This window comes from Sus scrofa, chromosome 3, assembly GCF_000003025.6.
Source record: "Sus scrofa isolate TJ Tabasco breed Duroc chromosome 3, Sscrofa11.1, whole genome shotgun sequence".
Taxonomy (NCBI): domain Eukaryota; kingdom Metazoa; phylum Chordata; class Mammalia; order Artiodactyla; family Suidae; genus Sus; species Sus scrofa.
The window spans coordinates 16,237,098-16,380,818 of record NC_010445.4 but is presented as its reverse complement, the minus strand read 5'-3'; the positions used below and the strand labels follow the sequence as shown (position 1 = coordinate 16,380,818).

Genomic DNA, 143,721 nt, shown 5'->3' with positions numbered 1-143,721 from the left:
TTTTTCCAGCTCAAGGGACATTGTGTGCCTGGCTTGGGGCTCATGGCCCTTGGGTCTCTACCCTGCCTGCATGTCCCTTTGCCATCATTTTGAAGATGACCTCTTAGCTGGCTTCACTCACTTTCCATTTCATTTGGTTAACTTACAGCATGTTCCTTTAGCTTGTATTTGCACACTTTCAATTCTCTATCCTTTGATGCCTTACCATTCTGGTTTTCCTATCATGTACTTTAGCTTTCTCTATTTTTTGAACTGATTTAGAGAGGTTTTAGAGATTTAGAGTGATTTTGAACTGACTTAGAGAGATTTTAAACTCTATTTCTAACAACTTTTGAAAAATAAAGCACATGCATGAAGAGAAAGCCAATGAAGGTATTTTTTGTTCTGAGCAAGGATAATGATGTGCTTTTTCCTTCTTCTCCAGTCATTTCTACAGTGATCTTATTAGCTGTGAACATTATGATTTAGATTCTAAAATCTAACTACAAGGAAAAACTGACAGGGTCATTATAAATCAGAGATCTGGGTTATCTGCTAGACCCAAGGGCCAAACCTTTATCTCCTCCTCCAGATGCACCCCCACCCCCGCCACGTACACAAAATCACTTTAGGAACAAAGCATTTCCACTTCCTCACACACCCATTCTTCCTGAGGAGTGACATGGTCTAGCGATCCTGGGGTGCCACCTGTTCAGCCACCTGACACCAAGTGAAAACAGGACTATTGTGCACCAGGGGAAAAAAAAAATCCAGCAAAACTCCGGGAAAGGTTACGAATCGCACCACCTCTTGAACCATCCCGAAGCACTCCACAGAAGGGGGCCGTCATCAGATTATGACGGACCTTTTCCAGCCTCCTGTGAGCTCAGCAGCACTCCGAGTCATTCTTCCCCAAACCATGACTTTCAGAGGCTTCCCTAATGCATTAGAGACCCTGATTCCCCCCTATATCAGGCGATCTCGGCAGATGGCCCAGCTCCAGTAGATCTTGGGTTAGATGTATTCATGCTTCTCTCAGTTATTATCAAAATCAAGAAACAGAGCCCCAGGAAGTTCCCGTGTAGCACAGTGGGTTAAAGATCTGGCATTGCTGCAGCCGCAGCTAGGGTTCAGTCCCTGGCCCAGGAACTTCTACATGCCATGGCTGTTGCCAACCCCCCCCAAAAAAAAAAACCACACACACACAACCCCAAAGCACCACAAAACTTGAAGCCTGACCTCCATGAAAAGAAACTTGCAAGTAGAGAGTCGAGTCGAAGAGATGGTTATACCTTTGTTATCTTTGAAAAGGGAGTGGGATGGTATCACAGTAGGCTTCAGCGCACGCTGCCGCCCCCCCCGCCCCCCCCCCCCGCCTTTTTGGCTGAACTTGCTTCCCAGGTCGGGGACTGAACCCACACCACTACAGTGACCCAAACTGCTGGAGTGACAATGATGGATCCTTAACCCACACAAGAACTCCGTCTTTGGTCCATTTGAGTTAATTTTTGTACATGGTATTAGGTAAGGGTCCAATTTCATTCTTCTGCATTTAAATTTTATGTATACTTTACAATAAAAAATAAAATTAAGTTTAAAAATTTGATGATAAGAACATAGTAAACTAGGAATAGCAAGGACTTTCCGCAACATGATAAAGGCCATTTTTGAAAAGCCCACTGGTAACATCAGAACATAGTGACAGACGGAAAGTTTTTTCACTAAGATTGGGAACAAGACAAGGATGTCTGCTTTCAGCACTTCTATTAACATGTTTTCACTTCTTTTGGAGAACCATCTGACCTCACCTTTCTGCAGAATTGGACTCTTCTGATCAATCCCTTGGCTTTCTCTCTCTCCTCTTTGCCTCCGTATTACTCCTTTTTTCTAGTTTTCCTCTTCTTCCCCCCGCCCCCCTTCTTTGCTAGCTCTTTTGACTCACTCCCTGATCTATTCTTAACCCGCTTTTATCTTCACTTTTTCCAATGGGACTGCTTTTTCTTTTAAATTTTTTCTTTTCAGGGCTGCACCTGCGACATGGAAGTTCCCAGGCCAGGGGTCGAATCAGAGCTGCAGCTGCCCGCCTACGCCACAGCCACAGCCACACCAGATCCGAGCAAGTCTGGGACCCACTCCGAAGCTTGTGGCAGCACCAGCTCCTTAGCCCGCTGGGTGAGGCCAGGGATCGAACCTGCATCCTCATGGATACCAGTCGGGGTCTTAACCCCCTGAGCCACAATGGGAATTCGCAGTGGGACTGCTTTTTATAAGTTGGTTCACATAAAAAAAAAAAAAAAAAAAAAAAAAAAAACCACATAAATTGAACTAAAGAATAATACAGTGAATATCCACATATCTATCATCCATCTCAAGAAAACATGGCCTCCTCAGTTAACTATACCTTTGGTGCCCCTTCTCAGTACCCTACCACCACCACCCCTTCTCTCAGAGGCAAGTGTGGTAGTTTGTTCCCTTAATGGCCCCAGTGAGTCAGACCTTCCTATGTCCTCACTTTGGCTAGTCCCTTCCCCATGGCCCATTACCTTTTGACCTCCTCTCCTACCTCCCCTCCATTCACTGCTACACAGGCTGGTGATGTCCAGAGGGCCTCTGCACTTGCTGTTCCCTGCACCTAGAACACTTTTGCCCAAATAGTTGCATAGTCACCTCCTTAGCCAGGGCTTTGCTGTCCACCCAAAAACCTCAGTCTTCCTGGTTGACTGGCTGGCCTTCCTTGCATGATTTTTCTTCAAAGCAATCACTGCTGTCTCATGTACTATTGTACATAATGTATTTATTATTTACTTATTCCCCCCCCACCACCTCTTCCCTAGAATGTAAGCTTCTCAGCATAGGTACTCCCCCACCCCCCCCACCACTTTTTAACAGTCTGGTATCCTTGGCCTAGCACACACATTAGGTGCTGTAGGGGAGGGGAAATCATTTTCCCTCTGCTCTTCTAAGTTATAATAAAAGAGTAATAAGCAAAAAAACAAACTGAAAATTATTACCATGTATACCTCACACATACAAAGGAGATACCCTGAGAAAAGGCTTAGAATGCCCACTTAAATACCATTTTCCAATAAAGAAAAAACAGGAAAGGTGTTTGTGTGTGTGTGTGTGTGTGTGTAGGGGAGACCAGTTATGGGAGGTGACCAGGGGAATAAAAATAAGCTTAAGGTTTGTCATGCAGCTCTAAGTCAGTGTCTTATCCATAGTTGAGCTTCTAGTGACCTAAGAGTCATCCTTCTCTCCCAGGTACAGAGGGAGACCCCTTTACTAACGTGATCTCCTTCATTAGCTTCATTTCCTGTACAAAAGGTTAACTTCTGGTTTGTTTTCAGGGCTTCTCTGCTTTCTCAGAGGCATATTTTTGGGTGGCATATTCTGCTTCCCTACAGAATTTAGGAATAATCTGAGGAATGAATCAATCTCCATTTGGCAAATAATGAGCAAAGACTGAGAAATTAGACAACCTGTCCAAGATCAGAGGCAGCATTTAGCAAACCTGGTATTCCAACTTAGGTCTCCCTCCAGACACTGTACTCTAGTATTTTCTTTTCTTTTTTCTTTTTTTTTCTCCCAGTCGTGGCTGCACTTTGTGCCATAGATACCATCCAGAATACAGAGGCAGCCGCTGTCTCCAACATTCCTGAAATGGGAATCACGGAGAACTGGATTCCATTTATGACTCGATCATTAATACTGTGTGACACTGGGTAACTTATTAACCTCTGGAATTCAGTTATGCTCAGCTATAAAACCTGCTTCTAGGTCAGTCACTCTCTTTAAGGTCCTTTAAACTCAAACCACGTTCAAAATCCTAAGATCCGTGTGAAGCTATGGGATTCATTACTTTCTCAGGCAGCCTCATTCCCCACAGACTGCAACTGTCCACTGGCCCAAAGACTTCTCTCCCGCAGCCTTTCCAGTGCCTCCCATTTCGAGCTAAGGATGAGCAGCGTCTCTCTCAGTGGGATTCCCAAATACAGTGGGTGAGGAAAAGACAGGGAAACGCCGGCTTCTCCGTCGGCTTCTGAACGCTCCAGGTCAGGGACCCAGCACTAGGGCTGAGGGCGCCTCCTTCCTCATGCCCGACGGCTTTGTCGCCACTGTCATCCACGCCAGCCTCGCCCTCGCGCCACCCAGGGCAGATGCCGATGGGCACCTACACCCTCCCGGCGAGCTCCGAGCCCCGGAAGTGACGTCATGCGTGCGTGGCGTGCGCTCGCGGCGCCGGGGGCGGGGCGTGCGAGAGGGAGGGCCGGCGTGAGGGCGGGTTGTGGACTGGCGCCGGGACCTACTCGAGCGACGCGGGGAGAGCTGCGGTCCCGACGCGGGTGGAGCAGCCGGCGAGGTACGGGGCGGACGGACGGGACCCGAGGGGGGCGCGGTTCGCGACTCGCGGTGGCGGTGCCGTCCCGACAGGGGCTGCTGGGTCATTGGTCTAGGCTGTCCACCCGGCCGGGGCCATCTCGCTCCGGTCCCTCTTGCCGTCCTTCGTCCCAGCCCAGGGCCCGGTGGCGGGGCCCTGGCCGGTCCCAGGCCGTCGCCGGCCCCCTTCATCCTCTGCGCGTTCGGCCTGCCGTTTTAGGGCGCTTGTCGCCAAGTTGCCCGCGGCCCGGCCCAACTCCGACGGACAGACGCGTCTCGTTTCCTGGCCGCCTCCTGCCGCCTGTCCAGCTCTCGCGGGATGGCTTCCCTCCGACCGGCTCACTCAGTCCAGTCGGCAGAGTACCAAGGGACACCTGTGGTGGTGACCGGCTGGGTCGTGCCTTGGGCTCCTTGGGGACCCGTCGCAGCCCGGCCTGGGCAGGGCCGCCGGGACCTCGGGAACCCGCGTCGGTCTCAGAGAGGGAAGGGTCCGGGAGCTGGGAGGATGCTGTCTTTCGCGGCGTGGGAGCTGGAAGACTGGTCCTAACTTTCGCCCTATGATTGAGGACAAAGTTGTGGGCCTGAGGTTAGGAGCACAAGTCCCTGCTTCCGAACCGTCTTGGAGGAGAGCAGAGGTGATGCTCATCACGGAAGTTTAGTCGACAAGGAGGAGGGACCCAGCCGCTTCAGGGAGTAGATCAGAGTCTGCTGGTGGTGTCTCAACGCTGATGGCCAAGCCCTGTGATTGGGAAATGTGTCCGTGGGCTATGGGGGCTCGCTTTGCTCATGAGCTTAGATGTGAAAATTGGTCAGGATGAGTTTACAGCATCACCTGGGGAGTCGTTTTTTGGATCTGAAGAGTTGTGGCTTTTGTTTTGTTTTTGAGATTAACTCATTGTTGTACCTTTTTCTGTAAACCTAAGGCTGCAAAAGTACACTTACCCCCCCCCCCAAGTCTATTAAGGTTACTAATAAGTAACTTAAGCAGTACCAAGGAAGCTTCCCAGAGGTGCAAGAAGATTTGATTTTTATTCGATCCATTTCATGACAGATAACGTTAGTTTTAAGAGTTACTGATTCTCAGGTGGAAAATTAAGAAGTGTTGAAGGATTTGAATTTTGGGGACCTTCCAAGCCATCATTTTCTTCTCCAGAAAGTAGGCACTTTAAGGGAGAAGGACAGCAGAGATCCTTGCCATAAATGTGAGCAGTGTGAGCTAAGAGAGGTCACTGAGGGGGGACACCCCAAGTGTCTGGAGGGACCGCAGGGAGTGAAATGTATCTGAAAGTGTCCTGAAGAATGAGTAACATTCAGACTAGCAAGATGGGGTGGGAATTTTAGGGGTAGTGGGAATGTGGGCGTGGGGCAACTAAAGGAGAAGAGGGCAGTAACTCCCGGGAGGTGGTTTTTGAAAAGTGAAAAAGTGCAGGGCAGAGCTGTGGTGGCTGATAGGGGAAAAGATGCAGGAGATTCTTGGGGGGCTTTTATCTGGTGATGGCAGGACCAGGGAAGGGTTTTAAGGAGGGTTATTTGCCTGGTTAAAATGGAATTTTATATAAGGCTTACACATAGGCTGCTGTGTGTTGACTGATGAGGGTTGTTCCCAGCATAGTGCTTGATTATGTGCTATTTGTATTTTAATCTTTTCTGCTCCTTAAATGAATTGAATTCTCTTCTCATTTAGTCATTGTGGGAGAGTGTCTGACCCTGCTTACTTGTAAGCTTCTATAAACAGGAATTCTGCCTGTATCTCTTTGCTTCTTAATCCAAGTTGGGCTTTCAGAAGTGTTCCATGAGGACTTGAGAAATCATTGATTTCCTTTTCTTTCTTTTTTCTTTTTTTTCTTTTTGTCTTTTGTCATTTTGTCTTTTGAGGGCCAAACCCAGGGCATATGGAGCTTCCCAGGCTAGAGGTACAATTGGAGCTGTGGCTGCCAGCCTGCACCCCAGCACCAGATCCGAGCAGCATCTGTGACCTACACCACAGCTCACAGCAACACCGGAGCCTTAACCCACTGAGCAAGGCCAGGGATCGAACTCACAACCTCATTGTTCCTAGTCGGATTCATTTCTGCTGCACCACGACGGGAACTCCTCTTTTTCTTTTTTTTCTCTCTATCTCTCTTTTTTCCGTTTTTGAGCCGCTCTTGTGACACAAGGAAGTTCCCAGGCTAGGGGTTGAATTGGAGCTATAGCTGCTAAAGGACTATGCCACAGCATAGTAGGTCCTAAACCTACTCAGCGAGGCCAGGGATCAGACCTGCATCCTCATGGATGCCAGCTGGGGTGGTTACCACTGAGCCACAATGGGAACTCCAAGGAATCATTGATTTCTGATTTTCAGTGGTTGGTTTTCAGAAAAAACATTTTTGATCAGTACTTATTATCTACATATAGAAGAACTAAGATATTGTTTCATTTACTCTTGTCAGTGTTTGACTAGAGAAGTAGAATTTTTGTGTTGACCACGTGAGTTTAATTGTTGGCACATGTGTTTCTATTGGCTGCAAAGTAAACATCTCTAGCAGGTTGACCCATCCCTAAAATGTAGGTGATACCTGTGTAGCATAACATACCTGTCTGCTCTGTGACTCAGAATGGAAATGCTATTAAGTGGCTTCTTAACCCAGCAATAAACTTGTCACCCTAAAAAAAAAAAAAAAAAAGGAGTTTTACAATAGAGGCCAAACATTTTGAAAGGCTTATTAAATGTTCAGTTCTGTCATAAAGCATTGTAGAAACATTATATGTGTTATTTCATATGACTAAAATGCCTTGAAATAATCTAGACTATTGTTGAGTCAACACTTGGAGAAACAACAACAGTCGACGTATCTTTTTATCCCATGCACTATTGTGTAGCTCTTATTTTATCTGTTTGTTTGGATAAAGCTCCAAAAATTCTTTAGGAAAAGGCTGTACTTTGTGGTGCTGCTTTCAAGTGAGATTCCTGTTGCTGATGAAATTGCCGTCGGTGGGGTAGGAAGTGTAATTTTTATTGTGTGGTAGAACATCTTTGCATGTCTCTGGTAGCATAGCTCACTTGCTTATGGTCACTAGGAGGGTGAAGGATTGTAATTACAATCAGTTCATTAGATAAAAATGTACTTAAAAGTTAGTTATGATCAGAACGTTAAGTGTGAGTTCATAGTAGGGCAAAATTTTCCCCACTGAGAGAGTCTTAAGCTTTTTATTTTCCTCAAATGTTAGCAAGAAGATTAGTGAAATCCCCAAAGCAGGATTGTAGCAAGAGCTTTGGGGGCTCTAACTTCTGTGCTGTCTTAGGTTAAGGCAGCATCCCTGGTGCTAGGCACAGGGCAGTTCAGAAGAAGCTGTACAAAAACTGTTTAAGTTTCTTTGACGCTGGTTCATTCAGTTCTTGTTCAGAATTAATACTCAGATGCAACTGCATTTGTGGTGATTTCGTTTGTATTTTAAAAATAAAAATGACTTTAGGGGGATTTTTACATATTTACAATTTTCTTTATGCTCCAGAGTTAAATATATGTAATGAAAGTGTCTAATTTTGGTAGTTCCTCTGTTGTTAACGTTTCCTAATTTTAAACATATTATTTGCTACCACGCTTTTTTTCTTGGGCACACAGGAAAGATAATGCCTCTAGAAACTGAACTCATAAAACGCTTATTAATAGAAGAAAATATCTTCTTATTGTGCTATGCTGTTTGTTTGTTTTTGTCTTTTCTAGGGCCACACCCATGGAATATGGAGGTTCCCAGGCTAGGGGTCGAATCGGAGCTGTAGCCACAGGCCTACGCCAGAGCCACAGCAACGCTGGGATCCAAGCCGCATCTGCAACCTACACCACAGCTCTCGGCAACGTCGGATCCTCAACCTACTGAGCAAGGCCAGGGATCGAACCTGCAACCTCATGGTTCCTAGTCAGATTCGTTAAGCACTGAGCCACAATGGGAACTCCCTATGCTGTTTTTGTTTGTTTGTTTTTGTTCTTTTATCACATCTTGCTCCCTAAAAGAATCATAATGACTTAACAAAGATATATGCAATATAATATGACTATTCTTGGTAATAGACAGAAATAAAGGGGAGAGGAATTCAGAACTGTCGGAGAAAAATGAGACGGAAAGAGGAATGAGATCTGTTTACAAAGTACTTGGATGAGGTCTTAAGTATTTGTTCGAGGGCCACAAATTCAACTCAGCTTTTTGGTAGCCAGTTCAGAGAGAAATTTAATCAGTTCCATGGTTCAGTGACCATAAAATAAAAGGCCAGTTTCTCCTTTGGATTCCTTGTATTGAGAAACTCCTCAACTACATCCTTAAGTAAATACAGCATGCATTTCAGAGGGCCGGGTTGTGTTTTACTTTGTTTTTTAGTAAAAATTCCTCATTGTCTCATTGTGTAGGTTGATGACACAAGATCAAAACATAATTCAATAAAAACAGTTCTGGTGCTGGCAAAATAATGTGGTCAAAACACTTAGATCTGGGACTGATTTAATTTAAGGATCTGTTTTACATTATCAAGTTAAATAGAGGGGATTGCACGTTTTTCAGGTTCGCTTTCATTTTGTTTCTCAGTGAACTGTTGTTACAAATTTATCAGCACTGGAGTCTGAATTTGTGCTTCCTGACAAGTTCCTTGAGTACATCTATTTTTTATGTTGTTGGTTAATCACGGAGCCTTATTTTTAGCAGGCGTACTTTATTGTGGGGGCTCTAACATGAAAATGGAGCAGACAGACAAGGACAAGTATTTCTTCACATGCAGATGAGCTGAGGGAACACCAGTGAATACCAAGATTCATTTCTGGAAGTGGGTTTGAGGTGTTAGCTCCAGCACAGAGAGCAGTGGCTTGAAAAGTCCAGGCATATAATTTATTTTTATGCCTTTTTTTTTTTTTTTTTTTTGTGGCTGCATTCATGGCCTAGGAAAGTTCCCCTGCTGGGAATTGAATCTGAGCTGCAGCTACAACCTACACCACAGCTGCAGTAACACCAGATCCTTTAACCCACTGTGCTCAGCCAGGGATCGAACCTGCACCCTTTCCACAGCGACCTGAGCCACTGCAGTCAGATTCTTAACCCACTGTACCACAGCAGGAACTCCTAATTTATTTTTAAGAAGGAAACAGATCCACTCATCTTAGATGTAATGTCTGGGAAATTGATATAGGTTGGCTCAAGCCAAAAAGCTAACCTTTTAAGTAATAGTAGTTTAAACTTATCGAGGGCTGGCATGGGCCAGGTGTGTGCTGATAATAAACTCTGTATATTCACTCTGTATATTCATTGCCTCAATATTGTCTTCTCCCCTTATTCCTTTCCTTAAAAGAAAAATGTGGTTCAGAGTAGTAACTTGTCCCAGGTCGTACAAGAGGTGACGGAGATTGGAGCTCAGGTAGTCTGGCAGACTCAGTGGCCTGCAACTGAGACGTTTTACTGCTTGAGGTTGACTAGCCTGGGCCCACAAGACAGGGCTGGACCTATACAGATAACAGACCTAAACACATTGTTATCTCTTATACAGATAACAGACTAAACACTTAAACACTTGAGAACCTGCCCCTGCCAAAGGACCTTGAAACAGTTCTCTATCTTCCCATCCGGAAATGAGCTAAGAGCTACAAGTTTAGGGCCTTTGGTCATAGTTTCCACAGCTGGAGAAAAATACATCTTCTAGGCATCCGTCAGGTTAGAGAAGTGAGAGAATATTGTTTTATGTGTGTGTCTGTGTCTGAAATGCGTATTTTTTTCTTTCTGTTTTGTATTAATTTGTCTCAGGAGATCAGGAAAACCACAATTATAGTTATAAAGATAGGGTAAAAAAAAATAAAAAAGGGTTCCCATCGTGGCACAGCGGAAACGAATCTGACTAGGAGCCATGAGGTTGTGAGTTCGATCCCTGGTCTCGCTCAGTGGGTTAGGGATCCTGCGTTGCTATGGCAGTGGCGTAGGCCCGGCAGATTCAGCTCGATTAGACCCCTAGCCTGGGAAGCTCCATATGCCGAGGGTGTGGCCCTAAAAAGACAAAAAAGAAAAGATAGTGTGGCTTTCTGGAACTAGAGGTCTATATTTATATTTTAGAGTAAAACTTCAGGTGGTGATCTCACTGCTATGATTTAGGAAGAATTTAGGTTATACTTTTGTAGTAACTCTGCTAGGTGTATGTGTTGTTAATCTCATTCTGTGTTTATTAGAAATCGTATTGCATTAGAGCTGTACACATAAGTAAACCATTATTTATGGTGAGTTTTCATAGGAAGCTATTCCAAATAATTCCTCAGATCCTTTTATTTAAAAGTATTGTAACATAGCTCCTACAATATATTGTAAATTGTGACCTAGCCTCCGGCACTAAAGAGAAGAGAACATCCTTTTCATCCTTAAGGAGTAGTAAACAATGGGGGGGAACCGTCCTTGCCTAAATATAGTAATGCAACACACTGGTTCCTTAATTGCATTTCCATAAAGCTTTTGTCATTGTTAAACAGGTTCCTAAAAAAGTGGGTTGGGCTAGTAACCTAAGTTTTGAATAGGCTATTATAAGAAGATTACAAATTAAATTAAATTAAATGTGAAAACAAACCCGTAGACTGATGAAACAGAATGTCTCTGTCTCAGGAAGTAATACGCTTGGCTTTTGGATCTATTAGTAAATAGGCTTATATTTTTATTTGTATGAATTAATTAGCCTTTGCAGTTAGGATTGTAGTGTGATAAGTGTGTAGATTTCACTGGTCTAAGTTTTCAGATGTTGTGTAATTATGCATGGACATATCTTAAACATCATCTATAAGAAATAATAGATGGCACAGTATTTTCATACCCATATGTTAGCTCTACTGATGCCCTTACAAAATAGTGTATGATGTTACCTGCCCCAGGAAATAGAATGTCTGGTAAAAGAGAATATTGAAATTAAGTATTTATTTATTTATTTATTTATTTATTGTCTTTTTGCCATTTCGGCATATGGAGGTTCCCAGGCTAGGGGTCGAATCGGAGTTGTAGCCACTGGCCTACGCCAGAGCCACAGCAACGAGGGATCCGAGCCGCGTCTGCAACCTACACCATAGCTCACGGCAACTCCGGATCGCTAACCCACTGAGCAAGGGCAGGGACCGAACCCGCAACCTCATGGTTCCTAGTTGGATTCGTTAACCGCTGCGCCACGACGGGAACTCCTGAAATTAAGTATTTAAATCCTTTAAATATCCGCTGTATGCAGTAGACACCACTTTCTCCCAAGAGCCTCCTTTTATCCTTGTGTGTATTTGAGAACAAATTGCAGGCAGGTTTTTTTTGTTTCTTTGTTTTTTTGTTTTTTTTTAAACCCATAAAAAGTTGTAGGCTCTTTCCTTAAGGGAGAATTTTTGTCTTTTCAGTACTTTGGTCTAGTAACTGAACACACACACATGCACAACTATTTGTATATAATCTCAACTTTTATTTATATATAAATCAAATAGTACTTGAGAAATAAGTTGAGCTTTTTTTTTTTTTTTTTTTTTTTTTAATGTTTAAAGTGCTTAGATTCTGACAAAACTGATCAGTAGGTTGGACTTTAGCCCAAGCAGTTACAGCTCCAGACACAACCAATAATGGTTATATTGGTCAGTCTGACATTTAGGCAAGTGTAATGCAAAGATTTCAGTTTCATCCTTCAGTGAACACTTTAACTGTGTTTGGAGAGGAACAATCTGAGTACTAAAAAGTACTGTAAAATTTTTCTTTTTCTGAGGGTTAATTTCAGGAAGTCTAGTTTATGTAACTATGAATTTTGGTGGCTTTATCAAAAGTACCCAGTCTAGTAAACACTCCATCACCCCAGAATATCTTCTGATCTTTATTAAAGAATATGTCTTTGTTGTCTAAATCTGTTATTTTGTGATTTTTAAGTTTTAATATTATGCGTAAGTTTTTTTTTCTTTTTTTCTTTTTTTTGTCTTTTGTCTTTTGTCTTTCTAGGGCCGTACCCCCAGCATATGGAGGTTCCCAGGCTAGAGGTCTAATCAGAGCTGTAGCCTCTGGCCTATGCCACAGCCATAGCAATGCCAGATAATGAGCCATGTCTTCGACCTACACCACAGCTCATGGCAACGCCAGGTCCTTAACCCACTGAGTAAGGCCAGGGATTGAACCCGCAACCTCATGGTTCCCGATGCACCACAACGGAAGTCCGTGTGTAAGCTTTTCAAAACTCATCTTAAGGTGCATATGTTTGAGTTTTATTGTATGAAGAGAAGTCTGGTATTTCAGCTGTCTGTTACTGTGTAGATGACCATTCTTTGAGCTGCCCTAGATTTCCTAAACAGAACTGGTTACAGCCACTCTATTCTTCTTAGCGTCCAGTAATGACTAACTTCTAACCACTTGGCTCACATTAGAATTTTCTTGGTGGGTTAACACTGTTATCCTTAAATCTCTAGTAGTGCTTTTTGCCTCACAGTCTAGTTTGTGTAATATTAGTATAGCTTTTTTTTTTTAAATTTTTTTATTTTTTTTGTCTTTTGTTGTTGTTGTTGCTATTTCTTGGGCCGCTCCCGCAGCATATGGAGGTTCCCAGGCTAGGGGTTGAATCGGAGCTGTAGCCACCGGCCTACGCCAGAGCCACAGCAACGCGGGATCCGAGCCGCATCTGCAACCTACACCACAGCTCACGGCAACGCCGGATCGTTAACCCACTGAGCAAGGGCAGAGACCGAACCCGCAACCTCATGGTTCCTAGTCGGATTCGTTAACCACTGCGCCACGACGGGAACTCCTAGTATAGCTTTACTTGCTTTCTTTTGGTAAATGTTGCATGCTGTTATCTTTTTTCCATTCTTATACATTCAAACTTTCTTTGTCCTAGAAAGCATCATGAAGTTAGATTTAGTTTTTTTCTTTAGTTCTGACAATTTTAGTTTTTAAATTAGAATCATTAGTCCATTTCCATTTAATTGTTATTATACTTGCTATTATATCTGTTTATTCCATTTAATAGTTATATATATTTGCTATAATTTTCATTTTGACTAATATATAATTTTCATTTTGACTCACCTGTTTTGTTCCTTTTTTCTTTTCTTAACCTTTTTTTGGTTATTTGTTATCCAGTTATTATTTAATATTTCTTCACTGATAACTTATACATTCTTTTCTTCTTCTGTGATTACGCTAGAGATTATAGCATATACCCTTGATTTATTATGGTCTAATATGGATTATAACTTTATCTAAAGTTCTTCGTAATGCTAGAACTTGAGATTCTAACTCCATTTGTCTTGTTCCTGCCTTGATGTGTTACTATTTTAGGTAAAATTTTTTTTTTTTTCTTTTTAGGGCCACGTCCGTGGCATATGGGAGTTCCCAGGCCAGGGATTGACTCAGAGCTGCAGCCACCAGCCTCCGTCACAGCTACAGCAACACAAGATCTGAGCCACATCTGTGACCTACACCACAGCTCACAGAAACACTGGATTCTTAACCCCCTGAGTGAAGCTAGGGATCAAACCTGCATCCTCATGGTTACTAGGCAAGTTCATTACCACTGAGCCACGATGGGAACTACTTTACCTGTTTTAATTCTACATGAATTTTAAGACATAAGAAATTGCTGTTTTTTCTATCAGTATTCATGTATGTTTACTTACGTATTTACTCTTCCCATTGCTCTTCATCCCTTCCTGTGTTTTGTTTCTATTTGGGGTAGGATAATTTTCCTTTCCATCTGAAGGGTTCCCTCTGATATTTCTTCTAATGCATGTCTGCCCATAATGAATCCTTTCATTTTTTTCTTTGTCTTGAAAAATATCTCTATTTTCCCTTCATTTTTAAAGGAAATAATCACTGAGCACCCCATTCTAGGCGGGAATTTATTTTCTTTCAGTGCTTTCAAGGTGTCATACCATTGTCTTTTATCTTTTCCTAAATTTCTTTCGAGAATTTAGCAGTTAGTTTTATTGTTGCTCCGAAGAAAGTAGTATCTCCTTTTTTCCACTGGTTACTTGTAAGAGTTTCTCTTTTGTTTTGATGATTGACAGTTTAATTATGTTATGCCTTTGTGTGGTTTTCTTTGTCTTTATTTTTTTTCTACTTGGGATTCATGGAGTTTCTTAAATTCGTGGGTTGTCTTTAAATTGGAAATTTTCATTCTTTCCCCTTAATACTTCTGCTGTATTTACTCCCTCCTCTTCTTTGGGGACTCCAGCTACACACCCGGTAGATGTTTTACAGTGTCTCTCATTCCCTTTACATCCCTCGCCCTGTATCTTCTCTTTGCTTCAGTATGGGTGCTTTTTATTGACTTGGGTTCTAGTTACTAATCCTCTCTTCTGCTGTGTTTTGTCTGCTGATAAATCTCCCCTTCGATTTTTTTTTTTTTTTTTTGGCCATGTCCATGGCATGTGGAAGTTCCCAGGCCAGGGATCAAACCTGTGCCATGACAGTGACCTGGGCCGCTGCAGTGACGCCACCTTAACCTGCTGCGCCTCAAGGAAACTGCAGAATTCTTATGTTCACAAGTCTTTCTGTTAACTTCAGTGTCTGGATTATCCGAACATCTGCTTCTGTTGTTTGTGTTTTCCTTTTGGCTTTCAGTTGTATGAATGCTAAGCCTTATGAGTAAAATGAAACTCCAGATGATGCTGTTCTACTTCAGAAGGAAATCCCCGCTCCCTTTCGCCCGCCAGCTAGAGTAGGGTCTCATCACCTCATCCTATTAGGGACTGAGGTGACAGTCGAGATTGTGTTGCCGGTTTGGTCGGAGAGTGTTTCCCTCCAGTTTGCCTTTAGTGCTGGCAAGTAGCCATCCATGCTGGGCTTCCAACTCATAGGCCACTGAGTTAACAGGGGTCCCTTCTCCATAGCTTCTTTGTCTCCTGAGAAGAGTGAGATTGTTGAAATTTCTACTCCTGATTTTCAGAGACTTCTAGTTTTGTTTTGTGCATCTGTAGAATTTAGTAAATGCCTTCAGGGGAAAACCAGCTTTTTCTTAGGCCTCATTATTTGACTCTCCTCTTTCACTGGGATCTTGACTCCTTGAGTCTTGCTTTTCATCTCTTCCAAGGGCTCTCTTGGTTCTTCTGCTGAAGCAAAGTCTGGATTCTCAGGTTTTTGCCTCAGAATCCGCAAATGTAGGAAAGGAAAAACTGACTGCAAAATGTCATTTTATTTCTCTTTTTCCAGAATCTAGACCCTTCTGGTCTTGGTTGTTTCAGCTGCTTTCTGATGCCTTTGAACATTGGTTTTTGAAAATGTTTCTGGCTTTCTAATTTTCAGCAGGAGTATTGGTTTGCCACAAGTACTCCTTCATATTCAAAAAAGAGAGTTTCCCACTAGAGATGAAGTTAGGCGAAGAAGTTAATTATGGTGCTTACTTTATAGCAGTGGTTCTCAAAGAGTAGCTGCTAGCCCCATCACCTGGGAGCTTGTTAGAAATGCAAATTCTCAGGCTCTACCTACCACAGACCTGAGTCAGAAACTCTGGGTTGGGGCCCAGTAATATGTGTTTTAACAAGTCCTTCGAGTCATACGTATGCATGCTAAAATTTGAGAACCACTGCTTTATAAGTCAGTTATTTTGCTGTTTAAACTCTGTCCACCTACCTGCATTGGGCCCTGGACAGTGTTTAAGAGTGTAAAAAACCAAAATTTAACAGAGTAAACTTGAAGCTCTAATTGGCTTTATTAAATGATTCCATGAATCGGGCGGCATCTTATCTGGCAAACAGAGCTACTCTGAGGGGTTACGCAACACCGAGGGCTTTTGTATGTCAGGCAAGGGGCCAAGGAAAGGAAGTCGTCAGCAAGGAAAACATGACGGTTCTCGGGAGGAAAGTAAAAGTTCAGAGCTTGTTGCTGGGAGAGAAGGAAGTCTTTCTCTTGCTGAGGTAGTGAGGTAGTTGCACTTCCTGTTTGGGGGTGCAAGGTGCGTCTCTTCCTGTTAGTCAGTAACTGATGTCTTGCTGTTGTCGTAAGAGATGTCTTCCTGTTTGGGATAATTGAGGAGGAGGGGGGTGAGTGTGGTGGGAGGGTGCGAGGGCTCCCTTTTCAGGCCTTCCTGCCACCAATCCTAGGTGAGGTTTTCTTTTTCTTAATTTTCGCAGGGGACAGAAGTGAAGGAAAACTGTCTGTGCAGGTACTTTGTTAGTCTTCTGAATATATCACTTAATAAATTTAGAAAATACTGTTGATACTCTTTCTGTTCCTGGCACTCTGCTGTCTGTGACCATGGAGTGGACAAGAAAGCAAATTGTATTAGAACGTGAATATTATACTAACTGTATTAATACAATGCTATAGAAACCAGAGAGATAGAATTATTCTGTCAGTGGGCAAATGGGAGTCAGACATTATTTGAAAAGAGTGGGGTTTGAAGGCAAACAAATAGAAGGGTCTTATAGGCTTATTCATAAATAAGGTGACCATTTATTGTCAAAAACAGGTCACTTTTGGGGTTCTCATTGTGGCTCAGCAATAACGAACTCGGCTAGTATCCATGAGGATGCAGGTTCGATCCCTGGCCTCACTCAGTGGGATAAGGATCCGACGTTGCTGTGAGCTGTGGTGTAGGTCAAAGAAGCAGCTCAAATCTGGCATTGTTGTGGTTGTGGTGTGGGCCAGCGGCTACAGCTCCAATTTGACCCCCTAGCCTGGGACCTTCCTTGTGCTGTGGGTGTGGCCCTCAAAAGACAAAAAAAAAAGGTCGTTTTTAAGAACCAAAGCAATGCTTTTATGCCAAGACAACAGGTGTATACCAGGACTGTTCTTATGAACTAGGACATGTGATTCCCCCTGTTTGTAAAGAGCAAGTGATGCTGTGAATCCACAGTTCTGTGTTGACTGGTGGAAAACTCTTTTCTTTCATTTATTTATAGAATTTACAGCAATTCTTATTGGATGGTTTATTGGTTTCCTAGAACTGCTGTAACAAATTACCATAAACGAGGAGGCTTAAAACGGCAGAAATGAATTATTTCGGAGTTCTGGAGGCTAGAAGTCTGAAATCAAGGTGTGAGCAGAGCCATGCTCGCTGTGAAGGCTGTAGGAAGGATGAGTGCAGGCGGTCCTCGGAGTTCCTTGGCTCGTAGCCGAGTCCTTCCAATCTCTGGCTCTGTGGCCACATGGCCTCTGCGTGTCTCTGTGTCTTTCAGGGCCTTCTTATGAGGACACTAGTCATTGGATTTAGGGCCCACCTTAATCCAGGATGGCTTCATTTTAACAAATTATATATGCAAAGACCTTATTTCCTTATCAGGTCACATTCACAATATTGGGGTCCAGCCTCTCTTTTGGAGGGATACAATTCAACCCACAACAGGTGGGATGGTTAATTTAGCAGCTTTTGAAAGTTCCTGCAATTTGATTTTTTGTTGTACACAAGGCACTTCTCAAAAGCTTAAAATGTAGTACAGATATATGTTTTGAGTCTTCTAACAAGTCTGAATAAATACATTTCAATCCAGGCTTGCTGTTTATACTTTTTGTCTCGTAGATATGTGTATGTCTATCTCTTGGCCCAGCTATAGCAACTGGCTAAGGATGAAATGGCTGCAGCAAAGCTAAAACCAAGGTATAACTTTGAAAGAACAAACCCCAAAAACCTCTGATCCTTGAAGCCACCTTATATATTGCATTTTACTGTTTAAGTTTAGACATAACTTTTGGTCCATTATTGTTGACTAAATGACCAGTTGAGGAATTGGCTGCTTCTGTGAAGGAGCGGGTAGAGCATGGTGGAAGTAGACTCCAGCCGCCAGGTGGTTTTGCGTGTAATTTTGAGTTCTTTCTTTGCCTGGGGAATGGCATGCTCAGATTGGAGTCGTAACTTCACTTCACTGAAGAGGGTGTGTGACATATTACAATAGAAGATTGTTGTCTAGAACTCATTCCTTAAGATTGCTGCTCTGGTGAGTCTGCTCGTTCCAGCAACATAAACTCTGCATTATATTCCCTGGGTTTGATTATCATTCGGAGTTATTCGGGCAGGCTAGTGTTTGGATATTTTGGTATATTTAACATTGGAACTCTGCCACTGAATCTCTGTGTGACACTCAGATTCATTTTGGAGGTAACATATTTAATGATAAGATGAAACTTGGATTTGGATTTTAAACACTGTCTTTGATGAAAGCTATTGTATCTTCATAAGATATAAAAAGATCAACTTTAAAAAGAAAGATGTCATAGAAAAATGAGCAAAGAACAGGAACTGTTTAATTCTTCAAAGACAATATGCTGATGATCAATAAATACCTATAAAGTTGGTAAGGAAATACATTATTAAAACAAGAAATGCTTCTCTTTGCCCTAAAGATTGGCAAAATTAAAGATTAATGATGCAGTTTTTATGAGTTTGTGGGAAAGTAGATTCACTGTAGGCTGGGATGTAAATGGGTACAACCTTTTTTGTGAGGCCAGCTTGGTGGTGTAAATCAGTTTACAACACACACACACCCTTTGACATTCCGTGTCTGTTCCTAGGAAGCTCCTTCCATTTTGCCAATGGTCTGCTCTTAGCCTGCATATCAGAGGTTTACAGATCTTATTAGTATATTTCTAAATGTGATAAAATGCTCCCTTCTCCTGTTTACTTAAAATAGTCATCCTAGTCTTTTATTTGCCTTTCCATATTGATTCTAAGTGGGACCTTTTTTGTTTTTGGGGGGGCTTTGTTTGTTTTTGTGTGCTTTTTAGGGCCACACCTGCAGCATGTGGAGATTCCCAGGCTAGGGGTCGAATCAGAGCTGTAGTTGTCAGCCTACACCACAGCCACAGCCACAGCAAATCGGGATCCCAGCTGCGTCTGTGACCTACACCATAGCTCAAGGCAACGCCGGATCCCCAATCCGCTGAGTGAGGCCAGAGACCCAACCCGAGTCCTCATGGATCCTAATTGGGTTTGCCAACCACTGAGCCACGATGGGAACTCCCTAAGTGGGACCTCTTAAAAAATAGGTATAATTTTCAATTTACATATTCAAATGTTTCCTTTCTAATTTCTCCTGCAGCTTATAAGCTTAGATAGCTCTCACTTCTTTAGAAGTTTTATAAATACTTAATTTTAGTTCTTTCTGTTTTGTCATTTGTATTTAAAAAACTTTAAGTCTTTAAGATACCTGTAATTAGGAGTTCCTGTTGTGGCTCAGTGGTTAACGGATCTGACTAGGAACCATGAGATTGTGGGTTTGATCCCTGGCCTCTCTTAGTGGGTTAGGGATCCGGCGTTGCGGTGAGCTATGGTGTAGGTTGCAGATGCAGCTGGGATCCCTCGTTGCTGTGGCTGTGGTGTAGGCCGGCGGCTACAGCTCTGATTGGACCCCTAGCCTGGGAACCTCCGTATGCCACGGTTGCAGCCCTAGGAGAAAAAAAGGATACCTGTAATTAATTTGGGGAGTACCAGATTGCTGACCAGTTATTCCAGCATTGTTTGTTAAAAATTATTCCCTTCTCCTCCTTCCTGTAATAATATATTATTTTATGTATTAGCATTCATTTTTGAGTTAGTCTAGTCTGTGGTGATTTGCCAGTTCTGTTGCTAAGTTCACACTATTTTGACTAATTTGCAGAAAATTAAAGTTCAGTAAATTAAATTAATTTAGAATATTAAAAAAATTCTTGCCTGTTTATTATTGCTGATGAAATATGGACTAATTTTATCAAGTTCAAAAAAGTCTTTCGGAATTCTCTTGTCATTTATAGTAAACCTAAAAATTTGGAAACATTTGCCACTTATAGAACATTTAATTTTCTCATACTATACCCAGGTATGTCTTGCCAACTATTTAAGCCTTCTTTATATCTCAGTATTTCGTGTAGATGACATAAATTTCTTGTTAAAATAGTTCCTAGATGTTTTTAGATTTTGATATTATTGGGAATGAGATCTCCTGTGTTTCCTCACTTTTTGCTGGGCTGTTGTTATAACAGACTTGCATAGATTTCACATGCACATATTTAGCTTGTTTCATACAAACGAATTTTTTAATGAAATTTAGTGATTTTTAAATGCCTCAGTGTGCATAGTGTTTTAATTTCTTTTTTCAGGCCTTCTAGATATAAAAGTTATATCTTCCTTACTAGACAGTAAGTGCTTTGAGGACTGAAACTTTATTTTAACTTACATTTGTGTCTTAAGTGCCTGTCATATAGTGTGAATCAGCATATAAATATTTGTTGAGTAAATGAAATGAGATCATGATGAGTAGGAAAAGTACTACAGGGATATAGTGGCTGTTTCTGGGTGATGTTTTCTTTATTTTCTACTTTCTATATCTCAGGTTTTTTATAGTAACCATCTTATACTTCTTAAACTGGCAGGAAAGCAAATTTAAGGCGAAAAGCTTAACTTTGAATTCTATTTCTTAACTGAGGTTCAAGGATAGTTTATCATTTTAATCGAGTTGATTGGATGTTTTCTATAAATCCCAGGTGAGTTGCCCAGAGGACGGATCTAGGAGGACATGACATTGAACCTAAAAATAGAAAGCAGGACTTGCACAAGGAAGATAGTGGAAAGCTACTTAAATCTACAAAGAATTTTTTTGTTTTGATCTTAGGAAATGAACCTGATTTTCAGGCAGAACCTTAAGGAAGAACATGCGCAACTCTGGGCTTTGGGCTCCTCTGGCCCTTTTTTAGCCCTCAACCCAAATTAAATCCTATCTCTGGGGCAGAATTCCAGGAATTTCAACTGTCTCAGCAGTGGAGATCGTTTTTACTCTGTCCTCTCTACTGTGAATGGGCCAATTGAATTATGCATTCTTTCTGCCCACTTATTGGAGCACAGAGTGCAAAAGGGAGCTGAGTAACCCCTCTGAGCTCCCTTCCTGGGTGCAGTGGTAATGGTAGCTTGCCTCTGGATTGTGGCCTGTCTGTCTAGAGATGGGTCTTTCTGCCCGGGGGAGACAGAATTGATCCTCCGTGTTTGTCCCTAATGGCAGCTCTGATGGCTAACCTAGGCATGCTGACTGGGCCTGCTTTGCCCCAACTGCAACAGCTGTCATCACCCCTGCAACGCCTCTCAAATCATGGCAGGCACTTTTATTTCGGTGGCTCATTTGCTTGCTTCATTTTTCGGACTTAGGAACAGCAGCAATCCGAGTGGTTATGTTCAGCTGTCTGATGTCCAATTGGTCCAATTGGGTGTTTTTATTTAATAAGTTTTTTTAGGGCCGCACCTGTGGCATATGGAAGTTCCCAGGCTAGGGGTTGAATCAGAGCTACAGCTGCCGGCCTACACCACAGCAACACAGGATCTGAGCCTTGTCTGCGATCTACACCACAGCTCATGGCAACACGGGATTCCCAACCGGTGAGCAAGGCCAGGATCAAACATGTATCGTCACGGATCCTAATCGGGTTCCTTAACCGCTGAACCACAAAAGGAACTCCCTTAATAAGTTTTAAGTGGAATTTTTTTAAAAAAGCTTTTTTTTTTTTTTTTTTTTTTTAATGGCCGCACCTACAGCATGTGGCAGTTCCTGAGCTAGGGGTCACATCGGAGCTGCAGCTGCCGGTCTCTGCCACGGCCTCGGCAATGCCAGATCCAAGCTGCATCTGTGACCTACACTGCAGCTCATGGCAACCCAGGATGCTTTAACCCACTGAGTGAGGCCAGGGATCGAACCCGCATCCTCATGGATACTAGTTGGGTTCTTAACCCGCTGAGCCACAATGGGAACTCCCTTTAAAAAAACTTTTAATTTGAAATTACAGATTATCAGGAAGTTGCAAAGGTAATACAGAGAGGTCCTGTGGACTCTTCACCCAATTTTCCCCAATGGTTATGTATTGCATGATGTCGAAACCAATAAATGGACATCTCTACAATGTGTATATATAGTTCTGTACCATTTTATCACATATGTAGATTCCCGTAACCACCACCGTAGTCAAGATACAGAACTGTTACCACTAAGATAGGTCTCCCTTTTGCCACCCCTTTATAATCACACCCTATACCGGTAGTCCCCAGGACTCTCCCGGGTTTAGTAATTCATTAGAAGGACTTGCAGGACTCATGTACTCCTGGCTATTTTATTACAGTGAAAGGATGCTAATCAGGGATCAATAAAGGAAAACGGTACATTGAGCAGAATTTGGAGGATTCCAGGCATCAACTTCTCAGACTCTTCTCCCAGTGGAGTTGACAGGGTGCATTTAGTCCCTCAGCAACAAACTGTAGCACTGTGTGTGTGACAGGCTTTCTGTTGGGGAAGTTCACTTAAGCCTAAGGGTCCAGGGTTTTTATTGGAGGCTGTTCACATAGGCATAAGCACCTTCATGGTTGACCCCCAGAAGGAAAGCAGTATTCACTATATATACATCACACAGTTGGCACAGACTGTCTAAGGTAAGTTGGTACAGTGTGGATCAAGACTCCAAGCATACAAAACACTCTTATCGGTTAGTACAGGAGGCACCCTCCAAGACCTCAGTTCCCAGGAGCTGGCAAAAGAGTCTGCCACACAAGCGGGCCCTTCCAGAAATGAGAATGTGCATGATTTGAGCAACTCAGGCCTGCTTAGTTAACTCTTCCTGCATACGCTTCCTTACCCTCACTAGTTAGAAGAGGATAGGAGATGGAGAAACAGTTCTGGGCCCCAGGTGGAGGTGAGGGTTGGGAAGGTTGGGGTGGGTAGATAGAGTGGCTAGGGAAGGCCTTTCTGAAAGTGTGACATGAAAGCTGAGACCTAAATGATGAGAGAGAAATCCCCACATGAACAGCAAGGGTCACAGCATCTAGGCATTGGAACACATGTTCAAAGGCTCCCAGAAAGAGGGAAATTGAAAGGAGGCCTGTATTCGTTTTCTGTTGTTGCCATAACAAGTTATCACAAACTTAGCACCTTAAAATAACACCCCTTGATTATCTCATAGCTTTGTATGTCAGAACTCCTGGCCTCCTCAGCTGGGTACTCTGTTAAGGCTGTCAAGAGGTCAAAATTAAGATGTCATCTGCTCTGGGCTCCAGTCTAGAGGCTGTGGGGAGAATCTGCTTCCAGACTCACGCAAATGCGCAGCATAATTGAGTTCAGTGAGGCTGAATGCCTGAAGCCTTCATTTCTTTGCTGGCTGTTAGCCAGGGTCATTGCTTCTAGAAGCTACCCGCATTCCTTACATTTCTCAACCTTCAAAGCCAACAGGGTTCTTTGACTCTCTCTGACTTCCCACTCTGCCCTCTTCTGTTTTATATTTTAAAAGCAATTTTATTGAGATAGGATTCTCCCATTTAAAGGGCACAGTACCAAGCAACCATCATCATAGCCAACTTTAGAACATTTTCATCCCCTCAAAAAAACCCCATAGCCTTTAGCTACCCCCTCATTTTGTCCTGTCTCCCTTAGTCCTAAGCAATCACTCCTCCACTTTCTGTCTCTCTAGATTTCCTTGTTCTGGACATTCATGTGAGTGGGATTATGTAGAGTGTGGTCTTGTTATGGTTGGCTTCTTTGACTTAGCGTCATGTTTTCAAGGTTGGTCCATGTGTGTTGTGACATGTGTCCGTACTTAATTCCTCTTTATGACTGAATAATATTTCATTGTATGAATGTATTGCATTTTGTTTGCCTGTTTATTGGTTGGTGGACATTTGGGTTGATTCCCACCTTTTGACCATTATGGATAATGCTGATATAAACATTCATGTGCAAGTTTGTATGTGGATATATGTTTTTATTTCTCTTGGGCATATACCCTGGAGTGGGCTTGCTAGGCAAAGTCATTTCGGGAACTGTCAGATGGTTTCCAAAAGCAGCTGTACTATTTTACCTTCCTGCCAGCAGCGTATGAGGTTTCAGTGTCTTCACATCTTTGTCAACACATACTATTATCTGAATTTTTAGTCCCAGACGTCCCAACTGAGTGTGAAGTGGTGTCTCCTTAGGGTTTTGATTTTTATTTCCCTAATGATTAGTGATGTAAAAATTGTTTACTGTGCTTATTGACCATTTGTATATCTTCCTTGGAGAAGTATCTATTCAGATTTTTTACCCATTAAAAAATTGGGCTATTTATCTTTTAAAATAATTGCATTGTAATAGTTCCTTATACATTCTAGATTCAAGTTTTTTTTTTTTTATCAGATACATGATTTACAAATATTATCCCCCTTTCTGTGGGTTGTCTTTTCTCTTTCTTGATGGGGTCCTTAGCAGCACAGAAGTTTTTAATTCTGATGAAGTACAATTTATCTATCTTTTCTTTTGTTGTTTATGCTTTTGGTGCCATATCTAAGAAGGCTTTGCCAAATCCAAGATTATGGAATTCTACCTGTGGTTGTTTTTTTTTTTTTTAATTTTTTTTATTTTATGGTTTTAGCTTTTGCATTTAGGTCTTTAACCCATTTTTAGTTAATTTTTGTATATGATGAGAGGCAGGGATCTGACCTCATTCTTTGGCATGTGGCTATCCAGTTGTCCCAGCACAATTTGTTGAAAAGACTTCCATTTGATAGTTGTGACCGTAGATGTGTGGGTTTATTTCTGGATTCACAGTTCTATTCCATTGATCCACATCTGTCCTTGTGCCAGTTTCACATTTATTTTGATTATCATGGTTTTGTAGTAAGTCTTGAAATTGGGAACCATAAGCCTTCCTACATTCTTTTTCAAGATTGTTTTGGCTCTTCTGGGTTCCTGTTCTCTTCTGCACATAGGGCTTATGTATTTTACTTCCACCTAGAAAATCAGGATAATCGCTCTATTTTAAGGTCAGCTGATTAGTAATCTTAATTATCTGGAAAGTCCTTTTTTGGCCATGTAAGATAACAAACAATTACAGGTGTAAAAGCAGAGTGAAGGTCATGGAGGCCTGTGAGGCTTAGATTTGTGAAAAGGTAGAGAATGATAAGAGCAGAAGGTAGATAGGGGGGTATTGAATGGAAACTTCGGAAGTATTCATTTGTCCAAAGTCACATTGCAGAGCTGAGATTTGAATACAGACTTGACCGACCTCCATATCTTCATTTCTACGTCAAATTGGTCTTCATGGACTCCTAGCTCTTATTTTGCTCTCATCTTTACCTGTATAACTCCTACTACATGCTTAGTGGTCCTCACAGCAATTCTGTTAGGTTTTTCTAGCTCTAGCATAGAACCTGAAAAATCCTTGAGTGCAGGTAATAGGCTCTCCTGGAGCTGGCATAAAAAAAAAAAAAAAAAAATCGGTCAAGCATCAAGGGGTGCGTTTCAGAATCTGAGGGTAGGCAGGCAGCTACACCTTAGCAAAGGATTGGAATTGAGAAATGGAAGCCCCTCAGGACCTAGAGAGTATTTTTCTTCTGCCGCTTTTCTCTGCTTCTTGGTACGTGTCTGTTTCACTCTGCGGATTGGTTATCCTGTTTCAGGCCACTTGCTGGAAGATGGTCATGCCACAGCCTCTCCATCATTCAAAGAGAACAGCCCAGTCCCATTTTCAAAACTTCATTTTGGGTCAGGTATCTACCTCTGGTTCAATTACCTGTGGCCCTGAAATGATGGGGGAGAGGGCATTGCACTTTATATGAAGATGGATTAGGGAATAGTTCCCTGGGAAAGGGAAAGTTGCTGGCACATGTGCTAGGTAGGCTCCCTAAAATGTATTTATTTTATTTCTTTATTTCTTGCTTTTTAGGGCTGAACCTGCGGCATATGGAAGTTCCCAGGCTAGGGGGTCGAATCGGAGCTACAGCTGCTGGCCTACACCACAGCCACAGCAGTGCTGGATCTGAGCCACATCTGCGACTATGCCACAGCTTGAAGCCACACCAGATCCTTAACCCACTGAGTGAAACCAAGGATCAAACTCCTATCCTTATGGATATTAGTCGGGTTCATTATGGCTGAGCCACAACGGGAACTCCCAAAATGTGTTTCTTTTAGTAACATACCTGTGCTATAGTATTTGTGGTTTAAATGTTTTTATCTTACTAAACTGATATAAGGAAAAAAATTGGGTATTTCTTTTTGCCCACTCCTCTTGGAATTGAACAAAGGGACCACTGGGTGATAATGGTGAGATTATTTCAGACTCTCAAAATAGTTTGATAGATCTTAGGATCTAGTACAAGGGTCGGCTCTTGTGATGTCCCTGCCACTTACTAAATTTTTGATGAAACAAATCATAACTTCTCAGTCTCAGCATCTTTATTGTAATAGGAGAAAGTAGATAGTCTTTACAATTTATCAATTTAGCATTCCAGACTCTGGCTAGGTTCCGTTACTCTTCCTTTCTACTTCAGCCTCCTTTACTAAAGGACACGGGTAATGGATCTAAGTCCTGTCCTTGGAGGGCTTTCATCTTCCATTACAGAGGAGGTGAAGACGAGTGTTTGTAAACATGCAAGTCTCCCTGCCGTCTCATTAGTTGACTCTTACAGATCCTGCTGCCAAGGTGTATTACCACCCCTCCTCTTTCCATTCCCACTGTATTACCTCTATTGTTATTAACCTCTTATTGTAATTGTCTCTTGATCATTATCCCTGTCTCCTATTCTGCACTTTCCCCCAGTCCACACTGGAAATTGCCTTCTCAAAGTTTCGGGGCTTTTTTTTGACTGTACCTGTTGCATGCAAAAGTTCCCAGGCCAGGGATCAAACCCACACCACAGCAGTGACAACACCGGATCCCTTACCACTAGGCCATCAAGGAACTCTAGCCTCTCAAGTTTAAATATATATATATATATGATACAGTAAAGTTGAATTTGGAGGCGTGTACAGTTTATGAATTTTAAAACATGTATAAGATTTATGTAAACACCTCCATAAGCAGGATACAGAACAGTTCTGTCACCTCTGGAAAACTTTCTTTTGTAGACACCCTCCCTCCAACCCTAATTCCTAACAAATACTGGTTTTATAGTATGTAGACTTTCAAAACTGGCTTCATTCACTCAGTGTAAGTGAGAATTCATCCAAGTTATTGGGTATATCAGCCCTTTTTTCTTTTTGCTAAGTAGCATTCCATTGCGCTGATGTACCACAGTTTGTTTATTCATTCATCTATTGAAGGATATTTTGGTTGTTTCCGTTTTTTACTGATCATCAATAATGTTACTAGAAACATTTTTAAATAGATTTTTGAGTAACATCAGCTTCATTTCTCTGGAGGAAATAACCAGGAATAGGATTGCTGGGTGGTATAGTAAGTGTATTTAACTTTTTACGAAACCACTGAATTGTTTTACGTGGTGGTTGTACTACTTGCGTTCCACTAGAAGGGTTCCAGTTGCTGTGCATCCTTGCTACCACTTGATAGTCTTAATTTTAGCTATTCTAGTAGATGTGTAGTGACACCTCATGGTGATTTTAATTTGTATTTCTCTGATGGATGCTGCTGCTGAACAACCTTCCATGTATTTAATTACCACTATGTAGTCAAGAACTGTGACTGACGTGAGTTTTTACCCTCTTACAAGTAACAAGTTAGCCTGCCAGTTTCATGAATGTTGGCAGAAGTTGTGAGATTCTGGAGTTAAAGACAAAGGACTTTATTAGTCAACAAAACAAGTTTCATCTCACATGGGCTACCCTTGCCCCCAGGTCCCTTAGGGCTAATGGCAGATGAGGAGCCCAAGCTTAAGGAGCAGCAAACAAACCCACCTGACTTTTGAACCAGAGGAAAATATTACATCTCTTTTACTTGACAGTAAATAACCTTGCCTTCTGCCCTAGAGGGAGATAGTGATGTGTTCCTTCTGAGAATGTTAGATATGCAAACACCCTTGAAGAGATGGTCTGTTGTAAAGGCCTTGTGTACAGAAATGTGAGACTCCTGTGGAGAATTGTCTCCCAGTGTGTATGTCTTCTTTGGATAAGTCCGTTCACGTCTTTTGCTCATTTTTAATATTGAGTGGTTTTCCTTTCTATTGAGTTATGAGAATTCTTTCTATATTCTAGATGCAAGTCTTTGTCACATCAATGATTTGCAAGTATTTTCTCCCAGTCGTAATTTGTCTTTTCATTTTCCTGGCGATGTCATTCGCAGAGCAAGAGTTTTTAGTTTTGCTGCCAAGTTCAGGTTGCAGGTTTCAACCCATCTTCTGTGGGCCGTAGTTCTGATGCCAGTTTATTTTTATTTATTTATTTTTTCATTACTCAAATGAATTTATCACATCTGTAGTTGTATAATGATCATAACAATCCAGTTTCACAGGATTTCTATCCCACAGCCCAAGGACATCCCCCCACCCCCCAAACTGTCTCCTCCAGAGACCATAAGTTTTTCAGTGTCTGTGAGTCAGCATCTGTTCTGCAAAGTTCAATCTGTCCGTTTTTCAGATTCCACATGTCAGTGAAAGCATTTGATGTTGGTGTCTCTCACTGTATGGCTGACTTCACTTAGCATGATAATTTCTAGGTCCATCCATGTTGCTAAAAATGCTGGTATTTCCTTCCTTTTAATAGCTGAGTCATATTCCATTGTGTAGATGTACCACATTTTCTTGATCCACTCCTCTGTCGATGGGCATTTAGGTTGTTTCCATGTCTTGGCTATTGCAAATAGTGCTGCAATGAACACTGGGAGTCCATGTGTCTTTGCGAGTCGTGGTTTTCTCTGGATAGATGCCCAGGAGCGGGATTGCTGGATCAAATGGTAGTTCTATGTTTAGTTTTCTGAGGAATCTCCATATTGTTTTCCACAGTGGTTGCACCAATTTACAATCCCACCGACAGTGCACTAGGGTTCCTTTTTCTCCACACCCTCTCCAGCACTTCTTGTTTGTAGACTTTTGGATGATGGCCATTCTGGCTGGTGTAAGGTGGTACCTCATGGTGGTTTTGATTTGCATTTCTCTAATAATGAGTGATGTTGAACATCTTTTCATGTGTTTTTTGGCCAACTGTATGTCTTCTTTGGAGAACTGTCTGTTTAGATCTTCTGCCCATTTTTGGATGGGGTTGTTTGTTTTTTTTTGTATGGAACTGCAGAAGGTGTTTATAAATTTTGGAGATGAATCCCTGTCCATTGATTCACTTGCAAAGATTTTCTCCCATTGTGTGGGTTGTCTTTTCATTTTGTTTAGGGTTTCCTTTGCTGTGCAGAAGCTTTTAAGTTTGATTAGGTCCCATTTGTTTATTTTTGTTTTTATTGTCAGTACTCTAAGAGGTGGCTCTGAGAAGATGTTGCTGTGGTTTATGTCAGAGAGTGTTTGGCCTATGTTTTCCTCTAAGAGTTTGATAGTGCCTGGTCTTCTATCTAGGTCTTTAATCCATTTGGAGTTTATTTTTGTGTATGGTGTTAGGGAGTGTTCTCATTTCATTCTTTTCCATGTGGCTGTCCAGTTATCGCAGCACCACTTATTGAACAAGCTGTCCCTTCTCCATTGTATATTCTTGCCTCCTTTGTCATAGATGAGTTGGCTGTAGGTGCGTGGGCTTAATACTGGGCTTTCTATCCTGTCCCACTGATCAATATTTCTGTCTTTGTGCCAGTACCATGCAGTTTTGACGACTGTTGCTTTGTAGTATAGTCTGAAGTCCAAGAGCCTGATTCCTCCAGCTCCATTTTTCTTTTTCAGGATGTCTTTGGCTAGTCTGGGTCTTTTGTGCTTCCAAACAAACTTTAAAATATTTTGTTCGAGTTCTGTGAAAAATGTCCTTGGTAATTGGGTAGGGATTGCATTGAATCTGTAGATTGCCTTAGGTAGTATAGTCATTTTGATAATATTAACTCTTCCAGTCCATGAGCATGGTATATCTTTCCATCTATTTGTGTCCTCTTTGATTTCTTTCATCAGTGGCTTATAGTTTTCAGAGTAGAGGTCTTTTGTCTCTTTAGGTAGGTTTACTCCTAGGTATTTTATTCTTTTGGATGCGATGGTAAACAGGATTGCTTCCCTAATTTCTTTTTCTGCTCTTTCATTGTTAGTGTATAGAAATGCCGTTGATTTCTGTGTATTAGTTTTGTATCCTGCGACTTTGCCAAATTCATGGATGAGCTCTAACAGTTTTCTGGTAGAGTCTTTAGGATTGTCTAGGTATAGTATCATGTCATCTGCAAACAGTGATAGTTTTACTTCTTCCTTTCCAATTTGGATTCCTTTCACTTCTTTTACTTCTCTGATTGCTGTGGCTAGGACTTCCAAACCTGTGTTGAAGAGTAGTGGCAAGAGCGGACATCCTTCTCTTGTTCCTGATCTCAGTGGGAATTCTTTCAGCTTTTCACCATTGAGAATAATATTCACTGTGGGTTTGTCATATATGGGCTTTATTATGTTGAGGTAGGTTCCCGCTATGCCCACTTCCTGAAGGGTTTTTATCAGAAATGGGTGTTGGATTTTGTCAAAGGCTTTTTCCGCATCTATTGAGAGGATCATATGGTTTTTATTCTTCACTTCGTTGATGCCAGTTAATCTTTCAGAGCCTTTGCAGTGCTGTTTTGATCTGTTTCCTGCTTGTTCCAGCCTGACACCTGTGCAGTGGTCTCTGTTAGAATGCATTTTAGTCTTTGGTCCTGAATAGCATCAAATTCACGCATGCACAGCCTAGGGGTGAGTCTGCACGTTCACAGACAGCCTTTTCAGCTTGCTTTCTTGAGTTCTCAGTGATGTCTCCTGTACTTTTTAACCTCCCCAGGGGCTCCTCTTCTCTCCTCTGGGTGGAAAACTGTGGAGTTAATTACCCTGCTCTGTGCTGTACTCCCATCAATACTGCCCACTTGAGGCCAAGAAATAGGCACCTAGAAAGTGAGAAAGATGGATATTTACCCCCTGCTCAGAGTTGAGCTCCTGCTGTCTATCATTCTAGCTGTTTCTGTGGACACTGTGTGATTGCTTTTGACTTAGGAGGAGGAGGAGGAAAAGATAAGAAAATGGAGGGATTTTCATATTTTTTAGTGTTAAGAGTGCCCGTTTTCATTCTTTGAGCCAGAACTAGAGGAGCTCTCTCTGTGCCCTGGTGTCCATTTCTAGGTTGGCTTCATGACACTGGAGGGGGGAAATGGTAAACTCCCTGAGAGTTCGGTGATGCATGGAATTCTGGTCTCCTTCCCCCGTTCTCCTCCTCTAAAGTGGTGCTTAGCACGTGCCATCTAGGTTTTATAGCTGGACTGCCCCTGTGAAGTCTCTCCCACACTGGGTGGGCCGCTCATGTCTGTCCTCATTTCTGTTCTTGTTTTAATTTTTACCCTGAACTTCCTTCTAGGGGTCGCCTGTGTGCCTGCATACTTCAGTGTTCAGACACAGAGGGGATTTGTGCACAGCTGTCTCCAGCCAGTGTCTGGCCCCCGGAGCCTATGCACACGCACAGGAGACCTGAGAGAGCCCAGCCGGGGGAGCTGGTGGCTGGACATTCAGACGCATTCCTGGGCTCCCTCTCTGACCCAGGAGCAGAGAGGAAGTTGTGTCTACCTGTACATTTTTGTAGATTTTAGGGCAGAGGATTTATTGTCTTCCTCACTTCATCTTACTAGAAGACAGAACTCCACCTTTCAAGTTTTACGGCTCGAAATAGATGTCACTGTTTCCCCTTTTCATTGAAAGGGAATACTCTTATTTAGACTTTGTAGCCTGGAGTTTAAAAAAGCCCTCATAGGGAGTTCCCATTGTGGCTCAGCAGGTTAAGAACCCAACTAGTATCCGTGAGGACGTAGGTTTGACCCCTGGCCTGGATCAGTGGGTTAAGGATCTGGCATTGCCATGAGCGGTGGTGTAGGCTGAAGATGTGGCTTGGATCCTGTGTTGCTGTGGCCCTGGCGTAGGCCGGCAGCTGTAGCTCTGATTTGATCCCTAGCCCGGAAGCTTCCATATGCCTAGGATGTGGCCCTAAAAGAGCCCCACGCCCCAAAAGCCCTCAAAATTGAACTTTATACCTACCTTCTTCCTTTCACCGCCTCTGTTTACTGCATCCTTCATGTTCTACACCTGCTGTCCTATCTCTCAGCTTTTTGTGGAAGGTGTTCTTCTGTCTGGAATATCTTTCCTCTTTTGTGTTGTCTCTCCAAGACCCTCTAAGCTTCAGCTCAAGGCTCCTGAAGGTCTGCAGCCTCACCCCCACCCCCTGGCCTTAGTGGTCTCCCCACACCCTCTAAGTCAGAATTGCCTCCTTCTCCTCCCCCACTATTTCATAGCACCTTTCTCTCTCTCTGCATTGTTCAGTCAGCCTGTGATCTTGGTGATGAGTTTTCCTATCTAATAAAATGGAGATAGTATCTGCCTTGGTTTTTGTGAGAAATAATTACGATGGAGTTCCTGTCGTGGCGCAGTGGTTAACGAATCCGACTAGGAACCATGAGGTTGCAGGTTCGATCCCTGCCCTTGCTCAGTGGGTTAACGATCCGGCGTTGCCGTGAGCTGTGGTGTAGGTTGCAGACGCGGCTCGGATCCCGCGTTGCTGTGGCTCTGGCGTAGGCCGGTGGCTACAGCTCCGATTCAACCCCTAGCCTGGGAACATCCATATGCCACTTGATCGGCCCAAGAAATAGCAACAATAACAACAACAACAACAACAACAACAACAAAGACAAAAGACAAAAAAAAAAAAAAAAGAAATAATTACGTTAAGTAATTGTCAATATGTTAGGCATATAGGGAGTGGCAGCAAATAGTAGACTCATGTAAATTTGTCCAGTTTTGCTGAGGGCCTTGAATGCTGTCTCATGGAGTTTAGGTTCTGTTCTGATGCCTTAATTACATTCATTTTCTTGGTGAATATTTAAATTATTTCATTTGAGACAAAGAATTCTTTTTTGTTTTTTTCTTTGTATGGCTGTGGCACATGGAAGTCCCAGGCTAGGGATTGAATTGGAGCTGCAGCTGCTGGCCTACACCACAGCACCACCAGGTCCAAGCCATGTCTGTGACTTAACACCACAACTTGCTGCAATGGCAGATCATTAACTCACTGAGTAAGGCCAGGGATCAAACCTGCATCTTTACAGATACTGTGTTGATTCTTAACCCAATGAGCCACAATGGGAACTTGATTTTTGGTTTGTTTGTTTTGTTTTTTGCTTTTTAGGGCCGTACCTGTGGTATATGGAAGTTGAATTGGAGCTGCAGCTGCTAGCCTACACCACAGCAATGCAGGATCCGAGCTGAGTCTGTGACCTACACCACAGCTCGCGGCAACTTCAGATCCTTAACCCACTGAGCAAGACCAGGGATTGAACCCTCATCCTCATGGATACTAGTCACATTCATTTCCACTGAACCACAGTGGGAACTCCTCCATTATTTTTTATATCATCGAAATGAAATTGTCTTTTTGAGCCAAGTAACATAATGTACTAAGAACACAGAGTATTTCAAGAGGATTGTATTTGTCTCTAAAGTTCAAAATGTAGAACTTAAGAGACTTCACCATCTTAACCATTTTTAGAGTGTACATTATAGTACAGTAGTGCTAACTGTAGGCAACTTGTACAGTAGATCTCTAGAACTTTTTTGTCTGGCAAAACTGAAATTCTAGACCCATCGAATAGCAACTGGTCTTTGCCTCTCTCCTCCCAGCCCCTGGCAACTGTCATTGTACTTTCTGGTTCTGAGAGTTTGACTACTTCAGGTACCTCATGTAGGTGGAATCATACAGTTATTTGTCTTTTTGTGACTGGCTCATTCTTCTTGATGTCATGTCCTCGAAGTTCATCCATATGGTAGCATGTAATAGGATTTCCTTCTTGTCTAAAAGACTGAAAAATATTCCGTAGTATGTACCACATTTTCTTTATCCATGCATCCTATATTTATCCATTCATCCTTTGTTAGGTACTTAGGTTGCTTCCAACTCTTGGTTATTGTGATTAATGCTCAATGAACATGAGTGTGCAAATTTTTCTTCAAGATCCTGTTTTCAGTTCTTTTGAGTATATACTCAGAAGTGGTATTGCTGGATCATATGATGATTCTGTTTTTAATTTTTTGAGGAACTGCCATTCTGTTTTCTAGAGTGGCTGTGCCATTTTGCATTCCCACAAACTATGCACAAGGGTTCCAATTTCTTCACATCTTCACCAACACTTGTTATTTCTTGTCTTTTCGATGATAACCATTCTGACAGTTATGTGGTGCTATCTCATTGTGGTTTTGATTTGCATTTCCTTGATGATTAGTGACATTGCGCATTTTTCACACATTAGTTGGCATTTGTACAGCCTCTTTGGAGCATTGTCTATTAATTAGATTATTTGTTTTTGTTGTTGAGTTGTAGGAGTTCTTTACATGTTCTGGATATTAACCTTTTATCAGATATATGGTTTGCATATATTTTCTTCCATTCAATAGGTTGCTTTCTCACTCTCTTGATTCCTTTTCTATGCAGAAGTTTTTAAGTTTGACATAGTCTCGTTTGTTTGTTGTTCCTCTTGTTGCTCATGCTTTTGGTGTCATGTCCAAGAAGTTATCACCAAATCCAATCTCATGAAGTTTTACCTCTGTCTACTTTTAGGAGTTTTATAGGTTTATATCTTATGTTTAGGTCTTTAACCCACAGTTAAGGAGTTCCTGTTGTGGTGCGGCGGAGATGAACCCCACCAGTATCCATGGGGTTGAGGGTTCGAACCCTGGCCCCACTCAGTGGGTTAAGGATCCAGTGTTGCCATGAGCATTGGTGTAGGTTGTAGATGCAGCTCGGATCTGGCGTTGCTGTGGCTGTGGTGTGGGCCGGCAGCTGTAGCTCCGATTTGACCCGTAGCCTTGGAACTTCCTTGTGCCATGGGTGTGACCCTAAAAGAAAAGGAAAAAAAAAATCCACAGTTGATACTTCCTTTAAAAATATAAAGTGTTTTGTTTTGTTTTTTTTTTTAGGGCCGCACCCACGACATATGGAGGTTCCCAGGCTAGGGGTCCAGTCAGAGCTGCAGCTGCAGGCCTACACCACAGCCACAGCAACACCAGATCCTTTAACCCACTGAGTAAGGAGGCCAGGGATCAAACCCACATCCTCATGGATACTAGTTGGCTTTGTTACCGATGAGCCACAATGGGAACTCCCTAAAGTGTTCTTTATATTTTGGGGCAGGAATAAAAAGTTTGTTCTTTAGTATGACAGGAATTTTGCCATATTTAAACTTTGTTTTTCCTTTCCTCCTTCCTTCCTCCTTCTCTTCCTTTGCTTATAGCTAGAAGATGATAGACTCATTCTTTTTTTTTTTGGTCTTTTCTAGGGCCATCCCACGGCGTATGGAGTTTCCCAGGCTAGGGTTCGAATTGGAGCTGTAGCCACCAGCCTATGGCAGAGCCATAGCAACGTGGGATCCAATCCGCGTCTGCAACCCACACCACAGCTCACAGCAACGCTGGATCCTTAACCCACTGAGTGAGACCAGGGATCGAACCTGAAACCTCATGGTTCCTAGTCGGATTCGTTAACCACTGCGCCACGACGGGAACTCCTTTTTTGTTTGTTTTTAATTCCTTCACTGTAAGTAGAATGATAGTGAATTCATTTTCTTTTTTTTTCCTTTTTTACGGTCACACCTATGGCGTATGGAAGTTCTTAGGCTAGGGGTTGAATTGGAGCTGCAGCACCATAGCTGAAGCAACATCGAATCTGCGACCCACAGCGCCAGTGGTGGTGGCACCCGGCTTCTTAACCTACTGATCAAGGCCAGGGATCAAACCTGCATCCTCATGGAGCTACACTGGGTTCTTAACCTGCCAGGCCACAATAAGAACTCCTTTTCTTTTCTTCTGTTTTAGCGAAATTCATTTTCAACAACACTTTCTTGTTTCTTTTTTGATTAGCAGGGAGAAGATGAGCCTTAAGTCTGAACGCCGAGGAATTCATGTGGATCAGTCAGAGCTCCTATGCAAGAAAGGATGTGGTTACTACGGCAACCCTGCTTGGCAGGGTTTCTGCTCCAAGTGCTGGAGGGAGGAGTACCACAAAGCCAGGCAGAAGCAGATTCAGGAGGATTGGGAACTGGCAGAGCGGTAAAAGGATTTAACTAGGGGTGGTTTGACAGTGATGTAAGTGGATGCGTAGCTCTGTCATGGTCAGAATACGTTTTTCTCCTCTGTTTGAGTCTCCGCCAGTCAGTCTAATACCAGGATAAATGAAGTTTTTCCCCCCTCAGTCTGCATTTAATGAAGGTTTTCAGTGATTGCTTCAGTTTGTCTTAACTTTTGCTTATTTTGTGTTTGGGATGCATTCGTGTCAACACTCTAATGGAGACAGTAAGCTCCTTGGAGTAGAATGGAAATAAACGTACTTCATGGTGCAGATTAAATGAGGTGATCAGATAGAATGTACAGAGCGCAGGGCTTGGCCCGTGACTCCCGTTACGCAGTGTTTTCCCCCTTCTTTTAATCTGTCCAGCAGGGCAGCCGACACAGTGGTGAACACATAGTTGTAGCGACCTGTTGATGTGTATACATAGTTGTCACATTGTGGAAATTTTTTTTTAAACATTTAATAAGATCTTTTATTCGTAAATCCATAAATAATGTCTTCTATACCTAAAAATTTAGACAATGAGGAGCATGTTAGTAGATGAAGGTAATATTTATGGCCTGAATATACACTGTCACATTATGGAAATTTAATTTTTCCTTTAAAAATGGGGTTTGTTATTCAAAAGTAGTTTGTATTATCCAGAAGTGTGGCTATGATAAAAATTAAAGCATAGACTGTCTGGTGAGCATGGGAACTAATAAGAGGCCACGAGTAATGTTCATCCTTTGCTAGAGCATCCTAGGAACTGTAAAGGGAAGTCAGACTGAACTCTGACAGTGTTGGCTGGTTCGTTTTTTTATATCTAATCAGGTATTTGTTGAGTGATCACTTTGCCACCATCTGTGATGAACTCAGTATTAGAAAGGCCGCTCACCGCCGTCAGTGACTCCACAATCGATCAAAGAGAGAAAATACAGGCATAGAACAGGAACTGCTTCCTCAGGTTTCCCATTGCACTCCTGGTGTTCTCAGTAGCTGACCCTATTCAGAAAGAAAGCAGAGGCCACTAGGCAGGAATTCCCTTAGCTTTCTCCCCTCTTCACATCAACGTGTACTAATAGTATCTTTATTTTTCCTTCTGTTTCGTCTCAGAGAAAGATATGTCCCTCTCTCCTTCTCGAACACCTCTACCCGTATTCTGTTGCTGTCTCTTACTGCTTCCAGTTGCGACCCTGCTCGAGATTCCCTATAGCACTGCTTTTCAAATTTGAACGGGCCTGAGAATCTCCTGGAAGCCTGTGAAATGATGGTCGCTGATCCTCACCCTCAGCGTCTCCCAACTTTTGCAACAAGGGAGCAAGGCCTGAGAATTTGCATTTTTAGCACGTTCCCAGATGACGCTGATGCTGCTGTCTGGGGAGTCGCACTTTGAGAGCCATTGTTCTATAGATAGCCTTTGAGATTGGTTATGACCACTTCACGTTCAGCTGGTCCAAGGCCAGATTTATTGCTTTGTATTTCTTTTAATTCTTACTCCCATTATGTCCTCCTCATCCTCCTCGCATATCTGTTAATGACCTCACTGTTTATTCAGTTGGCTAAAAACCATTAAACATTAGTCATTCTTTATTTCTCCTTCACCTCCCAAACTCTTTATCACTAATTAAGCAAGTTGTGCTCAGAGAAGTCTTTTGAATTTCGTCTCCTATTGCCTAGTTTCTTATTTCTCTCACTTAAATCTTTTATTTATTTATTTATTTATTTTCCTTTTTTGGCCATTCCCAGGGCATGCAGAAGTTTCTGGGCCAGGAATTGAACCTGAGCCCTGCAGTGGCCAAATCCTTAACTGCTAGGCCACCAGGGAACTCCCATATAATCTTAATTGTTGTTTCTACCCCTAACCTCTCTGCCCCTTAAGTTGTCACACAGCTGCCTGCGTTGTTTTTCTAAAGCCCAGATCAGATAAGGATAACTTACTGGGTTATAGTCTTTCTTGGTTCCCCAGCACATGATGAAATGCAGGATTAGAGCAGGCTTGGTTGTCAAGGTTTCTTACCACCTGGTGCCTCCCCGTACATCCAGCAGCGCAGTCCGTCGCACCGTCAGTGGTCTGACCTCACGAACTTGGTCCACAACAGAAACTGCATCCTTCCCGTATGTAGTACCTTCTTCCTGGAATGCCTGTTTCCCTTGGTGGAATCCTCTTCATCCTTTTAAGGATGGCCTAAATGTTACTATAAAACCTTCTTGGACTCCTCCAGCATTTAGTTTCTCTTTCTTGTGTTCTCCTAGCACTTGGGTTTTGTTTACTTATCTCTCTCTCCCATGCTTGAGGTTGTCAGGAAAAAAAAGAACTAGACTTTATTTCTTTTTTTGTCTTTTTGCCATTTCTTGGGCCACTCCTGCGGCACATGGAGGTTCCCAGGCTAGGGGTCAAATAATCGGAGCTGTAGCCGCAGGCCTACGCCAGAGCCACAGCAACACGGGATCCGCGGGATCTGAGCCACGTCTGCAACCTACACCACAGCTCATGGCAACGCCGGATCCTTAACCCACTGAGCAGGGCCAGGGATCAAACCCGCAACCCCATGGTTCCTAGTCAGATTCATTAACCACTGCGCCACGACGGGAATTCCTAGACTTTATTACTTTTATATAACCTGAATACAGTGGCTTAATGAACATGGTCCATGGAGAAGGCCCTTTTGAAGTTGGTAGTAGCCTGTAGGATAGTTTCCTATCAGAGACCTCAGACCTATTTGGTGTATTTAGCCTCTAGTTTTAAAATTTCCAGGTCCTCAGTTTTTTGAGTTACCACCTTTAGATAACAAGGAATATTTGGAGACTATCAGGCTTATTCTTAATCCTCTCTTGAATTACAGACTACAGCGGGAGGAGGAAGAGGCCTTTGCCAGCAGTCAGAGCAGCCAAGGAGCCCAGTCCCTCACATTTTCCAAGTTTGAGGAAAAGAAGACCAATGAGAAGACCCGCAAAGTTACCACAGTGAAGAAATTCTTCAGCGCTTCTTCCAGGGTTGGATCAAAGAAGGGTAATTTTGAGATTCTGTTTTTCCCTTCTGTGCCCTGTGAGATACAGAGTAGATGCACAGTGCACATGGGCTCAGCCTTTTCCTTCCTGTAAGTGTGCAGAAGATAGTGCAGATTTGAGACACCGCGTTTGAGGCTCAAATGATCCACAAAATATCTTTGGCTGGAGGACATTTGTGCTTTAGGGAACTTGTCTCTTTTGGAGGAATAAAGGTAATTGAAATATGCAGTTTTGTGTATAAAATTCATTCCCATCCCATTTGTTTGGATGGGGTTTTTTGTGTGCCTTTAATTTTGGGGTCTTTATTTATTCTCCTTTGTTTAACATCCTCAATGTCCATACCTTATCAGAAATGACCGTTTCTAGCTTTAAAAAGTTGCCTTAAAAAAGAAGTTTTCTGAGAGCTTATTTGAGAGACAGCTTATGTCTTGAGGAAATACTGGACAGAGGACATGTAGGAAAAGACTCACTTTGTATGTACTTGACCTTGTTCGTCTTTCTTTTAAAAATTCCGTTTTCACAAGGATTCTCATCACAGTCCCTGTGTTCTACCAGTGAGCAGAGAAGGTGGCGGAAGTGGCCTGGCAGGAAGCAACAAAGAATGTCTGTTGTTAGGGCTCCGTCTCTTAGCCTCTTTATGTTAGTAACCAGAGCTAGGCAGGAAATTTGAAATGACAAGGGGTACCGGCACCCAACACTGATGCTGTCGGAAGAGCTGTTCTCTTGGATGCTCCCTCCTGCCTCCCCACCTGCCAGCCTGGGGTAATTGGCATGAGGTTTTTGGTCTGCCTAAAAGGAGAGGAAATGAATAGTAATAGCATACCTGAAGATCTTCGCTGATGTTTTGGATTTAATGACTTTTTTTTGTTTCATTAAAAGGAGTGGTTGCTTATAACCCCAAACACAGCACTTTAATAAGCCTTTAAATTGTCTTTTTATTCATATGATTGATTTGGCGTTGTTCATGGTTGGCTATTAGTCGGCAGTTTCCCCTGTAGCAGTAAGAAGGGGCATGATCAGTACCTGCTAGAGAGTAAATGTATTTGATAAGAACATATCTGCCTCATGATTTATCTATTAGGAGATAGTATAGAAGGGTGGTTAAAAGCATAAGCCTTGGAGTCACCGGTTTTTTGGGGGAGCGGGGGTTGGCTGCACCCATGGCATGTGGTAGTTTCCAGGCCAGGGATCAAACCCAAGCCATGGCAGCGACCTGGGTTGCTGCAGTGACAACACCAGATCCTTAACCTACTGCACCACAAGGGAACTCCCAGGTCACCCCAGTTTGAGTCTCAGCTTTGCAGTTTGCTAGCTATGTGATCTTAGGCAAGATAATCTCATTAAGCCTTGTCTGTTCTAAGGGACAGTAATATCTGTCCTAGGCATGTCTTGAGGATTAAATGAACTGCTTGTGTGTACAGAGTTTAGCACAGTACCTGACACACATAGTCTCCAGTAAGCGTTAGCTATTTTCAAACGCGTATTGTTTTTCTGATAGAATAATCTCTGCTGATGAGGCGCTCAAAGGCCTTGATCAAAACCATTCATTCCTGTCTAGCTTAAATTCTGTTTCCTGCTTTCGGAAAGACTCATCAACCTTATGAATTTATAGATATACGGTGAAATAATATATATGACAACAGGTGGAACAGTAAAGAATTTATAGAACCATCAGGTCTGACTGCCACATTTTACAGATGACAGCATGAAAGTCCATCAAGGTTAATTAATTTACAAGGTCACATGAGTTGATGTGTTAGACCTCAGCTCTCTTAACTCCTTGTTAAGCTTTTTTTTACCATTATATCCCTTGACCTCAAATATGTCTGTGTGTTTATCTGTATCTATGTCTCTGTCTATGTAGACAGATATATGGTGAAGTTTCCATCACTGAAGTGCATGATAGTCACACACATTCATTGACTGTACCTGGTTGGCAGTTTTAAAAAATCGTGTCCTTAGAGTTTCTATATAGTATGCATTATATTATGGAAGAAGATTTGTACTTTAAAAGAGACAATTCCAGGTAATTTTTATCTTAAAAATTCTTATGTGAAATAGCTCTTACCTCTTTTCTTTTGAATGATATATTTTTACTTGTTTTTTGGCTGCGGCATATAGCAGCTTGATGCGGGGTCTCAGTTCCCAGACCAGGGATTAAACCCAGGCCACGACAGCGAAAGCGCCGAGTACTAAGCACTAGACCACCAGGGAACTGTCTTTATTTTAGTTTTTTGATCTTTAGTTGTTTTATGTCTGTAGAAAGCATGTGGGGATAAAGACCTCAAAAGTGTTGGGAAATTGGTGTGAGTGTGTTAGAAAAGAGGATGCCATTGGATCTGTGGCTCCGAGACCGCTTCTGTAACTTGGCCAGGGGAACTTTGCACTTCAGGCTGACTATTTGTTTGGCCTTTGCATGTGGATAAAGTTAGCCTGTACTAAATGCAGTTCTAATTTATTGGGTCTAGACTACAATAGACCTTTTGCGTTCTGTGTTCTTTGTTTCACTTTGTTAATACAAGATGTCCTTGCTCTTGATATTGTACTTGCTTCTGTTGTAAGCTAGGGCAGCTTGATAGTAAATAGAACACAAATAATCATCTAAGGGAATTGGAAAACAAATTTTTTTTTTGATCTTTTTAGGGCGGCGCCTGTGGCGTATGGAGGTTCCCAGGCTAGGGGTCGAATCAGAGCTACAGCTGCCAGCCTACGCCACAGCCACGGCAACGCCAGATCTGAGCCTCGTCTGCAACCTACACCACAGCTCGTGGCAATGCCAGATTCTTAACCCACTGAGTGAGGCCAGGGATTGAACCCATATCCTCATGGATAATAGTCGGGGTTGTTAACTCTGAGCCACGATGGGAACTCCTGAAAAATATTTTTAACTTCCTGTTAGAGTTGAGTCTTCCTTCAGAGAAGGTAAATGGAACAGATTGACTGTAAAGACCCACAGAATTTACTTATAGTTTTTTGTGGGGGGGTTTTGCTTTTTTTTTTTTTTTTTTTAGGGCCACACCCGTGGCATATGGTAGTTCCCAGGCTACGGGTCTAATCGGAGCTACAGCTGCTGGCCTACCCCACAGCCACAGCCACGCCAGATCCCAACCATGTCTGCAACCTACATCACAGCTCACGGCAACCCAGATCCTTAACCCACTGAGCGAGGCCAGGGATCGAACCCACAACCTAAGGGTTCCTGGTTGGATTTGTTTCTACTGCTCCACGACAGGAACTCCCAACAGTTTTTTTTTTTTTTTTTTTTTTTTTGTGTGTGTGTGTGTGTGTTTGAGGAAATTAATACACTTTATTTTTTCTTTTTTTTTTTTTTTTTTTTTTTAATTTTATTTTCCCACTGTACAGCAAGGGGGTCAGGTTATCCTTACATGTATACATTACAATTACAGTTTTTCCCCCACCATTTCTTCTGTTGCAACATGAGTATCTAGACATAGTTCTCAATGCTATTCAGCGGGATCTCCTTGTAAATCTATTCTAGGTTGTGACTGATAAGCCCAAGCTCCCGATCCCTCCCACTCCCTCCCCCTCCCATCAGGCAACCACAAGTCTCTTCTCCAAGTCCATGCTTTTCTTTTCTGAGGAGATGTTCATTTGTGCTGGATATTAGATTCCAGTTATAAGTGATATCATATGGTATTTGTCTTTGTCTTTCTGGCTCATTTCACTCAGTATGAGATTCTCTAGTTCCATCCATGTTGCTGCAAATGGCATGATGTCATCCTTTTTTATGGCTGAATAGTATTCCATCGTGTATATATACCACATCTTCCGAATCCAATCCTCTGTCGATGGACATTTGGATTGTTTCCATGTCCTGGCTATTGTGAATAGTGCTGCAATGAACATGCGGGTGCATGTGTCTCTTTTAAGTAGAGCTTTGTCCGGATAGATGCCGAAGAGTGGGATTGCAGGGTCATATGGAAGTTCTATGTATAGATTTCTAAGGTATCTCCAAACTGTTCTCCATAGTGGCTGTACCAGTTGACATTCCCACCAACAGTGCAGGAGGGTTCCCTTTTCTCCACATCCCCTCCAGCACTTGTTATTTGTGGATTTATTAATGATGGCCATTTTGACTGGTGTGAGGTGGTATCTCATGGTAGTTTTGATTTGCATTTCTCTTATAATCAGCGATGTTGAGCATTTTTTCATGTGTTTTGTTGGCCATCTGTATATCTTCTTTGGAGAAATGTCTATTCAGGTCTTTTGCCCATTTTTCCATTGATTGATTGGTTTTTTTGCTGTTGAGTTGTATAAGTTGCTTATATATTCTAGAGATTAAGCCCTTGTCGGTTGCATCAGCAAAGGAAACCAAAAAGAAAACAAAAAAAAAAAAAGAAAACAAAAAGACAACTTACAGAATGGGAGAAAATAGTTTCAAATGATGCAACCAACAGTTTTTTAATCTCCAAATTTGAGTGAACTATGGAGTAAATCACAGTGGGTTACCCAACTTAAAGTACTTGCTCATACATTCCAAAAGCCCCTTTTTTTGCGAGTTCAAATAGATATTGTCACTCTGAGTAGAATCTTGTGTACATCTTTTACAAATTAACCTAAAAGCAGTGCTCCTAGGAGGAATATCTTTTCTTTTTTTTTTTTTTTTTAGAATTAAAATACCAGTGTTTCTTCTCAGATCTTAGCTTCTAAATACTATTCTTCACTGAAGCGAACTAGGCTTCCTTGAAGAGATGACTGATTCTAGACTGGAGCTGGGAAAGAAGGGCCTCTCCAAAGTATCGCTTGATATGTCAGACCCAGAAGTCAGTTTCAGTGGGTTCCCACTGGCCAGATTTAGGTATCCAAATAAATAAGGACAGTAAATGGAATATAACTGATTGAATCAAACAATAATCCATTAGTTCATCCAACTGCTAAAATCAATAAATAATTTAAAAAGAAGGGAAAACTCTTCCTTATCGTAGAATGTTGGCTGATAAGTACGGGAGTGATGGAGATAGAAGTCACCATTTTATCATCATCATAGTAAGAATTGATTCAGGCAGGTTTCTTCAGTGGATGCTAAATCTAGGGTGAGAGGAGGGAGTTTCCTGAGAAGCAAGTTATGAACATGATCTCGACTTACCTCCCACAACTTATTGATTTCAAATAAAGAAATGATAGGTGTTCCTATCCTGGCGCAGCAGAAACGAATCCGACTAGGAACCTGAGATTAGGGATTCAATCCCTGGTCTTCTTCAGTGGGTTAAGGATCCAGCGTTGCCATGAGCCATGGTGTAGGTTGCAGACGCGGCTCGGATCCCGCATTGCTGTGGCTCTGGCCTAGGCCTGCAGCTATAGCTCCGATTCGACCCCTAGCCTGGGAACCTCCATGTGCCTTGGGTGTGGCCCTCAAAAGAAAAAAAAAAATTAAAAAAAAAGAAATGATAGATATAGAATGATGGGGGAAATGGACAGTATGTGCTTCTAGATATGAAACTTTGGGAAGGACACAACATGAATTGTGTAATATTTAAGCTGAAAATTTATAACCTGAATCCAGTCATGAGAAAATAGTAGAGAAACCCAAATTGAGGAACATTCAATAAAATAACTGGCCTGTAGTCTTCAGAACTACCAGTGTCATGAAAAACAAAGGAAACACTGGGGAATAATTTCCAGATAAGAGGAGACTACGGATACATGACGCACCGAATGAACATGTGACCCTCAGCTGGAAAAAAAAAAGAAAAAAAAACTTTTCAATAACTATAGTACTGAAGTTATTTAAAAGAATATCTTTGCTACTAAGATGTATACTAAGGGGTAAAGAGCATAATCCATACAATCGATTCTGAAAAACTTAGAAAAAAAAATATACACAGACATGTAGCAAAATGTTAACATTTTGTGAATCTGGATAAAGGGTATAAAGGAATTCTTTGTTAACAGTCTTACAGCTTATCTGTAAATTTGAAGTTATTTCAAAATAAGATTTAAAAAACAAAACCGTAATCCTCTTGCGTTTTTATGTTGTCCCAAGACCTGAGTTTCAGATGTTAAGTAGGAGCATGGTGTTAATTACATCACTGGAAGGATAACTGATGCATTGCCGCTTTAATCGCTTGGGCCTCTTTGGTATGTAGATGACACTGAGGTAACTTTCCCAAGCTGAATTTGGAACCGATTTCACAATCACGCCTGTTTCACAGTCACTGCTCGGGTACACTCTGCTTCGTTGCCTTTTCTTGTTTACCCCAAGACCTTGTTATCTTGTAACATCATCTTTTATAATGTTTTGAATTTAGTATATCTGGAACATGATCAGTTTCTTGACTTCATGGATAAGGACAATGAGAAATTTTTTTCTCCCGAACTAAATACATGGTTTCCTTTATTCTCCAACGCCAACTGGATGTCCAACAGGTCAGTCCTGTTCTGACAGTACCCAGAGTCAGCACAGAGCCCATAGGTGAAGGGTGCAGTCCCACAAGACTGCCCCACCTCAGATGCCAGTTGCAGTGAGAACACCCATACCTCTGATCAACCAGCTATAGATCACAGGTTCCCACAGCCCTCTCTTTGGGTTTGAAAATTTTTCCAGACAACTCATAGGACTCAAGAAAACAGTTTATTCACACCTATCGATTTATTGAAGACATAACTCAGGAACAGCCAAGTGGAAGAGATACGTAGGGCAAGGTAGGGGAGGGAGCACCAGGCTTGCATGCCTGCTCTGGGCGTGTGCTCCAGCAGCATCCTGATAGACTCATCACTCTGGAGGCTCCCCAAACCTCATTACAAGGTTTTTCTGGAAGTTTTGTTGTGTAGGCATAACTGATTGATTCAGTCATTGGTCACTGATGATCAAAAATAGCCATTCCTAGGGCAAAGACCAAATATGTATTTTTATACTACAGTCTTTCTGCTTTTTAGTCTGTGTTACATAACTGTAGTCAAAACCGCTGAAAAGTTCAGAAGAACCATAATATTCTGCTCAACTGACCTTATTTTAGTTGGATAATCTGAGAAACACGGGATTTTCAGTAAATTTTTAAACATCAAGATAGAGAATGTGTTTTTAGTACTAGAATGATGTTAATCATCTTTATTACATGATCTTGTTCTTTTTTTTTTTTTTTTTTTTTTTTTTTTGGTCTTTTTAAGGCCCCTCCTGCGGCATGTGGAGGTTCCCAGGCTAGGGGTCCAATCGGAGCTGTAGCCACCGGCCTACACCACAGCCACAGCAACGCCAAATCCAAGCCTCATCTGTGACCTACACCACAGCTCACGGCAACGCCAGATCCTTAACCCCCTGAGCAAGGCCAGCGATCGAACCCGCCACGTCATGGATGCTAGTCAGGTTTGTTAACCACTGAGCCACGACGGGAACTCCGTCTTGTTCTGTTTTGACATTGACATGTTCAGGTTGTCTTTACTCTTTCACAGCTATTCTTCAAATAGACTTTTTGGTGAAGATTTTGCTTTTGTTGGTTGGAGATTTAATTTGATGTAATATGTCATCTGGCTTGCAGACAGCCTTACATAATAAGTGCTTAACTCATACTCATTGACTTATTTAAACAAGAATAAATCTGCTGTAATTGTAGGAGGGACATTGTGGTATGACTTTGAAGAACCTAGTCTTGAGAACCAAACAGATCTGGATTCAAATCCCAGCTTTCCCTCAACCTCCTCTGTAACTTGTGGCACATAAATGACTTAACCTCTAACCTCCGTGTATTCATGTATGAGACAATACTACTACCTACCTAGCAAAAAAGATTTGATTTGTGTGAATGTTTATTGTTCTCTATGGTTTTAGAAATCTAACAATTTTTTTTTTTTTTTTTTTTTTTTTTGCTATTTCTTGGGCCGCCCCTGCGGCATATGGAGGTTCCCAGGCTAGGGGTCGAATCGGAGCCATAGCCCCCGGCCTACGCCAGAGCGACAGCAACGCGGGATCCGAGCCGCATCTGCAACCTACACCACAGCTCACGGCAACGCCGGATCGTTAACCCACTGAGCAAGGGCAGGGACCAAACCCGCAACCTCAAGGTTCCTAGTTGGATTCGTTAACCACCGCGCCACGAGGGGAACTCCGAAATCTAACAAAATTTTTAAGGATTAATGAGAATGTGTAGTAAAGCAGCACAGGGTCTGCCGTGTAGAAAATTGTCGTTGAATGATGGCTGTAAATACCGTCATAACAATTCAAGAGTATATTTTGTTCCACTGACAGGACTTTTAAAAACCGAGTGTTTAGATTGGGGAATGGAAAGCTTGATAATCATAACAGACCAGCTATACTTAAAATACAGGCTTTGTTTCTGTATTAAAAACTCAAGATTTTGAGTTGAAGAGCAATCCATTGTCCTTTTTTTAGGTCCCAGCCAAAATGTAACACAAGTGAAATTGTTCTTTTCCAGCTCCCCTTCGGAATGCCCACTAGCTGTTCAAAACCACCTCACTGTCTTCCTGAGTGTCAAACCCTGCATTTCTCTGGCTTTCCACTCTCTAAACCAAACTTAAGCTCTCTTATTAGGGATTAATTTTTCAGAGAGGTCAGAAAGAAACAACCAAGTGTTGATTTTAGTAGTTTGTACTAATCCATAGTTGGTGTATCAATCCTTCTCGATTTCCTTTTTTTTTAATCTGACACTTGATCACTTTTTTGTTTTTTGTTTTTTTGTTTTTGTTTGTTTGTTTTTTAGGGCCACACCCACAGCACTTGGAGTTTCCCAGGCTAGGGGTCTAATCGGAACTGCAGCTTCCCGCCTGCCCCACAGCCACAGCCATGCAGGACCCGAGCCTCATCTGTTGACCTACACCACAGCTCACTGCAACACTGGATCCTTAACCCACTGAGCGAGGGCAGGGATCGAACCTGCAGCAACCTCATGGTTTCTGGTCGGATTCATTTCCACTGCCCCATGACAGGAACTCCTTGGTTTACTTTTTTCAATTAAAAAAAAAATTTTTTTTTTACCCAATTTTTTTTTTTTTTTTGGCTGTGCCCATAGCATGTGGAAGTTTCTAGACCAGGGATCAAACCCATGCCACAGTTGTGACCTGTGCCACAGCCATGGCAATGCCAGATCCTTAACCAGCTGCACCACATGGGAACTTCTTTAAGATGTTTTAAAAAGAAATTTTAGGTTCACAGTCGAATTGAGAGGGAGGTAGAGAGTCCCCTTGTGCCCTTTGCCTCCCTCCACACACTCAGTCTCCTCCATTATCAACATCCCCGACTCAAGTGGTGCACGTGGTGTTACAATTGATGAACCAACCTGCCTTGGCTTGTGATGATCCAAAGTCTGTAGTTTAGGGAGTTCCCGTCGTGGCGCAGTGGTTAACGAATCTGATTAGGAACCATGAGGTTGCGGGTTCGGTCCCTGCCCTTGCTCAGTGGGTTAACGATCCGGCGTTGCCGTGAGCTGTGGTGTAGGTTGCAGATGCGGCTCGGATCCTGCGTTGCTGTGGCTCTGGCATAGGCCGGTGGCTGCAGCTCCGATTCAGCCCCTAGCCTGGGAACCTCCATATGCCACAGGAGCGGCCCAAGAAATAGCAAAAAAAAAAAAAAAAAAAAAGCCAAAGTCTGTAGTTTAGGTTGGGGTTTGTTCTTGGTGGTGTGCATTTGGTGGATTGGGACAAATGCGTAATGACGTGTATCTTCCATCATAGTATCCTACGAATGATCTTCACTTTCATTTTATTGTCATTTACATTTTGGAAGAGAATTTTTTTCAAAATCAAAATCATCTGTCTTTGGAGAAAAGTATTTCTTGAGGGGAGAGAGTGTAAAGCACTAAAGGAGATGCTTAGCGCCTCCCTACCCTTGACTGGCTTACGCATCTGCAGAGTCGCAGGGATTGGGGTTCCTTTGAAGAGACCTCAGTCCTCTCTGACAAGTGAGGCAGCTGCTGCAGAGTAAAGAGCTCAGGCTGCAGAGGTAAGGGACACAGACCTGGGGTCAAATTCCAGCCTTTACCGCCTAAATAACTGCAGCACCATACAAGTCACTTAATTGTCTTTAAGCCTTAGCATTGTCATTTGTTTTTTTGTTGGGGTTTTTTTGTCTTTTGTCTTTTTAGGCCACACCTGCGGCATATGGAAGTTCCCAGGCTAGGGGTCTGACTGGAGCTACAGCTGCCAGCCTACACCACAGCCACAGCCACAGCCACGCCAGATCCAAGCCGCGTCTGTGACCTACACCACAGCTCACAGCTACACTGAATCCTTAACCCACCGAGCGAGGCCAGGGATCGAACCTGCAACCTCATGGTTCCTAGTCAGATTTGTTTCTACTGCGCCACAACAGGAACTTACTTTTTTTTTTTTTTTTCCCTGATCTTAGTCATTTGTTAATATCATAAACTTACTACCACAGAGTAGTGAGGATTATATAAGAGAGCACTGTGTAAGTACTTAGCATATAATAAACACTTGCCGTATGTAAAATGTTACCATTATTGTGTATTCTGTTTTTGTTGGGTGAAGTGTTCTGTAAATATCACTTCAAGTTCTTTGTTGGCGTTAAGTATTCTGTCCTTACTGCCTTTTTTATTATCCATAGTATCAGTTGCCAAGAAAGGAACATTAAAAATCTCTGACTAAAAGTATAAATTTTTTCTCTCCTCTTCCATTTATGCTTCGTGTGTTTTAAAGCTGTGTTATTAGGTGCATACACATTTAGGATCCCTATATCTTCTTAAAGAATTAATCCCTTTTTCATTATTGATCGAAACAGAATATTTTGTGTTCTGATGTTTACTTTGATGTTGGTGTAGTCGCTTCAGCTCTTTTTTTTTTTTTTTTTTTTCCGTACCTGTGGCATATGGAACTTTTCAGGCCAGGGATCAGACCTGTGCCACAGCGGTGATCCAAACTGCTGCAGTGACAACACTGGATCCTTAACCCACTGCACCACAAGGGAACTCCACTTCAGCTCTTTTTGATTGTTTAGGTGATATATATTTTCATCTATCTAGTTTTTAACATATCTGTAGCTTTATATTTAAAGTGGATTTCTAGAGGGAATTTGTTTTTAGTCTGTTCTGATGATCTCTGATTTTTAATTGGGCTATTTAGACTACTTGTATTTAATGAAATTTTTTATAAAATGGGGCTTTAAACCTACTATTCTGCTCTGTTTTCTCTTTATGCCATCTGGATTTAATTCTTTTTCTCCTCTTTTCTTGCCTCCTTTGATTATTTTTTATGATTATAACCTATGCTGCAGATATGGCAATGCTGGATCCTTTAACCCACCTCACTGGGCTGGGGATAGAACTGGAGCCTCTGCAGTGACCTGAGCCATTGCAGTTGGATTCTTAACCCACTGTGCCACAATGAGAACTCCTATACCTCTTTTTTTGTTACATTTTAATTATGATTTATTTTGGGGGGTGGTTTGGGGGTTTTCAGGCTATGTTTTTAACTGCTTTACCTTCGCAGGGTATTATTATACCACTTTACATGTAAGAACCTTGCCAACAGTTTTACGTGTCTGCCTCCTACCTTTTCTGCTGTTCTGGACCTACGTTTTCCTTCCATGTGTGATGTAAATCTCACAGTCCATTATTACGACTTTAGCTGTAAACAGTTAATTATCTTTTAGGGAAATTTTATCATGGGAAAGTGTCTTTCACCTCCTTGGTCAGGTTTCTTCCTAAGAGGGTGGTTTTTTGTTTTTGTTTTTGTTTTTTGTATGTGATTTGTTTTTTTACCTTTCCTTTCTGATATTTCATTGTTAGAGTAAAGAAATGCAATGGATTTCTGTATGTTATTCTTATGTCCTGCTACCGCACTGAATTTGTTTATCAGTTCTAGTAGTTTTTGTGTAGACTCTTTAAGGTTTCCTATATCTAGTAAAATATCATCTGCATATAATGACAGTGTTACCTCTTCTCTTCCAATTTGGGTACCTTTTATTTGTTTTTTTGGTCCGAGTCCTATGGCTAGGATTTCCAGTATTGTGTTGAATAGAAGCCCTGAGAGTGGACATCCTTGTCTTGTTCCACATTTTAGCAGGGAGGCTTTCAGCTTTTCACCATTGATAATTATATTGACTGTGAGTTTGTCATAAATGGCTTTATTATGTTGAGAAGCGTTCCCTCTATACTCACTTTGCTAAGAGTTTTTATCATGAAAATAAATGTTGAATTTTATCAGATGCCTTTTCTGCATCTATTGAGATGATCATGGGATTTTTATCTTTCGTTGATATGGTTTATCACTTTGATTTGCATATATTGGGAAAAGGGTTTTTTAAAATAAGAGGTGGAATCATTAGTTTGCCATATGTAGTTAATGGTATATTGTTAGGTAATCTTATGTGTTTGTCTCACTTGAATAAACCAGTCACTCTAATAGGAATAATGCTTTTACCATCTTAAAACTTTATTGCAACTTCATCACTAAAATGTAAATCAGGTACTAAAGTTAAAAAAATAATGTTATAAGAAATTATTCTGAAACAGACTCACAGACATAGAAGACAAATTTATGGTTACCAAAGGGGAAAGGGGATGGGGAATAAATTAAGAGTTTGGGATTAGCAGATACAAACTACTATGTATAAAAAAGATAAACAACATGATCCTACCGTATAGCCCAGGGAGCTGTATTCAGTATCCTTTAATAAATCGTAGTGAAAATAATTTGAAAAATAAATATATGTATAACCGAATCACTTTGCTATATACCAGCAACTAACACAACATTGTCCATCAACTATACTTCAGTTTAAAAAAAAGAAATTACTCCGAGGAAGCATGTAATAAGTTGATTTTCTTCTTAATTACCTTTCTTTTTGTGTATGGAAGGGAATCCTGGGCATATGAGATACTTAATTCCGTATACGTATTGAATTAGAGGCTTAGAATGGGGTCAGAGGCCACATGATAGTTCTTGTTTTCCGAGAGCACTTACTCCTTTCCAACACCCTTATCTCTGTTCCGTAAAGGTCCTGTTTTCCTTTCAGTGCATTTATTTGAAGAGGGGAAAGAGTTGTGTGGCCAACTAACCGCACAGTGTTTTATGTGCTGCTCTTGCCTCTTTGCTTTGTCATGGTCATTGTGCTACTTTGGAAGCATGCTTTTGCTTTGAACAGTGTGGCTTGGAAATTGAATGGTGCTTCAATTAAGAGTCTCCATATAAATAGATTAGCCTTTGCCTTTTTAGCAGATAGAATGGATTTGGAAAGGTTGTTTCTGACATAAGTCATCTAATATTTTTGTGCTTCTACAGATTATTAGTTTACTTGTTGACTGGTTTTATAAACTCATGCAATCTTTGAGAAAGTCGTTCAAGATAGAAGTGCCGTTTCAGTATTAATGATTAAATATACAGATCAAAGCAGGATATATTTTGGCTAAGAAGTGACCAATAGAGCTCCTTTTATTTGAATAGAAATATTGTTTAGATATGTAGTTTTTATCTGATTGTACTGCCTACTCATAAAATAGATTTAAGCTTACTTTAAGGACAGTCCAATATTGAAACAGAAAATAATTTCAAGTTTAACTTTGATTGAGCATCATTTACATAATCTTAAGTTAGATACTTAAAGTAATCCCATGCATGGATCTTCTATGTAATGAAACTTACTATGTTTAATTTTCCCAGCAGAAATTCAGGAAGCAAAAGCTCCCAGTCCTTCCATAAACCGGCAAACCAGCATTGAAACGGACAGAGTGTCTAAAGAATTCATAGAGTTTCTCAAGACCTTCCACAAGACAGGCCAAGAAATCTATAAGCAGACCAAGATGTTTTTGGAATCAATGCATTACAAAAGGGTAGGTTGAGAACCACTTAGAGTTTTGGTTTTAGGAAAGGTCTTAGAGATAATCTAGTGCAACGTTGTCATTTTACAACTGAAAAAAAAATAAAGACCCAGAAATGTGAAGTTACTTACTGAAAAATGTCACCAAATCAAATTAAAAACTACTTCCAGGCTAGTGCTTTTCCACTGCAGCTCACTGATGTCTGGATCATCCTCACGTGGAAAGTTTGGCATCGAAGCCACTAGTGTTGTATACTTTCGTCATCAGCCTTCCTAACTTGTCACCTTGTAAACGGTATGAACTGCCAAGGAGACCGTGAGCTTTAATCATTAGACCCATAACAGTCATTTCAGGGTTTGGGTGGGGTGCCAGTTTTGTACTGTGGTTTTTTAACTTTTCCTCTCCTTGCTCTGATAGAGAAGGGAAAGCTAAAATGTACACATTGACAGGGACCTTAGCAACTCTGGGGCTTAAGTCCCTTTATTTTACGGATGGGAAAGTTGAGAGCCAGAGAGGGAAGTGACTTGACTGGGGTCACGTGGACAACAGCTTGTGTCTTCAACACACGTGTCTTTAACATGTCATTTCTAACCCATAACTTCAGCAACGAACCGCTCTTGCCCACATCTTTTCCCCTTTTATTCCTATTTCTCCAATCCGTGTAGGCCAGTGGTGAGCAACTTTTTTCTACATATGGGTCAAATCTAGAAAATTAAATATTTTTGGAATTGATTAAAAATTTTTTATCCATTTTATCTTTATCAGGAAACACTTTATATCTGCACTGAGACTTTTTAATTTTTTAATTTTCATTTCCCAAGAGGGTATCTCTTTTGGCTAAATCATTCAGTACCTACATAATGCACACATACTGTAGTGTTGTAGTGTAATGCTTGACTATTCAGTAGATGTTGTTTGCTGAGACTCTGGTGAAGCCGAAGAGTTTATTTTACCCTCTTTTCTTTTTGATTAATTTTATGAGCTACTGGAGTTCCCGTTGTTGCTCAATGGGTTAAGAACCCGGCTAGCCACTGTGAAGATGCGGGTTCAGTCCCTGGTCTGGCTCAGTGGGTTATGGGTCCAGCATTGCCATGAGCTGTGGTGTAGGTTGCAGACGCAGCTCAGATCCCGTGTTGCTGTGACTGTGGTGTAGGCTGGCAGGTGCAGCTCCAATTAGACACCTAGCCTGGGAGCTTCCGTTTGCCACAGGAGGGCCCTAAAAAGCAAAAAAAAAAAAAAAAAAAAAAGGCTTTACACAAACATTATAGAAGAGATGATACAGAATACTTAAAGAAAAGGTTCATTAACATTGCTAAACTGGTTTTTTTTTTTTTCTTAGAAAACTGTGAAATAAGCTTTTAGAAATTTGTAGAACCTGGAGTTCCCGTTGTGGCGCAGTGGTTGACGAATCCGACTAGGAACCATGGGGTTGCGGGTTCGGTCCCTGCCCTTGCTCAGTGGGTTGACGATCCAGCGTTGCCGTGAGCTGTGGTGTAGGTTGCAGACTCGGCTCGGATCCCGCGTTGCTGTGGCTCTGGCGTAGGCCGGTGGCTGCAGCTCTGATTCAACCCCTAGCCTGGGAACCTCCATATGCCGGGGGAGCGGCCCAAGAAATAGCAAAAAAAAAAAAAAAAAGAAATTTGTAGAACCTAAAAAACATTTTCCAACACAAACCTCAAACCTATCATCCTATCACTTAGCTCCTTTGGTAAGAACTTGGAAGGACCTGAGATTTACTCTACTATATATTAACAGTTAGCTTGCCATAGTTTCATGGCTCCTGGCAGAAAACACAAGCCTCCTGGGTCAAGAAAAAAAAAAAGCCAGCTTATCATAGCAGTAGCCATAGTGCATCAGCATCTGCACGGTTCTCTTGCATATCAGTTCCCACTGCGGCTGCACAGACTGACCAGGTAATGCCTGCCTGTGCAGCAAGTTCTATTAGAAAAGGGGGTATTTTTAGGGCTGGTGAGCTTGCCCGACCTTTGCCCCCATGGAAAACATTATTGTACTAGATGGTAAACAATCTATCTTTTTCACTTGAGGGAGGTTTTCTCTCTGTCTTCCAGGCCTGTCCAGTGTACACCTGTCCTTGAAAAGTGTGCAGAACAAAGGCAGTCATTGTCTCTCCTCACAAGATATGTAGAAATAAGAGAGAGCTTTGCAATATTAGAAAAAGTGGAACAATAGTAAATGGCCACTTTCATTCCTTTTTTTTTTTTTGCTTTTTTGGGCCACCCCCGAAGCATATGGAGGTTCTCAGGCTAGGGATCAAATAGGAGCTACAGCTGCCGGCCTACACCCCAGCCACGGCAATGCGGGATCTGAGCCGCATCTATGACCTACTCCACAGCACACGGCAACGCCGGATCCTTGACCCGCTGAATAAGGCCAGGGATCGATCCCACATCCTCAGGGATACTAGTCAGGTTCGTTTCCACTGCGCCACAGGAACTCCTCTTTCTTCCTTTGAATCAGCCAGTGTTGAGCACTAGCCCTATGCCTGGTCCGAGAGAGGCACTAAGGATGTAGTGGTGAGCAGTGCCCTCATGGAGCTGACCTGTTAGCGGAGGAGATAGACAGTAAACTAGTTTATAGTAGATAACAGTGGTAAGTCCTGCAAAGAATCTAAAGCAGGATAAGAGGACAGAGGGTCAGGGTAGTTAGTTCCCATTACAAAATAAATACTGTACTGAGGTGTAAATCTGCAATAGAAATATTAAAAGGAGAGTTCCTGTTGTGTCTCAGCGTGTGAAGGACATGCTCTTGTCTCTGTGAGGATGCGGGTTCGATCCCTGGCCTCGCTCAGTGGATTCAAGAGCTAACATTGCCTCAAGCTGTGCTGTAGGTTGCAGATGTGGCTCAGATCTGGCGTGGCTGTGGCTGGGGCATAGGCCTCAGCTGCAGCTCTCATTTGGCCCCTGGCTCAGGAACTTAGATATGTGGCCGTAAAAAGAAAAAAAAATATTAAGAGGAATTTTCTCAGTTGTAACAACATTACAGTGATTGTGTGGAGCTAGAGGAAGAATCAGTGATCCATTGCCAACGCATAAAATAGACCACTTTAAAAAGAGGTCACATTTTGTGGTTAGAAGTGAGTACTAGTAATCATAAGAAGGAAGTATGTTCTTACTGTTTAGATTTGGTACAAATGGAAGGTAGCTGTGGCGAAGCTGCCTAAGTAGATTAAAAGAACATTTTCTCAGGAGCAGATTTACAAGAATTGGTTTATAATGATTTATTTGCGTTCAGTCTTCCTGTTTAAGCTGAATGCCCTCTGAGCACTTTATTATTTTTTTTACATTATCATCTAGTACAGTATTACATTCTATTAACCATGTAATAAATATTTTTGGAATGGATAGAAATATAATTTTCAGGAAATTTGGGGGAAATAATCTTATCGGAAAAATCTGAGGGAAACAGAATACTAATAGAGGTATAAATTTAGCAACATGGTGAGGTAAATCCACAAAATTCAGTTACAGTACAAGATGCCAGAGATTCAAAAACTAAAGACCTTAGCGCATTTTTTTTTCAAAATAGAAACTTATAAAGACACCAGCAGTCAAAGAGTAACTATTAAATAACTTCATCTAATAGAGAAAGAGGTTCATTCCAAGAATTTCAAGACTTTCTGGATATCGTCTTGGATCTGGCTGGGGAAAACAAACAGATATATGAACACTTAGAATAGTAAATTACAGTGTTACCTTGTTTATTCTAGAAAAAGAAGGAAATGGGGGTTTGGGAGGGGAGGTCTCCAAATGTAAGTGGCTTCAAAATATACTAAAAGGAACATTACCACAACTCGATATGTATGGTTTTTATAGAGGGAGAGATAGAAAAGAGAACAGTGGAGTTCCCGCTGTGGCGCAGTGGTTAACGAATCCGACTAGGAACCATGAGGTTGCGGGTTCGATCCCTGGCCTTGCTCAGTGGGTTAATGATCCGACGTTGCCGTGAGCTGTGGTGTAGGTTGCAGGCGCGGCTTGGATCCTGTGTTGCTGTGGCTCTGGCGTAGGCCGGCGGCTACAGCTCCGATTAGAACCCTAGCCTGGGAACCTCCATATGCCGTGGGAGCGGCCCAAAGAAATAGCCAAAAAAGAAAAGAAAAGAGAACAGTGCAATAAACCAGCGATTCCAGAAATAAATGCATTTCCTCAGGAGCAAATTATACAAGAATTGGGAAACAAAGGGGAACAGGATTGCTTTTTACTAATTGCTGCTGAAAAAGACAGGGAAGGTGGTATGCAGATTATTTAAGGCCTCTGTTTCATACCACGAGCCTTACATATCCGTCAAATAAAAGAGCTCAGCATGAAAAACTGAGAAAAAAACAGATTAAGATACTTATTTCACCCATAGAGAAGGGCTGTTGAACTGCCGAAGACGGGGAAGGTTTAGTGGTATTCAGCATTCAGATGGCGACAGTGCTGCAGGCAGGGTGGTCCCCGAGCGCTGAGTGCTGTGAGGCCTGCAGGGTGTTTGACCAAGGATGGAGGAGGACACCTTCCTAGAGGAGGCAGGTTGGGGACTGAGCCTTCAAGGACACTGGCGGGACTTCCTTGGACACCTCTTGGAGGACCGGAGATGGGTAAAGGAAATCTGGATGGAGAATTTCGCAGGGTTAGAGAGGCGGGAAAGCTAACTGCAGATTCTCCACAGTAGATAACCTGGCAGGGTTTGTGGGCAGCAGATCACAATCTAAGACCACCAGTTGAAAAGAGAAAGATGAAATGGGGGGAGAGGGGCTGCACTCCAGGCGAGAGGTAATGAAGACCTGAACCAGGGAAGGACGGACGGAAGCGACCTCGGGAGGCAGCTGATCGCTGTCCCTCCCTCAGCCCAAGGCCCCTCTCTGAACTGGCCAGAGCGTCGTGGTCTGGGTGCTTCACCAGGGCGTCATCAGGTCCTCGCGCTGTGTGGAGGTAGCCTGGGAGAAGCGGGCCGCACTCATGCCCTTTCTAGGTAACATTTTTATGAGAACCCATCAGAGAAATGCCTCATGTTAGCATCACCGTTTCACCTGAAGAATTAGGTTTTTACATTTTGGACACTAAGTTATGTGACTTTTTTTTTGATCTTATCATTGTAGGATTTTTTTAATAGTTATTTCTCCAATGTAATTTTTTTTCCTACTGTACAGCATGGTGACCCAGTTACACATACATGTAAGACTTTTTTATTTTAGTGATGATTGCGAGAAAGTTTAGAGACAAATTTATGAGCTGCCTTTTTACTTCTCTTCTGTACATTTTGGTATTATCTTTCCTGGCGCTGCTTTCCGTTTTTGTTTCTCTCCTGTTTTATTTATCATTTTCTATTTTATTGTGCTGAACTGTGTTTATCTTTTATATAGACTTCAAATAGTCTTTCGAAGAAGGCAGGGAATAATTATATGTGTTGCACCTATAACATCAGTAAAACCAAATAAAAATTATAAAGCCCAGTGTTGGAGGGGCTGTGGAGAAATAAGCATACATACGTGGCTTATAACGATACCTTGGAGTTTCGGAGGGCTGAATCTAGCAGCAGATACTTAGAGCTGTAAAGTTGTTCATACTTAACGCATCGCAAAGAAAGAACCCCAGAGAAGCAGTCTTCACACAGTCGTTGATAGCTGCAGTCCATAACTAGTGAAAAAAAGGGGAAGGAACTCAAATACACAGTTGGAGAAGATGCTGAAATAAATTGGTTAATATAACAGAACATTATAAAGCCATCAGGTGCTTAAGTAGATTAGTCGAAATGTATATAAACATGTAAATGATCAAAATATGCATTAAACCCATGTAAGAATATCTATCTATAGCAAAAATAAGTGAGAGGTCGTGGGATCTTGCAAATGATTTTAATGGAGAGGCTTTTCTCCCCTGCAGCATTAACATAATTTGTAAGTACTTTTGAGATTAGTTCGAGGAGGGGGTTTTAGAAACTTTGTAAAGTTTAGATCTTTCCTCATGATATTTCTTTAGCTGCTAACAGCCTCTTTGTCCCTTTGTTTCAGGATTTAAGCATTGAGGAACAGTCAGAGTGTACTCAGGATTTTTACCAGACTGTGGCTGAGAGGATGCAGACCCGTGGGAAAGGTGACGCTTTGTTAGCCCGCCGTTGGGGGATTGCCGGTGGTTGGCTGCACAGGGCCTACTGCGGAGTCTCTAGCAGATTCTCGCTTTCTCTAAAGGCGTGGTTGGTTTGCCCCCTCGGTCCTATAAACTCCACTGACATTCTGGTAGTTGGTTTGAGACTTAGCAGTGTCTTCGACACCACCATGTACATCATTCCAAGAGAATCAAGCAACTAGATAATTTCTTGAGCAGTGTTTAGTAACTTCATTAGCGGTAGGGACAGAGCCGAATAAAACCTCTTGGGAGGCTTCTAAAGGAAACCCCCGTCCTGGAATTGCCACGGCGGCGCGTCATTATCCGTGATTATGTGTTCCTCATGTGAGGTGGGACAGGAGAGAAGCTGAGAGCTACTGGCAGTGCTTCAGGTTCTTAGGGATTCTTCTTGAGTTTGACTTTCACTGCTGTGGATTTTAGGGTGTACGTAGCATATGTTTCTCTCTGGGAAATCTGCCCCATGTATTTACCTCAGAGCCATCTCTAAGGAGTTTTGTTTTGCGTTTTTTTGTTTTTGTTTTTTGTTTTGTTTTGTTTTTCCTGTCTTTTTAGGGCCTTACCTGTGGCATATGGAGGTTTCCAGGCTAGGGGTCAAATCAGAGCTACAGTGCTGGCCTACACCACAGCCACAGCAACGCCAGATCCAAGCTCACACACCACAGCCACAGCCACATCAGACCGAGCTTACACCACAGCCACAGCAACGCTGCATCCCTGAGCATGGCCAGGGATCAAATCTGCATCCTAGTGGATACCAGTCGGGTTCATTACCGCTACAGGTACGCCCAATCTCTAAGGTTTTATGGGAAACCTCAGAAAAATGAGAAGGTGAACCTTGCCGGCATTCATCCGTCTTTGAGAGTTCAGTGCTTTTCTAATGGAACAGGAAAGCATGACCCATGCTGAGATCTTACCACTTGGCAGGGTATATACACCTTTAGGTCCAGCCAAACAGCTTAAGTTAGAAATGGGGATTCTATACAAGACAGCCCCAGAAATTGAGGTAATTTTTTTAAAGGATATTTTCTAATGTAATATCTTAGTTTTGTTTCTGGGTGTGTTTTATGTATTTCTAGTAAATTATTTTTCTGCTATGTTGAAAGTACTGTGGAAACTCTAATCTTAAATGTCCATCTTTCAACGGTCCATTTGGATATTTCAGTGCCTCCAGAAAGAGTTGAGAAGATAATGGACCAGATCGAAAAGTACATCATGACTCGGCTTTATAAATATGTGTTCTGTCCAGAAACTACTGATGATGAGAAGAAAGATCTCGCCATTCAGAAGAGGATCAGGTAGTTGATGGTTTTGCTTTGTCTCGTTGTGTTTAGTCCCTCCTATTGGAAGAACACATTGTGGGAAAACAGGGCACTTGAGGGTCAAACCGTCAGAGCAGGTCACAGCGAGGGTACCTGCCGTCACGAGCATGTCAGCTTCTTTGTGGTGTCAGGAAGAAAAAGGACTACGGTGAAGTGACAGGAGGGAAGGGCTCAAGTCACCGTCTTGCTTTCCCTCTGAACCGGGGAGCTTTCGATGAGAACTGTGTTCAAGGAGTCCCCTGGTGGCTCAGCAGGTTAAGGATCAGCATTGTCCCTGCCGTGGCTCTGGTGATAGCTGTGGCGTGGGTTTGATCCCTGGCCCCAGAACTTCTTCATGCCACAGCCAAAGATAAAGAACCTTGTTTGATAGTTGAAACTGCACATCTCCAGAATTTCCGGAGAACAGGAGGGAATTTCTTGGTTTCCTCATTTCGTTGTACCGACTGTCTTGGCAGGCAGGACGCTGTGAAAACCCGTATCAAGGCACCGTGCGTCGTTTTTCCTCATCTCGGGGTGGGTCAGGGGGCGGAGAGCGCTCATGATTCAGCCGTTCCTCCAGTCGCATCTTCCCACTGGCACTCGGCTGGTAACATCTCACAAAGGGCCCTTTGGCCTTGGCCAGTGGAGGGAGCCCAGGTGCCCTGCGTTCCAGTGGCAGCGGACCACTGAGGCAGGAGAGCGTCTGCCCGTGGGAGCGGGGCCAGGCCTGAGCGCAGTGCGGTGTTTCTGGAGGAGAGGGGCTAGGAAGTGCGGGTGGGGGGCCCAGACGGTGGGCTGGGGCTTGGTACATCTGGACTCGACGACGGGGGCTCAGCAGCAGTGAGGGCTCGATATCAGGGATGGGGTGGCTGGGGGTGCAGAAGCCGCTCTGTGGACTTTGGGCCGGGGTGCAGGGTGAGAGCATCAGGCAGGCAAGTGGTGAGGGGCAGCAGCAGGGTCCCGAGAGAGACGTTCCCTTCCCGTGTGGCCGGGAACCTCAAGGACTCAAGCTGAGCTGACTCGTGCCCGGACCTCTTCCCAGGCTCTGGTGTGCCTCAGAGGACGAGGGCAGAGCCTGCGGGGACATCGAGGCTGGTGGGCAGAGAGGACAGGGAGCAGCAGATTCCTCTCTAATCTTCTTTCTCCAGCATCAGGGGCTTTCAGTCGTATAACCGCATTTTGACCCGTAAGTTGTCATCTGCTTTCTTGTGATAAATGCGGCAGAGAAGGCTCATTTTAGGATTCTGGCTACTTTGACACCTCAGCTGAGCTCCCAGTCGTGCAAGGGCGACGCGCATGGGCCTCAGGTTGCCTGAGCAGTCGGTGGTGCCCTGTCTTCTCCCTGGACTGAGGAAGTGACAGGAGAAATGATTACAGTCCATCCTTGGAGCTCTTTTTCACTGTCTCTCTCTGTCTGTGTCTCTCTCTCTGTAGAGCCCTGCACTGGGTTACACCTCAGATGCTTTGTGTCCCTGTTAATGAAGAAATTCCAGAGGTGTCTGATATGGTGGTGAAAGCAATTACAGGTCAGTGAAACTGAGCGCTTGTATATTTGGATGTTTTTTACTTGAAGTTGTTAGCATTTTGCTTTAGAAATCTCTACCTCAGTGAGCAAAAAGACAGTATTTCTCAAGTATTTCTAAAATGCAGACTGCCAAACCATACTGGAATGTGGTGAAAGGGATTAAGGGTGTTGGTTTTATGAATTTGAAGCAGTCAGATTAGCAGGTAAACCACTTTCCCCTTCATTTCCCATGACCCAGCTCTCCTATTTCTTGACCATCAAACTAAACTGAAGTCAAATACAGCTAGGGTAAATTTCTTGAAATTCGGTTGCATTTATAAATTCAAAATAGTTTTGAAGGGAGAGGAAATTGGTGAGCCAGGGTCATCCCCAAGCTAGAATTAATGTATTAAAACGGTGCCTCTAATCGGTTGTTGGTCAGAGATGCGCTTTGAATTACTTTTCTGGTTTGTTCAGGAGCTAAATGAAGTGCCCTCCATTGATGTGGCTCTGACATTCTGGACAGGTCCAAGTACCTCATAAGACTTCTGTTGCTTATTCGTAGGACTAACCCACAGAAGCATGGCACAAACGTTTAAAAAACCTCCTACTGGAGAAGACATCCAGCTTGCCCAGCTTCTCCTTAATTAGGGAGAGGAGTTGGAAAGACTTGCTGATGTAGCGACTGCTAATGAAATTCTGCTAGGAAGGAAAGTGGGTCAGCCGATGTCAGTGGTGTTGGAGGCGTGCCATTAGCAGGCTGCTTTGCTGACAAGAACCAGAGACTCACTCAAGTTACAGGAAGAAATGGGGGTTCACATACGATACCATAGGGGTTGAAAGCTGTCACAGAAACTTAGCTCCAGGGCCCGTCTAGGGACTGAATGATCGCCGGTTAACACGATTCTTCCACTTTCTCAGGTTCTGCTCTTCTTTGTACATCTTTGCATTTCAGCTCTCCTTAGGAAATGAATTATTTTCTGTAATTCCGGGTATAGAGTCTGACTGGCCTCACTAAATACTGTCATCTTGGTTGTTCAGAGCTTTTCTGCGAAGCTACTCATAGCGCCCAGGAACTGACGCCTTTGGGTCAAGGCCCACCCCCATCCCTGCTTTTTTGCTCAGGGAACATCCAGAAGAGATTGGAGGCGAAGCCTGGCTGTGGACTTTGTATCTCGGTTTTCCCCAAAGACTCTTACTAGAAAGTTCGAGACCAACTGGTTTATGTTTAAAATACCCCATAGGAATTAAGGGCTCTTCCATTGAGGACTCTTTTCTGGGAAGCCATAGGACAGACCTTGTAAAACCAGAAGCTACAAGGGCCAGATCGTTGTTTGCTTACAAATGGAAAGAAGATTTCAGTACATCCACGGTTTAATTTGAGAGTTGGAACTTTCCTCTCCAGGCATCTAAGATGGAGTTTCAGGAGATCCTTTGATAGTGAAACCACAGCCACATGATTTTAAAAGCCTTCTTACTCTCTCATCTTAGCCAATCCAAGTGCGGACCCGTCCTGCCTCTGAGGCCCAGAGTTTACAGGATCACCTCCTTCCCGATCTTGCCTTGTCAGCCTCCGTGCAGGAGCAGTGGGAAAGGACAGTCTAGAACAAGAGTCTCAGACACAGAGGTGATCACTGAAATTTCTCCAAAACGTCCTGTGTGCTTCTGATCAGCACTCTCAGTTTTGTTTTATAACTGCCCTGAATTGAGGCATTTTCCATGTCGGTTGACATCTGTCTTGTGGTGGGTAGAGTCCACGGGTGCTACTCAGACATCCTGCAGTGCCCAGGACAGTCCCCTGCAACCAAGAATTACCCAGCCCCAAAGGCAGTAGTGCCCAGGTTGACTGAGCTAGAAGTACAGCCTACTTCCTTTTCAAAACCCCATGAAAGTCTGGATATCTGCTGAGATAGGAGTACCCACACTCAAGCCTTTCTTTCCTACTGATTACCAGTAGAAGCCCTGGACAGAATCAACAGAGACAGACAGATGTCTGAGGACTCTGCAGGGTAACCAACAGCAGGCAGACTGGGAAGGGGAGTCGTTTCTAGAGGAACAGCTAACACAGTGGCACGTGGCCTGTTTTGTGTGCTTCTCCTTCCGTGTCTCCTCGTGTAGACTTGGGGGCGGTATAAATCACGGGTGATCAAAAACAAAAGGAACTTCTCTCAGACAAAAGGATAGTTCAGAAAGGGGGGGTTGGTGTTCCCGTTGTGGCTCAGTGGGTTAAAAATCTGACATAGTGTCCATGAGGATGTGGGTTTGATCCCTGGCCTCACTTACTCAGTGGGTTAAGGATCTGGCGTTGTGGTGTAGGTTGCAGATGCGGCTCAGATCTGGGGTGGCTTTGGCTGTGGTGTAGGCCGGCAGCCGCAGCTCCGACTTGACCCCTAGCCTGGGAACCTTCATGTGCCGCGGGTACGGCCCTAGAAAGAAATAAGGGGAGGGGGTTCACTGCAAGACGAAGAGTATGGGGGAAATCCCTTGGGTTTAGTTTTTCCCTTTCTTCTTCCTTTTCCTTCTCTTCTCTTCCTTTTTACACCACTGGCTCTGCCCTTTGGCCGTAGCAGCTGCACATGTGTCTAGATAAAAGGTACACGCATGCCTCAGAGGGGCTGTGGGTTTGGCTCCAGACCACCGCAATGGAGCACGTATCAAGACAGAGCAAGTCTCGTGAATTTTTGGGTTTCCCAGTGCATGTAGAAGTTACAAAAGTTACATTTATACTATACTGTCCTCTATTCACTGTGCAGTAGCGTTATGTCTAAAAATATATACACATAGCTTAATTTTAAAGTACTTTATTGCTAAAAATGCCAAAGCAATTTCTATGGTAACTTCCAAGTTCATTGATCATGATAACTATAAAAATAATGAAAAGGTTTGAAGCATTGCAGGAATTACCAAAATGTGACAAAGAGATATAAAGTAAACAATTGCTGTTGGAAAAATGGTGCTGAAAGACATGCTGGATGCCAGGCGGCCACAGACCTTCGGTTTGTAAAACTGCAGTATCTGTGAAGCCCAGCAAAATGATGTATGCCTGTAATTCACTTTTAGTTCACTTTAAAACTTAAAGAATAAAGATTAATGAGAAAGTGGTTAAGTGTTGGAAATAGAGAGTGAAAACCAACAATAAAAGGTAGAAGGCGAAATAGGGTGAAAATGGTTTAAAAAATATATATTATATGTGTTTGTGTGTATATTCCCTAGATCTTTTTGGTCATAAGTTCTATTTAAATAGAAAAGAAAAATAACTAGACTGAGATGTAGTAACAGTAATTACAACCCATAATTAAAAGATTAAAGGAACTAAAGGATAAAAAAAAGTTTTATGATTCATACAGTAGACAGGCATGTCGTGGCGTGGGGGCGGGGGGATAAAGGTATCAGTAAATTAAAGTAGGGCCTCTGCCCTGTGCAGTGTTCCCGTCCCCCGCACGTTAGTCTTCCATGGCCGGGGCGGTCCTGCGACGGTTTCCCCCAGTAGCTGGCCGCACGGCTGAGAGTTGAGAGCAGGAAAAACACTTCGGCGTGGACCACCGTCCCGCCTCACTCTGAAACCATTCTTCCTGCTGGTGGCAAGAAGTCGCTGTCAGGTGCAGCGGCCGCAGCTCCTTTCCGTCCTGGTGACCTAGACGGCTGCAGGCAGAGGCGCAGCCACAGGCAGACGCCTGCCTCCTCCTGGGTTGGTCTGACAGTGCTGAGTCTGCACCTAACTCTTCCTCGTGACCAAGAATGTGCATTCCTGAGAGCCCACTGGTTGGGCGTGGTGGTGGCGAAGGGCAGTGAAAGAATTTTTTTCTGAGAGAAGGAAAATACAGTGCATGAGATGAGATGTACTCGCCTGCCCATCCCCCGTGCTAGCCAGCAGGTTGGGCGTGTTAGCAAGGTCTGCCAGATGGTCGCAGCTGGGGGACATGGACACGCCGGGAGGATGGGCCTCTGTGGACCGCCATGCGATGGCTCTCAGCAGCTGGCGGTTTGATAGCCAACACGAAGATGCCTTGTATAATAACCACGTTTCTAAAAATCGCTGTGCACAGTGGGGCCTTCTAAACTGAGTTACAATGTAGTAAAAGGAACAAAGACAGTAAAAAGACTGCGTATTTCTCCATGGAGCTCACAGCCATTTACCATCACAATGAAAAGAATGGGCTTTCGAGTCAGACTTGGTTTCAAATCCCCACCCCCCAGCACTTGCTGTTGTACAGTCTTGGGCAAATCACTGAGCTGTTCTGCACCTAGTTCCCTTGATAATGAGAGTTGACCTGCGTAATCTGGGGGCGGGAAGAAGTGAGCCTGCAGGGCACACTCTGTGGGACTGCCTCACGGTCCCGTGTTCTCTGAGAGTGAGCTGGTGTGTGCTGTTCTTGCCGTCTGAGTTTCACACGCTAGGTTAACTGGGGGAGACGGGGTGGCAAGGGGACCTCTGTAACTTAAGGTAAAGAAGTATTGTCCTGAGGCCTCTTTTCTGCAGTGATCTTCTCATTGGAAGCAGCGTCTTTTCTCCTTTATAGACATCATTGAAATGGATTCAAAGCGTGTGCCCCGGGATAAGCTGGCCTGTATCACCAAGTGCAGCAAGCACATCTTCAATGCCATCAAGGTCACCAAGAACGAGCCCGCTTCAGCCGACGACTTCTTGCCCACTCTCATCTACATTGTTTTGAAGGGCAACCCCCCGCGCCTTCAGTCCAATATCCAGTATATCACCCGCTTCTGCAACCCAAGCCGGTTGATGACTGGAGAGGATGGCTACTATTTCACCAACCTGGTAGGTATTTGATTTCTTGGTTGCAGAGAAGAACCAGGAAGGTATTCAGTTTAAGGACCTGACAGGTCCCTCACGTGCCTGTGATACATTAGCACTTCTGACCTGAGGGGTCAGCCTGGCTGAGGGCACTCGCTTGGTGTCTGTCACAGAGCACATGTGACCAGGCCACGCACACAGCCCGCGTCCCAGGTCTTGACCACCTGTGGCTCCCCTGTAAGAAGCATGGCCGAGTTGAGGAGCCTCGGCTGCTGTTGGCCGTCCCCCCCGGGGTCCTGGCTCTAAGAGCCACTGGAGTAGTTGGTTGTTTCAGCCGTGAATAATTAGACTGATTCCTTTATTGAAAGACTTCAGATGTATCTTTTGTTTTATTTCTGCAAGTTACCTCTTAAAACTGAATACTGAAGTAGTTTAAGAAAGCATCAGTTTAGAGGATGTGGAATGATTTTCTGCTGCTGTTTTGTTACAGTGCTGATTGACTCTAGGCACGACAGGAGTTAAGCATTTATATCTAAGTTATAGGCTGAATACTTCCTGTTACAGACCGCTGGACTTTTGCTTACAGCTTGAGAATAATTGCTCATCAAGCCAGTGAATTTGAGCTTTGAGACACCCTCTGTGCTTTGCTTCCTGCGCTGAAAGTTGTACAGGGACATTGATAAGAGGGGAGGCCAGGTGACATGAGGAAGCATTTCTGGTAAATTGTCTAAAAAGATAGGCTCTTGAATCTCCAACTCTCCAGAAATTTCTTGTGATTTATTTTTATATCCTTAATGTGTATTCACTCTTTTTAAATTACAGTTGATTTACAGTATTGTATCAGTTTCTGCTGTACAGCAGAGTGACCCGGTCGTACATATATATATACATTCTTTTTCTCATACTATCTTCTGTCATGTTCTGCCCCACGTGATTGGATATGGTTCCCTGTTCTCCACAGCAGGACCTCATCACTTATCCACTCTAAATGGAATAGTTTGCATCTACTAACCCCAAACTCCCAGTCCATCCCATTCCCTCCCTCTCCCCTGTGGCAGCTGCAAGTCTGCTCTCCATGTCTGTGTGTCTGTTTCTGTTTTGAAGATAGATTCATTTGTGCCATATTTTAGATTCCACATATAAGTGATGTCATATGGTGTTTGTCTTTCTCTTTCTGACCTCATTTAATATGAGAGTCTCTAGCTGCATCCATGTTGCTGCAGATGGCATTATTTTGCCCTTTTTCTGGCAGCGTAGTATTCCATTGTATATTTTGTACCTAATTTTGTCATTGTTTTTTCTTTCCCTTTAAGTGGGTTCCCCAAAGTGTATGAGCTCTAGGCCCCTGAAACCCTGGCCCTGCCCCTTTACTGGTCACCCTCTGCCGTTATGTTCAGCTGGTCCTTATGTCACTCACAGCCTCTGAGGAGTGTGGTTTTCAGGTGGAGGGACTGGGGAACACTCTCTGTCATGATGACTTTTGCTTCATCGTTGACAGTGATTTTATCCTTCCAGACACATGGTTGTCTAAACCATAGTTTGAAAAAAATGTTTAAGTGGCTGAAATACTCCTATTTCTTTCTTTCTTTTTTTTTTTTTTTTTTTTTTTTTTTTTTTTGTCTTTTTGTCTTTTTGCCTTTTCTAGGGCCTCTCCAGCAGCATCTGGAAGTTCCCAGGCTAGGGTTCCAATTGGAGCTGTAGCCACCGGCCTACACCACAGCCACAGCACCTCGGGATCCTAGCCGCGTCTGCGACCTATACCACAGCTCACAGCAATGCTGGATCCTTAACCCACTGAGCAAGGCCAGGGATCGAACCCACAACCTCATGGTTCCTAGTCAGATTAATTAACCACTGAGCCACGACGGGAACTCCTCTTATTTCTTAACATAAGTGAAACATGCACTTAACTGCTGGTGAGGGGCCTTTCTGATTCAGTTTTTTACCCAGGGAGTGTCAGACAGTCCACAGTCCCCAAGAAGTGTGGCGACGAGGGGCATGGCTGGTGGTAGGAGTGATGGAGCAGGACCAGGCCCATGCGGGAGGCCCTCATCACCGCCGCTGAGGGCTGCCATCACGTACACTTGGCAGCTTCCCAGACCTGACCTGCGGCCTTAACTGTGTTTGCACCGTCTGTCTTCATCCTTTTCTTGCCTGCCTCAGAGTCTGGCTTCTGCTCCCACTGCTCCAATGAAAAGTAAAAAAGCCACCAGTGGCCAAGTCCCATGGAAACTCAGTCTCCTTCTGTAACAGGCGTGTGACTCTTTTCCCTGGAACATCTCTCGTGCTTGGCTTCTGTGCTTGGCTTCCACCCTGTCTTCGCTGGCTCCTCGTAGGCCTCGTGTCTTCTGCCTCCTCGCACATGTGTTCCTCGCTGGGGTTCTGTCCTCTGCTTCTCTCTCCCTAGACCATGTCCTCTGGTCATAGCTCTGCTGGTCACCTGTATGGTGATGACCTGCAGGTTTGTGTCACCTGTTTTGACCTCATCCTGAGCTCCACTTCCAGCAATTTATTGTGCCTCAAATTTAATTTGTTCAAGGAGTTCCCTAGTAACCCAACGATTAAAGACCCAGCGTTGCCACAGCTACTGCTCAGATTTGATCCCTGGCCCAGGAACCTTCCGCATGCCGTGGGTGCAGCCAAAAAAAAAATCTCTCTGAGGACCAGAGGTCTGTGTGCCACACCAGTACCAGAGGACATGCGGCATGCTCAGTGGCTGGCCTTGCGCTGGGCGGGTGTTGTGGACGTGGCCAGGCCTCAAAAGTGAGGGGCTGCATGGGGCATGGCCCCCAGATCCTCGGCCCTGGAGCTCCCGGCCACAGCAACATGGCAGGGAGGCAGAGAGCCTCTGACTTCAAGGAATCCCATAGGGAGCTGTGTGGTAACCAGTGAAGGTGCGTCTTCAAACACTTCACTCTGTGTAAGACCCTAGGACCTTCGAACAACCCGAGGAGAGGATGACTCTCGGAGGGTCGGGCAGTTAGATTTAATGTTTTTTAAGGGAGAAGTGTTGTACTGCAGTTGGGAGTATAAAGGGAACATGAGTAGCTGGGAGCTGGTAACCTTTGAAGCTCAAGTCCAAGGAAGTTCATGAGATTGTTTTTCCCCCCCCTTTTTCAGCTGCACCCACTGCATCTGGAAGTTCCTGGGGTCAGGATCGAATAGGAGCCACAGCCGTGGCAACACTGGATCCTTAACCCACTGCACCAGGCTGGAGATCAAACCAGCGACTTCACAGAGACAAGCCAGGTCATTAACACTGCACCACAGCAGGAACTCCTGTTTGGTCTACTTTTGATATTTTTGGAGGGCGGGTATTAGGCACCTGAGACCTGTGGAAGTTCTCGGGCCAGGGGATGAATCCGAGCCAGAACCGCAGCCCGAGCCAGAGCTGTGGCAATGCCAGGGTCCTTATTAAGGCTCTGCTCCGGGCCGAGGATTGAACCCAAGCCTCAGCAGCAATCTGAGCATCTGCAGAGACAACACCGTGATCCTTACTCACCTGCTGCACCATGATGGGAACTCCTTGATTCTGATTGAAATTCTCTTTTAACCATCTACTTGAATATTTGCAGCTTTCCTCGTATGACTCTAATAAATAACACTCTCTTCTTTTTTATAGTGCTGTGCTGTGGCTTTCATTGAGAAATTAGATGCTCAGTCTTTGAATTTAAGTCAGGAAGATTTCGATCGATACATGTCTGGCCAGACTTCTCCCAGGAAGCAAGAATCGGAGAACTGGTCTCCTGATGCTTGCTTGGGTGTTAAGCAGATGTATAAGAATTTGGATCTCCTGTCTCAATTGAATGAACGGCAGGAAAGGATTATGAACGAAGCCAAGAAGCTTGAGAAAGACCTAATAGATTGGACAGATGGAATCGCAAAAGAGGTTCAAGACATTGTTGAGAAATATCCACTTGAAATTAAGCCCCCAAATCAGTCGTTAGCAGCTATTGACTCTGAAAATGTTGAAAATGATAAACTTCCTCCACCGCTGCAACCTCAAGTTTATGCAGGATGATAAAAAATTGACGTAGATAGTATTTATTTGAGCCTAAATTGTAGCCAGCCCTTATTGCCACAGTCCACCAATTGGGATCTAGAGTATAACTTAATTGCTTATAAATATCAGAGCATTTTTAAAGGTACAGTTTATGGGGATTGTTTTGTTCATTTTGTTTTTGTTTTTCCTGTCAGGGGAGGCTTAGGAAATAATAAAGTACTATTTATTTGGGTTACTGAAATAGATTCATTTAAGGCTTGTGTGAAAATTTTGTCTATAAATCTATTTTTTCTCCATGATTTTCCTATGTGCTTCCTCTGTGGCATTCACTGTGTTTTGGATTTGGTTAAATAATTGCCTTTTGAAGGATAAAACAAATGAATGCTACAAAAATGTATGTTTAAGGAAATTCAATGGTACCACTGTTCTACAGTTTGAAATAATTTTATAATTGTAAAGATAGAAGATATATTAATAAGTAAATATGTAAAATTGTAAATATGTAAAAAAAAAAAAAGGAATGGTGTCTGCTGTGCATGGCATTTCATGTGTTAATTTTTTTAGTTTAAAATGAAGTATATAGAGGGAGTTCCCTGGTGGTCTAGTGGTTAGGATTCGATGCTTTCACCACTGCAGCCCAGGTTCAATCCCTGGTCTGGGAACTGAGATTCCACATCAAGTTACTTCACGCTGCAGCCAAAAACAAGAAGTATATTGAATGTTTGCCTTTAACACCATTTTACTTGGTTTGCCCCAGAAAATGAATCTGGCAGTGTTTAGACATGTTCCCCCTAAAATGCTGCGTCTGTCTCTAATGTGTGATAACCCTACCTTTGAGACCCTTCCTGTGTAGTCAGAGAGCGTGACACTATTGAGGTTCAGGATACCTTTTATAAATCACTGAACCTTGCTTCTGGCACTGCTCCCCTCCTTTGATTCAGCGGGTCCTCATTGGGCCCTTTGTAAGGGAGCCGGCCCAGGTTCTGGGTCCGAGGATGAGCAATGGACGGGTCTCTGCTGGTGGGAGCTGATGGGGGATCCCTTAGAGCTTTGAAGTGCAGGCAATGCCTTTCCGCCTCCATGGGGTACCTCTGACTTTATGAACAACCGGACACCCTTCATGTCAACCTCTTTCAGGGTTTCTCAGCCTCAGTACTGTTGACCTTTGGGGCCCGAGGATGTTTTCGTGGCAGGTGCTGCCCTGTGCATTGTAGGGTGTTTAGTAATGTCCCTGGCCCTCCACCCACTAGATGCTAATAGCAACCTCCCAGTTGCCAAAAAAGTCATCTACAGGCATTGCGGGCTGGGGACAGAATTGCCCCCAGTTAGGAACTCCTGATCTGTTTTGCAAGCAAGGGAGCTTTCATCCTGGTGGGTCATGCAGTGTAACCAGCCTACTGCAGTGAGTGCACAGGGTAATGGGAACTGAGAGGCTTCAGTGAGGCTTTCCCGCCACCGGCCATGTGGAACCTTTTCTCGTCCTGATGGAACCCTTCGCATCCTAAATACACCACTATGATCCTCCTCCTCCTCCTCCTCGCAGCCGCCGCCGCCGTTTCTACGGATTATCAGTGTGCCTGTGACATTGAAATTCCCAGGGCACCCTTCTTGAACAAGGTCACCTCACACAAGCAGTCAAGAAAGCTTCCTTTGCTTTTCAAGGGTGTTCCTAATAGTGTACCACACATTTTTGTTTGTTCACTGCAAGCTGTAGTCATTTTGGAGTGATGGTAGGGTGAGTATAAAACTTTTTACCGGTCCCTTATAAATTTATGTGTGAAATCCATCAAGGTGACACGTCTCTTGTCCTAAAGCACCGAAGATGTTCTGAAACAGTTCACTGAGTCAGCTGATCGCCCAGCTACTTGGAATGTGAGGAGTTACCATGACATTTCTGGAGAATCTGCTCGTAGAATTGTGGGCGCAAATGGTCTCTGTAGAAGGTGTTCCCCGTTTTTCTTTTCCATGTACTTTCTAGGTGCTACTCCAGGTATACACACTCTTAATTCTCCTGGGAATCTTCCATTCTTTTCCTCATTGTACATTATGTTTGTTAAATAAAATATGCATATCAGCCTCCCCCCAAAAAAAGCTGTCTTCTTCATGACTTATACTCGCGTAAATTGTTGAATTGGTTTTTTTTTGTAAATGTCTCATTTGGTTGAATTCAGCATCTTTGGACTCTTGCCTTATTTTTCTCTTAAGTCAGCATCAATAATATGGCCGGAGGGTCTGTCTTCTCAACAAGAAAGTCTTGATATTTTATGTGCCGCAGGTGTGATTGGAATAAGCCTTTGGGACAGAAGTCCTTATCAATGAAGTTTTATGACCCATCCTTCTTCCAAATAGGTTGGATTTTTGGCTCTTCATCTTAAGAAAATATATATTATTAATATTCTTATGTTACAGAGGTTTCCCTTTTCAGCCACAGACTTCATTGTTACACTTAAAAACGAAACAGACATTAAGGTAAAATTAAGAACAAGAGAAGGATGTTTGCTGTCACTGACATTAGCCTGTTCTGACATTTTTACCCAGAGCACTGTCTTCAGACAGAACGAAAGAGAAGGGATTCCTTTCATCAATAGAGAATTATTACAGCCTGGTGCTTGAGGACATGGGCTTAAGCTGGAAGGCCTGGATTTGGATTTCGTCTGGAATTTAGACCCTACTACTTACTTGTTAGCTCTGCCCTTGGGCAAGTCTCTCATGTTTCACCTTCCTCATCTGTGAAATGGGGGTAATTATAGTACCTGCTTCCAAGGGTTATGAGGATTAAATGACTTAGAACAGTACCTAGCAATGCTAAGTGCTCAAGTGACAGCTGTCGTGCATGACTTCTATGTAGAAAACCTAAGAGAACTGACAAAACTCGATTAAATTTTACTCAGTGATGATATAAGAAATGCTAAAATAGCCATCAAAATGAACTGTACAAAATGACTTTTCTCTATTCTCATTACTAGCCAATTAGCAAATATAGTGGGGAAAATTTATTCACAATAGAAACAAATATAAGTCACTTCTAAGTCACAAGAGCTTTTGGCATCTATCTAGGAAAAAATTGCAAAGTTAAGTGAGAACCAAAAGACTGGCATACACAGCGTTTGTGCTCAGCAAGTCCCTGCTCTTGGACTTCAACGCTCTGGCTTTGCCATCTTGGAGTTCTTAACTTTATCTTTGAATGTGTGTTTGCACGTGAAGCCTTGAGGGGATAATGGAGCCTGATAGAGACTTGGAACTCGGCTCATGCACAATCCTGCCTCTCACCTCCTCTGGCTCGATTCTTGGTCTCCCTTCTCCCACCCTGTGACCTCTCCAGCCTGGGCCTGGGCATGAAGGTACATCCCGTTGTTAGCTAGCTGGGAGCTGTGTTTTGGCCATTGGGTTGGGGTGGGGGATGCAGGACAAACCTCTTACCCACCCCTGATTCATCATGCTCCCTGGAGAGAAGGCTGAATCCAGGGCTGGGAAAGGAAAGAAACGAGTGAAATATCTTTTTGGTCTAAAAGTAAGAAAATAAGAAACTACTTGAAGACTAATGGGCATATCTCAATAGGAACAGGAATCAGCTTGAAGGGATTCCCACTGTCCTAAATTTGGGACAGTTTGAATTTAAAAACAATAGAGTATTGTAAATCAACTATAATTTTTTAAAAATTTTAAAAATACTCCCCCCCCAAAAAAAAAAACTACAAAGTATGTGGAAAAAAATTGTTTCTTAAAAATGTTTTTGGCACTCCCACTGTGGCACAGTGAGTTAAGAATCTGACTGCAGCAGCTTGGGTCACTGTGGAGGCATGGATGAGACCCCCCAGCCCAGCACAGTGGGTTAAAAAATCTAGCATTGCTACAGCAGTGGTATAGGTCACAGCTGCAGCCCAGATTCACTCCCTGGCCGAGAAAATTCCACGTGCCACAGGTGGAAAGTTAAAGCCCAAAACTACTGAAATTAAAAACAAAACCTCACTGATGGGCTCCGTATTAGGATGGAGATGACAGAGAAATGAATTTGTGAATTGAGGATAGATCAACAGAAATTACCCAATTTGATCAACACAAAATAGACTGAAATGTAAAAATGAATATAGCCTCAGGAGCCTCTGGGACAATAATGAAAGATCTAACATTCTTATCACCGGAGTTCCAGAAGGAAAGAAGAAAAAGTCTACAGCTAAAAAGATATTAAGATACGTAGTGTCTGAAAGTTTACCAAATTTGGCCAAAGGCATAAACCTGGGGATTCAAGAAGCTGAGTGAATCCCAAACAAGAGAACCCAAAGAGGAGTTCCCATTGTGGCACAGCGGAAACAATCCCACTAGGATCCATGAGGATGTGGGTTCGATCCCTGGCCTTGCTCAGTGGGTTGGGGATCCAGCATTGCTGTGCCTGTGGTGTAGGCTGGCAGCTGTAGCTCAGATTCAACTCCTAGCCTGGGAACTTCCGTATGCCACGGGTGCCTAAAAATACAAAAAAAAAAAAAAAAAAAAAAAAAAAGGCAACCTGAAGAAATCCATGCAGACATGCCACAAACTTCTCAAAATTAAAGGCAAACAAATTTTAAAAGTGTTAGCAAGGACACATCGCCTAGAGTGGCACTGAATGACACTGACACTGGACTTGAATGACACTGGATTTCCTCATCAGCAACCGTGCGATCCAAAGGGAAGTGCTGCCAAGTGTGTGGAGAAAGTGAATCACTCTTATGGTCCTGATGGAAATCTAATAGGATACAGCCACTCTGGAAAACAGCCAACTTCCTATAAAGCGAAACATAAAACATACAGCCCACCAATGGCATTGCTGGACTTTTGTCCCAGAGACATGAAAACGTATCTTCCTGCAAAAACGTGGAAGCAAATGCTCATAGCATTTATCGATGATTGTTCCAAACTGGAAACAATCTGTATATCCTTCCACAGAAAGTATGGTTCATCAAAGGATGGTATATGCATTCAGTGGAACACTACTCGATAATAAAAAGGATGAACTACTGATATGTCTGCTTGGGTTGATCTCAAGGGATATAGACTGAGTGGGAAAAAAAAAGCCAGCCTCAGATTATATATTATATGATTTCATTATACGTATAAAATTTTTTTGTTTAGGGCTGCACTTGTGGCATATGGAAGTTCCCAGGCGAGGGTCCAATTGGCGCTTCCTCTGCTGGCCCTATGCCACAGCCACAGCAACACCAATCTGAGTCGCATCTGTGACCTACACCTCAGCTTGCAGCAGTGCAGGATCCTTAGCCCACTGAGCAAGGCCAGGGATCGAACCCGCACCCTCACAGAGACTACGTCAGGTTCTTAAGGCACTGATCCACAGCGGGAACTCCCAATTGTACACTTTAAAAGGATGAATCTTATGGTGAGTTATATTTCAACGAAGCTTTAAAATATCAGACTTGGGGGGTGGGGGGATACACTGAGGGTTTGGGATGGAAATGCTGTAAAATTTGGTTGTGATGATTGTTGTACACCTATACATGTAATAAAATTCATTAAAAAAATAAAAATATCAGACTAGCGGTTCTAGAACTCTGTGTTAGCATCTAAAATTTTTTTTTCAGACAAATCTTGCAGGTTGAATTGTGGCATTTACTTTAAGGTTTTTTTTGTTTGTTTGCTCTTTTGTCTTTTCAGGGCTGCAGCAAGGCATATGGAGGTTCCCAGGCCAGGGGTCATTACAGAGCTACAGCTGCCAGCCTACACCACAACCACAGAAACGTGGGATCCATATGTCTGCGACCTACACCACTGCTCACAGCATCACTGGATCCTTAACCCACTGAGTGAGGCCAGGGATTGAACCCAGATCCTCGTGGAGGCTAGTCAGGTTCATTAACCACTGAGCCACAACAGGACTGTGCTTTAAGGAAAATGTACTGCACGTAATTTTAGCAATGTTCCTTTTGTTTTCTTAAAGTTCCCTCGATGACTTTGCTAAGATATTTATAGGAATAAATATTTGCAAAAAAAAAAAAAGAAATATGTTAGTAAAGAATACAAACATAAATGGAAAGTAAATAAGGCACTTTGTAGTGAGGTGATGCTAAACATTGATCTTTTGCTTAAAGTTGTGTAGATACAAGAAATATATGTATATATATGCACCTGTAGAATCACCTGTTTATTGTATAGAAATCTATGCCATTAACAAATGTTCAAAAAACAATTTATTAAGGTATAAATGTGACAATACATGTTCTAGACATCTGTGCTGCAATACTGCAAAATGCTGATGAGGAAAACAAAAAAAGAGCTAAATAAAATGGAGAGACATACTGGAGAGTCATAGATTGAAATACTCAACAGAGCAAGGATAGCAATTCTTCCCAAACTTCTACAGGTTTCACGCAATGCCTCTCAAATCCTAGCAAGATTTTTTTATAAATATAGATGAGCTTATTCTAAAATTCATATAAAAATGGCAAAGGATGCAGAACGGCTAAAACAAGTGTGAAAAATAAGAATAAACTGGGAGGAATCATTCCATCCAGTTTTAAGTTTTGCTACATATTTACAGTAATCAAGATAGTGCAGGAGTTCCTGTCATGGTGCAGCAGAAACGAATCTGACTGGGAATCATGAGGTTGCAGGGTTTGATCGCTGACCTTACTCAGTGGGTTAAGGATCTGGTGTTGCCGTGAGCTGTGGTGTAGGTCACAGACACGGCTCAGATCTGGCATTGCTGAGGCTGTGGTGTAGGCTGGCAGCTGTAGCTCCGTTTAGACCCCTAGCCTGGGAACCTCCATATGTCGCAGGTGCAGCCTTGAAAAGACAAAAAAAAAAAAAAAAAAAAGACAGTGCAACATTTGGGTAGGGATAGAACATAGATCAATTTCCTCCACATCCTCATCAATACTTGCTATTTTCTGCTTTTCTGACATTGCCCATTCTGATTGGTAAACCTCCCTAAGGTTTTGATTTGCAATTTTCTGTTGACTAGTGATGCTGAGCATTTTTTTCATGTGTTTTTTGGCCATCTGTCTGTCTTCTTTGGAGAAATGGTTGTTTGAATCCTCTACCCATTTTTTTTTTTATTGTAGTGTTTGTCTTTTTGATATAAAGCTGCATGAGATGTTTATTTGTTTTGGAAATTAATCCTTGTCGGTTGCTTCATTTGCAAAGATTTTCTCCCATTCGTGGGTTATCTTTTCATTTTGTTTATGGTATTCTTTGATGTGTAAAAGCTTTTAAGTTTAGGTATTTTATTTGTTTATATGTTCATTACTGTAGTGCTGTAGGAGGTGGATCCAAAAAGATATTGCCGTGATTTATGTCAGAGTGTTCTGTCTGTGTTTTCCTCTGGGAGTTTTTAGCCTTACATTTTAGGTCTTTAATCCATTTTGAGTTTATTTTTGTGTATAGTTAGAGAATGTCTTAATTTCATTCCTTTACATGTAGCTGTCCAGTCTTCCCACCATCACTTATTGAAGAGACTGTCTTTCTTCCATTGTATGTTCTTGTCCCCTTTGTCATCGATTAGTTGACCATAAGAGTGTGGGTTTATCTCTGGGCTTTCTATCCTGCTCCACTGATCTATATTTCTGCTTTTGTGCCAGTACCATACTGTTTTTTTGACTGTGGTTTTGTAGCATAGTCTGAAGTCAGGGAGCCTGATTCCACCAGCTCCATTTTTCTTTCTCAAGACTGCTTTGGCTATTTGGGTTCTTTTGTGTTTTCATACATTTTTTTTTTCTTTTTAGGGCAGCACCTGCAGCATACGGAAGTTCCCAGGCTAGGGGTTGAATCTGAGCTACAGCTGCTGGCCTATGCCACAGCCACAGCAGTGTGGGATCTGAGCCACATCTGCAGTCTACACACAGCTCATGGCAATGCCAGATCCTTAACCCACTGGGCAAGGCCAGGAATTGAACCTGAGTCCTCATGGATATTATGAGGGTTCACTACCACTGAGCCAAAACGGGAACTCCTATACAAATTTAAAAAATTTTTTTGTACTAGTTCTGTGAAAAATGCCATTGGTAATTTGATAGTGATTGCACTGAGTCTATAGATTGCCTTGGGTAGTATAGTCATTTTGACAATACTTATTCTTCCAACCCAGGAGCATGGTAAATCTTTCCGTCTGTTTATATTGTCTTTGATTACTTTCACCAGTGTCTTATAGTTTTCAGAGCACAGGTCTTTTGTCTCTTTAGGTAGGTTTATTCCTATGTATTTTATTCTTTTTGATGTGATGGTAAATGGGATTGTTTCCTTAATTTTGTTGCTGAACTACACTTTAGAACAAATTGACCCAATAAACATGTTTAGAGCTTTCTATCCAACAGCAGGAGAATGCACATTCTTCTCAAGTCTACATGGAACATTGTCCAGAATAGATCATATGCTAGGCTACAAAACATGTCTTAGCAAACTTAAGATTAAAGTCATAACAAGTATCTTTTCTGACAATAATAATATGAAACTTGAAATCAGTAACAGAAGGAAAGTTGGAAAATTCACAAAAATGGACACATTTATGAACAACCAATGAGTCAAAGAAGAAACAAAAATATTTTTAAAAACATGTGAAAATGGAAATACAACATACCAAAACTTGTGAGATGCAACAAAAGCACTTCTAAGAGGGACGCTTATAATGATAAATATTTACATTAAGGAAAAATAAAAAGATCTTGGAGTTCCCTGGTGGCTCAGTGGGTTAAGCATCAGGCATTGTCATTGCTGTGGTTCAGCTTGCTACTGTGGCACAGGTTTGATCTCTGGCTTGGGAATTTCCTCATGCTTCAGGTGCAGTCAAAAGAAAAAAGAGAAAAAGAAAAGATATCTCAAATAAGCAACTTAATTTTCAACCTCAAGGAACTAGAAAAAGAATTAACTAAGCCCAAAGTTAACAGAAGGAAAGAATAACAAAGATCAGAGCAGAAACAAACAAAATAGAGACCAGAAAAACAATAGTAAAGATCAACGAAAATAAGAGCTGATTTTAAAAAATAAATAAACAGGAGTTCCCATTGTGGTGCAGTGGTTAACGAATCCAACTAGGAACCATGAGGTTGCAGGTTCGATTCCTGGCCTTGCTCGGTAGGTTAAGGATCTGGCCTTGCTGTGAGCTGTGGTGTAGGTCACAGACGCGGCTCGGATCCCACGTTGCTGTGGCTCTGCGTAGGCTGGCGACTACAGTTCTGGTTAGACCCCTAGCCTGGGAACCTCCATATGCCGTGGGAAGCGGCCCTAGAAAAGGCAAAAAGACAAAAATAAAATAAAATAAACAAAATTGACAAATTTTTAGACTATAAGGGAAATGAAAGAATATTTAGACTATAAATGAAAGCATATTTAGACTATAAATGAAAAATGAGAGAAACATTAAATTAATACCAGCAATTCAAAGGATTATGAGAGACTACTAAGAACAATTATATGTTCAAGAAACCAGACACCTAAAGGAAACAGTCAAAAGAAAACAGATATATTCCTTGAAATAAACAACCAGGAATTCCTGCTGTGGTGCAATGGGTTAAGAATCCAACTGCAGTAGCTCAGATCACTGTGGAAGTGCAGGTTCAATCCCTGGCCCAGCACAGTGGGTTAAGTATCCAGTATTGCTTCAGTTGTGATGTAGGTTGCAGCTTTGCTCAGATTCAACCCCTGGCCCAAGAATTTCCATATGCTATGGGGGTGGCAAAAATAAAAAAGGAAGAAAGGAAGGTAGGAAGCAAGGAAGGAGGGAAGGAAGGAAAGAACCTACCAAGACTGAATAATGAAGAAATGGAAAATCTGAGCAGACCAATATGAGTAAGAAATTGAATCAGTAATCAGAAAACTCCCAACAAACAGAAGTCCAGGACCAGATGGTTTCACTAGTGAATTGTCTCAAACATTTAAAGAAGGATTAGTGCCAATGCTTCTCAAACTCTTTCAGAAAATTGAAGAGGAGGGAATACTCCCAAACTCATTTTATGAGGCCATCACTGCCCTGATACCAAAAGCCTAAAAAGGATTCTACAAGAAAGGAAAATTATAAGCCAATATCCCTGATGAATACAGATGGAAAAATTCTTAACAAAATACTAGTAAACTGAGTTCAGCTGCATATTAGAATGATCATACAGAATGATCAAGTGGGATTAATCCCTAGGATGCAAGGATGTTTCAACATGTGAAATCAATCAATGTAATATACCACATTAACAAAATGAATGATAAAAATCATATTATCATCAGAGTTCCTGTTGTGGCTCAGCAGGTTATGAATTCGACAAATATCCATGAGGATGGGAGTTCAATCCCTGGCCTCACTCAGTGGGTTAAGGAGCCTGTGTTACTGCAAGCTGCAGATAGGTCACAGATGCAATTCGGATCCTGTGTTGCTGTGCCAGGGGCATAGGTGGCAGCTGCAACTCCAATTCAGTCCTTAGCCTGGGAACTTCCATATGCCACAGATGCAGCCTAAAAAAAGATCGTATTGTCTCAATAGATGCAGAAAAAAAATTGACAAAATTCAACATTTATTCATAATAAAAACTCTCCACAAAGTGAGTGTAATGGAACATTCCTAAGCATAATAAAGGCATGCTTACAGTTAACATGTTACTCTCTGGAGGAAAACTGAAAGCTTTTCCTCTAAGATTAGGTATACGACAAGGGGAGGCCACTCTCACAACTCCTATTGAAACAGTCCTGGACATTCTAGCCAGAGCAATTAGGTAGGAAATAGAAATAAAAGGCACTCAAATTAGGAAGAAATAAAACTGTCTGTATTTGCAGATGACATGATCTTATACGTAAAAAACTGTAATGATTACACACACACACACACACACACACACACAAACTATTAGAACTGGTAAACAAGATCAGAAACATGGCAGGATATAAAATCAATACACAAAAATTACTTGGGTTGTTATTATACTAATAACTATCAGAAAGAGAAATTAAGAAAGCAATCCCATTTACAATGGCAGTAAAAACAATAAAATACTTAGGAATAAATTTAGCCAAGTGAATTTGTAGTGAAAGACCTATACACTGAAATGTTTTAAGAGATTGATGGAAGAAACAGAAGAAAACATAAATAAATGGAAAGATATTCCACACTCATGGACTGGAAGAATGAATATTGTTAAAATGTCTATACTACCCAAAACAATCTACAGATCTGAACCAGTTCCTATCAAAATTCCATTGGCATTTTTCACAAAATTAGAACAAACAACCTTAAATTTATATGGAATCACAAAAGATCCAGAATAGCCTAAGTGATCTTAAGAAAAAAGAACAATGCTGGGGGCATTGTACTTCCTGATTTCAAACTATATTACAAAGCTACGGTTATCAAAGCAATATGGTGTTGACAGAAAAACACACATAGGTCAATGGAAAAGGACTGAGAGCCCAGACTCACACACATATGTCCAATTAATTTACAACAAAGTAACCAAGGATATAAAATGGAGAAAAGATAGTCTGATTAATGGTGCTGGGAAAACTGGACAACCACATGCAGAAGAATGAAACTGAGCCCCTATCATATACCATATATAAAAATCAACTCAAAAAAGGGATTAAAGGAGTTCTCTTGTGGCTCGGGGGAGTTAATGATCCAGCAGCTCAAGTCACTGCTGTTGTGCAGGTTCAATCCATGGCCAGGAACTGCATGTCTCAGCTGCAGCCAAAAAATGTAAAAAATGATTAAAGACTTGAAAATAAGATCGGAAACCATAAAACTCCTAGGAGAAAACATAGTGGTAAGCTTTTTATTTTTTTTTTTTTTTTTGCACATGTGGCATGTTCCCAGGCCAGGTATTGAAACTTACCAGAGCCACTGCAGTGACAATGCTGGATCTTTAATGGCGTTCTAGGGGTAAGCTTTTTGACATGGGTCTTGGCGATGATTTTTTAAATTTGATACCAGAAGAGAGACTATATCAGATGAAAAAGCTGTACACAGCAAAGAAAACCATCAAGGAAATTAAAAGCGACCTACAGAATGGGAGAAAAATATTTGCAAATCATATACCTGATAAGGAGTTAATATCCAAAATTTACAAAAAAAAAAACTTCACACAATCCAATAGCAAAAACATCAAACAATCCAACAATAGCAACAAAAATGGGCAGAGAACCAGATTAGACATTTTTCAAAAGAAGACATGCAAATGGCTAAAAGACACATGAAAATGTATTTGACATCACTAATCATCAGGGCAATACAAAATAAAAACACAATGAGATGTGACCTCACACCTGTCGGAATGGCCATAATCAGAAAGACAAGACGGAGTTCCCGTCGTGGCGCAGTGGTTAACGAATCCGACTAGGAACCATGAGGTTGCGGGTTCGGTCCCTGCCCTTGCTCAGTGGGTTAAGGATCCGGTGTTGCCGTGACCTGTGGTGTAGGTTGCAGACGTGGCTCGGATCCCGCGTTGCTGTGGCTCTGGTGTAGGCGGTGGCTACAGCTCTGATTAACCCTTCCTGGGAACCTCCATATGCCGCAGGAGCGGCCCAAGAAATAGCAAAAAGACAAAAAAAAAAAAAAAAAAAAAAAAAAAAAGACAAGAGGAGTTTCCTTGTGGCACGTCAGGTTAACATTTCCACAGAGCAAATCAATGTTATGTGCCAAGAGCCTTAAAAACCTTTCTACTTTTTGCATAGTAATCCTATTTCTAGAAAGCCATGCTGAGAAAATAATCAAAAACACAGTAAAATGTACATAAAAATAAAGAAGTTTAAAAGTTCAAAATTTTTAAATTGCAAGGAGGGGGAACGTTTTAATTAAAGAATAATTATGCAGAAAGCTCCTAGCTTAATACTAAGCATAGTTCCAAACCTTGTTTTCTTTTTACAGCTGCACCTGTGGCATATGGAAGTTTCCAGGCTAGGGGTCGAATCGGAGCAGCATCTGCCGGCCTACACCACAGCCACAGCAACATAGGATCCTTAACCCACTAGCCAGGCCAGGGATCGAACCCATGTCTTTACAGAGACAATGTCCGGTCCTTAACCTGCTGAGCCAAAGCAGGAACTCCCCAAATTTGTTTTAATAGCCCAAGCAATGCCAGAGAAAAAGAAAGAAAGAAATACAGCAAAATCTCAATCAGTAGTTACCACTGGGATTGAGGATTACAGATGGTTTTAATTCTCCAAAGGTTTCCTAACTTTATACAATATCATGGTTGTTTTATCATCGAAAAATCAGAAAAAAAATATTCACAGAGTATAAAAACAAAAGCTCCAAACCACTGCACAACACAGAATTGTAATAGTTCATATTAGCTCTTACAGGGAGAAGTTTGTTTTAAAAGTGACACAGCTGTCGCCAGTTTCCCAGGCAACCTGTCTGTGGTTGCCAATACAGAATGCTACCTCTAGGGGTGGAATCACCCTCTTACAAGATTCTGAGGCCGGCCCCTCTTTAAAAGAATAATGAGTTTCTGCAGACGGTAAGTGTCTGGTTTAAATTTCCTCCATAGAAGTACACACCTGCTGAATGGTTTCAAGAAAATTGCTTGCTCCCTTTGTAAAAAGTCAATGAAGCTGAACGAAAGCTAGTTCCTCGGATTTGGAGTGGCAGCCAGAAAACTGGTAAGCCTTCTTGACTACGGAGAACGCTTCCTCCAAGCACCGAGAGAGTCTGTCATCAGAATTAACCTGAAATTCTGGCGGCACCTGCTCCGGGAGGTGGACAGACGGGATGCGGGAGGCGGCTGGTCATTTTCTCCTGATTTGCAAAGTGAGAGGGGGTGGATGGACGTGATCTCTATTTCAAGTGGAAACTTGCTCGTATCACTTTGTAAATAAGAGCCACTCAGTCCGGAAGGAGCCCTGTCTCTGTGCGTGTTTAGGTGAACCCGTCAGTCGGGGGCTGGCCCAGGTGGGCCGCGGAAGGTTCTGCCTTTAAACCGCGGGAATTCCGCGCTCTAACTGGATATAGAGCCGAGCCTCCATCTAGAGAACGGTGCTGCAGGGACTGCGAAAAGGCACATGTCTTGGACTTTGCCTTCAGCTCCGTTTCCAATCCCGTAGGAATGGGAAGCTATAAAAATATGAACAGTTAAACGGCTCAAGACATAGTGGAGGAGGAGTTCCCATCGTGGCTCAGTGGTTAACGAACCCAACTAGTATCCCTGAGGCTGTGGGTTTGAATCCCTGGCCTCGCTCAGTGGGTGAAGGATCTGGTGTTGCCCTGAGCTGTGGTGTAGGCTGGTGGCTACAGCTCAGATTTGACCCCTGGCCTGGGAACTTCCATATGCCACGGGTGTGACCCTAAAAAGAAAAAAAAAAAAAATCATCTGCCCAGTGGAATAATTGTAGTCTCTCACATGTGTTCAGCCCTTAGATACAAGGTGCCAGGCTAGGCAAGCATTTCAAATGCATTACCTCCTTAATAAACCTCGTCTAGCAGAAGTAATGATAGGTAGCCTTCATTAGCGCTTGATCCATGCTAGTTACTGTGCTAAGGGCTTCGTGGAAAACAAGACCTTTAACCTTCTCAAGGGCCCTGAAGGCAAGTATTATTATTACCCCGAGGCACCGAAAGGAGACAAGCAGAGAGATGCGTGTCTTGTCCAAGGCCCCAGCACTGAAGTGGGAGCCAGGATTCAAACCAACGCAGGCTGACAAGCTCCGGAGCCCAGGTCTGTTTCTTTGTCTTCTTTTTTGTATCGGGGTAACAACACTTGATGTGAGACCTATCCTCTTAGCAATTGCTGAAGTGTGCATTATTTTTAAGTGTGCATTTATTTGGTTCAATGCTGTAAGCAGATCTCTGGAGCTTATAGAGCTTTTGCTTAACTGAAACTTGCCGGTTGACGAATAACTTCCCATTTCCTGCATCCCCAGCTCCTGGCAACCACGATTCCAAGTTTTGATTTTATGACTCGGGCGCTTTTAGATACCTCGTGGAAGGGAAATCCGGCAGGACAGGTCTTCCTGTGTCTGGCTTATCTCACTCAACACAATGTCCTTAAGGTCCATGCATGTCCTGTATCGTAGGATTTCCTTATTTGTTTAAGGCTGAGTGGGATTGCATTGCGCGCTTCCACATTTTCTTTATCCATTCATGCGTTTCCTTGTCTTAGGCATCGTGGATAGTGCTGCTGTGACCATGGGAGTGGAGTTTTCTCTCCAACATTCTGATTCTGTTCTGGATGGATATATACCCAGAAGCACTGGATCATATAGTTTCTTTTTTGTTTTGTTTTGTTTTTGCTTTTTTAGGGCTGCACCCGCGGCATATGGAAATTCCCAGGCTAGGGATCCAATCAGAGCTACAGCTGCCAGCCTGCACCACAGCCACAGCAAGGCAGGATCCCAGGAGTGTCTGTGACCTACACCACAGCTCACAGCAACACCGGATCCTTAACCCACTAGGCGAGGCCAGGGATCGAACCCACATCTTCATGGATGACTATTTGGGTTTGTTATAGCTGAGCCACGACGGGAACTCCAGCAGTTCTTTTTTTTTTGCATCATTTGGACCTGCCATATGGTTTTCATAGCAGTGGCATCGATTTACATCCCCACAAAGGCCCCATTTCAAAGCATCGTTTTATCCAACTCTGCCCAAGACCTCAGAGAACTGAGACAAGAGGGGATGATAGACACCCATGCTTTGGACCTTGGGCTTCAGGAAGAAAAGGAAATCTAAAGAGTTGTGTTTTGTTTTGGGTTTTTTTTGTTCTTGGCCATGTCCACAGCATGCAGAAGTTTCCAGGCCAGGGATCAAACCCGTGCCACAGCAGTAACCAGAGCCACAGCAATGACAATGCCAGATCCTTAACCCCTTGAGACATGAGGAGACTCCTGAAGAGTTTTTATTAAAGAAAAGATGAAAAAGAGGAGAGGATTTTTCAAGGGGGAGGTGGCTGTGAAGTTGTTAGTTATTCGGCGATTCGGATTATAGCATTTCAAGCTACAATGTTTGATGCATACTTTGCTTTGGGCTTTTTTGGCTACACCTGAAGCATGTGGAAGTTCCCAGGCCAGGGATCAAACCCGCACCACAGTAGTGACCAGGGCTGCTCCAGTAACAATGCTTAATACTTAACCCACTGTGCCCCAAGGGAACTCCCCATGTTTTTTGGGTTTTTTTAGCATCTTTAGTAGTAAGAGTCTTTTTCTTTTTCTTTTTATATTACTCAAATGAATTTATCACATCTGTAGTTGTGTAATAATCATAACAATCTGATGTCACAGGATTTCCATCCCACAGCCCAGGCACATCCCACTCCCCATGTTTGAAGAGAAGTTGTTAATTCCAGCCATGAATTTCCAGTCGACTGTGGGATGTCGCAGCATTGCCCTGAGTTTCTCACAGCCTAAAGCAAAAGGGTCAGAAAATACGGCAGGCAGACACACCTGGTCCAACACCACCTGCTTTTGTACATAACATTTTACTAGAATACAGCCACTCTGGGAGTTCCCATTGCGCCTCAGCAGTGACAAACCCAACTAGTATCCATGAGGACGAGGGTTCAGTCCCTGGCCTCACTCAGTGGGTTAAGGATCCAGTGTTGCTGCTCAGATCTGGTGTTGCTTTGGCTGTGGCATAGGGAGCTGTACCTCTGATTTGACCCCTAGCAGGGGAACTTCCATATGCCACGAGTGCGGCCCTAAAAAGCAAAAAAAAAAAAACCACCAACAGCAAAAAAAAAAAAAAAAAAAAAAAATCTAGATTTAAAAAACCCTAGGTTCTATGCAGGACTAACTATTGCATTTAGCTGTCCTGTTCCTTTGTCTCCTTTAATCTAGAACAATGGCCCAGGCTTATTTGCTTTATTCGGTTTTATTGAGTTATAACTGACAAATAAAATTGTAAGATATTTAACATCAGGATGACTTGCCATATATGTATGCTATGAAAGGATTTTTTGTTTGTTTTTCATGATATTGATACATTTGAAGAGTGTGGGCTAAATTTTGTGTGTGTCTTTTTTGGGGGGCCGCACCCAGGGCATATGGAGGTTCTCAGGCCAGGGGTCAAATCAGAGCCCTAGCCGCCAGCCTACACCACAGCCACAGCAACCCGGGATCCAAGCCATGTCTGCAACCAACACCACAGCTCACAGCAAGGCCGAATCCTTAACCCACTAAGTGAGGTGTCAAGCCTGTGTCCTCATGGATCCTAGGCAGATTCGTTTCCACTGAGCCGTGACGGGAACTCCTAACTTTTTTTTAGTTAATTAATTTTTTGGATTGAAGTGTAGTTGATTTGCAATGTTGTATTAGGTTCAGATGCACAGCAAAGTGATTCAATTATATGTGTGTGTGTGTGTGTGTGTAATGTTTTAGATTCTTTTCCATTATAGATTATTGCAAGATATTGAGTACAGCCCCCTGTGCTGTACCGTGGGTCCTTCTTGATTATTTTATTTATAGTGGAGTGCATGTATTAATCTCAACTTCCTGATTTATCCCTCCCCCTCCTTTCTCCTTTGGTAACCATAATTTTGTCTGCTCTGTCTGTGAGTCTGCTTCTGTTTTGTAAATATGTTCATTTGCATCATTTTTGTAGAGTCCACATATAAGTGATATCATACCGTATTTGTCTTTCTCTGACTGACTTCACTTCGTATGAGAGTCTCTAGTTCCATCCATGTTGCTGCAAATGGCATGATTTCAGTCTCTGTTATTGCTGAGGATGGGCTGGCTGTTTTCCCGGCCCGACCCTCAGCCTGGATTTGTTTGCTCATTTGCTCGTGTTTAGATTTCAGGTTTTAGCAAGGGGTGGGGGGGTGTCCTTGTCAGCGCACCCCATCAGGGGACTCAGATTGTTAATGAAGCAAGACTGCACCAATGGGGTAAAGAGGTTTTTTTGTTTGTTTTGTTTTGTTTAGGGTCGCACCTGCGACATATGGAGGTTCCCAGGCTAGGGCTTGAATCATAGCTGTAGCCGCCAGCCTCACCACAGCTCACAGCAACGTGGGATCCTTAACCCACTGAGCGAGGCCAGGGATCAAACCCGCATCCTCATGGATGCTAGTCAGGTTCGTGAACCACCAAGTCATGACGGGCGCTCTGAGGTTCGAATTGCTTAAAGACCCAAAATGACAGGATGCAGAAAGGCAATGTTTACAAATCCAGAGTTTATCTCAGGAAAAGGGTACCAGATAGCAACAGCTTAATGTAAGGAAATGCATTTGTCACCCTACGTGCACAGAACACCTGGGAAAAGGGACCCTCTTCATGTAGAGAATCCAAACATGCTTACAGACTCCAAGTGTTTGCAGTCATTTGATGGGTTGGTATTCATTTGAACAGTGACTCCACCCAGCGATACCAGCACAAACTTCTCTATACTTGACAATTCTTTTCTTCTCCAGTCCATGGTGATCTATACCTTATGGCATATTTCCGGTGACTGATTGAACCATAATTAATTAATCTACCCCTGATGAATTCGCCCCTCCCAACAAAATCTGCATTTTCTCATGTACCATTTTTAGTTCTCATCGGAATACAGTTTGGAGGCTTCATCTTTGTTCTTTCTGGGTCCAAACATCACATGGTTTGATGGATATTCATTCCCAATGAGAGGAATCCCTTGACAGGGCCCAGTGTTCCCCATGGGGAGCACTGTGGTCTGTTTTTTGTTTGTTTGTTTGTTTTTGCCTTTTGAAGGTTGCACCTGCAGTATATAGAAGTTCCCAGGCTAGGGGTCGAATCAGAGCTACAGCTGCCGGCCTACACCACAGCCACAGCAACGCCAGATCCGAGCTGTGTCTACAACCTACACCACGGCTCATAGCAATGCTGGATCTTTGACTCGCTGAGCGAGGCCAGGGATGGAATCTGCAACCTCATGGTTCCTAGTTGTATTCATTTCCACTGCGCCACGATGGGAACTTCTTTTTTTTTTCTTTTCTTTCTTTCTTTCTTTCTTTCTTTCTTTCTTTCTTTCTTTCTTTCTTTCTTTCTTTCTTCTTTCTTTCTTTCTTTCTTTCTTTCTTTCTTTCTTCTTTCTTTCTTTCTTTCTTTCTTTCTTTCTTTCTTTCCTTCTTTCTTTCTTTCTTTCTTTCTTTCTTTCTTTCTTTCTTTCTTTCTTTCTTTCTTTCTTTTCTTCCTTTCTTTCTTTCTTTCTTTTATTTTTTTTTTGTAGGTACCTATCTTTTTTTTTTCTTTTTTCTTTTTTTTGTCTTTTTGCCATTTCTTGGGCCGCTCCCACGGCGTATGGAATTTCCCAAGCTAGGGGTCGAATCAGAGCTACAGCTGCCAGCCTACCCCAGAGCCACAGAACCACAGGATCTGAGCTGCGTCTGCGACCTACGCCATAGCTCATGGCAATGCCAGATCCTTAACCCAGGATCCTTAATCCTTATCCCTTGCAAGGCCAGGGATCGAACCCGAAACCTCATGGTTCCTAGTTGGATTCATTAACCACTGTGCCGCGACGGGAACTCCTGTAGGTACCTTTCTTAAACCTTCAACACAATTAATACCCACGACATCTTTTAAATAAACTTTTTTTTAAAAAGAACAGTTCTAGAGGAATTCCCTGGTGGCTCAGTGGGTTAAGAATCTTGGTGGTGTCACTGTAGCCACACAGGTCACTGCTGGGGTGTGGGTTTGATCCGTGTCCTGGGATGTTCTGCATGCTGTGGGCATGGCCAAAAAATAACAAAAGATCCTTTATGTTCACATATATAGAGGAAATGGGAAACCAAAGGCATAGCCACGTTTATCCTGTTCCAAATGGTCACACGGTCACACCTCCCACCTGTTCATCCTTTGTGAGGACATGGCCCACACCCAGAAATTCACAGGTGCCACGCTGTCAGCTCCCTTGTTTTTATCTGGTGGAATAGACATGACATAAAATTGACCGTTTTCAAGGGAACAATTCAGTGGCCTTAAGTACACGCACAGTGTTGCGTAACCCTTCCCACCATCTGTTTGCACAACTTTTGCATCATCCCAAGCAGAAACTCTGTCCCCATTAAATAGTAACCCCTCATTCCCCACCTCCCCACAACCCCTAGCAACCCCGATTCTGCTTTCTGTCTTAATGGACTTGCCTCTTCTACTGCTTCATAGAAGTGAAGTCATACACTGTCTGTGCTGTGTCTGATTTATTTCATTTATCATAATGTTCTCAAGTTCATCCGTGTTGTAGCCTGTATCAGAATTTCATTCCTTTTTAAGATTATATTCAGGCATTCGCATCGTGGCTCAGCAGTTAACAAACCTGACTGGCATCCATAAGAACCCAGGTTTGATCCCTGGCTTCGCTCAGAGGGTTCCGGATCCGATGTTGCCGTGAACTCTGATGTAGGTTGCATTCCCGGCTCGGATCCGGTTTTGCTGTGGCTGTGGCATAGGTCAGAGGCTACAGCTCCAATTCGACCCCTAGCCTGGGACCCTCCATATGCCGTGGCTTCAGCCCTAAAAAGAAAGACAAAACAAAACAAAAAACAGATTATATTCCATTGTGTGTGCATATCGTGTTGTTGACTCATCTGTTGGTAGACATTTAGCTTGGTGGCCCTTGCGAATAACACTGTGATGCACACTGGGACGTAAGTATCTGTTGGGTTCCTGCTTTTCTTTTGGGTGTGTACCTAGGAATAAAATTGCTGGGTCACACGGTAATTCTATGTTTAATTTTCTGTGGCCAAACTGTTTTCCATGGTGGTCAGATCACTTGCTGGCTCTTTAAAAGAGGGGGAGGCTTTGGCAAACAGGTACTTTGCCCCAAGGATCTTCTGCATCAGAACTGAGAGACCACGTTTCTGCTCTTGCTCTAAGCGTCTCACAAGGCATCGAGATCAAAAGGTCAGAAATTCCCTTTAAAAAATTTAATCTCTCCGTCCCCTCATAGCCATCTCATCTTCTTCCACATAGCATTCATTTTAATCTGTTTTTTTTCCTTCTGAAGCAGGATGCTCTGGTTCTCCACTGGGCAAGTCTTACGGGTGGTAGCAACACGAGACACCGAGGGGCCCCCGATTCGGTTCATCTTGAGGTTCTAACTGAACAAGGGCAGAGAGATACTGTTATCCCATCCACGAGGCAATGAAACATTTTCAACAGCAGCTCCAACGTGGCAGGGTGGGGGGGCTACAGACCACCAGTCCCACCAATCCCTTTGGAATTCCTGCAGTTAGGTCCAAATTAATGGACATGGGATCTTTTTTAAAAATTATTTTATTGAATTATAAATTTATTGAAGTATTTACAATGGGTTAATTTCTGCTGTAGAGCAAAGTGATTCAGTTATACATATATATATATATTCATATTTTTTACATTCTTTTCCATTATGGTTTATCACAGGGTGTCGAATATCATTCCCTGTGCTCTACAGTAGGACCTCGTTGCTTATCCATTCTATATACAATAGTTTGCACCTGCTCACCCCAAACTACCAATCCCTCCCTCCCCCTGGGCCACCACAAGTCTGTTCTCTATGTCTGCAACTTTGTTTCTGTTTTGTAGATAAACTCATTTGTATCATATCTTAGAGTCCACATCTAAGTGATATCACACCGTATTTGTCTTTCTCGGATTTTCTTTGCTTAGCATGATCATCCATGTTGCGGCACATGGCGTTGTTTCTTTCTTTTTATGGCTGAGTAGTACTCCACTGTGTATATGTACCACATCTTCCTCTGTTGTGCAAGGACATTGAAGTTGTTTCCCTGTCTTGGCTATTGTAACCAGGGCTGCAATGAACATTGATGTACATGCATCTTTTTTGAATTATACTTTTGTCCAGATATATGCCCGGGAGGGGGACTGCTGGATGCTATGGCAACTGTATTTTTAGTTTTTTGAGGAACCTCCATACTGTTTTCCCTAGTGGCTGCACCAATTGACATTCCCACCAACTGGGTAGGAGGGTTTTCTTTTCTCCACACCCTCTCCAGCATTTGTTATATGTGGATTTTTTTAAATGATGGCCATTCTGACTGGTGTGAGGTGGTACCTCACTGTAGTTTGATTTGCATTTCTCTAATAATTAGCAATGTTGAGCATCTTTTCATGTGCCTGTTGGCCCTCTGGATTGGATATGGTATCTTGTCATGGAGTGTTTCCAGCCTCTGGAGCCCTTAAGTGTAGTTCCAGGCACAGACAAGAAAAACTGGGCTACAGAAGAGAAGAGTTCTCTGTAAGTTTCTCTATCATCACCCCTCCCCTCTGTCCCAGTTCCACCATAAGAACATAGCAGGTAAAGCTGACAGTACTACAGTGCATATTTTTAAAAATCACGCATTCTAGAGTTCCTGTTGTGGCTCAGTGTTAATGCACCTGACTGGTATCCATGAGGATGCAGGTTTGATCCACGGCCATGCTCAGTGGGTTAAAGATTCTGAGTTGCCCCGACCCCTAGCCTGGGAACCTCCATATGCTGTGGGCACAGCTCTAATAATAATAATAATAATAATAATAATAAAATAAAAATCACATATTCCAATTTTTTTTTCTGTCTTTTTAGGGCCACACCCACAGCATATGGAGGTTCCCAGGCTAGGGGTCAAATCGGAGCTGTAGTCTCTGGCCTACGCCACAGGCACAGCAATGCCAGATCTGAGCCACGTCTTCAACCTACACCACAGCTCACAGCAATGTTGGATCCTTAACCCACTGAGTGAGGCCAGGGGTCAAACCTGCAACCTCATGGATCCTAGTCAGATTTGTTTCCACTGAGCCACGATGGGAACTCCATATATTCCAACTTTTAGCCAGACTTTAATTTTGATCCCTCTCAGTAGCATCCCCAGAGCCCCCTGGGTTAATTCCGTTGCCCTAAGGTGCTTATTACCAGGTCTAGGCCATCCTGGAACATCTCCTATACCCAATAGAACTAGGAGTTCCCATCGTGGCGCAGTGGTTAACGAATCCGACTAGGAACCATGAGGTTGTGGGTTCGGTCCCTGCCCTTGCTCAGTGGGTTAAGGATCCGGCGTTGCCGTGACCTGTGGTGTAGGTTGCAGACGCGGCTCGGATCCCACGTTGCTGTGGCTCTGGCGTAGGCCAGTGGCTACATCTCCGATTAGACCCCTAGCCTGGGAACCTCCATGTGCCGCGGGAGTGGCCCAAAGAAATAGCAAAAAGACAAAAACAAACAAACAAACAAACAAACAAAAAAAGAACTAGAGGAGCTACGGAGTTCCTGTCATGGCACAGCGGAAACGAATCCGACTAGAAACCACGATGTTGCAGGTTCGACCTCCGGCCTCGCTCAGTGGGTTAAGGATCTGGCGTTGCCGTGACCTGTGGTATAGGTCACAGACACGGCTCAGATCTGGCATTGCTGTGGCTGTGGCATAGAGCAGATGCTATAGCTCCGATTAGACCCCTAGCCTGGGAACTTCCATATGCTGAGGGAGCAGCCCAAGGAATAGCAAAAAAAAAAAAAAAAAAAAAAATCTGCTGTTGCCATGACCTGTGGTATAGGTTGCGGATGCAGCTTGGATCCCGAGTTGCTGTGGCTGTGGTGTAGGCCGGCAGCTGTAGCTCCAATTGGACCCCTTGCCTGGGAACTTTCGTATGCCGCACTGTGGCCCTAAAAGGCAAAAGCAAAAGAAAGAAAGAAAGAAAGAAAGAAGGAAGGAAGGAAGGAAGGAAGGGCGAGCAATAATGATAATAAAATAAAAAATAATATTAACTATCTAAAGATTTCCATGTGATTAGAACTTGAGAAGTTACTCTCTTCTTTTGATTTTCTTTCTTTCATAAAAAATTTAAGTTGTTAAAAAAAGCTTTATTGAAATATAATTGATATACCATACAATTCACCCAATTACAGGGCACTATTCAATGGTTTTTAGTAAATTCACAGAGTTGGGCCAGCATGACCACAGTGGATTTTTGAACTTTTCATTGTCCTTCAAAGAAACTCCCCTTGAGTTGTCACCCTCCAATCAACTCTCACCTTAGGCAAACTTTAATCTAGTTTCTGTCCCCATAGATTTGCTTGTTCTGGACTTTCCATGTCAATGGAATCATATAATAGACGGTCTTTTGTTACTGGCTTCTTTCATTAGTATGTTTCCGAGGTTCATCCACGTTAAGGCAGGTAGCAGCCCTTCCTTCTGCTTTATGGGTGACTAATGGTCCATTGAGGAGTTTCCATCGTGGCTCAGCAGAAATGAATCTGACTAGCATCCATGAGGATGCGGGTTTGATCCCTGGCCTCGCTCAGTGGGTTGAGGATCTGGCGTTGCTGTGAGCTGTCGTGTGGGTCACAGACACAGCTTGGATCTTGCGTTGCTGTGGCTGTGGTGTAGGCTGGTGGCTGTAGCTCTGATCAGACCCCTAGCCTGGGAACCTTCATATGCTGCAACTGCGGCCCTAAAAAGCAAAAAAAAAAAAAAAAAAAAAAAAAAAAAAGTCCATTGCATGGCTATAGCTCATTTTGTTTACTCATCAGTTGGTGAATATTTGAGCTGTTTCTACTTTGGCTATTATGATGCTGTTATGAGCATTTGTGTACACATTTTTTTCATGTATATGTTTTTATGGAATATGCTGTTATTCCATATGTAATGCATGTGGAATAATTTGGTTGCAATAACTAGGATGAAAAGGAAAGAAACATGTTTGCTAATCAGGGCTTATTTTTCTATCATGCTTTAAAAGTGGTCCAAAAATGCTTCACTGACAATCTATGGCAGCATTCATGTAAAAAAAAAAAAGAAAAAAAAAGGAAAGCAAACACTGCTAAGTACACATTTTTTGGGTTGACATGTTTTCAATTCTCTTGAGTCTCTAGGAGTGGAATGGTGGGGGCACATATTAATTCTGTTTAACTTGTTTGAGGAAATGCCAATCTGTTTTCCAAAGTGGCTCTACCATCTTTTTTTAGGGCAGCCTCCGTGGCATATGAAGATTCCCAGGCTAGGGGTTGATTCAGAGCTACACCTGCCAGTCTGCACCACAGCCACAGCAACACCAGATCCAAGCCATGCCTGCGACCTACACCACAGCTCATGGCAACACCAGATCCTTACTCCACTGATCGAGGCCAGGGATCCAACCTGTGTCCTCATGGTTCCCAGTCGGATTCATTTCCACTGCGCCACGAAGGGAACTCCCTCTACCATCTAACTTTTTAAAAACATTTTTTTTGAAATTCCCTATGTGGCTGTTGGGATACAGGGGTTGAGGCTGCCTCTTTGATATTCTCTCATGATGGCAAGAGCAAAGTCATAGGTGGTGTCGATGCTGGCGGGATTCCTTTATTACAGTTTGGGTGGTAGCCTGGTTGAGGGGCCCCCAGTCATTGGTTGGTTCCGTAATTATGTAGATACGCCAGTCCTGCAGCGTTTCTGCAGCATCAGTGGGTTGACAGAGGGAGGGGCATAAAATAGCCCTTCTCCGCGTATGTATAATGGACCCTTCTCTTTATCCATTCGGTTCATCTGGGGGCTTCCCCTAAATGATTCCCCATGAACCATCCTCACACAGGTATGAGCCAACAGAGGATGGGGTTGGGGGGCACATATCCCCCGCTCTGGTCCACAGCGTTCAGAGCAGACACACTACCCCTTGGTCTCCGTGTCTCAGGAGTCATTTTAACAAAGGCTGATCAGGATCACGCCTGGAATGGTCTACAAAGCGACTCCATTCCTTCCCCGAATAATCCTTCATTTCCACGGTTTCTTGCCCTCCATTGTCATCTTAACCCACTTGAATTATCTTCTTAGTTGTCATGGGTGTCACAGCCTTCGCTGATGCCTCAGGAATGAGAGTGCCAGCCAGAGAGGGCATGCCTCAGCCCATGGAGAGTCTGAACTGGCTTTCATTTTTCTGACACTCATAGCAGCAACCACGGAATTAAATTTTGAGCTGACCTGGCATGGGTTTGCACTTCCCTTCTGATCCATTTTTTCTGGCTCCTGAAGTTCAGATTGTTTTCCTTTCCAGATTGTGCTGGAAATATTTTTTTTTAATTTCATTATTATGATTGCTAACTATCTCATTGCAAAGTCTGTGCTATTTCAAACAAGTTACAAGGGTAACGTGTTCATTTTCATCCGCTGGGTCAGACTCGTCCATTTTCTTTTTAAATAATGCCTCAGCCAAATTTCGAGTTGAGAATGAGTCAGGGGGGAGTTCCCATCTTGGCGCAGCAGAAATGAATCGGACTAGGAACCATGAGGTTTCGGGTTTGATCCCTGGCCTCGATCAGTGGGTTAAGGATCTGGCGTTGCCGTGAGCTGTGGTGTAGCTCGCAGACGCAGCTCGGATCCTGCATTGCTGTGGCTGTGGTGTAGACTGGCAGCTGCAGCGCCAATTGGACCCCTAGCCTGGGAACCTCCATATGCTGTGGGTGCGGCCCTAAAAAGCAAAAAAAAAAAAAAAAAAAAAAAAAAAAAAAAAGGAGTCAGAGAGGGTTTTCAGTAAATCCTGACATCAGCTGCATGGATGGTAGCAATGAAGAAGAAGCTTTTAACAGGGTTTGGTTGCTCAAGAAGACACACAGGACCCTAAATGACTTTGCTATACTTTATTACAGGAAAAAAAAACAAAAAACAAACCAACACTATAGCAACAGCATGAAAGTAAAGATGTGCATCACAGCCAAAGTCTGTCTCATAGCAGGAGGTCTGGAAAGGCCAGTATTGAGGTTCTGTTATCCTTTTTTTGGTAAAAGCAAAGACAGAATGTATTTTCTCTTTGGGGCTAGGAACCACCAACCTGTGCATGCAACACCTTGGAAGAGAAAGCCTCCAAAATGGAGTCGTCCCCCCCCTTTTTTTCCTTTTCAGAGCTGTACCTGAGGCTTCTGGAAGTTCCCAGGCTAGGGGTGAATCAGATCAGCAGCTGCTGGCCTACACCACAGCCACAGCAATACGGGACCCAAGCCACATCTTCGACCTACACTGCAGCTTGGGGCAACGCCAGATCCTTAACCCACCGAGCCAAGTCAGAGATCATGGAGACTAGTCAGGCTCTTAACCTGCTGAGCCACAGCAGGAACTCCATTTTTTTGTTCTTTAGTATCCTGCTGGCCACATAAGCATAGCCCTGCTGTATTTCTCAGGGCCAGAGCCTCTTACGGGGCTGCACTGAGACCCAGGTATAAACCATCTGTCTGATTATCATCAATCATTAATAGTGAGACGCTGACATAAACTACTCTGAAGCTCCTTGAACCCATGGGTTACAAAGCAGCACTGTTGATCAGTACATTGACCAGGGGTTGAAATGCTGCAAAAACGTTCACAAAACAGCCTAAGGTCAGTTCTGATCCTACCACGGCCAACTCTCACAGCACTCAACCTATCTTTGGAGAGCGCTTTGCAGTTGACAAAGTTTGAAGGATTTTTACCAACTCGAAGAAGCTGATATTGTCATCTCCAGCTTAGGGATAAAGGACAAGAGGTTCAGACAGTTTGGGACCTGCTCAAGGGGATAAAGATCATGAGCAGCAGAGTCAGGACCAGACCCCAAATCCCACTCCATCCGGGGCCTGCGGCTCTCCTTTCTGCTGCTGAAAATTCCCCCTTCCCAGCAAACTATCTGCTCACCCTCAGCGTATCTTTCATCATTACCAGTGACATCTTTTTCTATCTGTTGGAAATCATATTTCTTCTTTTATGACATGTTTACTGTTCTTTCACTTAATAAGTTTTTTTTTTCTTTTTCTTTTTACAGCTACACTTGCAGCATATGGAAGTTCTCAGGCCAGGGGTCGAATAGGAGCTGCAGATGCCAGCCTATGCCACAGCTTGAGGCAATGCCAGATTCTTAACCCACATCCTCACAAAGACATCAGGTCTTTAACCCGTTGAGCCACAACGGGCACTCCATCAACGAGTATTTATTGATTCTAATATTTTATTGAGTGCAAGACAGTCATTGACTCAATAATCGCTTTTCTGAAAAAAATTACATGTGTCTGAAAATATTTTTTTCCCTTCTTTGGACTTTGATGTACAGAATTGACACTTTAAATTTATGACAGCATATATTTATCCTGACACAGTGACCCATTGCATTGCTCTGCACCCTTGCAATCCAAGTTCAAGTTTAATCCACAGTCACCAAACCTTTAAAATTACCCTTGGCCGAGTGTAGTTGTTCATTTCTTGCATTGGCATGCTTGTCAAAGCCTCCACTTTTTTTTTTTTTTTTTTTTTCTGGCCACTCCTGTGACATCTGCAAGTTCCTAGGCCAGGGATCACACCTGTGCCACCGCAGTGACCGGAGCTGCTGCAGTAACAACACCAGATCCTTAACCCACTGTACCACAAGGGAACTCCAGAGCTGCCACTTGTAATTTGGATTGTTTTAACAACTTCAAGGCTGAGGGCATAATCTTGAGGCTAGAAATGTTTGGTTTAATTACTTCCTACTAAAAGTTAAGCAGCTGCTTTTGAAAGCCCACTGAAAACTATTAATACTTTTGTCAACAGATATGTGTTTGGGGTCTACAGTAGCTCTCATGGCTCTAGAATGACTTCAGGCAACATCTCCTAAGTGTGACCTATTTTAGGATACTTAGCAACTTCTGCTGCTTTTGTCATTGATAGGGCATCTTCTGCATGCTCAACAGCAGAAGCCTAGTGTGTTTTTCCTTTTTATTATCTAGCAGATACAAAATTAAAAGTTTAATTTATGCATAAAATATAAACAATAACAATTCATTAAATAGCTGCATATTCATGACCCTTTTTAAGATAGGGAATATCTCTATTACCTTGAAGTACCCTATGTGACATAAAGTTCGTGCATCCTTTTCTCATGCCTTTTTTTTTTTTTTTTTTTTTTTGTCATTTTGCCATTTCTTGGGCTGCTCTCGCAGCATATGGAGGGTCCCAGGCTAGGGCTCTAATCGGAGCCCTAGCTGCCAGCCTACGCCAGAGCCACAGCAACGCGGGATCCGAGCTGCGTCTGCAACCTACACCACAGCTCACGGCAACGCTGGATCCTTAACCCACTGAGCAAGGGCAGGGACCGAACCCGCAACCTCATGGTTCCTAGTCAGGTTCATTTCCGCTGCAACACAACAGAAACTCCTTTTTCTCAAACTTTTTGTCAGTTCTACCCATTATGTATGCATTCCTAAACAATATGTGGATTAGATTAGCATTTAAAATTTTTTATAGTAGTATTATGCTACAATGCATCCTTTCATGATTTGATCCCCTAGTACAGTATACCCTGGGGTTGATCCCTGCTGTGTTAGCCGTTTTCAATTATTTTCACTGCTCTTTGGTATTTGATTACACATGAATATATGACTATATGCGCATTGTTTTTTTCCTCAATTCTTAGTGATTATAAACAGTGATGCTAGAAACATCATTAGATCTACTTATGCAGATATGCAGGTGTTTCTCTGGGGTAACATTCTCCAGAGATAATGTGTATCTTCAAGTTTACTGGACAAGGCCAAATTTATTTTACGAAATCATTTTGTAATTTTGATTGTACAAAATGATACTTTCATCAGGAGTGATTAATAGAGGAGCACAGAGAGACACCGACACACACGCACACTCACACACTTAGGTCTGCACACACCCTGCACTCACCCATCACACACTAAAGATTCACGCACAGATCCGCTTTTTTGCACAGCCTACAGCTTTGTACATAATGCACACCGACACACACAGATCCACAAACGTGCACCACACACGCACACTCACCGCAGTCACTCACAACATCCCCACTCACACCCTGACACGCCAACATACTTCCCGCACGCCACGCCCGCAGGCACGCAGCTCACGTACTCACGCTAAAGCCCTCACGTGACCCAGCCCAGAGGCGTCGTCTCTGCCGCCGGCGACCCAGGAGTCTTGTCCCGGCTGGGCCGCCGTCGGACGGCAGGTGTCGGAGGTCAAGGCGGCGTTGGCGGTGGCTTCTTTTTTTTTTCTACCCGGAAACCGCGGCTGCGGGACCTGCGGACTAGCTTGTGTCGCGGCAGCGGGAGCCCGGGTGGTCTCTGGTCCTCGCGTCGGCCCCCCGGAGCCGGACGCTGCCCCCGGCGCGGCGGGGAGGATGGTGCCGAGCGGCCCCGGGCCCGCCGCGCGCCGCCGTGAGTGAGCTCCGAGCGGCCGCGGGCGTCCGCCTAGCAGCTGGCCCGGCCGGGCCCGGGGCGCGCCGCTGCCCACCGGGGCGAGGTGAGCCGGGGCTGGCGGGCGGGGGTCGACGCTCGGCCGGAGCTGACTGCCGGGCCGGGTGGGCCGAGCCGGCCGGGTTTCTCCCTTTCCTTTCCGGGCTGAAGCCCCCGCCCCAGTGCCGGTGGGGGGTCGCCCCGCGTTGGCTTGGGTCTGGCCTGCGCTCGTAGCCTCGGCCTGGTCGCCTGCCATCGGGGCCCTTGCGTCTCCGGAGCCAGGGTTTCCAGGCCGCCCTCGAGATGGTAGGACTTCCTACGTCTGGAGCTGAGGCCTGGATCGTTTGGATTTGGCTCGGGGAACATATTGGTAGTTTTCCCATTTTTGACGTTGGATTGTGTTTGCGTTGCTCCTCCTTTTGCAAATGGTACACATCTCAGAAAGAAGATGGGAGGGAGAGACACTTAAATGAAATAGTGGTATTTTTTGTGTGTGTCAGGCTTGGTAAATATCCAGAGATGGGGTGGATTCTTATCCTCACTTCTATTTTAATAAGATAAATTAGCGACTGGCTTCAAGGCATGTAGTTCTGCTCCCCTTGATAGGCACCATCAGGAATAAGACCAGGCCTGTTGTGCTGTTTTGAATTGTGGAGACACCATAACCGGTGGACAGCTGGTGAGGGGGCCTTTTTTGAAGAATCCATGTCTGTAGTTTAGCAGATGACAGCCTTCGCTGAGTGTTGAACGATGAGCTTCTTTGCGGTCAGCTTGAAAGCAGGAAAGCTTGCGGCTCCTAGCCTGCCTCAGAGGTGAGCCGGGTCTGGGAGGTATCGGTAGGAAAAACTCCAAGGTTGATGATGCTCCTTCAGTAAATTGGCTTGCTCGTTTTTGATCAGCTTGAGGTCTGAGCATTTGTAGCTAGCTGTAGATGAGTGGTCCATCAGTGCTTGAATGATGAGAGCACCGTCCTGCTCCCTCTTTTCACCTGAGGATTCTCCAAGGAAGTAGACCTGTTGTGCTGCTAAGATATACTTCATGACTCCAAGGCTGTTTACACTCTGCCGGGAGGCAGGCGGTGAGTTTTCCTAGTAAAGGAGCAGCAAGGATTTCTTGACCTAATTGAAGTGGCCTGGAAACAGGGCTGCCACTGACATCTGGGTCCTGGGATCACCGAATGGGCTGCAGCTGCAGCTGCTGTACGGCAGAGAGACAGACCTGAGTGCGAATGGAGTTTCTCCCCACCAGAACCATACTTGGAGAAAAAGCAATAGGCTCTCAAATGTGGCAAGACTCTGTTGCCATATGGAGATACCAGCCGTGAGGGAGGACTTACTTCAGGTTGGGACCAGAAAAGGCTTCATAGAGGAAGTGACTTTTGAGGTGGGCCACAAAGGCTCAGGAAGATTTGGATCATTCAGAATTAGCTGGGGAATGAAAGAGCAAAGGACCATTTGGCGGAAGGGCATCCAGTCTTGGTAGCTGGGCAGTAGGTACCTGGAAGTATTGACAGAGGCAGCTGGCTAAGGGTTAAATGCTTTCCTAAGACAGGAGAACACAGGTTGCCCAGTCTGGCTTTTGGTAGATGACTGGGCTCTAGAGAATTGTTTTCATTTGATGAGTTTATCTTGTTCTATTAAACAGCCAGTGATATCAAGTGGTGCTTATTTTAAGGACAGTGAAGAAGATGCCGGTGGTAATTCCTGTCTGGCATTAACAATGAGGATATTAAATTTGGTGTCTGCTTGAGTTGTTTCACCGCCTGTATTTAGTTTGCAGGAGCACAGCTCTAGCACCATCTCTGCCACTCTGGCTGCAGCCAAGTGATAAATGGCAGCTCTTAGCCGCTCTCCCGAGTGTTTATAATGACATCAAGTCCACTTGACAGAGGTGCTGTTTGTTTCTTTTACCCAGTTGTTGAAGAACCTTTGAAGCTGTTCAGAAAGGACAGCCTGTAATTGCCCTGGAGCCTGATGACTGGGGCCTCCCCTCACTGGTCTTAACCTTAGCTTTTCTTTAAACATGCTCAGGGCTGTCTTAACTTGTTCATACTTCTCTTTGACTCTTCTTCCCTCTCTGCCCACTGCTTTCTCTCCTTCTTGTTATAGCCAAGTGTCTGAAAGAGGGTGATCGAAGGGGGCTGGCCAATCTGTGGGATGTTTCTGTCCATATTAACATGCCACAGAATAGCACTGTCATGTAAGAGGGCTTTAGAAGTAGAAGAAAAATGTTTTTACTATGACATTCCATTTTTTTTTTTCTACTATGACATTCCAATTAAAATGAAAAAAGGAAATAAAGGAAAGACAGGCTTTTTAGCAAATTGAATTTCCATTTAGGATTTGTTTTGATAAACATCAAAACCCTTCACTTATCTTTTCATACACCAAATACATTTCACCAGAGGTCTGCCACTCTCTGTGTACAAGGATGTACGTAAGTGTGGTCCTGGGGACTGTAGGACAACTTTGGGTGGTGATAGTTTGCAAAGTACTGTCATTTGCCGGTTGGACTTCTGTGCTGTTTGTTTTTCAGAACATCTCCCAGTCATTATGCTGACGTTGGATGTTATCATTTCACATTGAGCTTTTGGTGTTTATTTAATCTTGTCATCATTAAGTTTTAATATGGGCATACTTTTAATATGGTTTTTAAGTAGTCAGCAATTAAAAGGAACCAAGAACAAAGGGATAAGTTATCTTTAGGACTAATAAATTCCAGGACTGAGATGAGTTTGTTTGTTAAAAAGAGAAGGGAGCATGTTGGAAGTTCCCATGATTTTATATCATGACTTTGAAAATGGAGCAGTGCACTGTTTAGTTATAAGCGAGTAGAAATACAGCCAAAGTCTGTATTTGGAAATAAAGTCGTGAAACTATATCAGCCCACATCATTCTTTTTACTTTTGTCTTTATTTGAGTACTGGTGTTGCCTGAAATGCATGTTTTGCCACTAAAATTTTATGCTTTCTGTGGTCATTTCTCTTTTGATCATTTAAAACCTGTAGAGTTGTTGTGAAAGTCTCTTTTGCACTATGAATTATATTAGATTAAGAAACGAGAAGCCCTTGGGCAGGAGATTCCACTCGTCTTTGCTTTATACCCTGATGAGGGTACTGAGGTAGGAGATGCCTTGCTAGAGAGATAGGAATAAGGTCGCCATTGATCTTAATTATGCTTTTTATTGACTAAAGTACATTTTATCTGTTGCACGTGAAATTTTTTTTTTTTTTCCAACTTGGCATTGGACTTAAAACTTATCAACCCTGGTATTGTGATTGATGGCACAGCTTTTGGGGTCCGATGAATTAAGTCATAGTCTTAATTACTTACTGCCACTTATTTGTGGTATAACCTCCTACAAGTTACTCAACCTCTTTTGCCTCAGTTTCCTCTTTGGTAAAACGGAGATAGTAATATCTGCTTAGCAGTATTGCGAGGATTAAAAGATAGGACATTCGTAAAGCTCTCGGCATGGTGCCTGGCACAGGGCACACTTTCAGTGGTGGCTGTTGGAAACGGTGCTCTCTCTCTCTCTCCTTAGCCCCTAACGTGGGAGGCTTCTGCTTACGTCACTATTGAAATCTTCCTTGCAAAAATTGTCTGGATACTTTTCAGTGTTCATCTCATCGGATGGGGTTGATTCTTTATTTAAACCCACGGCATTTACTGGGAGGCAGAAGGGCACTTCGTGGTTAATGCCTGGGCTCTGGAGGCTGATGGATTTGAATCCAGGTCCACTCAATGACCTTGGGCAGGGTAGCTAACGTCCTTGTGCCTGAATTTCCTCGTCTGTCCAACACAGATGTTGTGAGCATTGTATAAAATATGTGCCGAACTCTTAGACTCCTGTGCCTCGCTCACAAAGAGCGGGTGGGCGTGTGAGATGTTGCCCTGCCCGGGGTGGGAGGCGTGCGGAAACGGCATCAGGGAAGTGACAGCTCGCAGGAGCCGTCGCGCTTGGCGTTCAGTTTGGCTGAAGAGGAGGCAGTGTTGGTGGAGCTGGAGTGAGAGCTGCTGTTGAGAGACGTGAAGAGGTGGGGTCGACAGGGCTGGTGATGGTTGTAGAGAGAGCCCAGGATGGCTGGCAGGGGTCCTTGGCAGAGAGACCTGGGTCTTCCTCTACAGGGAGGGGTTGATTTGGAGTCTTTGGGTAGGTTTTGGCCTCGGTGGTTCCAGGTGCCAGTGGGTCATTACACAGAGTTCCAGCAGGTAGATGTTTCCATCTGAAGTGGGGAGGCAGGTGGAGTGGACAGGAAGCCAGGAGGGAGGGTGTCCACCCTGAGCGGGCCCAGCCAGGGCTCAGAGGAGCCCCAGCTTTCGAAGAAGAGTGGGAAGGCAGGGTGGCTGGACACGGGAAAGCCAGGAGAGTGCGGTCCTGGAAGCCCGAGGCGGGTGTGGCCCCCGGTGCCCGATGCCTCTGGGAGAGGCGGTGAGGACAGGACCCGCACTGTGGCTTTAGCTTTGAGACCTGGACCTTTCGCCTCAGACATCCTTGCCCTGCATTTGGCTCCCTGAGGGTCTTTTCCGTCTGTCCTCGCTGCTGCAGTGCTGAGGTAGCGGGGCGTTGAGGGTCGCGGGGTCTCTCTGATACCAGCCCGTGGCCTCCTCTCTGCGGAGGCCTGGGTACTTGGCCGTCTCATCCGTTAACCTCTTTAGTAGCTCAGGGCTTACAGGCCCGTGAGGGTCTCGGTATTTGGGACGTGCTGCTTTAATCTTCACATTCAAAGCGGGCCTCCGTCCCACATCAGGGTGGGTTCCCTCCGTCCGAGGCCAGGGTGCTTCCTGCAGCAGGGTTGGAGCAAGCTGGCCTCCCTCGTCCTCCCCTCTCAGCGCCCCCGTGGCGTCTTCCACCGCGGCCCTGACTCCTGGTCGCTTCGGAACTTTGCAGAGGGCCCGACTTGAAAGGGGCGCTCTAAGGAATTTCTCCCTGAGCCTCAGGGTGGAAATGCAGTTTACTAAGCTGAGTGGTGGTTTTCTTCTTCAGGGGAAGTCAGCTCTTTGATCTGGGTCGCAGGTAGTGGTGTAGCCTGTCTTAACATAAGGTAGGAACTGTGTAGGAAATATCATCTGGGAGTGTGGAATCCCCACGCTGTCCAAAGAGGCTAGCTTTAAACTTGGACGAGTCGCCACGTGGCGTACTTCACAGTATGTGGGCTCCCGAGAGAGGGAGAGCGACACTGGAAGGACTCGTGTATCTGGTTAATGTACGTCTTTTTAAGTAAGATATCATCAAGTTGCAAAATTATGCATTTTGGCCTTCACTCGTGCAAGGGAGGCCTTCCTCTTTTATTAGCTCCTGGGCTCACAGCTGTTGACCCCACCGGCTCCCCTCCCTTGCCCTTGAACTGATGGTGCTGACCTGCTGCCTCGGTTTCCCCCTCCCTGCCGTTTTCTCCTCACCAGCTGATTTCTCCCCTGCCAGAGGATGGCTTCAGAGCTCACCTGTGGTCTTGCCAGGTGGAGGAGTGTGACTGGGCAAGCGCAAGGTCCCCTGAGTATTTTTGAAACACAGAGGGGCCCCAAGACCCTTTCTTTTCTTACTCCCAATGCTTGGTCACGTCTCAGGAATATTTGGCTGATACCCCTTCCTTCTTGAAACTCTTCTCTATCCTGGGCACCCTCTGGGCTCATGGTCACTCCCTCCATCCATGCCTTCCCAACCTCTGCCCCGATGGAGGAGCCCCGCTTGTCTGGAGAAGCTCTGCACCACCTCCTAGGAGCACACAGTCCTGGACTGTCTGGGGGTCTAGTCTGAACGTTCTGTCTCATTTCATTTTTGGTTTCTCAGAGATCCCTTCAAGTCCAAATCACTGCAAGTTAAGCTTGCCTTTCTTTAGCACCAGGAGGTTTCCTGTCTAGTTATATATTTTTAGGTGCGTTTAAGAAGTCATTCTTAAGTTCTCTTTTTCTCTTTTATTTATTGTCTTTTTTAATGAAGAGAATGCATACAGTTAAGCGTAAATAAGTTTTGGGAGTTCCCCTTGTGGCCCAGTCGTAATGAACCTGAATGTAGTATCCATGAGGACTGGAATTCGATCCCTGGCCCCGCTCAGTGGGGTGAGCGTCCAGCATTGCCATGAGCTGTGATGAAGGTCTTAGATGCGCCTTGGATCTGGCTTTGCTGTGGCTGTGGTGTGGCCGGCAGCTTCAGCTCGGATTCAACCCCTAGCCTGAGACCTCCGTGTGCTGCCCAAGTGCGGCCCTAAAAAGCAAAACCAAAAAAAAAAAAAAAAAAAAGAGTCAGTGACGTTTTATTTTGGCCACCAGCCCAGCAGGATCAATGGAAGATTATTTATAAATTTTATTGTTAGAAATTATGACAAAGGAAATACATATTCATGATGGAAATGTTAAAAAAGAAAAAGAAAGACATAGGTAATCTCATGAGCTAGCGATAACCACCTCTATTTACATTTGAGGGTATCCTAGGCCTTTTTTTTCCCATGTGAGTGCTTTCATGGGTATACATGCTCTTTTACCTGCCAACTCTGAAGTAGCCTCGTTTTGTGTATTTTAGAGCCTGTGTTTTTACGGCTACATAGTTTTCCTACTGAGAATACATTACTTGCTATTGTTGGGTATCTCGTTTTCCAGTTTTAACTGTTTTCACCACTTGAGAAACCTCTTAGCAGCTAAAGTCTTTGTTTCTGGCGGTGGATGTTTCCTCAGGTGAGGTCCTTCGAATCACAGAGGTAAGAGTGTGCTTAGGCTCTAATGCTGTTGGTGTGTGTGGGCAGGTTGGTCTCTAGAAAGTTTGTACAGCCATGCCTCCCCTTTTTAGGATTCCCAGCTAATGGGTTGCTTGTGGTAACTCTAGGATAATCTTAGTATTGCCTTTTGCCCACTTACATTGCAACTTGATGTTTAGTGGTGTCTCTTAACTAGTCTCAGAGCTCTAAGTCCTGAGTGTGTGAACTCTGTGTGCTCTCACACACTTGTGAAATTGCCTTTTGGCCGTGTTCTGTGTACCTTCAATCCCTAGACCTTCCATAGAGGCAGCTTCACTGCCCTGGTGAAGTCTTATCTTTATTCTGATGAAAGCTGAATTGGAGTTGGGATGAATGAATATAGGGGAGGGAAGTCGAATAGTGTGCTTTTTCTCTTTTCATTTTCCTCTCCCCATAGAGCTTAATGTATTTTTAAATTAAAGGTGACATTTACTGTTGAGAAGATTTCAGAAATTTTCTTGTAATTTGCACGGGAAATAAATTTGTTTAGCCCTTGTTAATTTCATATTTGAAAACACTTGTGAACGGTGGAAGGGAATTTTAAGTTTATGAATTATTTGGATGCTTAATACCTTTATTCAAAAACCAAAAATACTTTCACTTTTTAAGTGAATGCAATTGGCCTCTTCTGGAACTTTCTCTAATTAAATTGGCTTTCGGGAGTTCCCGTCGTGGCGCAGTGGTTAACGAATCCGACTAGGAGCTGCGAGGTTGCGGGTTCGACCCCTGCCCTTGCTCAGTGGGTTAACGATCCGGCGTTGCCGTGAGCTGTGGTGTAGGTCGCAGACGCGGGCTCGGATCCCGCGTTGCTGTGGCTCTGGCATAGGCCGGCGGCTACAGCTCTGGTTCGACCCCTAGCCTGGGAACCTCCATATGCTGCGGGAGCGGGCCAAGAAAAGGCAAAAAGACAAAAAAAAAAAAAAAAAAAAAAAAAAAAAAAAATTGGCTTTCGTTGACATTGCTTGTTAATTGGTGGGTATTTATGTTGAGATGTGTTGACAGTGACATGGTTTAAATTACTGTTAGTTTTCCCTAGAAGTGAACTCAATTCAGATTTTTCTGTTTTTCTAAATGTTTAACAATTGTGGTTCTAGTGGTGACTAGTTTCCAATTTATTGCATATACTGTTCAGATTTTGTTGTCTTTGTTAATAGAGCTCTACTGTTGATGTTTTTCTGAATCCTATTAATCTTTTTAATATTGTTTCTCAATTGACATATAGTTGATTTACAATATTTTATTAGTTTGGGGTGTACAACGTAGTGACTCAATACTTTTATAGATTATACTCCATTTAAGTTTTCATAATTGGCTGTATTCCTGTGCTGTACATTACATCTTTGTGGCTTATTTACACATAATAGTTTGTATCTCTTAACTCGCAAGCCCCATCTTGGCCCTCCCCCACTGGGTAACCACTAGTTTGTTCTCTATATCTGTGAGTCTTGTTGCTGTTTTGTTATATTCATTCGTGAGTTATTTTTTTTTTCCCTTCCCTTTTTTGGCTCCACCTGTGACACATGGAAGTTCTGGGTCAGGGATCAAATCTGAGCCCCATCTGTGCAATGCCAGATCCTTGACCCACTGCACCAGGCCTAGGAATCAAACCGGCAGTGCCACAGAGACAAGCCAGGTCATTAACCGTCTGTGCTACAGTGGGAACTCCTGCTTTTTAGATTCCACATTTAAGTGATAATATACAGTATTTGTGTCTGTCTTATTTCACTAAACATAATGCCCTCCAAGTCCATCCATGTTGCTGCAAAAGGCAAAATTCATTCTCTTTTTTATGGCAAGTAATATTCCATTGTAGGTATGTACCACATGTGTATTCATTCATCTGTTGGTGGACACTTAGTTGCCCCTGTCCTGACTGTTGTAAATAATGCTGCTGTGAACATTGAAGTGCATGTATCTTTTTGAATTAATGTTTTTATTTTCTTCAGATATGTACCCATTTCTGGATCATATGGTAGCTCTAATTTTTATTTTCTTGAGGAACCTCCATACTGTTTCCCACAGTGATTTACATCTCCAGCCAGCAGTGTGCTAGAATTCCCTTTCCCCACATCCTTGCCCATGTTTGTTATTTGAATCCTATTAATGAATGAGAGTTCCCGTTGCTCAACATCCTTGCCAGTAATTGGTATTGTCAGTGTCCTGGGTTTTGGCCATTCTAATAAGTGTGTTGTGGTAGCTCATTATTGTTTTTTAATTTGCATTTCCTGATGACAGTAATGTGGAGCATCTTTTCTTATGCTTTTTTTGCCATCTAAAAAGCTCTTTGGCTAATTTTTGCGTTGTTTGTCTTCTGATTGTTGAGTTTTAATGGTTCTTTGTCTGTTTTGGATAACAATCCTTTATCAGATGTCTCTTGCGAATATTTTCTCCCAGTCCGTGCTTGTCCTCTCATTCTCGTAACAGTGTCTTTGTAGAGCAGAAACTCTTAATTTTAATGAAGTCTAGCTTATCAATTGCTTCTTTCATGGATGGTGCCTTCGGTGTCCCATCTGAAAAGTCATCGTCACACTCAAGGTCATCTAGGTTTTCTTCAGTGTGACCTTTAGGAGTTTTAAAGTTTCGCTTTTGTCACAGTCAGGTCTGTGATCCATTTTGATTTTGCCTTTGCTAAGAGTGTAAAGGTCTGTGTCTCGTTTCATTTTTTCATGGGATGTCCAGTTGTCCCAGCACCATGTATTGAAAGCCTTGTCTCTGCTTCCTTGTCTTGACTTTGCTCCTTTGTCAAAGATCAAACATATTTATGTTGCTCTGTTTCTGGGCTCTCTATTCTGTCTCATTGATCTCTGTGTCTATTCATTTGCCAATAGCACATTGTCCTGATTACTGTAGCTTTATAGTAAGTCCTGAAGTCAAAGAGTTCTCTTTGTTCTTCTCCTTTAATATTGACCATTCTGGTCCTTTTACCTCTTCGTATAAACTTTAGAATAAGTTTGTTTATATCTACAAAATAACTTGCTGGGATTTTGATTGGGATTGTGTTGAGTCTGTAGGTCAAGTTGGGAGGAACAGACATCTTTTTATCTATGAACAGGAAATATCTCCGTTTATTCAGTTTTTTGATTTTGTTCATGAGAGTTTTGTAGTTTTCCTCATATAGATCTTGTACATATTTGTTAGATTTATACTTAAGTCTTTATTTTCCTTTGGGGGGGTGCTAATATAAATGATACTGTGTTTTCAATTTCAAACTCAACTTTTTCCTTGCTGGTATATAGGAAAGCAGTTGGCTTTTGTATATGAGCCTTGTATCCTGCAGTCTTGCTGTAATCCTGTAGTTTTGCTAGATTATTTTTTAGCTTATGTTTTAAGTCTGGATTCATTTGATTCATTCATTTAATGAACTTGCATTTTAAAGTCACTTATTTTGTGTCTGGATATTAATAATACAGAGACAGTAAGGCACATCAGCCTTCGAGGCTGACGGCTTGGTTGGGAAGATAGACATGTACACAGGCAACAATTTCATTCTGTGTGAGAAATTTGCAGAGAATAGTGGGGACATAAAAGTAAAAATGAAAGGTGGTCACTTCTCCCTGAGGGGTTGATGTGGGCAGGAAAAGTTTCAGAGAGTGGGTAACCCTTGAGCCCACTTTTGAAAGGGCAGAGTTGAAATAGTGAGATAGGGTTCCTGGTAGGAGGACCAGTGGACACAAAGGCCTGAAACTGTAATCTTGTCTAATATGTTCTGGGAATTGCAAGCTGTTGTCAAACCACTGAGAAGTAGACAAGACGTAGTTTTTAGTTTGGATTGCCGCAAGAAGGAGCTTGGACTTGAACCCTTGGACCCTTGGACTCTGAGATAACTAAGCGGTAACATGATTAGCTTTGCATTTGGAAAAGTCACTCTGACAGCTCGTGGAGGGTGGAGTATTTGATAACAGGAAGATGCAATTGAGACTCTTAGCATATAGCTGCAAAAGAAGATGATGGCATGAAGTTAGCGTGGGAGCAGAGGAGTGTGGAAGGGAAGGGTCAGAAGTACTAGTGTTAAGGAACACACTTAGGAGGTGTGGGGAGTAAGGCAGAAGTGTCTAGGATGTTTCCAGAGTTCTTGCTGAGATGGGGAATGCAGGAGGCCGCGTCAGATTGGGCAGGAAAGCTGATAGCTCTGTGTTGTACTTATAGAATATAGAAGGGTTTCCAGTGAGCACATGGTATACAGGTCTTAGGGCTTTAGAGATATGTAGAGGGCTGATGATCAGTCTCTCATCTTAACAAGAAGATGGGGGAGTTCTCTGGTGGCTCAGCGAGTTAAGGATCCAATGTTTTCCCTTCTGTGGTTGCTGCTGAGCCCTGGCCTGGGAACCTCCTCACGCCGCAGGAGTGGCCAAAACAAAAACAAAAACCAACCCAAGAGGATGGGGCAGAGTGGGTAAGTCAGAGATACATTTTGGAAACAAAATCTGTAAGATTTGCTGGTGGATTTGATGGATGACAGTGGCAAGGGAAAGTAATGCAGCTAAATCTGTAAAACCAAATACTGTTCTTTGAAAACACAAATACAATACAGCCAGCTCTGGTGAGATTGATTAAAAGGAGAGAGGAGAGGACAAACACACAAAAACATCTGTAAGGAAAAGAACATGACTACAAGTAAAAATTAAACAAATCACAAGAAATACTGTGCCCCAAATCTTAAAAACCAATAGAAAATAGGCAGTTTCCTAAATAACATCTTATCAAGATTGACTCAGTAGAAGTAGAAAACATAGACTTGTTAAAAAAATAAGTAGTTAAGACAACCCGCCAAAATACCAAACCAAACAAAAATTTGAGGAGTCCAGATGGTTTTTTGGTGAAGGCCTATCAGGCTTCTTAGAAATAGAAGCAAATATCTCATACACGTTGTTCTAAAAAACAACGATGAGTGAGCATCGTCAATTACTCTTAACTAGAATGACTTAGTCATACCAGTCAAGGAGAGAATAACAGCCTATAATTTTTTAATCTCACTTATAAATAGATGTGGAAATCAGAATAAAATTTAGCAAATAGAAGTCAGCAATCGTTTTTAAAAATCATGGTTATATTATTTATCCAAGGAATGCGAATGAGTCAGCATGAAAAAATCAGCGAACGTAAAAATCATTAACATAGTTCATGTTAACAGGATGAAAGGAGAAACATGAGTTGTTCAGAGGTTGCAGATAAAGCAACTTCTGAACACTTATGTGTAATGAAATCTTCTTTGCAAACTTGGAATAGAGGGTACTTTTTTTTTTCTTTATGGCCACTCCTGCGGCAAATGGAAGTTCCTGGGCCAGGGATTGAATAGGAGCTGCAGCTGTGACCTGCGCCACAGCTTATGGCAACACTGGATTCTTAACCCACTGAGCGAGGTCAGGGATTGAGTCTGCACCCTCACAGAGACGACGTTGGGTCCTTAACTGGCTGAGCCACAACGGGAACTCCTGGAGGGTACTTTCTCGACTCAGGAGGGATTTCTTTCAGAAACCTTTAACAGATACTGTATTTAATCAAAAGCATTTCCTTTAGAGCCAGGAGTGAGGCAGGGATTCCTGTAGTTGCCACATCTATTCATCATTTCACTGAAGGTTCTAGTCAAAGTAGTAAGAAAAAGAAAAACAAAAAATGGCCACAAGCTGCGGTGTAGGTCAAAGATATGGCTTGGATCTGGCGTTGGTGGCTGTGGCTGTGGTGTAGGCCGGCAGCTGCAGCTCTCATTTGACCTCTAGCCTGGGAACCTCCATATGCTGCAGGAGTGGCCCTAAAAAGAAAAAAAAAAAATGAAATGAGGGTTGGAATGAAACACTGTTATTGCTTGCAATATGACTGTCAAGAGAAGCACAAAGAGGCTAAGTAGAATTTAAAAGATTGTAGCAAAGTATCTGGAATCAGGGTCAGTATACAAAAGTTTATTGCTGTTATATAAACTAATAACAATGGAAAATGTTATTTGTAGAAGATGCTATCAATGGTAACAGCATAAATTAGTATGTCTTTGAATCAAACCAATAAGATGTGGAAAAGAAAATTTTAAAAAACTATTTAAAAAGAGAGTTCCAGAGTTCTCATAGTGGCACAGCAGAAACAAATCCAACTAGGAGCCATTAGGTTGCAGATCCCTGGTCTCTGCTCAGCCGATTAAGGGTTGTGAGTTGCTGTGGCTGTGATATAGGCCGGCAGCTATAGCTCTGATTAGACCCATAGCTTGGGAACCTCCATATGCTGCGAGTGCAGCCCTAAAAAGCCAAAAAAAAAAAAAAAAAAAAAAAGAGTTTGCTAGTAACCTAGCAGTTAAGGGTTTGGTGTTGTCACTGCTATCTATGGTTCAGGTTCCATCCCCGGCCTGGGAACGTGTGCATACCATGGGCATGGCCAAAAAAAATGATCGAAAAAGTGGCCCAAATAAGTGGGTGCTGCTAAAGGATATGGGATTTCTGTAGGAGATGATGAAAATGTTTTAAAGTTGGTTATAGTGGAGTTACTGCTGTGGCACAGTGGCTTAAGAATCTGACTGCAGTGGCGTAGGTCCTGCAGAAGGTGCGGGTTCCATCCCTGGCCCAGTACAGTGGGTCAGAGGATCTGGTGTTTCCACAGTTGCAGCTTGGATTCAGTCCACGGCCTGGGAACTTCCATATGCTTTGGGTGCCACCTTTCAAATAAATAAATGATAGAATTGGTTATAGTTCTCTGAATTGAATTGTATACATTGAATGAACCTAGGTATGTGAAATATACCTTAATAAAGCTGTTCAAAAAAAAAAAAAATATGGCAAGAGAGACCATAAACCATAATAAAGAAAACCCAAAGACTTGGAGTAGTTATATATAACATAAAAAAATTTGGAAAAGGTTCCGTGTCGAGAATACCAAAAAGAACTTTTAAGCATTAGTAAGATATAGACAAACACCCTACTGGTAAATAGACAAAGATTCAGGTAGTTCACCTAGGAAGAAACTAAATGGCTGATAAAGAAGTACAAAGGTACTCTGTTTCAGGGAGATGTAATTCAAAATAAGGGCAAGGAGTTCCTGTCCTGGCTCAGTGGTTAACGAATCCAACTAGGAACCATGAGGTTGTGGGTTCCATCCCTCGCCTTGCTCAGTGGATTAAGGATCCAGCGTTGCCATGAGCTGTGGTGCCGTGAACGTTGCTGCAGCTTTGGGGCTCTGGCGTAGGCCGGCGGCTACAGCTCCGATTCAAGCCCCAGCCTGGGAACCTCCATATGCCGCAGGAGTGGCCCAAGAAATGGCAAAAAAAAAAAAAAGACAGAAAACAAATAATAAAAATAAAATAAATAAAATAAGATAATGGCAAGATACAATTTCACATCAATCTTTTTGGTCTGAATCAGTAAGATTGCCTTAGCGTATCGTGTTGGCACGAATTTTGGGAAACAGAGTGAGCTTGAGCCCTTTCCTTGCTGGCGGATGTGTCAACTAGTACACGTTATAGGGAATCTGACAGTACAAAGTCAAGTTGCAGATGGGCCTCCCCTGTGACCTCCTTGTGTTAGAACCACGCTTGCACCTGCTGTGGTGCCCTTTGTGAGCGAAACAGTGGAGAGAACCCAGCTGGGCTCCACAGCCCGCAATAACTGTGATGCAGTCGCATCCTGTACAGCAGGTAAACCCAGTGGACTGGGTCCACAGAGAGAAATCCCAGAAACAGAACTTCAGGTCAGAGACTCTTGAGAAAACAGACAAGCCCCCAGCTGGGCTTATTGCATATGGTTGCTCTTTGTTCTCGGGGGCTGTTGAGGCGTCTTTTTCACTCCAAAAGTTAAAAGCTTTTGGAGGTTTTTTTAAAATTGCTCTTTTAGTGTTGTAGTCTGAGCATATATATACATATAAGAGCTTATTATGTGCCAGCTCCTGTTCGAGGGGCCAGGAGCTGGGGTTCTAGCAGTGAACAAGACAGGCAGAAATCTCTGCCCTCATGGCGCTCACAAGTGAAGGATGAGAGACTCTAAACAAGTAGCAATTGAACTGTACCCTTGGCCGGCACTGAACAGAGTGAAGGGAGTAGCAGGTCCTGGGAGACCAGGGGCTGAGGGTGGGCAGGGAAGGCCTGTCTGAGGAGCCGACTCCTGAGCAGAGACCTGCATTTTAAGAAGCACAGGCAAATGTGTGGAAATTTGGGGGGAAAGCATTCCAGGCAGAAGTGAAAGCCTTCAGATAGGACATGTTCACAAATTCCAAGAACAGCAAGATACTTGGGAAGAAGTTTAGCAAAAAAAGTGCAAAGTACACTTTGATAACTACGAAATACTTGTTGAAATAAAGAGAACATAAGTGAATGGAAAGGCGTCCCAGGCGCACGGACTGGAAGACAGTCCTGCTAAGGTGGCAGCGCTCCCCAGACCGATCTACGGATTCCGGGTGATCTTTATCAGAGCCCCAGCTGCCTTCCTTGCAGAAACTGACAACTTAGGAAAAAGAGCAAGGCCAGAGCGCAGTGAGCAGGGAGGGCACGCCGGTGATGCAGTCAGGGAGGTCGGCGGGACGACTGGACCCTGACACCCTGTGGGCCTTCGCAGGAATCTCATCCCAGGTCGGGTGGGAAGCCTGAGGAGGGCTGCCAGAGGGGAGCGAGGCAATCCAGTACGGACTGCCGCCTCTCTGCCAGGTGCCAGGAGGGTCAGGATTGTGGCGGTGAACAGGACAGAATATCGGATAAACAGGATTCAGCTCCAGTGGTAGAAAACGAGAGCAGCCTCAGTTTATTTTTGTACATGTTGGCATGTATTTGGGTCGTATTACTGACCTTCCTACTGACCTTGAAAGAGTGCCTGTCTTTCAAGATCTTACTGCTTGGAAATAATGGGAACTAATGAGTTAAGTGTTTTTCCTTCTAGTCTTTTAATTTTTTTTTTTTTTTTTTTTTTTTTTTTTTTTTTTTTGCTTTTTAGGGCTGCACCCATGGCCTATGGAAATTCCCGGGCTAGGGGTCGAATCGGAGCCACCGCTGCCGGCCTGCACCACAGCCACAGCCCCGCCAAATCCAAGCCTCGTCTGTGACCTACACCTGAGCTCACAGCAACGCCAGATCCTTAACCCACTGAGCAAGGCCAGGGATCAAACCCGAGTTCTCATAGATACTAGTTGGGTTTGTTACTGCTGAGCCACAAAGGGAGCTCCCCTTCTAGTCTTTGAAATGGATTTATGATGAAACAGTTCGCAAGTTCTGTAATGAGTGACCTGCTCACCCCGCAACATCGTTGAAGAGAGGTGAGAATCATAGGCTTTCTTCTGGCAAGTCGGTGAGTCTTCTGGTTAATTCCTTGCAGGTGCAGCTGATGAGAATAATGTTCAGCATCAACCCCCTGGAGAACCTGAAGCTGTACATCAGCAGCCGGCCCCCCTTGGTGGTCTTTATGATCAGCGTAAGCGCCATGGCCATAGCGTTCCTGACCTTGGGCTATTTCTTCAAAATCAAGGAGATCAAGTCACCGGAAATGGCAGAGGTACGGTGTGTTCTAAGTTCTCCTCTCTGACCGGCTGGACTTTGTAAAGTGGGAAAACCTTTGGCTCCCCACACACCTTTCTTTGGTTGTGACCTTCAATCCCGGTGAGAGAGAGTACTATTTACTCCAGGATTTCTGTCTTGCATCTTGCTGTGACTCACTTTGTTAGGAGCTAGCCTAGCCAGAGAGTTAACTGATTTAAGTAATGCTACCAGTTTCAGTTAGACGGTTTCAGCAATGAAACATGTATTTTGGAAAGTATAATTGTAAAAGGTTTGTGTCAAGAACTATAACTGCTTTGCCATTCGTATTAAATTAGCTAATTGTAATTTTTAAGAACAACAAACATTTGTTATTTTAAAACCACATAGCATCATGGAGTTTTATCAGCTGTACTGATAGCTTTTTCACTGGATAAGAAAGGATTACTAAAAAAATTAGTAAGCAGGTACTTATTTTGTTTTCTAAATCAAGGAAAACTTCAGTTATCTACAAACCTGCTGTCTAGATTTTATTTTTCAGTTTAAATGAATTATTCAAGCCTTGCTCTTCAGTCCTTAGTCTAGGCATACATAGTTTGGACAGTCATACAGATTTTAAAAGATGTGTTTTTGCATATCAGAAAATAGTTAATAATCTTGTTTAATAGAAGCGAATGACAGTATATCTGTTAATTTATTTTACGTGTAGAAATTATGCTGAATCAAGATACGGTGAATTTACTGGTGGATAAGTTTCTTTTAGGACAAATTAGTTCCCATCTTAGTAGATTCCGTGAGTGCCTTTTCATAAACCTTTTTTTCCTTGGGTGTGTTTGTTGGTGGGGGTGGGAATGGGGGTGTGGATAGAGATGGCGTTGTAGTCACACGGTGTGTGTGCCTTGTGATGGAGAGTTCTCTGGGTGTGATGGTGGCTTCTCTTGTGTTCTGTGGCCTTCCAGATCAGAGCTGACTTTGGCAAGGGGAACCACCTTCCCGCACGAACACGCTAAGACAAAGTAACAAGCTTTAGCTTTTTCTCCCATGAAACCCTTCCAAAGAGTGTATCAGGAGACCTGCTGGCTGCCTTAACTCGCCCTCTTTTCTGACCCTGCCTGACTCTTTAAAGGTTGTGCAAACGGGCTATGTCTGCCTTTGGGCTACAGTGAATATTCTCATCACAACGGAAGGTCACAGGCTCCTGGTACTCCTTTCCTTGGACACTCAGCCAAGGCCACTGGCTAAGATGTCGCCTGGATAATCATCCCTTAATGATCAAAATGCGGCTCGACATTGGCCTCAGCCACTTGTTCAGAATGGTCTCAGACTCTGCAGAAAAGCTAGGGCTGCACAAGGCTGCAGAACTTAGAGTATGATTTAGTGATTTTTATTTTCAAATGAGGATCCTTGGTGTATGGGTAAAGTTTGGGTCTGTGAATCAGAAAACTTAATGCTGAGCCTGCCTTCAACTCAAATGGAATTGGGGAGTTGCTAATTTGCTCCGGGCCTCAGTTTCCTCATGTGTGGACTCGAAAGGATGAGTCTAGAACGTTCATTTTCAGCCCTAATATTCTTGGACAGTCTGCCGAGATGGTAGGTGTTAAGGAAAATGTGATTTGAAGCATCTGGTTGTCCTCTTACTAAATGCCAAATAGGGGTAAACTGAGGCTATAAAGTTAGACTTGACTGCCTAAGGATTACTCAGATGGCATTAAGAGTTTTTGGAAGTACAACTTGGTTTGTCTTCACATTTGGCACCTTTTTTTGTAGATCATGTTGCTTGGGAGAAAGAAGTTGTATGTAACATCCTAGGTTGATTTGTTGGGGGCTGTTTTAGCCTCAGTTCACCTTTGGGTGTCTGCTAAAATTCAGACCGACCCTGGTGGGGAGTTCCTGCAGGTTAAGGATCCAGTGTTGCTGCAGCTGTGGCTTGGGTTTGATCCCTGGCCTGGGTACTTCCATATACGGCAGGTTCAGCCAAAACCAAACCAAAACAACACAAAACCACCCCAGACCCTCGTGGGTACTTTTTTTTTTTTTGTCTTTTTGCCATTTCTTGGGCTGCTCCCGCGGCATATGGAGGTTCCCAGGCTAGGGGTCGAATCAGAGCTGTAGCCACCAGCCTACACCAGAGCCACAGCAACGCGGGATCCGAGCCGTGTCTGCAACCTACACCACAGCTCACGGCAACGCTGGATCGTTAACCCACTGAGCAAGGGCAGGGACCGAACCCGCAACCTCATGGTTCCTAGTCGGATTCGTTAACCACTGCGCCACGATGGGAACTCCCCTTGTGGGTACTTTAGTATGTTGGTATCAGTTTTAAAACTGCTTGTGTTTTAAATCACCATTGCAGAAATTAAGAGAAGCCTGAAGACATCTTTTTTCCTCCCTTTTGAAGTTGTTTCCATTCTAAAGTGGCACCCAAAGTCCATGGCGAGGGGGAAAGAGTACCATGAGTACTGGTATATACTGAAGTCTTGCATGCTCAAGAGAGAAAGGGGGGTATAAAACGGACCTTTTGAGAAACTATTTTAAGGCAGCCTTCATTTTTAAGTAATTGTAACTGCTAAATGAGTTTGGGTTAGTGCTTTTCATGTTTTACTACTTTACATGTTTTCTTGAATGACTTTATTTAATCTGTTTGTTTAATATCTCATGCCAATGACAAGTTCATATTTTATTCTTTTTCGGCCACACCCAGGGCATATGGAAATTTCTGGGCCAGGGGTCAAATTTGAGCCACAGCTGCAACTGGGGCAACTCTGGATCCTTAACCCACTTCCCCCAGCCAGGGATTTGAACCCATGCTGCCATAGAGGCAGCGCTGGATCCTTCATCTGCTATGCTGCAGCAGGAACTCCAAGAGTTCATATCTTAGATTACAAGTGTGAGGGCAGTTTGGAAAAACCACACTGTTATGGCAGCACAGGAGGCCCAAGGCTGTGTTGTCGTTGTTTTAAAGGACTGACCCTGAGGTGCAGTTTCCTGTTGGGTGACTCCACACCTGGGTCGTGACGAGATCCTGGCGCTGGAAGCATTTTCAGACGACTGACACCCATTTCTCTTTCTTTCGTTTTACTGAAGGATTGGAATACTTTTCTGCTGCGGTTTAATGATTTGGACTTGTGCGTATCAGAGAATGAAACATTAAAGCATCTCACAAATGACACCACAACCCCGGAAAGCACAATGACCAGCGGCCAGGCCAGAACGTCCACCCAGTCCCCGCAGTCCCTGGAGGACTCAGGCCCAGTGAACATCTCAGTGGCAATCACCCTAACCCTGGACCCACTCAAACCCTTCGGCGGGTACTCTCGCAATGTCACCCATCTGTACTCGACCATCCTAGGGCATCAGATTGGACTTTCAGGTATGTGAGTCTTAGACGGTTCCCTTGCAGGCTTTCTTGGGCCACACCTAGGCAAGACAGAGAGCATTCACCACGTATGGTTTTACGCATTAGACTGTTTTCTTTCTGGCTTTTTAGGGCTGCACCTGCGGGATATGGAGGTTCCCCAACCCACTGAGTGAGGTCAGGGGTCGAAACCACATCCTCATGGATACTGGTCAGATTCGTTTCCACTGTGCCACTCCGAGACTGTTTTTTTTTGTTTTTTTTTTGGGGGGATGTGTCTTCCCTTTTGTTGTGTTTGAACTAAATGAAGTCCAAAAGGTACCATTTCTATTACATTGTCACTTATTAAAGTGCTTGATACACAGTAGGCTCTCAAAAGCCTATAGAAATGAGGAGGCCCATTTTTTGGTTTCCCCCCAGCCCTTGGCACTTGTCACATATGGAAGTTCCCAGGCCAGGGATCTAACCTGAGCTGCAGCAACTGCAGCCATGCCAGATCCTTTAACCCACTGCGCTGCACCAGGGATCAAATCCTAGCCTCCGCAGTGACCCAAGCTGCTGCAGTCAGATTCTTAACCCGCTGGGCCACAGTGGGAACTCCAGCCTATTTCTGGTCTTGATACTTAAAAACAAATTTTTTTTATTCTGCTTTATCATATTGGAATTTTCAATACATACAACAAAGACTGCTATTAGGCTTAACATTTTTTGAATGCCAACTGGGTTATGGGTTAAGTGCTAAGAAATGGAAAAAGTCTAAGATCTCTTCTTTTTGGGATTTGGGGATTAAGGCAGAGACGAGCATAACATGAGTTAATGTTTATCAAGCACTCAGAATGGTTCCTGGCACAAAGGAAATAGTATAAAAATGCTTGTTAAATATTAAAAATAAGCACCTATAAAACACTGAGCCACTGCCCTTTGACTAGCACTGAGTCCGTGACAGACTGGAAGGGACTGGGGAGAAGGTGGGGAAAGTGGTGGAAGCTGGACTAATCAGGAAAGGCTTCATGCCAGGGGCCTGGCCTTGGAAGAGTCATCTTGGGTTTTTTGCTTCCCAAGAGCCCTTTAAAGTCCCTGCAGGAACTTGGGAGTGCCTGGCAGCCTCCCATTGGTTGTTCTAGCTGAGAGCTGGTCCTGTGTTAGGAAGGTAAGGGCAATGGCTGGGTTTGCCACATCGGGAGTGGACCTTTTTCCTCTCCTGTGGCCTTAGGATACCTTGGGATTCATTTACGCTTCATCTCTCACCGGCCCCCTGACCTTTCTTAAGGCTGCTTGTCTGTAAAAGGGGAACAGTAACCTCTTGGGTCATGCGTGGGGGAGAGAGGGGTGCACTTGCAGTAAAACACACAAGAGCAGCTTGAAATGGACGAGTGCTGTGCACATGCTCTAACAAATAGTCATGACTTAGGAGTTCCCTGCTGGCCTCCTGGCGCCTAGTGCTTAAGGGTTTGGCGTTGTCATTGCTGGGTCGTGAGTTCCATCCCTGGCCTAGAAACCTTCGCGTGCTGTGGGTGTGGCCAAAAGGAACCAGAAAACAGTGGTGGTCTCTTACCCAGCCCCCAGCCTCCTACCTCAGGCACACCCTCCTTTTGCCATCGTGGGGCTCAGCCAGGGGAGCCGGCCTCCGAGTCTGGCTGGAAAGTGCTCTTATTCCTGAAACCCCACAAAGGCAGGCGTCCCACTTCAGTGGGCTCATGGGTGATTCCACGGGGGGTTTTGGTTTCAGGATTCATTCAAACCAAGGGAGAATACATACATGAATTCTTACTTCCTTTACCAACAGTCGGATGTCTCTTTCACAGGCAGGGAGGCCCACGAGGAGATAAACATTACCTTCACCCTGCCCACAGCCTGGAGCTCGGACGACTGTGCCCTTCACGCTCACTGTGAGCAGGTGGTGTTCACGGCCTGCATGACCCTCACCGCCAACCCCGGCGTGTTCCCGGTCACCGTGTAAGTGCTTTCCTGCGCCCAGCGGGCGTGCGCGAGGGGCTCCCACTCACCAGGAGCCCGGCTGGGATGCTTCAGCACATTCCCAGGCCAGCTAGCCTTGTGTGACGCTGCGGAAGTGTCCTCACTGGGGCCTGCGTGTAGGATTGGTTCACTGGGTACACAGAAGGGGAGCTGGGGGCAAGGAGCAGAGGGTTAGTGTTCCGACAGGGCCTGGTTGGGGGGGGCGGGTTTCAGGCTGCCTTTCCTGTTGGTGGAAGCAGCCGCAGCAAAGAGGCACAGGAGGCTCTGGAAGGACAAAGGATTCTGTTCCTCTCCAGTACCCAGGAAGGGTTCTTTTTAATTTGAGGGTATAAGTTGGACCTTATTTTCCAGGTAACAGTGACTTTCCGTGAAGGAACTTGACTTCATGCTCTTTGAGCCTCTGTCCCCATTTACCTGCCGCTTGGCCCTGAAGGCTTTTCTTGCCTCTCCTTTCTCTGTGAGGGAGGCAGGGATCTATAAATACATGAAAAACACAAGGTGTAGCCTATTTAAAAGAGTTCTATGGTGAATCCTTTTTAAATAATTATCCTGGGATTTATCTCTGTTAGACATTTGGAGGTTTGTAGGACAAGATCAGGCAAGTTAAACATTATTTGCTGTTGGTTATAGTATCTGATGGAGGAGTTGGTCTGTAAAACTTCCGTTTGTGACCTGAGTGTAGAAAATTTGAGCAAATGGGCTTAAAAGGAGCAGGTCCATCTCTGACCACATCATATGCGGGAGGTTGAGTTCTGAAGGCAGCAGTCAAACACCCTGAGTGTTTGGGAACCTCCATGTGCCGCAGGTGCAGCCCTAAAAAGACAAAAGACAAAAAAAGAAAAATCACTGATCTAAAAACGTAATGGTGTTTATCTCAGAGAACCAGGTATGTGTCTGACTTCGCCCGTCCACACACGTGGCTCTGCTCAGTGCTGCGCCAGTGCCTGTGGGGGAGGCCCAGGCTGTGTCCCAGCTGCTGAGCATGCGTCTCGCCCCTCTGCCCCTGCAGACAGCCGCCGCACTGCGTTCCCGACACGTACAGCAACGCCACGCTCTGGTACAAGATCTTCACAACTGCCAGAGATGCCAACACAAAATACGCTCAAGACTACAACCCTTTCTGGTGTTACAAGGGGGCCATCGGAAAAGTCTATCATGCTTTAAATCCCAAGCTTACGGTTATTGTTCCAGATGTAAGTGAGAAAAATCCTGGGTGTGTGTGTGTCCAGGAATGGTCAGAGCAGGCCCTGTTCACCTCCTGGGGGTTAGCTTAGGCCCAGGTGCCCACCTGGGTCGAGAGACAGGGGGGCAGTGGTGGAGACTTGGAAAAACACGCCACCCCTCTGGGTGAGAAAACTCTGCTTCTGTTGTTCCTTTCCTGCTTTGTTCAGTGGGAGTGATTCACTGAGCACTGCCGTGTGTCCGACCCACAGAGGGGACAGCAGAGGCTGGTTCAGTGTTACTGAAGAGTGTTTGGTTAGTGTCAGTCTGAGATAAATAGTTTGGAATTCAGCAAAGGCAGAAGTAAGTGGGAGATGACTCTGGCTACAGAATGATGCCTGGGTAGGATTTTACCCAATGCAGAGGGGGCGGCAGAAGGCGCTCTATTCTGGCCTAGTGGGTTGGCGGCTCAGACTTGAGCCCTCTTTGAATAGACCGCACTGAACTTTTGCAAATGCTCTAGTCTTGTCGGTAGGTGCTAGGTGGATTTCTTTGCGTTTTGCCTGGTCCTTCTCCTCTGTCTCATTTTATCAGGTTGTAGAAGTTAGTGGCCGGGGCCTGTGGGAGCGAAACGTTTGGACCTTCTCAAACCAGGCAGTCAGGGCAAGCGGTGTGTCAGGAGAGCTGGCCTGCTCGCCTGCTGTGTGCACGAGGGATGGAACCGGGGGCCTGGAGCTGTGAGAAGGGACCAGAGTGGAGGCCTGGCTGGGCCTGGTGACCGGGTCCCCAGGGAGATCAAAGAGGTGGTGTCAAGGCTGATCTCCGGTTTCCAGCCAGGGGCCAGTCCTCGTGGGGAAAAGGCCGCGGGGAGGAGGGGAGAGGCGTAGCCAGGAGTTGGGAAGGCAGGCTCGGGCTGTCTGAGCACGAGGGCGGGACTCAGAGACGCTTCGGGGAAGGTGTGGGTGGTGTCGGGGACACCACGTCCTCTCTTACTGAGATCACGCTTTAACAGTTCAGAGGACCGAGCACCGCCTGTGCCCGTGCGAGGCCTGACGTTGAGGCCAGCCTGGAGGGTGGGGACCCTGGTTCCGGGGACCCGGCCTTAAAGCCTCCCCGTGACTCAGGGCGGCTGTTGGCGGTCCCTTCTCTCCATCTAGGATGACCGTTCATTAATAAACCTGCACCTCATGCACACCAGTTACTTCCTCTTCGTGATGGTGATAACGATGTTTTGCTACGCGGTTATCAAAGGCAGACCCAGCAAGCTGCGTCAGAGCAATCCCGAATTCTGTCCTGAGAAGGTGAGCGGAGGGTGGGGTCCCGCCTGGCGTGTCGCAGGAGGTCTCCGTGTACAGAAGGGCCCCGTCGGTTCTTGGGCCCCGGCTCTGGGCAATGCCTTTCCTCCAGAGAAAGGAAAGGCGATCCTGACCTTCTCAGAGGTCGTCGCCCCTCAGCCCCAGTTACGGTGTCGCAGTTTCAAACACATACCCCGGTCTTGGCCGGAACCAGGTCCGGGCTGGGGGACACGTCCTCAGATCCCTGCTGGACAGCAGCCGACCCTGGAGGTGCCTCCCCTCCGCTTCCATCTGCTTGAGAAAGCGCCTCCCTGATGCTCTTCGGGTTTCCAGACCCTGCTTTCAGCCCGCCGGTGTCACAAGGCTGGCTGGGGCTGGCGGGAGACGTGGCGCTGTCTGTCCCTCGCCTGCTGGGAGAGCTTCCCGGCCTGGGGGTGCGTGCAGGGTGGCTCCTGGGGCTGCGCGGCTGCGTGACGGCCTCGCCCCTCTTGCTGTCTTCTAGGTGGCTTTGGCTGACGCCTAATCTCACAACTGCCGTTTTCGGAGAGAGACAGAGCGAACCATCTTCATTGCCTGCTGAACCCAGCCTGGGCCTGGACACTCTGTGAATACATTATCTTGCAATGTTGGGTCACTCCAGCCAAAGACATTTCAAGTGCCTGTAACTGATTTGTACATATTTATAAAAATCTATTCAGAAGTTGGTCCCGTGATGCACGTGCTTCGCACCGGGTGCAGCCAGAACTCTGCAGCCTCACCCGTGAATGTGGCGGGACGATTCCGCGTGGCGCTGGAGAAGTCCCAGCAGCTGCACGGTCTTCCCAAGGTCACAGGGGCGTTTCACTGCGGGTGGGGTTGAGGTTTGCTTTGGTTCTTGTTTCAGCCCGACATGTACAGAATGTTCAAGACAGTCTGCACCTCTGATATGATATTGCATTTCTAAAGCCACCAATCCATTTTGTGGATTTTATGTGTCTGTGGCTTAATAATCCTAGGAACACCACCAATACCTTTTTCTCCGTTTTGCTTGCAAGGAAACACACCTATCTTCCTCAGTTGTTGGGTTTTTTTTTCCCCCCCTTTGAAGAAAAAATAGTCACATTTTAATACTACTCTAGTTAGGACAGACTTGTGCTTTTCTCTTGAGTAAGAAGTTAAATACTTCAAAGTCACCTACATGGTAAAGACCCAAGTTTCATTTACCGCCTGGACAGTGAGGAGCGTGGTCCTGTTTCTTTTGGCACAGACTGTTCCGCTGTCGTGGTCTTCTCTGTTGTCCCTTCCCTCCATCGTAAAAGTTAAAACCGCTTCCTCACTCAAAAGGGCTTAAAAAGGAAGTGCAAATGGCTCTGGGGTAGAAGGTGGCGCTTCTGTTTTCTGGAAGGCAGATGACGGGATGGAAAGAGGACGATGACGACTTGGTCTAACAGTCGTGAAAGGGTTTCCTGTTTTCTTCCAAGAGGGAATGGGTTTTCTTCTCCGGGTGTTTTTGTCTGTTTAGGGGTTGGGTTTCTTTTTTTCCACATTTATTTTTATGCAGTTAACATATTCTCAGAAGGAAATGTTAACCAGTAGATGAGTAACCTTAGAAAAACAGTGTCCCTGAAATTTGAAGGAAAGTGATTCTGATTTGCCATTTATCAGGAAAACCAAAAGCATTTTGCTTTTCTATCACATTTTGATGATTTAAGTTCTCTCTCCCTTTTTTCCTTCCAAGCCATCTTCTTTTTAGAACAATTATGCATCTTTTCCAGCCCTTTTTGTTACTTGCATTCTTACTGCTGGTTTTTTTTTGTTTGTTTGTTTTCCCCCAAAGAGCTTTTGGCCTCAATAACTCATCATCATTAATGATTTCCATGTCGTGCCAAGCGGTGTTCTCCTAGAAGGGCAGTTAACGTCTTGGGCATGACTGTCCGCATTGCTTTCCCTCGACTCCAGGTCTGTAATCTCTTCTGAGTTAGGAGCAGTCCTGCAGTCTGAACTGCATTGGTCCAGACCATCTGATCCCCGGCATTCTTGAATGAACGACAACGGGGGGCTTTTAGTAAAGGTTATTAAGATAATCATCGTCGTAATTTGATATGTTAATATTCTTTTTAGTACATTTCAAGCACAATGATCCTACTTGTCCATCCAGTTTTGTTTTTTATAAGTTGCTTACATGACGCATGGCTAACTGGTTAATTTTCTCTTTAGAGACTTTGAGATTCCTTTGAGACAAGATTGAGAAAGAGCCGTTTGGCGTGGCCTTTAGAAACATCAATATCATCACGACCAACAGACTTTTAGATTAAGCTGCTACTGAATTAATAAAATCCCCGTGAAGTAGAGTTACAGGACTAGATGTACAACTGGCCGAGTACTACAGAAGGAAGACAGGTGAAAAAAGTCAGTTGCACAGGTCTCTTCAAGCCAGCTTGTTGCTAAGGTTAAGGACCCTTGTTTTCATCACTGAGGATGGCTGGAACCCAGGGCCAGGGAGGAGGGACTCTGTTAGGCGTGAGGAGGGGACGTGCCAAAATTGCCCAGACAGTGTGACTTGTCACGAGGCAGGACACACACTTTCAAATCCAGCATCTCCCTGGCAGGTGAGTCTCAAAGATCCCACAGAGACCCAGAGTCGGTCAAGGGTACAGAGGAAGGCTGGGGGGCGCTGGGGGCCTGGGCGAAGAGCTCTGGTGCCCGAGGGGGCGTCCGCTGACCCTCAGCAAGTCCAGGGGACCTGATGCTACCTGGGCACTTAGAGGCCAGGCCCGGTCTTCCGCTCTCTTGCTGGGGGACCTCAGGATGAGAAGAGTGTCCCAGACGGGGCCTGTCTGCCACTTGGAGGTGACCCCGCGCAGGCGCGCTGGCTTGTCCTCAGGCGTCTTGGACTGGAGTCCAATGGAAAGGTCAGCAACTTACTATTAAAATGGTTGTTTCGGATCATATTGATCTCTTTCCTTTCTCCTTTTGTCCTTTCACTGTATGACTTGAATCAGTTTTGATTCTATTTGTAAGTTTCTCGTCGCTAGGAGCCTGCCACTTCCGTTGCATTTTCTTTGGCAGTATGTAGGGATTCAGCGTCCTGGTTTTTCACCCTCCTGCAGGCACTGTGGGGTTTCGAGGGCCAGCGGATCCATTTCACGTCCCTTGCTGCATGATGGTCAGTAGCTGATCTGTTCCGGCATTCACTCCCGGATTGAGTTTCTGTGTTTGAAGTATGTGCATATGTGCTTTCCAGAATAAAACATCGGAGTTTATTTGCTGTGTCTCCACTTCCTCCTTTCTGACGGGTGTTTTCTGAGGGAAGAACCTAAGTGATAAGTCACTGGGAGGGTCTGCAAGCTGTTCTTTGCAGGTGTCACCTGTCATCAGGAGGAGGGCTGGGCGGTGTCCCCTGCCACGCTGGCCTCCAAGCACACGGCCTTCTCCCCGCGTGTACAGACTCTCTTTTACTCTATTGGACCAGCAGGTGCTCCCAGACCTGAGCCAGCTCCTGCCTGGAAGGAGTAAGACAGACCAGCAGGAGCATGTGAATAGGGATGGGAGTGTTGTTTCATCATCTTTTTTGGCCACACCGGTGACATGCAGCAGCTCCCTGCCTAGGGATCAAACCCGTGCCACAGCAGTGGCAATATCGGCTGCTTTTGCTTGTTTTTCGGCCGCATTCGCTGCATGCGGCAGTTCTTGGATCAGGCAACTTGCCATGCCACCAGGGAACTCCAGGATGGGGGTTCAGAGCTGCTGCCTCCTCAGCTGCACAAGCCCTTCATGTGCCCTCAGCCTGAGTCCCTGGAAGCCGGCTCTGACTGAACCCCGTTACCTAGCTCCCGCGTGGGCCAGGCCTCCTTTGCCAGAAAATGCATGCTCCGCAGTTATTTGGTAAAGGGCAGCATGTTGGCTCACCTGAAATCTTCCCTCTTCCAGCGGGCAGGGGCCCTGTGGGTCTCCCCTCCCTCCCCAGCAGGTGCCAGGCAGTCAGGGTCAGTCTCCAGGCTCCGCGGGACAGGACACCTCAACCGGCTTCCGTTTCCACTTCCTGCCCGTCTCCCTCTCCCCGACTCCCCCGGGGCTTGAACACTGGGCTCAGCACACGTGGTGCCCCTGGTGCCTGGAGATGCGCGCGTGCTGCTTCCTCCCCGTCGCAGGCCAGGAGCCCTTGGAGCACAAGAGCTCCCGTCTTCCTCCGCCGCCGCTGTGACGGCTGACACGGCCGGTCTCCAGGCCACGTTGGAGACGGCGCTCTCCAGGAGTGTCACTGTCCCCGCGGGCGCACTGGGCCTGCAGGTCCTCAGATGCGTAGACCCGCCTTGGGGGTTTCAGACGAGGCAGGGGCCGTGGAGTCCAGTCTGGCGCGTCGTGAGCAGCCTCTTCTCTGCCCATGCGTGGGGCCCACGCACCTCACACCTCTCAGGCTGTTGAGGGAGGGACTGGACGTTGCAGGAACCGACGGCACGTCAGTCGTGCTTTCTCCACGGCACCGGGCTGAGTCTGCTTTTGCTCTTGCTCACTGTCTCTACTCCAAACTTTGCTCATTCAATGACACATTTTTCTGGGGTTCTTCTGAAGGGCCGTCGCCCATCTGGGAACCAGAGGGCCAGCAGCACATGGACAAAATGCTCACCTTCTGGGTGCTTCCTTCCGTCGCCCATCTGGGAACCAGAGGGCCAGCAGCACATGGACAAAATGCTCGCCTTCTGGGTGCTTCCTTCTGGTGGGGGAGACAGCCCATAAACAAATGTGTTTCTCACCCAGCGGCAGATGGCGATGAGACGGAAGCGTACCTGGATAGAGGATGACGGCTGTGATACCTCAGCTGGGGTGAGAGTTCTGTGGGTTAAGGAGCCAGCGTGGTCACTGCTGTGGCGTGGGTTCGATCCCTGGACGGGGAACGTCCACACGCCTCGGGTGCTGGCAGGGACGGGGGTGGGGTGAAAGGCATCTTCCAAGAAGCACGCTCTGAAGGCACACAGGAGCCCCCGGCGTCCCATGCCCAGGGCGGGAGACTGTACTCCAGGGGCCCTGGCTTACTAAGAGGTGGAGAATAGGGGTCCCGCAGGGATTTGTCTTCCCACCTGAGGACAAGACTCCCAGGCTGCTGCCAGAGCGGCCCCGCAGGGGCAGCAGGACAGAAGCTCTGCAGGGAGATGCCGCACCCAGCGTCTGGTCCAGGAAGGTCATCTCCGGGCTGGGGCACATCGTGGCTGGTCCAGCTCTGATGGGCCACATGGCTTAAGCTCTCTGTGCCCGTCTCCCTGTCTGTAAGGGAAGGATAACAGGACCCACTTGAACGCAGTGAGGATTGAGCCGGTTAACACAATGCTCAGAAGCGTGTCTGGCACTCGGAACATGGCTACTGTAACCAGGTGGTAAGGGGAGGTGTCCGAGACTGAGGCTAGCAGGTCACGCCTGGTTACCTTTGGTAGATGAGAGCTGGCAAAGCAGAGATCGCCTCCAGGCTTTAGTCTTCCACCCGCTGCCTCTGCAGCAGTTCCTATTGTTTGCTGTGTTTGAGAACTGATGCCGGAAAGGATGTGTATGTAACTGAAAAAAAATTTTCTTCACGAAATAAAAATCACTCACCATATACAACACATATTGACATTTTAAGTTTCTTCTATTTAAGGGAAAAACCAGGCTTAATCACTAAATTGACTGCATGGCCAGCCAATGAAAGTAAGGTAGCCTGAAATTTCAAAAACACTATTCGTTTACTTTTTATTTTTAGCTTTTTAGGGCCGCACCAGCGACATATGGAAATTCCCAGGCTAGGGGTCTAATCGGAGCTACAGCCGCCGGCCTACACCACAGCCACAGCAACGCAGGGATTGGAGCCACGTCTGCGACCTACACCACAGCTCACGGCAACGCCGGATCCTTACCCCCTGAGCGAGGCTAGAGATCGAACCCGCATCTTTGTGAATACTAGTCGGATTCATTTCCGCTGAGCCACGACGGGAACTCCTCAAAAACACTGTGCTAGTGCCAGCAAATAAGAGCGACCAGGTCGTGGGCAGAGAGTGGCGTGTGGGGAGGCAAGTGGACCTAGTGTTTTGGAGCTTGGGATGAGGATTAGGATCCGGCTTGCCTGGGTTCATGTTCTGGCACTGCCCGCTTTGCTCTTGGGTAGCCTTGGGCAAATTGCGTTTCTACTCTCTGTCTCCATTTTTCACCTCAAAATCAGGGTTCATGATGGCACTTCCGTCCTAGGGTTCTTGTGAGGATTCAGTGAAGTAAAAATAAGTGGAGCCCAGAAATGATCACTGTTGGCTGTAACTGTGGAGGCCAGACTCAGCCTGCTTACCCAGATCCCCTCCGTGCAGAGAACGCGGCAGGGGTCGGGGGGCGGCAGCTGGCAGAGGCAGGACCAGAGCTGAGCCCACACACCCTGTCTCCTGCCCTAGGCACACCCTCCCCCTCTCTGGTCCCTGGAAGAGTTCAAGGTTAATGGTGCAGTTCGACCAGTAATCCGGTCCACTGTATAGACAGAACTATGTGGAAGATGACATTTCTTCTGCCCTCAGATGGAAGATGTAGAGGCGAGGCGGTAGCCCACCTGCAGTCGTGAGCCCCCATCGATAAAGTGGGTGCTGCGGGTTGAAGCAGGGGAGGGATGCCTGAGGCTCCAGGGATCAGTCTGCTGGTTAGGTGTTGAGATCTGGTCCCTCAGGTTCAGCCCCAGAGCTGCTGGACACTGAGCCTTCCTTCCCTCCGCAGCAGAGGGAAGTCTGCGTGTGAATGGAGAGCATTTAAAGAAGGCTGATTCTTGAGGATGGCCTTTGTCCATAAGGCCACAAACAGGAAGTGCTGGAGAGGGTGTGGAGCAAAAGGAACCCTGGTACACTGTTGGTGGGATTGTAAACTGGTGCAACCACGGTGGAAAGCAGTATGGAGATTCCTCAGAAAACTAAACATAGAACTACCATTTGATCTAGCAATCCCGCTCCTGGGCATCTATCCAGAGAAAACCACAACTCGCAAAGACACATGTACTCCCAGTGTTCATTGCAGCACTATTTGCAACAGCCAAGACATGGAAACAACCTAAATGCCCATCGACAGAGGAGTGGATCCAGAAGATGGGGTACATCTACACAATGGAATATGACTCAGCTATTAAAAGGAACGAAATACTGGCACTTTTGGCAACATGGGTGGACCTAGAAACTATCATGCTAAGTGAAGTCAGCCATACAATGAGACACCAACATCAAATGCTCTCACTGACATGGGGAATCTGAAAAACGGACAGACTGAACTTTGCAGAACAGATGCTGACTCACAGACACTGAAAAACTTATGGTCTCTGGAGGAGACAGTTTGGGGGGTGGGGGGATGTCCTTGGGCTGTGGGATAGAAATCCTGTGAAACTGGATTGTTATGATCATTATACAACTACAGATGTGATAAATTCATTTGAATAATTTTAAAAAAGTTAAAAATAAAATAAAGAAGGCTGATTGACCCACTGGGGCTCTAGCTGGGAGGGTCGAGGCTGGATGCCAAGCTGTGGCCAGGGCTGAAAGCTTCGGTCACGTCCGGGTGTTTCTGGCAAAGGGCTGGACAACCACAAAACAGGGCGAAGGTGTCAAAAACCAACTGTTTCAGGGCTCTGGAGGTTGACCAAAGGCAAGTAAACAAAAAAAATTGAGCAGCATCTATTTGTGGAAAAACTGCTCAACCTTAAGAAGGAACACTGAGTATTTTGCCTGGAGCTGCTTCCCCGCCCTTCCCCATCCCCAGCATGTAGTGCCTCCGGCGGGGGTGGGGGTGGGGGGTCTTTGGGAACAAGTGGCTTCACTGTGGGGCTTGACCCGGAGGGCAGGGTTAAAACCCCACATTGAGGAACAGGATTGTCAGTAAAAATAGCAAACTTGGTAGGAAATGAAAGGGGAAAACCCACAGCTCTGTTGGCCTGAGTCTGCAGTCCCACTTGGGGGCGGTGGCAGACGAAACCAAAATTTACCCAGAAAATCCTGCAAAAGAGAGAATCAGACAGGGTCCACACACCCGGCTCGAATGTACCCACACGGGAGACCCGAGAAAGCGCAGCTCCGTGGTGGAAATTAAAAGCTGGAAGGAGAGGCTTGCAAACAAACTGAACTTTGAATAGGCTTCCCCGCCTGCCCCAGACCTACTGGCTCGAGGTGTCCAAGCTGAAATCTGACCAGGCATTGCCCGACTTCTGTGCTATACAGACCCTGGGGCAGTCTCTTCAGCAATTTTTATTTTACGAAAAATCAAAATATAAATTAACCTGAACAGAGACATCATGGGCTGCATGCCCCAGAGAAGATCGTTTCCAGATTGAATACATGCAACTTGCTAAAAACAGAAAAGTAACAGCTGCCTCCGGGGGGAAATATCAGAATCCACAGTTGCTACATTATCTGAAATGTTCAGTTTTCAACCAAAAATAGAAACCCTTCACAACCAGGTCAAAATAGGTATGGGAGGTCCCCCTGTGGCTCAGCGGGACCGAAACCCAGCTAGAATCCATGAGGATGTGGGTTCCATCCCTGGCCCTGCTCAGTGGGTTAAGGATCCAGTGTTGCTGGGAGCAGATGTGACTCAGATCCTGCATGGCTGTGGCTGTGGTGTAGGCCAGCAGCTACCGCTTGGATTCAACCCCTTCTCACCTGGGAACTTCCACGTGCTGAGCGTGAGGCCCTAAAAAGAACCCCTCCAAAAAAAAAAAAAAAAAAAAAAAAAAGTCTGACTCTAACAAAGCATATACAGAGCATTCATGCTGAAAACGGTAACATGCTATATATATGACACACTGGACACATAAATCAAAGGCGGCCTAAATAAATGGAAGGATCTATCGTGGTCATGATTGGAAGACGTAACAGATGTCCAGTGCTTTGCCAAACTGATTTAAATGTAAAATGCAATTCCTATCAAAATTCCAGCAAGGCTTTGTTTTTGGTAGACAACCTTATTCCATGTAATTTATAAACTAATGTATAACTTAAAATTCATGAGGAAAATCATAGGCCCTAGATATTTAAAATAATCTCAGATTAAAGAATGAATCGACATCACTCTCCCCACCGTCAAGCCTTCCTGGGTAGCTCGTAGTAACGCCGATGATAAAGTATCGGGGGAAGGACACGTTTCACAGATGAATGAAATAGCCTAGACGTAGACCCACACACGTGCGCCCGTCAGATGTCCGACAAAGGTGCAAAGGCCATTCAGTGAAGAAAGAAGAGTCCTTTCGATAAATAACGCTGAAGCAATGGGACAAAGAAGAAAAACTGAACCTTGACCTAAGGCCATACATGATGCAAAACCTAATTCGAAATGGCATATGTAACATGCAAAAGTATAAAACAAGGAAAAAACCAGAATCTAGGGTGCAGAGCTAGGCAAAAGCTCCCTGGACATGACACCACGGGGCATAAAAGGAGAAACCAGACCTCATCAAAATGTAAAACACTTCCTCTCTGGATGACACTGACGAGGAAGAAAAGATAGGCGAAAATATTTGCAAACTTGGAGAAAATATTTGCAAACCATGGATGATTTCACAACTCTTGAAACTCAGTAGTAAAAATAACAACAGAACCCCTCAATGATCCAATTAGAAAACGGGCAAAAGAAGAGGATTTACAGATTTCAAATGCGCACAGGGAAAGATGTTCACCAGCTTTAGCCGTTAGGAAAACCACAATGAGGAGTTCCCGTTATGGCACAGCAGAAACAAGTCCAACTAGGAACCATGAGGTTGCAGGTTCGATCCCTGGCCTCGCTCAGTGGGTTAAGGATCCAGCGTTGCCATGAGCTGTGGTGTAGGTCGTAGACACAGCTCAGATCCTGCATTGCTGTGGCTCTGGCGTAGGCCGGTGGCTGTGGCTCCGATTGGACCCCTAGCCTGGGAACCTCCATGTGCCGCAGGTGCGGCCCTAGAAAAAACCAAAAAAAAAAAAAAAAAAAATAGTGACATCAAATGCTAGTGAGAACACAAACTGAGTTACCCACACATTGCTGGGGAGGAATGCAAAATGGTACACCTACTCTGGAAAAGTGTGGAATTCCTGCCTGCCATCCTTTCAGCTGCACCCACGGCATACAGAGGTTCCCAGGCCAGGGGTCCTCTGTACATTTATCCCAGAGAAGTGAAAATATATGTTCACACCAAAACTTGTACATGAATGTTCATTGCAGCTTCGTTCATAATAACCTATTCAGTTAAAAATGAATGATTTTTAATTAAAAAAATTTTTTTTCTGGCCACACCTGTGGTGTGTGAAAGTTCCTGGGCCAGGGATTGAACCCATGCTACAGCAGTGACAAGGCTGGATCCTTAACCTGCCAATCCACCAGGGAACTCCTAACTTAAACAATTTTTATTTTCTTTTTATGGCCACACCTGAGGCATATGGAAGTTCCCGGGATAGGAATCAAATTGGAGCTATAGCTGCAGGTCTATGCCATAGCCACACCGGATCCGAGCTGCATCTATGACCTACAGTGCAGCTTGTGGCAACACTGGATACATAACCCACTGAGCGAGGCCAGGGATCAAACCTGCATCCTCACAGACACTATATTGGGTTCTTAACCCACTGAGCCACAGCAGGAACTCCTAAAATTTTTTTTAAATTGATGTATAGTTGATTTACAGTGCTTTCATTTCTGGTGTACAGCAAAGTGATTCAGTTTATGTATATATAATACATATACACTTTTCCATATTCTTTTTCACTATATTTTATTACGGGACATTGAATATAGTTCCCTGTGCTATATAGTAGGACTTTGTTATTTATCTGTTTTAAATATAGTAGTTTGTATCTGTTAATTCCAAACTCCTAATTTATCTCTCCCCTACCCACCTTTCCCCTTTGGTAACCATATACTTGTTTTCTATGTCTATGAGTTTATTTCTGTTTTGTAAATAAGTTCATTTATATCATATTTTAGATTCCACATATAAGTGATATTGTGTGGTATTTGTCTTTCTCTTTCTGACTTCACTTAGTATCATACTAAGTCATAATCTCTAGGTCCATCCATGATGCAGCAAATGGGTTTTTTTTTTAATCTTTTTTGTGGCTGAGTACTATTCCATTTTGTGTGTATACCATATCTTTTTTTTTTTTTTTTTTTTTTTGGCCACACTCATGGCATATGGAAGTTCCCAGGCTAGAGGTTGAATCTGAGCTATAGCCTCCAACCTACATCACAGCCACAGCAATGTGGGATCTGAGCTGTGTCTGCGACCCACACCACAGCTCATGGCAATGCTGGATCCCTAACCTACTTAACAAGGCCAGGAATCGAACCCTCACCCCTCATGGATACTAGTCAGGTTCATTAACTACTGAGCCATGAGAGGAACTCATATATACCACATCCTCTTAATCCATTCATCGGTCAATGGACATTTAGGTTGCTTCCATGTCTTGGCTATTATAACTAGTGCTGCTGTGAACATAGGGAGTGCCTATCTTTTTGAATCATGGTTTTCTCCAGGTGTATGCCCGAAAGTGGGGTTGCTGCATCATTGAGCAACTCCCTTTTTAGTTTTTAAGGAATCTCTATACCATTTTCCATCCTGGCAGCATCCGTTTACACTCCCACCACCAATGTAGGTGGGCTCCAAAGGAATAAACTCTTGATACATACAAAACTGGAATGACTCTCAAAGGCACTGCGCTGAGTAAAAGCAGCCAGTCCTAAGTGGTCACAGAGAATCTGATTTCTCGTACATAACTTTCTTAAAATGACAGTTATAGAGACGGAGAACATTTCTTAATAGTTTTCAGGAGTTAGGGGTGTGGGATCTGGTACTATAGTTTTACAAGATGTTACCACTGGAGCAAACTAAAGGGTTTATTGCATCTCTTAACACTGTATGTGAATCCCCAACTACCTAAAAATAAAAATATCAATGCAAAACGACTGAGCAGAGAAATCCATGTTCCTTCCACAATGGAAGGAGAAACATTCCACAGATTAAGTTCAGGCAAATTACTAAATACAGTATCAACTCTTGGGGGGGGGGATCAGAACCTACAGTTGCAATAATATATTATCTAAAACTGTCCCGTTTTCAACAACAAAAAAGTATGAGATGTGTATACAAACAAGATAGTATAATCCATCGCCAGGGAAAAAAACAGTCAACAGAAGCTGTCTCTAAGTGGATCCAGATGTTGGATTTAGCAGACAAAGTCTTCAAAGCAGCTATTAAAAATATGCTCAAAGAATTAAAGGACATCAGGATCAAAGAATTTAAGCAAAATGTAACCACAACTAAAAAGCAGGGAAGCACAACAAAAACAATGAAAGCTATAACAAAGAATTAAATGAAAATTCTAGCGCTGAAAAGCACAATAATTGTAATTCAATATTTACTGGATGATCTTAATAGATTTGAGGTGGTAGGAGAAAGAAATCAGTCACCTTGAATGTCGATCATAAAAATTACCCAATCCTGAAGAGTAGAGAGAAGAACAATGGAAGAAAAATGAACAGAGCCTCAGGAACTGTGGGCACCATCAAGCATACCAACCCAGGGAAACGGCAGTCACGGAAAAAGAGGAGCTAAACAAATGGGACAGAAGAAACATTTGAAGAAATGATGGCCCCAAACTTTCAAGTTTGATAAAGATCCAAAAATAGCAATGAATCCCAAGTTAAATAAATACAAAGAGATATTCTACCTAAATACACCATAGTCAAACTTGAAAGACAAAAAAAAAAAAAAAAAAAAAATCTCAGAGTTCCCCTGTGGTGCAGCAGGTTAGGGCATCTGGTGTTGCCACTTCAGCAGCTTGGGTCACTGCTATGGTGCAGGTTTAATCCCTGGCCCGGGAATTTCTACGTGGTTGAGTGCAGCAAAAAAGATAACAAAAAAACAAAAAACCCTCAAAGCAGTAAGAAAAATGACTCAGGGAAACAATGCAATTTTTTTTTTTTTTGTCCCTTTGCTTTTCTAGGGCTGCTCCCGCAGCATGTGGAGGTTCCCAGGCTAGGGGTCTAATTGGAGCTGTAGCCACTGGCCTATGCCGCAGCCACAGCAAGGCGGGATCCGAGCTGCGTCTGCAACCTACACCACAGGTCGTGGCAACGCCAGATCCTCAACCTACTGAGCAAGGCCAGGGATCGAACCCTCAACCTCATGGTTCCCAGTTGGAGTCGTTAACCACTGTACCACAACGGGAACTCCTAAACAATGCAATTAATGACTTCTCAGAAGCAGCCATGGAAGAAGACAATGGAGTGGCATAGTCCAAGCGCTAAAAGAAAAACTGCCAATGTAATGAAATTCATTAATTAAAAAAAATTCTATATGCAGAAAGACTATCCTTCAAAAATGAAGTGGGAGGAGATTAAGATGGTGGCGTAGGAGAACCAAAGCTCAACCAACTACCGCTGGAAACCCAACAAAAGCACATCTACAGATGAAGCAATTCTCACTGAAGACAAACCCAAGACTGGCAGAAAGACTCATGCAACAAAGGCTGAGAAAGATCCACACAGAACTGGGAAGGAAGCAAAGAAAAGCGATCAGCTTGGGAGCTGCATCCTGGGAGTGGACACAGAAGAGGAGGGGGATGACATGGGCTTGGAAGTATCTCCTGGGGGGGCGAGAGGTTTGAAACAGATTGGGCATCCTAGGCTTCAGGTCTGACACTGGGAAAATGAGTCCCCTTAGCTGGCTTGCAAACTAACAGAACCGAGAGTGGGGCTGTGAGAAATCTATACTCTGCTGCTGCAGTGTATGCACACACTTGCTAATTCCCAAAACAAGGTAGAGGAAGCGGACTGAAATTGCATGGGACTCTAGCCAGTTTCCTTTGACTGCCCCAGGGTGCCCTAGCCTGAGCTGAGTGCCCACTCTGCCCCCACCTCTTGCTCCGTGGTGCAGCTCCGTACCAGGGCAGAGCCAGCTCAGACCCAACACAGCTTCTGAACAGTTGGGAGCAGCCATTCCTGGAGCTCAGGGAAGCAACAGAGAGGGAGTGACTGGTGCAGGACTGGCCCGGCCCATGCCCCAAGTCATGCTGAGCAACCACTCCAGCCCCTCTTTCTCCAACACTGCTCCACTTTGGGGCAAATGTGCCAATGCTGGGAGGGGGAGAGCATACTCCTAGAGGAAGCAGAGCCAGTGTGGACCTGACCCTGAGGACTTCTGCTCCAGCAACTTGGGAACTGACCCCACCCCCTCAAAAGGGAGGTGTTGGTAGCTGAGTAGAGGAGAAGCCCCAGCTCACATCAGGATCCAGCCCTACCCACCCCCCATCTCCTGCTCCACTTCCTTTCAAGGTGATAGATGCCAGAACACCCTGGGGGATATGGCGTGTGTTCATGCCAAATCTAGCTCTCCCACAAAAGCCACTGGACATAGGCACGTTGCATATGGGATGCTCTCACACAAGGACACAACTTTAAGACCAGGACAAGTGACTGTTTCACCAAGTAACTGTTTCACCCAATTTCACAGAGACATTTAATCAGGGAGACAGAAGAGTTCCCACTGTAGGTTAAGAATCTGACTGCAGTGACAGGTCACCGCAGAGGCATTGCTTCGATCCCTGGCCTGGAGCAGTGGGTTATGGGATCTGACAGTGCCACAGCTGTGATACATGTTGCAGTTGGGGCTCAGATTCAATCCCTAGTCCAGGAATTTCGATATGCCATGGGTGTGGCCATAAAGAAAACCCAAACCAAAAAGGAGACAGAGGAATTTTTTCTCAAGTGAAAGAACAAGAAAAAAAAACAACTAATGATTTTTGTGTGTGTGTCTTTTGTCTTTTTAGGGCCACACCTGTGGCATATGGAGGTTCCCAGGCTAGGGGTTGAATCAGAGCACTAGCTGCGGGCCACAGCCGCAGCCACATCCATGCAAGATCTGAGCTGCATCTGCAACCTACACTACAGGTCATGGCAACCCCAGATCTTTAACCCACTGAGCAAGGCCAGGGATCAAACCCGTGTCCTCATGGATGCTAGTTGGGTTCGTTAACCACTGAGCCATGAAGGGAATTCCCCCCAAACAACTAATGAAACAGAGATAATTTACCAGATAAAGAGCCCAAAACATGAGTAATAAGAATACCAATTGACTTCGGGAAAAGAATAGATGAACACAGTGATCATTTTAATAAGGAGCCAGAAAATATAAAAAGAACCAGTCAAATCTGAAGAATAAAATAACTAAAATGAAAAACACACTAGGAGGAATACTAGCAGACTAGGTGATACAGAAGAACGAAAACAGGAGTTCCCGTCGTGGCGCAGTAGTTAACAAATCCGACTAGGAGCCATGAGGTTGCAGGTTCGATCCCTGCCCTTGCTCAGTGGGTTAACGATCCAGCGTTGCTGTGAGCTGTGGTGTAGGTTGCAGACGCGGCTCAGATCCCGTGTTGCTGTGGCTCCGGCGTAGGCGATTTGACCCCTAGCCTGGGAACCTCCATATGCCGAAGGAGTGGCCCAAAGAAATAGCAAAAAGACAAAAAAAAAAAAAAAAAAAAGAAGAACGAAAACATGATCTGAAAGATAGAATTATGGAAATTACCCAATCAGAAAATGAAAGAATAACAAAATTTTAAAATGAGAATAGGAGTTCCCGTCCTGGTGCAGCAGCAACGAATCTGACTAGGAACCATGAGGTTGTGGGTTCAATCCCTGGCCTTGCTCAGTGGCTTAAGGATCTGGGGTTGCTGTGTGCTGTGGTGTAGGTCACAGACGCAACTTGGATCTACTGTGGCCGTGGCAGAGGCCAGCAGCTGTAGCTCTGATTAGACCCCTAGCCTGGGAACCTCCATGTACAGCCCTAAAAAGTCAAAAAAAAAAAAAAAAAAAAAAAGAGAGAGAGAGAGAGAACAGTTGAAGAGATCTTTGGGACAACATCAAGTACCAACATTTACATTATAGGGGTCTCAAACAAAGAAGAAGAGAGAAAGGGATCAAAATTTGATGAAACTATAGCTGAAAATATTCTCAAACCTGGAGAAGGAAACAGATATCCAGGTACAGGAAGTACAGAGTCCCAGAAAAGATGAATCCAAAGAGATCCCAACTAAGACATACCACAATAAAGATAGCCAAAGTTGAAGAGCTATCAGCTGATTTCTCTTCAGAAAGTTTGCAGGCCAGTAGGGTGTAGCATGATACATTTAAAGTGCTAAAAGGGAAGAACTTATACCCTAAGGTGCTCTATCCAGCAAGATAAGCATCTAGAGTTAAAGGACATGGAGCTCCCGTCATGGCTCAGCGGAAACCAATCTGGCTAGCATCCATGAGGACGCAGGTTTGATCCCCGGCCTCACCAGGATGGCTGACTGGATTAAAAAAACACATCCCATCTACATGTTACCCATAAAAGACTCACATCAGAGCTACAGACACAAGCCTTAAAATGAGGGGATGAAAAAAAAGATATTTCATGCAAATGGAAACAAGAAACATGGAACAGCAATACTCATATCGAACTCACAGAATAAGAGAAATATAAGTAAAATGAAGAAGCAGAGGAACCACTCCCAGTTAAAAAACCAAGAGAATTCCCCTGGAAGAACACACAATGAAACAGGCCTCTTCAGTCTAAGAGACACTGAGTTCAAAAAATAGACAATGAGAACACTGAAGGAACCAAGAAAGGCTACTGACAGGCAGAATACTGTAAAAAGGAAACTATAAAGAGGAACCAAGAAAAATTATCATTTGGTTAAGGATCCAGTGTTGTCACTGCTGTGGTGTAAGTTCGATCCCTGGACTAGGAACTTCTCTGCATGTTTCAGGCAAAGCCAAACAACAACGACAAAGAGAATTTCACACTTGTCAACATACATGTACCTAATATAGGAGCACCCAAATATATACAACAAATACTAACAGACATAAAAGGAAAAACTGAGGAGTTCCCGTGGTGGTGCAGCAGAAAGGAATCTGACTAGGACCCATGAGTACTCAGGTTTGATCCCTGGCCTTGCTCAGTGGGTTAAGGATCCAGCATTGCCCTGGGCTGTGGTGTAGCTTATAGATGTGGCTTGGATCCTGAGTTGCTGTGGCTGTGGTGTAGGCTGGCAGCTACAGCTCTGATTCGATCACTAGCCTGGGAACTTCCAGAAAAAAAATATATAGTTGGGAGTTCCTGCTCTGCCACAGTGGGTTAAAAATCCAACTGCGGTGGCTTGGAAGGTTCAGATTCAATCCTCAGCTCTGCACACTGGGTTAAAGGATTCAGCTTTGCCACAGCTGTGGTGTAGGTCGCAGCTGTGGCTCAGATTCTCCCTGGCCCAGGAATTTCCATGTGCCACAGGTGCAGCCATAAAATTTTTTTAAAATTGTTGGAAATTTCCATTACCACACTCTCAAAATTTTCCAACATTCCAAAAATTGTTGGAAATCTCCATACCACACTCTTGTTATTAGGATAACAAGACAGAAAATAAAGGAGATAGGAGTTCCCATTGTGGCTCAGCAGTTAACGAACAAGACTAGCATCCATAAGGACATGGGTTCAATCCCTGGCCTTCCTCAGTGGGTTAAAGATCCAGCACTGCTGTGAGCTGTGGTGTAGGTTGCAGATGCAGCTCCAATTAGCCACTAGCATGGGAACCTCCATATGCTGCAGGTGCAGCCCTAAGGAGACAAAAAAAAAAAAAAAAAAAAAAAAAAAAAAAAAAAAAAGAAAATAAAGGAGATAGAAGAGTTCAAAAACGCTACCAAACAATTAATTGAACCTGATGTTTAGTTAACTCCACTAGATTATACTTTTTTCAGGGCCACACCTATGGCATATGGACGTTCTCAGGCTAGGGGTCAGTCTAAGCCACAGCCACAGATCTGAGCCATGTCTGTGACCTACCCTGGAGCTCACAGCAATGTCAGATCCTTAACCCACTGAATTGGGCCAGGGATTGAACCCACATCCCCATAGATACTAGCTGGGTTTGTTACCACCAAGCCACAATGGGAACTCCCAGATTATACATTCTTTTCAAGTGCACTTGGGGCACCATCAGGATGTTATACTAGAAGGCTGAAACTGAAGATGACACACACAGATGGAAAGGTATCCTGTGTTCAACAGACTGGAAGAATCAATACTGTTAAAATGACCACACTACCCAAGGCAATCTACAGCTTCAACGCAATTCCTATCAAAATAGCATTTTTCATAGAACTAGAACATATAATTCTAAAATGTGTATGGAAATACAAAAGACCCCCAAATAGCCAAAGAAATCTTGATAAAAGAAGAACAAAGCTGGAGTTATCATGCTCCCTTACTTCAGACTATACTACAAAGCCACAGTCATCAAAACAGAATGATACTGGCACAAAACCAGAAACAAAGATCAATGGAACAGAATAGAGATCCCAGAAATAAACCCACACACTTATAGTCAGCTGTTTACAACAAACAAGGCAAGAATAGACAATGGGGAAAAGACAGTCTCTTCAGTAAGTGGTGCCAGAAAGACTGGACAGCCATATGTCAATCAATGAAATTAGAACATTTATAGACGCCAAATGGATTAAAGACCTAAATGTAAGACTGGAAACCATAAAACTCCTAGAAGAAAACATAGGCACAACATACTTTGACATAAAGCATGGCAGTATTTTTTTGGATCTGCCTCCTAAGGCAAAGGAAACAAAAGCAAAAAAACCAAATGGACCCAATTAAACGTAAACGCTTTTGCCCAACAAAGGAAACAAAACAAAAAGACAACATCCTGGGGAGAAAATATTTGCAAATGATAGGGCTGATAAAGGGTTAATAGTAAAATATATAAACAGTTCATACAACTCAATATCAAGCCAATGACCTGACTTTTAAAAATGGGCAGAAGACCTGAAGAGACATTTTTCCAAAGACGACACACCAGATGGTCAACAGGCACATGAAAAGCTGCTCAACATCTCTAAACACCAGAGAAATGCAAATCAAACCCACACTGAGCGGTCCCCTCACACCTGTCAGAACAGCCATCATCAAAAAGACCACAAAAAACAAATGTTGGGAAAAGGAAAACGTCATACATGGTTGGTAAGCATGTATACTGGTACAGCCACTACTGAAAAGAATATAGAGGTTCTTCCAAAAACTAATAACCTCCATTATGATTCAGCAATTGCACTGGTGGCTATACATCTGAAGAAAACAAACACTAATTTGAAAAGATACAGGCACCACAATTTTTTTTTTTTT

The 143,721-nt window shown here is 44.0% G+C and overlaps 2 protein-coding genes across 8 annotated transcripts; both read left to right on the top strand.

Annotated features, from left to right (window-relative positions):
• Nucleotides 4,215-72,707, top strand: RABGEF1 (RAB guanine nucleotide exchange factor 1). 5 transcript variants are annotated; one of them, XM_003124438.6, is made up of 9 exons: nucleotides 4,215-4,339; nucleotides 35,987-36,175; nucleotides 39,020-39,186; nucleotides 52,779-52,945; nucleotides 58,944-59,025; nucleotides 60,221-60,353; nucleotides 61,791-61,882; nucleotides 66,381-66,637; nucleotides 70,236-71,413. In XM_003124438.6, exons 2-9 carry the CDS (start codon nucleotides 35,997-35,999, stop codon nucleotides 70,632-70,634), a joined length of 1,476 nt encoding a protein of 491 aa, XP_003124486.2. In that variant the 5' UTR covers nucleotides 4,215-4,339; nucleotides 35,987-35,996; the 3' UTR covers nucleotides 70,635-71,413. The 5 variants fall into 5 exon arrangements, with proteins under 5 accessions (XP_003124486.2, XP_005662068.1, XP_005662069.1 ...); XM_005662011.3 differs by having other exon boundaries at nucleotides 4,224-4,339; nucleotides 52,776-52,945; nucleotides 70,236-71,151; XM_005662012.3 differs by having other exon boundaries at nucleotides 4,233-4,339; nucleotides 35,990-36,175; nucleotides 52,776-52,945; nucleotides 70,236-71,151.
• TMEM248 (transmembrane protein 248) lies at nucleotides 84,023-127,801 on the top strand. Of its 3 annotated transcripts, none has more exons than XM_003481011.3 (7): nucleotides 84,023-84,179; nucleotides 116,614-116,790; nucleotides 119,856-120,141; nucleotides 121,932-122,082; nucleotides 123,113-123,296; nucleotides 124,422-124,565; nucleotides 125,062-127,801. In XM_003481011.3, exons 2-7 carry the CDS (start codon nucleotides 116,623-116,625, stop codon nucleotides 125,080-125,082), a joined length of 954 nt encoding a protein of 317 aa, XP_003481059.1. In that variant the 5' UTR covers nucleotides 84,023-84,179; nucleotides 116,614-116,622; the 3' UTR covers nucleotides 125,083-127,801. The 3 variants fall into 3 exon arrangements, with proteins under 3 accessions (XP_003481059.1, XP_020942017.1, XP_003124484.1); XM_021086358.1 differs by lacking the exon at nucleotides 84,023-84,179 and adding an exon at nucleotides 91,296-91,367; XM_003124436.4 differs by lacking the exon at nucleotides 84,023-84,179 and adding an exon at nucleotides 100,354-100,675.

Bases quoted from the DNA above. Each gene is read 5' to 3' on its own strand.
- RABGEF1 (XM_005662008.2), top strand. From the start codon at position 35,997: ATGAGCCTTAAGTCTGAACGCCGAGGAATTCATGTGGATCAGTCAGAG. The intron at 36,176-39,019 runs GTAAAAGGATTT...CTTGAATTACAG, and splicing joins GATTGGGAACTGGCAGAGCG to ACTACAGCGGGAGGAGGAAG. The intron at 60,354-61,790 runs GTAGTTGATGGT...CTCTCTCTGTAG, and splicing joins GCCATTCAGAAGAGGATCAG to AGCCCTGCACTGGGTTACAC.
- TMEM248 (XM_003481011.3), top strand. From the start codon at position 116,623: ATGAGAATAATGTTCAGCATCAACCCCCTGGAGAACCTGAAGCTGTAC. The intron at 122,083-123,112 runs GTAAGTGCTTTC...CTGCCCCTGCAG, and splicing joins GGCGTGTTCCCGGTCACCGT to ACAGCCGCCGCACTGCGTTC. The intron at 124,566-125,061 runs GTGAGCGGAGGG...GCTGTCTTCTAG, and splicing joins CCGAATTCTGTCCTGAGAAG to GTGGCTTTGGCTGACGCCTA.